The sequence below is a fragment of the Anticarsia gemmatalis genome, chromosome 10 (genome assembly GCF_050436995.1).
Source record: "Anticarsia gemmatalis isolate Benzon Research Colony breed Stoneville strain chromosome 10, ilAntGemm2 primary, whole genome shotgun sequence".
Lineage (NCBI taxonomy): Eukaryota > Metazoa > Arthropoda > Insecta > Lepidoptera > Erebidae > Anticarsia > Anticarsia gemmatalis.
In genome coordinates this window covers 9,895,213-10,039,391 of record NC_134754.1, presented here as the reverse complement: position 1 = coordinate 10,039,391, position 144,179 = coordinate 9,895,213, and the positions used below count along the sequence as shown (strand labels likewise).

Sequence of the window (144,179 nt, the reverse complement as noted above, 5' to 3'; positions counted from 1 at the left end):
AAGCTTCTTTTTACCAAACATTTAACCTTTCAAACACATCGAAGCATCATTTACTACCTCGTGTAAAAGAGGTGACGAATGGTTGCACTTTTTGTTTCACTTTGACCAGTATTTTAGCAGCCAACCGTGATAGGGCGGACGTAACGTTCTTTGAAGAGAAACTTACATACGAACTACTATTGCGCCCTCTTTGACGCTCCCATTCCAACTTTACTTGCACAAAATTAATCTTCAAACATATTTACGACTAGATAATGCCTGCTGCTCTGCCTGTGTAAAAGCTTAAAGCTTTGTATTTCTTTTATTATTATTAGAAATTTAATCCGAATGGATTCAACCGTTTTCACATAAAAGAGAGATAAATATAACGTATATTATTTTAAAATCACACCATTTTCCTAAGAGGTTATGCAGAGACCAACGTACGTCTCTTCGAATATACATCTTTTGTACATGACTGCCAGTTACTAATACAATTTGGGCAACGAAAAATCGAAATATCTATCAAAATTTTCCTTTACTCTGTTAGGAACAGATTTCGTTTACCAGCTTATGATAATAATGGAAGTACTTAAAACCACAAAACAACTTAGCTGTAAGTGCCTTTAGTAAACGAACGAATTTATTTAGCACAAAGAAAAATTTTCAGCCATTTATCTGATGTAAGTAGCCTGAAATTTGGGGAATTGGCACCTAATAAATGCTGGTATAGACTTTTGACTAACTAATACCAATTGAATAAAACAATTTTTCTTTCAGCCTGGAATGGCGTTATTGCTAGAATATTTTTATTATTTGAGATGTTTCCAAACATTGCATGAAAAATAATATGTTGATTTGGGATTCTTTATCGACATTATCTCTATCAAATTTGGAGAAAAGTACAAGTAAGTGAAAGTAGTAGTAACCTTTCGACTTTTATATTTTACTGCAAAGATAAAACGACTTGCATCAATCGAGAAGTAAGTAGATTCACATTTATAAACTCAATCTAAATTCCGGCTATTTTAATGTCAGACACTGCAACAAACACTTTTTTAACTTACAACGCAAGTTGTATCTACAAAATTATATAATTATTCGCTTTTTATGTACTTTTTGTTTGGTAGAAATACCATTTCCAAGAACTACGATAGCTAAAGAACTGTTAACAAGAAGTGTTCATGCGTTTACTGTATGAATACTCTTCGCTTAACAATTTCTTTTCCTTGAAAAAATCAGATGTGAAATTTTAATGCTCACAACGGGACTCGGAGTAATGATGAATGAAATAAATTCTGTTTCACATCATAAGAGAAAAAATGGTAACTGACTTATGCAATATGATTTATCATGTAAAAAAGCGAAGGTTTTTATTGCAAGATTATTGCAGAAGTATTAACTATATAAATACGAAAAAGAACTATTGTAAGTGTCTTTACATCGCGTAATTAATGATATGTAAAAAAATAAACCCTATTGTTGTCATCATTAATAACTTTCGGCTAAAACTGATGCAATTGTAATAAGAAAATAGGTCATCATGATTCTTCTTGCTATTTTAATTTCTATGGTCGTTTGGTTTTTCGTGATACTAACTTATAACATAGATATGTTTTCAACGTAATACAGTAACCCTTTGAAAGTAGTAACTATTTCAAATTATGTAGAAATAAGACTTCAACATAATATTATGATAATAATATTTTGTCTTACATTTTACGAATATACTATCCAAGTCAGTAAGTACTCCACGGTAATATCGACTCGCTACATAAGAAGGTATCTCTGATAATTGGCAAAACCCTCGGGTAAAACCTTTTATGTAACTGTACTGAATAATAAACGTTTACCTAATGATTGTTTGCTACCAATGTTTTGCTTACAGGTAAAACTACGAGGAATGCAATTTTCTACGTAAATTCGATGGTTTTGTGTTATTTTGGATAAGCCCTTTATGAAGGTGAAAACAGTTTGTTATAACGATGTTGCAAGTTGTATTTAATATTGTAATATTGGAGCTTATTGTTTTGTTTATGGGATCTTGCTTAGTATTCATATCGTTCTTTGAAACTGTAGAATACCTGCATACCTTGAAATTGTTAGGCAATCAGTCTTACTACAATATTGAATGAGAAAATTAAATGTACAATCGTATGACATTTAATTAAAAAAGTAATCCGAGAGTAATATCTAATTGGACAGAATTTTAGACAACATAGTGTTAATTTTATAGATTTATTTTACTTCTCTCTATTATTTTTATAACATTAAACCGGTAAGTCAATTTTTATCATAATGTATATATACATTTTCCATTCCTTTACTAAGAAAAGTATAATTTTTTTAAGAAGTACAATCTAACATGTCTTTCAATTTCAAACTAAATTTCAATACTGTTAATACTGCATGTATACCTCATGTGTGAACCCTTCTATCACAGGTTTGATTCTATCAAGCAGTAATAATTTAAATTATTTGATAACCTATACCCTATACATTGAATGATCGACAACATTTGTTAGCATGATGATTCGAGAATTCTATGTAAAATATTTCAACGATACTTATTGAACACGTCTGAAAATTGATACCTCTAACCTTTTATATTGGGGAAAATAGAAAGTCTCCCACATTCGGTGTAACGTTTACCGCTGAAATATTAAGGTACTGAGATTCTTAGAAAAAAAGTGAAAAAACATTCTTTAGAATCTGCTACAAAAAATCCGGCTTTCTTTTTTTTTAAGCCAATGTCTCGGCACCTATCCTGAACTACGTACTAAAGTACGAATAAGCTTACACCATATATTTTTTTTAAATAAAAGATTCATTCGGAAATATGATGTACCCAAAAACAATAAATCAAAACATTTTATTACGACACCCCATTTACTCAAAATAAAATTATTATTTTGAAATCCGACCCCTAACTCAAAGTGCCTCAAGTTTCTAGGAAACGCTAAAGCCATACTTATACCAAATCTAAAATAACAGTTATTTCGCGACAATAACCGGCTATTACCCGGACCTTATTAATCTGTTAAGCCTATACGCAAATTGTTGGGTCCATGGAAAATATCGGATAGGGTGAAACGGATAATATAATTAAGGCTGGTGTAGAAGTGTGGATGCGTGAAATTGACGCGCCGTCCCCAACATGTGCAACTGCCACTATAATATTAATTAAATTTCAGTTTATATGGTTTTATTATAGACTTGAAAATGAAGGGTTTAGGCTTATTATTATAATGTTTATAAAGTTAATAAATTATGAATTTTGATACTATATATTGAAATTATACTCCACAACCGATACTAAATATTTTTTTAAAGCCAATACATAAAGATACAGTATATTTGCAAAACTATGAGCATTCGTTTATTCTGCACGACATTCCAGAAACTCACTTTTAGTTAATTATTCACACACGTATATTATTTTCTTCTCAATAGAGCAAAAAATCACATCTGTGTAAAAAATCAAAAACGTCTTATTGCACCCTCTTTTCAATCAATCATCGGCCACCAACACTCATAATTTTATCTGACAATGACAAGTGAATGTGTCTTGACACTTTATTCCAAAAATCCGCGCAATCAACTTTCAATATTTCCATTCGATCTAGTACAATCAAGACAATGTTATTATCATTTTACAAGTCCACAGTCGAGACATATTACACTACGGTTCGTTTCACAAGTATATGACATGAATTACATCGTAAATGTACTGAGCTTGAGATAAAAATGTAGTAAGTGCATAGTATCTTAAGTGCATAATATTAAATAACGATTACTTAAGTCCTTTCGCTTTTAAAAGTGCTCATGAGTTAGCTGAAAAAAATGGCATAAATTAAACCCTAATCCTTAATATTTTTTCTTAGTTTAAGTTGTTGACTTGCATGGAAGCTGCGATTGCATATTATTATGAGCGATTAAAACAATGATCGGATATTCTAATGTCAATAACTCAAATTTAATAACGTAGCACATTTTGATTAAAACGCAATTTATAACCAAACATTTATTTCCAAATCAAAACATGTCATCTATGTATTTTCTCAAATATGTAGTATTCATCAAAACATTTGAAAACGTGGTAACGTTTATTTAAACGTCCATGACTGTACAGGAGGTTCTCCCTTCATGACACACTGTGACGTAAGCAGGTCGGTGACAAGTGGCGACATCGATACGTGTCGTTACGTTAGTGAATTTAATGTGTTCAAAACATCGTGTGATAGGTACACTTGTACGTTTCGATGTTATGTAAAGTTACTGGTCGTATATACATTCATAATGTACCGCCTTTTTGCCATAAAGGTAAAAGAGACGAAGGAAAAAGGGACGAAAAATATGTGTACCTATGTGATTTTCGTAATTTTTTACAATTCAGTATCTTAGTACTAATTCCCTATTTTTGTGAGAAAAAGTTGAATTTATTGTGAAAAATGATTCAGTTGTTTTAGTATCTAATATTTTTCGGCATATAAAGAAAATTTTGCATTTTACTTCAGCTGGGCCGACTCTTGATACAAAATACACAGTCTCAAGTTGACCATCTTAAGTTAGGAAGTAGTTGTCCTTTCTGTCCTCCCGTTCCTTTGATGTTGTCAAATCTAAGACTACATTTGAAATGCTTAATTTTAATAAGCTACTGTTTTCTGAACAAGCCCAGCTTACATTGCGGTTACCATAGAATATTAAATACCAAAAATCGATCGCGTAAATCAACGTTTAAGTAACAAATTAAACATAAAACCTGAAGCAAAACGTAATTACTTCAATATTATAGCAAATTTTGAATATTATACCATATAGAAGTTTTTCTTAGAATTATTTTATTAGTATTTTTGTATGTTTTACGAACATCGGATGTTATTTGTTATTAATAGAGACCGTATGTAATAAGCTGCTTACTAAAAGCCTTATGTAATTATAGCTGACATTTGTCCTATTTTGACCATTCAACTGAACGTTTCGAAGTTTTCGCTAATTTATTGTGTTTCCAATATATGTAGGTATCGAAAATTATTTGCTTTACTTTTCATTTTGAATTAGCTAAACATTCGTAGAGCAAGAGCTGACTTTACATCTCTTGGCTTGAATTTATTACTATATTCTCGTGTATTTAGGTTTTCTCCGAGAATCACCAGGCTAGTTGCATGTTAGACCGTGGTTTACTTGTTGTTATCAATTGTTTTCTATATGTACTTAATTGAATTGTATGAACTAGATGGCATTTCTTAATAACAAAGTCTTAACGAAGCATACAACTTCGTAAAAATTGTTCTCGCTTCTTACAATGTAAGCACGAGTGTGCGTATCGCACTTGTCTTCAATGTTCAGTTTGTCTACAACCTGTACAATAGTAAGATCAAGTCGTCAAGATTATAATGAACGAGAACAATAGAGGTATAGAGTCGAACTTATACACGCGGATGTGGTATTGCGACTCGAATTATAGTTTATAGGTTACGTAGTATGTTCAAAATACAGCTTAACAAAAGCGCTAGTCATTTGAAAGCGAAACATGATTATTTCCTCATTATATTCATCCTTTCTCCTGTCTTTGCCGGAGTTAAGTTAGGTGTTTATATTTTTATTTTATTATGTCATATACAGTCAAACGCAAATCTATTCACTAGTAGTGAAAATACCAAATATATTCGGGAAATAATTGGCAAGTTCGTGATTTCAAAGTTTGTTATGTTAGTCGTAAACCGAAGCGGCAAAAGGTATGGCTTAAAAAACATTAGAACTCAACAGTCAGTCAAGAACTCTATCTTAAAACTTCATAAACATTTGAATAAATCTCAAACCATGTAAGACAAAATAAGTTTATAAATAAAATTCTAGTGTCCTTCTAGCTAAAGCTACTTTTCTAATTTGAATCTTAAACAGTACGTCCTTTTTAAAAGAAAGTGTATGTGCGTCATATTCATATGTATGTTAATTCCTAACATATTCCGACCACATTAGCGTTACTCTATCTTAAGTCTCAGGTAATGGTCTAACCTCTTAATAATGTAAGGGTAGAGAGCTTGAGCATGTTTTATAATAAGAAAAACACTAGTCGTTCCTTCTTAGTTTTATGTAGCGCCTTTTTTCTTATTTAACCAGCTCACATCAGGATCTAATTTTGTGTTACAGGGAATTTAAAAAACATGTAAATTATGGACTCATAGTAGATGCAACTTAACGTGGAACAATTATATTACCCATGCCAATATAATTCTACTAAAATAAAAAATAGGGTATACCTACGAACTTTCCAACTGTATCTTTCATTCTCTTTTTATACACATTGCCCATTTAGTAAAGAGCTAAATTAATTATGACCGATTAAGTGTAGTTCTAAAATATAGTAAGTAGTTGTCACAGTCACTGATATTCTAATCTTAATTTTTACCTCCGCTAGCCGCGAACATTACATACAAGACTCTTAACTAATTTGTTGGACTACAATAGTTTGGAAACTAATTATACTATCACAAGTCTAAAAAAGTAAGTAACGAATCGAATAAGCCTGTGTAGGAGTCCTAATGACCCTTTGAAACTGACACTACAATTGCAAACTGAGTATCACAAAGTCCTAACACCCACTGGAATATCGTGCACAATGGCGAAGCAATGCAAAGTTCTCACAACTTAGCAGCCATTAAACTTTCCTATACTTTTCTCCATTTAAAAGCTACTACGTACAAATGGATATGTAAATTGTGAATACATTCGTATTCCTGGTTCATTAAGGATATAAAATCTCTCCAGGGATGTCTTTGTGTAATCAGGCTTTTGAAAAAGATTATACATACATTATTTTGCTTCTCTGACGCGGTCGGTAGTATATCCGACCGCTAATCATGATATCTCGCGTTTGATTGCCGGGTTGGTCTTTTCTAATTTATATTCGCATTTTCCCTCAATAGTTAGAGTTTGGTTACTTGCTCGGTAAAAGGCGACAGGTTTGCCCCCTATTACATGAGACTAACTGTTAACGACGAAACATAGATGTATTTTGTACACAATTGCCTACACCTTCGGGTATAATAAGCGTGATAATAATTATGTATGTAGAAATATAAAGATACTTTCTTTTGTAAATGAATGGATGTAGATACTCGCGAGGAACACACAGGAGTTTTGTTTATGTAAGTTAGTAGATTATTGCGGTCCCAAACAAGGCGGCCGGCTCCGGGCTTCAGTTGTGTCCGAAACCCGAGTAAACCCTGAATTTTAAAACAAGCTGTAAGTTTTATTTATTTACAAACTTTGTCTAGAAAATATTTTGTACTGTGGAAGGAAACACGAAAATGCAGTGGACTCGTCGGAAGATCTGAATTTAAGTGAAAATAAGCTTGCAGAGGGGAGGTAAATTGTTTGTTTAGACCATTCTCGGAAACTACTATTCTGATGAAGAAACATTTTCGCTTTAAGTAGTAACGTTATTCACAAGTGCTATAAATATGATATAATCAGAATTACCACTAGTGAAATCACATAGGTAAGATTGAACGCAATTTTATTACTGTTTGTATCAAAATCCTACAGCCCTTTTAAAAATGAAATTCACAAACAAAATTGCTCTAAAATATTCTGTTGTCAGTAATCCCGTCAGTTGTCAATCATCTAGATTAAGTTAAGGTCCATTACTTAAAGCAAATTTGTCGGAATTTTAAAGCTTCGGTTTGCAAAAGCTTGTGACGTTCGGGTATTTTAGTTTTCACATTATGTCCCCGAAAAATTTAACATTTTGTTGGTACATTTTATATCACAATTATTTTCGATATAGCAGCCGATCGTTATTTCGATAGTAATTTTCCCGTTTTCACAACATTTGTTATCGCTGCTCCACCACATTTAATTATAGCGTGCTATTATATAGTCTATAGCTTTCAGTGATAAATTCACTTTTCATTAAAAAAAACAATTCGAACCAGCAGTTCCTGAGATACGCGCGTTCAAACAAACTCTTTAGCTTAAACTATTAGTACAGATAGAATATTCAGTATAAAAGTGTTTTACCTGTAAAACGGTTTCGTTATACAAGAGGTTGTATGCAAAATGTTAATCTTGTTTGCTTGTTATTATAATAAAATGTATTATGAGTTTCGCTTACGGAATCTTAGAGAATTTCCTTAGATAGTCAAAAGAATATCTCACATAGTTTCCTAGTAAAGGTTTTGAGGTTATAGTTTGTTATTTTATAATTTGAAGATTATATTGTGCCTGCTAAGACCCGTGACTTTGTTTTCTGGAAAAAAATCTCTCGAAAAAATACACATTTAACATCGCGTATTCACCCGCGTAAAGAAAATATTCCAAGCTATTTCATCAAAATTCATACAATAATTATGTATCTAACACATTTATTGTAGAATTAGATGTTTTGTAACCGTTGCCAAGAAGCCTTATTTTAAACGAATAAATGATTATTATTATTATATTATAACGAAGTAACCTGCTTATTGTTCTTGAGTTAATCAGGTCAAGCACAAAGTCTAATTTAAGAAGAAAAATTACGAAATGAAATCTTTTGAAATGGTTGGAGTTTAAATTTAATTCAATCTTTGTTGTCTCGTTAAGTTAAAATTTACAATGAAATACAAACTTAACAATAGCGAAAAATATGGGAAAACTTATGTAGTCTTAACTGCATTACTTTGTTCTAAATGTCTCAAGAGATTATTCAGACATGCAGTGGTTCTGGTTCTTTTGCAAATAGGTGTAAACTACTGTTTAAATAAAAATGTATGAGTTTCAAAGCTAAATAGCAAAACAAGAGATGGAGAGATATTATTTGTGTATTTTTTAAACTTGCCTCTGCAATGTTTCTAAGAACTAGTGTTTTAAAATGGTCTCGATTGACATTTGATTGACCTATTGATATTATTTCAAAGAATTGAAAAATAAAGATTACGATTTAACATTTAGATAACTTGTAAACATGACGTAACGCAACCCACGGATTTTCAATTCCAAAAGAAATAACGAGACAGTGTTATTTGTGTCGCTTTCAAAACTTTTTCTTAAGTTTTATGTACAACAATATATTTATAGGTACAAATATTGAAAGGCGTTAACTTTTACTATCAATGAATATCTTTGGATAAACGACGTCAACTACTTTAATGGAGCCCAAATAAATGTTTTTTTAATTCACATAAATATAGACTATCATAAGGGCTGTTTTTTTTGTGGCATGTTTTTGAAAGAACACATGTTGTGCCGACCCCACATAGCGTAGAGTAAGGACAAGAAAAATAATAAGATCAATACTCTCAAATGTCATATAGACAGTTCCTTTTCACACAATAAGTTTGTATTGAACCCTTTGCACCTCCAATTATACCTCACTAAAACAAAACCAGAAAGACAAACCGAACAAAACACTTCCTACAATCTTCATATTGCTATACGCTTAAGTGGTCACGTAGACCGTAAGTCGGGACCTGATAAGACTGTGCTAACAAACGATATACAAGTGACAATATTAGTCAACACGAGGAAATGTGTCTTGTGACGATTTCTATTAAGGAAGATACTGTTTGGTTCAATTTTGTCCTTCGTATGTGTTGTGTGCATTGGTGCCTATGTAAATCGTATTACATTTTATTGGGCATGATATTTGAGATTTATATGCACATAGTCTTTAATAAATAATTCACACATGGTAGATTTTTTCTGATGGCAGACTTTAGCGACGGCATTTGCCATGACAGTATTAGGTTCTTTGCGAACATTGTTGTTCTACGGTGTAAATTTGTTTGCAACCAAATCGACTGTTACTTATAGCAGTAAATATTCTCTGTCTTCTACAGTCTACACAACCTTAAAAGCAATTTTCATGGAAATCATTTCAATACTACTCACAAATATTTAGAGCAGTATCATATAAAAAGTTTTTACAAAGTGTCCCGAAACGCCTAACATATTACGATAATCATATGAATATAAGTTTAATAACTATGTATATTTTGATCTCAATCTCCATTATATGTATGCTAATTTACGTAAATATGTGTCAAAGTATCACAAGGCTCAGTTTCGGGAAGTTATGATTAGGGCGGGTGTTTGTGTATGACTCATCATAATGTGTGAGCCCAAGGATCGGAGTTCAAATATCTATTCGCGATTTTTGTCCTAATTATCTTCTCAATATACTGAATGAGTATAGTTATCTCACTTTAAGTCCTTACGAGCGATCTCTAGGCTTTTTCACACAGTTTATCAGATCAAGGCTTTGGTTATATTTCCTACAGTTGTAAAATTCACACAAATATTTGGGTGTTACGACTAAAAGCTGTCCGACTGTTCGTGCTTTTTATAATCTTTCTAGAAGCCAACACTTTTATAAAAGTGAGGAAAAAACCTTATGCGAAAACAGTCCCGAACTTGTGTTTTTTTTTTAAGTTTGTTCGTCTAATCGACAACGAATTAAAAATATAAATCCAGTTTTTTTCTAGAAAGCGTAGGTGCGAACAGTCGGCCTATTTTCCACCTTGAATGGTCTGAGCGTGTGAATATCGACATTTACTGCATTATGTTCAGTTGAATGAAAACTATTGAAGTTCTTTCAACATAAAACTGAGGGAACGTTCATTAGTGTTTTTAATAGCCGCACTCGTTTTAATAGCTTTCAAATCGTACTTACAGATAGTTTTAACGTCCTTAAATCTTTTGAAGAAGGATATTATCGCGTTGAACTATGACTTTACCGATTTTATTTTTTTGAAAAAACTATATTATCTTTGAATAATGGTACAATACTACATATTATAAAACAAAGAAGTCGCGTCTGTCTTTCTGTCTGTTCGAGGTAAAGCCAAAATCTACTGAATAAATTTGTATGCGTTTTTTACCAATAGATAGAATGATGCTCATGGCAAGGCGAAGCATGAGTGGGTCGCAATTAATCGAATAATGAATGTCTTTGCGTATTAAAGTAATTTAGTTGAGTATAGATATTTCATATTATCGTTGCTTATTCCTTTGGCTTTAGCAAAATCCTTCTTCATTAAAACCGTCTTAATAAACACGAAATACAAATTACAAAACGTTGTACATTTTCATCTCAAAACATTTCAGCTTTAAAAATATTCGAATGTAGGTTTAGTATGTCGGTTTCATAGTGGCGATTATGCCGCGAGCTCCTAATTAATTTTACACAAGGATAGAGTAACTAGGGCATATTATCTGCGCCCTTTCTTCTACATATATCGCTGGTGAAATGCCTCCCGGATATGCTTTAAAGAAACTTCAGGTGTCGGGTTAAGGAAATCTTCCGCTAAGATTGAGCTACAATTATGTTTTGTTATGAGCAAAAATAGTGTTGATTTCGTACTTAACCTCCTGCCTACCAGGGTCCCTTTTTTTGGAATATGCTGTTGAAATTTTAGTATTGTGTTGACAATAGGATATGATATACAGGAAAAATAGTTTAAAAAATCCTTCATCGGGAAAATCGGTTTTTCACTATGTCCTTTATGTAGGACAAAGTGACTATATTACTATGTGATTTGTGTAGGACATAGACTAGTTTTAAGGTAAACAATGGGTTTTGGAAAGGAATATAACACAAATTAAACATTGTTTTAATAGTCAGAATTATATGTCCGTCTCACAAAGTTAAAAATAAAACAAAAGGAAAACTTCATTCAGACAAAACTATCAAAATAAAACTTTTCTCATCTTCAACACTTCTTGATAACCAATCAGTCGTTAATTAGGAACATAATTAAGGGATCCATCAAGTTTCATTAATACCTATACCTATAAACTACTCTATTTTTTGGTGGAAATCGAAAAAAACTATTCTTGTTTGGCGTAAAACAAAAATATCCGCACATATTTTGCTAAATACAGTGTTTTTTTATGACATTCACTCTTCTACATCGCGACTGTTTTGCTCCATGATCGGGTAAATGTGCAGCAGCTTTTGGACGGCTTGCTCTCTCCCTCTTGTGCTTAGACTCTATTTCCTCGTACTCATCGTCCTCCTCATAGTCGTCATTTCTTCCTTCTTCATCCGAAATAAGCTAAATCCAACTTATATTTGCGCAGCTGCATGACATAACTCTTATGTTTACCCTTTTCAACCTGAAAAATGCGGTGATGCAGCCATGCATTTACCCCGGCAAGGTCAAAAAGCTATGGCATTGTCATATAATAGCCACAAATATGTTGAAATATGTACTTACGTACTGTATAAAGTACATCAGAAGTCTAAGTACTAAAACTTTTATTGTCTACATTTGTCCTCTGCAAAGGACATAAAACAAAAAATCATGGTGTATTGAATATTTTATAAAATTATATCAAACTACCAGTGCACATCATCATTTTATAGTCTTAATTTATTAATAATAGCATAAAATCCAATGGGAACCAACATTTCAATATGATTCAAATCGATTAACTTATCCCTGCATGCACGCGCCGGCACACGTCCATCTTCTGTCGCCATTACGCAAAAAGGGAACCACACGGCAATTGACATTTACCTATATTTAGTAACCTAGATATTCGATAGATGTCACCATCTAAATGTTTTGGAACTACCAGTTTAAAAAGCGGCAAAATATTTTTTTGAAATTTATCCGGTCTTATGTCCTATTTGTAGTACAAATGTAGGCAGGAGGTTAATACCTACTTAACTCATGGGAAAGATGCATTTTTAATGGTGAAATTATATTTTTTGAGAGTAGGAAGAAAATTTCTTTACATCCGCTACTACTTATAGAAATACTGTAAACATATCATAATAGCTGTTTGTATATATTATTATATAATATTTAAGAGAAAAAAAAAATAATTGATCAGCCATTTTTTCTTAATTGTTTTTCGTCCGATCTTAGCCAACAATTTCGGTACGCAATAAATAAGGCGTTGTTATCATTGAGCATTCCAAAAATGCTGCTAATTATTTTTCCTGGTCTTAGTGTTGGTATTGTTTTCGAACAATGACTTAGAATATTACGAAACGTCTTGCAAAGGAAATAATGAAAAAGGAATGTTTTTGTAATCGATGACTTTATTGTTTATTTTGAGCAAATATTTTTGGGATTATTGAGATAAGACTCTGGTTTTTATTTTATATAGCGGCCTCCCGCGATTTTATTTGCATAAACCTTACTTTTCTCTTTTTATAATTTTTTGCTGCTCCACTCCTGCTAGTCGTCGTGTGACGTTTCTTAGCCTAAAACCTTTCCCTAGTGAACAGACTATTCAGCACAGAAAAAAACTTTCAATTCAGAGCAATAGGTTTGAGACGAGTGCGGTAAAACAAACTTACTCTTCAGCTTTAAATTATTAGTATAGATTGCATCTATTGCTTAGATGTAAGTTTTCTTTTTGATTCTTAAACTGATCTTGAGTTACTCTATAACTGATGTCGATATAAAGTATCACTTTACCTTAAGTTATATAACTCGTAACTTATCAATCAATTATCAATTCAGAAACTAGAATACGAAATATATTATCATTACAATAACTCGATCAAAGGTAGAAAGTTTTAGTAACTTTTCTAATAATTTTCTCGACAATCGCTTTGGTAACGTTTAGAGAAGTTTTTTATAGTTTCCCATCAGGCTGTGTGAACGGACTTTATTAGTTCACAACTCAAAGTCTAGGCAGTAAATAGTGACGTCATAAATTATATAAGTGTAATAGAACTTTCGATTAAAAGGAGAAGGCATTTTCATCCATGTTTTCTTTTGTTTGTAAGTAAATTCAATTTAACCTTTTACTAATCTATACTAATATAATAAAGCTGAAGAGTTTGTTTGTTTGTTTGTTTGAACGCGCTAATCTCAGGAACTACTGGTCCGATTTGAAAAATTATTTCAGTGTTAGATAGCCCATTTATCGAGGAAGGCTATAGGCTATATAACATCACGCTACGGTCATTAGGAGCGGAGTAGCAACGAAAAATGTTACAAAAACGGGGAAAATTTTGGCCCATTCTCATAGGTAACGCAAGCGAAGTTGCGCGGGTCAGCTAGTACTGTAATATAATGTACTTTATGTACTTTAATCTTCCGATTTATTTTCAAATTGTAGAAACATTCATCTTAATCCGTACTTAACCATAATACTATCCCACTACTGGGCACGAATTTTCTAATAACAAAGTGGCTAGACGTGAGTCCACTACCTTAATCTAGTAAGGGTTAGAAACTGCATTACTTGGAAAACAATTTCAAGTTATATTATGCAGATTTTGGATTTACTGAAAATGCCAGTGATACCTGTGATGTGAAAAATGCTTGTAACGATTTAGCCTAAAAAAATCTCAAATCATTTGAATGCTATTTTATCACTAATATTTTAATTGCGAGAAAAAATATGAGTGTCCTACTAAAACAACAATAATGTAAAAAAAAACATTGTCTAATCGTGCCAAGACGGGACCGGCAGCTATTTTTAATACTTAAAGAAGTCTTTGAGGTGTTACTTAGGTTTTGAAACCTCGACGACTTGCGTGAGACGCATAGGTTTATACTACAGTACTATCGTTGCACTACTTTTAAAACAAACAATTTGAAAACTAAATAAACGCCATTTTTAAAAAGAACCTCACGTTGTTTGAAGTGGTGCATAACTAATATTGTCTTAATGAATTAAATTAAATAAACGTAGTAGGTACTAGGGTTGAAATATTTTGTGTAAATGAAATGAAACTGTTTTGTTTATTTTTAAAATTAGTTTCTCTGTTTTGTTTTCTCGTTGTTTATTCTTGCTTGTTTGAAATGTTAAAGTTAAATATGATAGTACATTTACTGTGCGTAGTGTTAGTATGAAATATTAACTAGTTTTCTGTAGAAAATTAAGAAAATTGGGAATAAATGTAGAATAGAGTACGTTAATTTTATTAGTTGAATACCTCTTTTTTCTTCATTGATAAATAATTATCTTTATATTATTATAAAAATTAAAGATGTTAGTTTAATAAGTTAAATAAATAATTGAAAGTCCTACGTATTTAAATTGTACAATTGCCTTTACGTGCTCGTACATATTACAATTAATTTAGAAAGTGAGGATAAAACTTTTTAATAAGCTTCTCAACTTTCCATTCTTAGTCGCAATAAAAAGTTCACCGTGAGATTACTGTTTTTAATTTTCGTCTGAATCAACTTCTTCAAGTGCTGTACTGTAATTAAATTATTTTTTAAGACTTATTTCTTTATGAATGCATAAAATATTAATAATATTTTTTTTTCACCAAAATAAAAAATTGCATTTAATTCTCCCTTTTAGTAAAATTACATTATTTTACTACATATTATTAAAAATATTTAAAGAAATATAAAAAATATTTTTTTCTGAACTCAAAAAAAAAATTCTTGTCGGTGAAATTTTCCTACACAATTCCCTACGAGTAATTGATTATAATAATAATAATGACATACCTGATACGTGTCAAGTTGTTGCGGCAACGTTGGCAACAGGCAGGCACTACTGTCGGCAACAAGTGGTGTTGTGCAGTCTGCCGCCCTGACGCGCGCTTATATACCGACAGCTTGGGCGGGCGGCTGCCGCCCACCGCCCTAATCATCCTCGGAATGCTACTAACATAGTTTGCATTTCAATTTTCGGCAACAAAATTGTATGATGATGTTTAATTTAATATTTTATTTTTATTTTCGTAACGTTTTGGTGGCAATTACGTAATTGACGTGCGTAGTTATTTTACATGAGCCTTTTAAATGGTCAATGTTAGAAATTTCACATTTACAATTTATATTTATTAACTATATAAACGGTAGAGAAAAATAAACTATAGAAGTAGTATAAAGTAAATGTTGTTCAAGGAACAATTTATAGGTTTATCTTAGTTTCGTGGGTTATTAAAATTTGCTTTTGTTTTGTTCCATATTTTATCTGTACATGGAAAACTATGTAAATTTTCAAATTAACCTAATCTACAAACTTGAAAAAAAAATACTTGATAAAAGATATATCAGTTGACGTAATATATATTTTGTAAAAATACTACGGTTTCCTCGACTTTGTTCCCTGAAAGGATTCAATATTTAAGCAGTTGTAAACCCTTTGATGGTTTGACAAAGACATTTTCATTCAAAATTGTTTAAAAAGGATTGGAACTAAAATGTTTAAGTTTTTCAGATATCAGTTCTTTATTTAAATAAAAACCACCTAGAATATATACAATGATTAATTATTTATCCAAAAACCTTGAAATTTTAATCTGAAAGTGTGTGTACCATAAAAAATAATATTAAATTTGACTTTGTAATCAAATCTTCGTGTAATAAAATGTGTAAAAGCATTTAAGTATAAAAGTAGCGTACAATGTAGATAAAAAGTTGTATAAATTGAAACAGGAACGTTTTCCTGATTTATTGGCTTTCATTCACGGTCAAGGATTTATTTCCAGTATTTTATTAATACTCGTAACTTTATGTATTTTGATTGGTATAAACGGAGAGTAAGTGAAATATTTTACAACAAAATATTGTAACAGTTTAATGATATTTTTTAAATGCTGATACTCAGCATGTATACTTATGGCTTTGTTAATTTATAGATACATATTTTAATAAATAGTATTACAATAATTTCACTTAAGTAATTCTTGATAAATTATGTTATAATTTCGTTTTAACCTATAACCAGCAGAGGTTAGGCCTTAAGTTTATACGCCACGCTGGAGATGTGTTCTTATCTATACAGAAAGATGTCACTGTGACTAAATATAAGAAAAGTAGTAGGACTGCAATTCATGTCGTTGTATAAATCTACTTCTACTAGACTTTAATATTTTATTATAATAACAAATACAACATTTGTAATCTGGTTTATGGTTAAAATAACTTAAACAGAGAGGAAAAGAAAACTACAGTCTGTATTTCAGAATCTTGTTACTGAAATTCAGGCACTACATCATAACTTTCATACATTACAACTTTATGTTTCAGTACCTAATAAATAGAGTGAATATAAAACTGCACTACGTTTTACTACTAAGTGAAATACAACTATAATTTTATACTTCTTTAATTTGTTGAACATGAGAAATATTATTTCAGTCGTAACTCTGAAGGAATGGTAACTAAGTTCATTTTGCATTACTTCGAGAGTTTTTATTGCTTATACCTACTATAGAAATAATAAAGAATGTTTAAGAGATTTTGTAATCGTTACAATGGATACAAACTTGAACTTGATTAGCGAGTCATCACAGTACTTGAAGAAACATTTTATTCCCGAATCATACTGGAATGATTATGACTTTGGAGAACACTTCAAAATTCAAAAGTCTATGACACTATTAAGTATGCCCTCAAATCATGATATTCATACTATTTCTTTTTGGTAACACTTAGAAAATAGATTTCATGCAGCACGAGCGACGATGTATGAAAATAGTAACGAAAAGGTTATGATTATGTGTAGACCTTGCTATTGGAGAGCTCTATGAGTAGCGTAAGACAAGCAGTAAAATTATATGTAATCAGCAAACTGGATATACTTTGATGACATGACATGTCCTAATTATTTTGTTACCCCATAAATTAGTAAAAAAGCGCATTGCAACAAAAATAAGATATTGATGAAGAAATATTATTCATGTTTGTTCAGTGAGTCTCTACAGAGCCTTTCAGACACAAATATGAGGGATTAACGGATTGAGATTAAAAATAGCCCTGCCCAATCTCATCCCGTGGGTGTCATACAAAGTTGACCAATAATAATTCATTTCAACAGCATTGCCTGTAAATAATGGAAACATTTTTATAAATGTGCCTGTAATATGCAGCATTGACAAGAGAAGGTTCATACAGCCTATTCGAAGAAAGAATATTGTTATAATAGTTTCTATACCTATCTGGATTGGCGTGAGACAGCCAATGACAGAAACCGGTGGAAGATTTTCGGGAGACCTTTGCCCAACAATGGGACAGTAGAGGTTAATGAAAATAATACTTTCCCGTTTACGTGATTACTACTCACTGGAAAGCAGTGGGTGCAATGGGCGTTGATCTATTTGTTATTACAATATTTTTCGATAGCTACACGTTAGTTGCCAGTGTTAAAGAAACATCTTTCTTGTCTCCCGCAAGTTATATGCAATAGCATGCTATATTATAATAATATACAATTTCTTTATAGCATGAACGTTGCAAACGGACCGAATTTTTCGCAGCGATTGAATGGGTTCACTCTACCAACATTCGGTCATTACCGGCTCATGGATACAATATAAAAACAAAACGTTTAATACTCTGATACGTATTTGTTACGAATACAAATTAGAAAAACGAGAGGAATGGGAAAACGAATTTAAAGGATTAGAATTGACCCATAAAATTGGAATATTGATAAATTCGTGTAACATTTTAATTCTATATCCGTTTAAGTTTTCAAAATTCGGCCCTTTTAAAACTCCATTAGTACAATAGGATTTGTCGATTATTGTAACTTTAGGTAGCAGTGAAAGAATACTATAGTAGAGTTCTATGTGTAATTCTCATGGCTAATGAGTTTTTGAAAATATTGAATACACCAAATGTCGATTTAATTGAAAAAGTTCATGAAACAAGCTAATACAGCTGACACTATCATACATACATATAATTATAATATATAGGAATGTATATTCATTTTCCTCGAATTTATATTAGAGATTAATATAACTCTTCAAATACATTATACCCCTAATTTTAACTTAACCATGACCTTAATAAAATTAATGAATGACTGGTAAATATTGGCCTGTAATTTAATCCACCTTATTTTTACTACACCATAAGCTTACGTACACAGGCAGTGCTTATAATATGGGACATTCTCGCCATACATGTGACCATGAATGAGCTTCACTAATTGTTAGTTCACGAATATGTATAGTTATATCTTTTATTATGAATCCCCTACTATGGTTTCGTGATCTATTTTAGTAGGATTGCATTCGAGATTTCAAAAGACTTAGTGCGCGAGTTTTTACAGACGTTACTTCTGACTAGTGATCGTTCGATATAAAAAATAGTTTCTGTGAAATTCGCTAGGGCGCGCTGATCAAGTTTTCATACAACATTTGTCGAAAGCCAGCTGTTTATCTTAAGTCAATGATATGACATGGTAAAGTAATTTAAAATCGGTCTAACGATGTCTTTTTTCTTTAATTTTCTCTTTATTTTAGCATGTAGTGGTACGACTTCCGTTTTTGTTGGGTTATTTTTAACCCTCTACTTTTCCTAAAAAGACAATCTAGTAACGTTATTTGTCAGTGCAAAAAATATCTAATTCCCTCTTATGTCGACTTAGTTGTACAGATAATTAAATAAAAATATCTATTTCTAAATATATCCTTATACCTGATTATATTGTTCGAAGAAGATCTAGATATATTTTGTTTTCAAGGGATACTTATTATTGGTAATCCAAATAACTTCTAGTTACCGATATTACAAAACTTATGCTTTATTAATAAAAATGTGACAGAGCGTTGACATTGTTTTTGGCTTTTTTCCGTAGGGGTTGAAGTATACACCCACCCATATTACACAAAAAGTTGCTTGTATGCTGCAAATAGGGGATTTCTAGACGAATTTATGAACCGAGACAGTCCATTGGAGTTTCAATCAAAATTTTAAAGATGCAACCTGTCTAATATATCTATTTTTGGGACAAATCACTTGATCTTAACACTTCCAGCTAATTTACCTTTTATAATAATAAACTTACCAAAAAAGTACATTAACATACCCAAAAACTGAGGAAAGAATCGCACCAAAACTTTTCACAAAAAGTTAGATCTCACTTAAGAGTAAATATGCAAAGAAAGTTTGTAATATTTTTAGAATCGCATAATAAATTGGTATAACTTGTTGCGGATTGTACAAAGGTAGATGATTTAATCTTGTTTTCTGTAAAACGATGTTTCTTGCTAAGGATCGTTCAGGTTTTAAACGAGGCGTATTAAATACGACTAACACTAACGACCCGCAATCTGATATTTGTACAATTACGTTTGAACAAAAACCATAATTGAATTGTATTTGTAGCATAGATTGTTGTAATAGTTAAAGGTTATGGCAAACTGTTTTTAGTTGGGATAGATTTTTGTCTCACGTAGTTATATTTAAGAACGAGACTCCAGGATGCCCAGGATGGATGCTCCAGGATGGATTTTTATAATAATCACAGATCATTATAAAAATCCATGAAGGCTGATCAAGCCAGAGGCAAGCTTCTTATCTAGAGTCTTATCTTATACAACGGTTTGAACGGTTGAATTATTGTGCTTTGTCATTAATGCTTTACAAACATACCATAATAGTATTCCTTTTTTTGTGTAAACTTTGTTTTCTTACAATATACCATTCACTATGGCCTTATCGTCAACTTCTAACCTTAAATCAAATATCTATTTTCTGCTGCAACATTCCATGCAAGAATTGCAAATGGATTTACATGCTTGTTGACAAAAATCATCTATATTTTTCTAGAATACAAGCTGATAAAGAGTCTTCAACTCAGTGACAACTCGATTCTAATCTCACTCGAAAAGTGAGTTCCAGTAGTAATGGTTTTCGACTTTCCTAACCGGACAATGGCGTCGCCGGCTATGGGGAGACGAAGAGCAAACAAAAGAAAATATGATTGGTCCGAGATGAGGCGCCCACGTTCCACAGCGAGGTGTATCGGGTATCGGTTCATGGTCCCCGACCTGGATTAAAGGTGCTTGATACCTTCTGTGTACCAATGATAAGAAGGTTAGTATGTTGTGATTGATGTTTTTGTTGAAAACGTCAAAATATTTTTGTGTCAATTTTTCGTTTTGTACGTGTATTTTGTCGTAGTACTCAACAGATTGTTATTAATATGAACTAATTGTGACACGGAAATCTATATTATATTATAATATTATAAAGCTGAAGAGTTTGTTTGTTTGATTGTTTGTTTGTTTGTTTGAACGCGCTAATCTCAGGAACCACTGGTCCGATTTGAAAAAAAAAATCTTTCAGTGTTAGATAGCCCATTTATCGAGGAAGGCTATAGGCTATATAACATTGCGCTATGACCAATAGGAGCAGAGTAGCAGTAAAAAATGTTATCAAAACGGGGAAAAATTTCACCAATTCTCTCTTATGTGACGCAAGCGAAGTTGCGCGGGTCAGCTAGTAAAGTATAAATGTAGTTTAAATTAACAATGCGAAAAACAGTTAAAAGTGCACTGTGAAAGGAAACTAAACGAGTGGAGATAAACATAAAAATTGATTTTAAAATTTTTATATTTTACGTTTCATTTCCTTCTTTTCTTAGTACTTCGTGCTTAATCTAAATCTCTATTTTATCCTACTTAATGAAAACACAGTATGGAAATTGTCGATAAATAAATTATTTAAAAAAATCTTGTTAGTCTTTGCTATATAATCCTAATTCATGTAGACGTATCTGTTTGGAAATTCTAAGTTAGTTAAAGTTAATAGACGATTTCAAAAGTAAAGTCAGTGTATAATATAAATATAAACTGTATTTTTCAAACCAAAGGGTTAAAGAAATATGTATAATATGATAAAAATAAGTCTTTTATTTTTAGCGTTTTTCCTCACTACGTTATTGTTATTCTGTTTATAGGTTATGAAACTATAGCAGTAGGTTATCGTACCATACCTGAGCTAGTTCCTTTGAATCACACCTACACACTTCTCTACGTCTTTCAAAGATGATAGGATTGCCATTAATGAGATATTTATAAAGAGAGTGAGAGCATGATGGAATAGATTGCAAGGAAAATTCTTGTTTTTATTATTACCTAAAAAATCACATTAGTTGCGAACTAAAAAGTCTACATGATAATAAGCTGTTGCATATTAAGAAGAAGTAGGGTGACAAAATTTAGCATAAGTATAGCCAGTCTAGCGTAGTCAAGTCAGTGTAAAAATAATTAAATACAAAACGGTTTTTTAAGGATGACATTTTTCAAAACATACCAAGTGGCGCTCTTTAGTCTCTGCTTACCCCTATGGGAAAAAGGCGTGATATTATGTACCTATGCATAAATACATAATTTTTCAAATCTGACAAACCAAAATTATTCTACATGTGTTACTAAATTGTTTTTCGATAGCAATCGACAATGTAACCCAATAACAAAAATAACTCATCTTTTTAAAATATTTTTTCTATTAATATCCTTATAATAGATTCAAACACATCTCATAAGGTTTTGATAGCGAGTTTTTAAGTACGACTAAGATGTAATACCGTGGGTTGATGATTCACCCGGCAATCAACCGAGATACGGTCAATAAGTCCACGAGTGGATCGCAAAGCGTTTAACGACACTCGTATACTATGCGCTTACGTCTTTACTGATGAAGCGACGACTTCGACATTCATTAAATTTGTTTTATTTCTACTTGAGTGTGAACCGTTTTAGATATTAGAATGTAATTGAAAAAAATATAAGTATTCATGTATTATGTTAGCCTTAGGATAATAATTTAGCTTCGTCGAAAAACACCACTAACTTTTATTTGGATTTTAATTTTCTCTCTGTGATAAAATATTAAAACAACAAAACAAACTCGTATGAAGAAAGAAGCTCGATTCTCTACTACTATCGACTACCGTCTTGTCATCGAGAAATTTTGTATGAAAATCTGATCAACGCCTCTGATTGGTGTCGTAGGAAATATGTTGGCAGTAAGTACATTCTAAATGTCAAAATTTCGATAGCTAGCCAGTTGTCGGTAGTCGATAGTGGTAAAGAATTGAAGTACTGATCAACGCCTTCCCAAATGGATTCAAGATTTTATAAAAAACATTTTTTTTAGTCACTATGACGTTAAAGAGAGAAGCGTAGACCAAAACTAATCAGTGAATGTATTAATTCCGTGTGAACTAATAAAAACCAGTACAACAGATAATGAGAATAAAATCACTGCTTTTTACAAGCTTTTTTAATATCGTTATCTGATCTCTATACATGTATCAATACTAGGAAAATGCGATTTTAATCAACACTGATACATGTGCCTGGTTTGATAATCCTCTTCAACTAAATGTCAAACATTAATGCTTCGCTGAATTTACACGCTGTCGTTTCAAATATTCTCAAATGTTACAAAATATTGCACTTATAGAAATGACTGTTGGCACCATTGCTATTTGTATCGAAGCATGCGAAATGTTATCAACGCCTACTTAATTTAGATCACAGTTTTATTATTATAATATACTAGCTGACCCGCGCAACTTCACTTGCATCACATAAGAGAGAATGGGTCAAAATTTTACCCGTTTTTGTGACATTTTTTATTGCTACTCTGCTCCTATTGGTCGTAGCGTGATGATATATAGCCTATAGCCTTCCTCAATAAATGGACTATCTAACAATTTTTCAAATCGGACCAGCAGTTCCTGAGATTAGCGCGTTCAAACAAACAAACAAACAAACAAACTCTTCTGCTTTATACTATTAGTATAGAAGTATAGATGTGGACCATTAAAAGCCGCCTGTCGCATAGGTACCCAAATGTTAACTCATAAGAAGAATCTTGTGGATATACTGCCTTGGATTCTATTCCGGTTAGAATGTAACATTATGGTCGTTACTCATATAAAAATCAAATAAATCGAAAACTTTACCCATTTTCTAATATAGAAAACAGCATGTCTTTCTTCTAAAAGACCTTCTCGAAGTCGTTTTAAATGTTGAACAATTTTTGTTAATTATTTGTTTGGAGAGCAAACACATTCCTCAGTAAATATTCTTTCAGCCACAAGCTACCTATTACAAATTCATAGTATTTACAAATTACCAGTCTTATTAATGGCCCTCAAACAAATCTGCCCTCAATAAATTCCTTCAATAAATGTTTATAATAAGTGTATATTTTTTATTTGTAGTAATTTTGGTTTTATCTAGCTGACCCGGTAAACATTATTTTACCATAGGTATAATTTGTACGTTCTTTTTCTGGATAGGACGATTTTTATCACTTAAGTTGCCATAATGTAAGTTACTACGTCATATAGGCATGAAAATCATGGAAATCAATTAAACAATTTTGAAGAAATTCGGGCACAAAACTTAAAAGTCGTTTTTTTTTGTTATTTGCAACCTTATGAGATTATGGCATAATGTTTATCGTCTCAGCAACTTAAATGTAAACCAGAACAGCAACAAAATAAACCAAAGCAATTACATTCTAACAAAATGTATTGCAATTGAAGATGCAGATAAGTTATTGGTCGTAAAGGGAATGTTCGCGACAAACACCAATAAAGTGTTTGATGGGCACTGAGGGGGTTGTCGACAATGTGCGGGGAACACCGACATTTATCGACTATAAACGAACGCTCGGCCTATGAGCAAGAATAATGTTCCCCGGAGCAACGTGTAGAGTTTTATTTGAGCATAATTTATTGAAAATGTTGGGTTTAACCCTTTATTTAAATGTTACTACTAATAAGAAAGAATGTGTTGTCTATTCTTTCTGATATTGCAAAATTCCAAGGTTATCTTATAGCATTTTAAAGGCTGTGGTTTACTATTGCTGTGATTTTACTATTTTAGAACTTTAACTAGACTATTTAACTGATTTCTTGTAGTACTGTCTTGGCAACATCTTTTAAGGAGTGTTTGTGAAGGTCTCCCGTAAGACCTACACAGCCTGTTATATAAAGGCCCATTTTCACCACCTTTGAATAAGAATCAGATAGCGTATCTGGTGGAATTTCGACAGCTGTTTTTATACATCTGATGTCAGTTTACCGAGCAAAAACCAATCTGCCACTTATTCATAACCTGAGCAACTTAAAATGTTTCTTTAAATTGAACACTAACTAAACAAATAGGTAGTAAAACACGTAGAGGCTCATCTCTTCGTTTCTTTATTCTGTAGGTGCAAAAAATCATAGGTTTGATTTCTAAGCTTTTATTTTATCATCCTACACATCATCCCACATAAAAATTCTGAAAATGTAAAATAATATACCTGACGCCATTATATGCTTTGAAACCAATAGTATGAACTATTTCAAAGTAACGTTTGAAAATAAAAGCATTTTCAAAAGATAATGCGATCGTTTGCAATATTTTATTTGTTACTGACATTTGTATCTTTGCAAAAATAAAAAATAATGTATATGACATCACGTCTGATAAAAATGCGTTTGATAAATATATCAGAATCAGGTTTTGACAATTTCATTTATTTAAATATCTTTTGAAAACGTGATGAACATGTATGAAAATAAAATGTAATACAAAGCTGTATGATGTTGCTTTTCTTCTGTTAATTTATTTTTGACAGTTACCATTTCATAGATTCATTATAAATTGTTATAAGTGAAAAGTTAAGTAACTTTATCTGTCACTATATGTGGCCTAACGGCAAATCAATTTGTTATACTTCACTTAATTTAGCTTTACGTAATTATTATAATAATAGAAGAAAACAGGAATTAATTAAATTTAAATAAAATTAAAAAACTAACTTTGTGACAAAATATAGGTATGTGTTTCCTGCTTAATTATGCACGAAATATATTATTTCATATTTATAAGTAAATACTTCTTGTAAGAATAAGTTTATTATTTTGTAAACTTTGATTGAACAAAAATAACCGCATCAACTATATTTAGATAACTGTTAAACCCACGACTTAACAAGTAGGACAACTATAATAATATTTCCGAATTCGCTTCCGATTCCTTGCAAGCCTCAAAGGAATCCATAATAGGGTTGGCTCCAACTCTAAAGTAAACAACCAAAACAAAACAAAAATTACTGTGACGATGACGTATAAAACGCATCCACAACCTGCCTTTCTAATTTTAATAAACATGTGGTTTATCAGGCTCTTTATTAAATATCGGGACAGTATTCTGAATATTCGAATAGAAATTGGAATTTTCTATCAATTTCTATTTCATACTAAGTACATCTTATAATCTTGCCTAAAATTAAAATCAATACGCTACTTTTTTTGTATTCTACATTTGTGTGTAGAATACAAAAAAACTATTTAACTTGCAGGCATATAAGCGTACCTATTTAATAAAATTGTTTGTAATAGAACTATTTTTCGCTTTGTAGTTAATAAAAAATAATTTAAAGCTAGATCATCGTATGTAATGGAGAATTTTTGTAGTTATTTTTAATGTTTCACTTTTTTATTCTCGTGTGTAACCCTGTAGCTCCAATTGCTATATAAATATAGGTGTGAGACCTACATAAGTATGAATATAACTCAAAGTTCACGCACCGCTTGCGTTGGTATAAAGGAGCCGAATTCGGGACAATTCGGGACCACACGCCAATGATTCGTGCGATTGAAAACATGCAGTACAAAGGCACCCTCGACGACAAGAGGGCGTTGAGAGACAATTTTCCGATTGCATCTTGTACGATCTTTACAATATACGCCCACAACTTCTTCCTTCTTAGAAGTATTTATAACTTTTTTATGAATTTTTTTGGTAGTTTTGGCGACAGATATTTGCTGTACTCACTTAGTTTTACACCATCATCGCCACTTTTTTACACATTCCCTGCTAGGCACAAGCCTCCTCCTGTTTGAAGCAATCATGTCTGTACTGTGCCACTCGTTTCCAGGTCTGCCTGATATTCTTTCAAATTCAAACCATATGTTCCTACATTTTGAATGCCTTAGGTTACATTTAACTTTTTAATGCCTATTCGAAATTTAATTCATGAAGATAATCTGTAGTTAGCTAGAAATATTTAAACACGTTACCTTTAAGTTCGGCGAAAACCATATCAACATTTAGAAACTAAAAAAACACACAAAATAAATTGAGGAAACCCATTAAGGGCAGGCTCTTTAATCTGTCGCCGGCAAAGAAAATATTTGCATACTATTCGAGGGAGCGTACCTTATTCACAAAAGATCAGTTCGTGTAGGTCTTGTCAATCGTCAGTTTAGATATAAAAATAAAGAATAACTATCAAGAACACATTTCAAAACTATAAGTTAAGTTTTCACCGGCTTGATTGATAATGCGTTGAATAATTTTAAAATGTGTTCAATGATTTTGTAAACTAAAGATACGGAATCCTCATTTAATATGATAGGAATAGGCTAGGCTTCTAGGCAACTAGGCTTCTTATAGAGCCTGTTGATGACTTTTACAGGGAAAGAGAAATGCTGGGAGTGTAAAACAAACCTCTTAAAATAACACACATCTATTTTCATCCAAAACATTCTCAAAATGATATAAACGTTGCACAAATACAGCTTTTAGGGGCGTTCTCACGAAAACATTTCCACATTCATGCACCTAATTGAAACTGCACTGCAAAGACATGCGAGTATAATTAACAAAGCTAACGAGTCCCCAAATATGAATATTGTGGAACATACGTTTTCCAAACCGCTGAGTACGTTACCTATTTAGTTAATACTAAATTAAGTTTATTAAGTTAATAGTTTAGATTGTCTTTAATTGTGGTAATATTGGATTAATATACTTAATATTGTTAATTTTATAATTTTAATATGATATATAACTATTCCTTTTATTAATATTTGCATGCTGTAATGTTATGGCGAAATGTGTAGTGCTCCTATAAATTTTCATTAATATCTTTGTTATTACCACATTTCTGTCAAATAAATGACTACGATTATGATAAGAACAGTGGCAGTATATTTGGGAAATTACGATCTCTTTACATAATCGCTAGATATCTTGTTAAATTGCTTTGGTTTGTAATATTAGTATCCTGTATAGCAAGTTGCGCTCACCGGTCGTTAAACGATCTGAGGGTTAAGTCGTTCATACCATAGATGGGTGGCCACGTAGTCGTATTTGAACTGAGTGTCTCCGTACTGTGTTGGCACGTAAAAAGACAATCGATTCTTGTCAATTAGGATAAGAGTCGTGTAGTCCACGTCAAAGTCTCTTCTGGCGACTTGAACCAATTTGACACTAGGTTGTCCGTTAACCATAGGTTAAAATGAACATAATCATGTTTCATCCCTAAACAGCTTACGTGTATTAACTACCTACTGCAGATTCTAATGTAATTTACCAATACACAAGTACATATATCATAGCGCCTTCTATAATTGAAGCACTTGGTAGTTAAGGGCAGCACTCAATTAATTAGTACAGAGATGCATTAAGCTGACCGGCTCCGCTAATATTGTAATTGATCCTTAATATTCAGGCCATATCTATTGACCTGAATTTTAAAAGGTATTAACTACGCTTTAAGTTTTAAAAGAAGGAAGAAAAAATACTTTTACAGTTTTAATTTACTGCCAACGATTATGCTAAATAAACATTTTTTGCCGTCACGCCTGTTATACGATATGTAGGCAGATGCAGCCAATGGCACTATGCAGCAAATTAATGTTTATTTTTAGTCCTAGTCATAGGAGGAGAGCATATTTTTGCCGTGTACCAGGCACGTTAAGAAACTCTGAGCAAAAGTATTTCGCATAACACGAGAATTGAACACCCGATCATAGGATCAACAGTCGCATGAACTGCCACTATAACTACAAAGGCAGTATAGCTAAATTTCTTACTTTAATACTCAAGATAATACTTAACACATCAAGGTCAACATTTGAACCGTTTATTTTAGCTGTAAACCGCAAAGTGCCCTTAACTTTACCAAGAATGCGTACTTAATCTTGAAGGATGAGTAGAACCAAAAGGATAACATAATTCCACATTTATTCAGTGTGGATTTCATGTACTATTTCTGTCCGTCGTGTGAAAATATACTGAAAACGAATTCTAAAATGTGAGGTACCTAGATTGTATTTATATACCTTTATTCAAAGTGATATTATGTGGCGGAATTTTGGAGGAGACCTTTGCCCAGTATGTAGGAGAGCATGGTAGGAAAATATGTGTTTCAAGATTTATTTTTACTTTACCACGCAAGTCCACTTATTTGGCAAACATAAGTAGATTGGTCGTGATAACAAAACTGTATAGATCTGAAAATATCTGTTACTTGTACAAATTCTCGTCAATGAAAGCAATTCCTTAACATTGTCAGAAATATCATAACACTACTCATCTCGATCCAATTTTGACCATAACGCCTTAAAATTACATCATAGCAATATTTCACCCACACGCATAACGTGAGCATGCGTCATCACGCATTCTCTAGGCGTCTTCGTTCCGATTCACAAGAAGACTTTACGAGGCATAAACCGTGCCAATAAGTGATCACTCTTACGCCTCCACTATGTAAAAAGATGTGTAAACTGATGTTAGGGAGAGGACTGAGTGCTAGAACTACATTGTTTTAGGTATTTGAAATAATTCTGTATTTAATCGGGTTTTGTCTTTTTATTATAATGCGGGATAATTTAGAGACCAAATATAATTAAGGAAAAAGATAACATGCAAGTCTAATGGTTTACAGAAAAACTAAGATAAAATTTTGTAAGTTTAGTAATCACGTCAAAGTCTCTGTTTGTTGATACAACCTGGCTTCTTTCAATAAATCGAACATACCAGACAGTTTATATTCCGATATTAATTGACTGACCTGACTTTAGCCATTTACTTACAGTATTTTTTAGAAAAATTTGTTGTGTAGGCGTGTTTATTTCGCAACTGTCATCCCTTTACACAATCCTTCATCAAAACACCAGATGCAACCCGAAAAATATTTAAAATGTTATTTTGTTAATCGTTACAAATGACACGAATATTTCAGCTGAAACTGTGGGTTGAATGGACAGCCAACGAAGCCTATTATTTACAAGGCTTAAGATTTATAAGGGACCCGAAAGGACAATGAATCACACTCAATCTAAATGAGAGAAATCAAATGTTGCTGTTTTAGCGGGTGCAGTACATTTTCATTAGGAAAAGTAGCTTGTTAAATTATCGTTGCATAACCAGTTGCCTGTGGTGTCATAAATAATGTCATTTTTCCTCGAATTCGTATTGAAATTTTACACCCCAATTTGATTTTACAAGCAATAATTCACTAGTATATGAGAACAAGAGGTAAAGTGGCTACTTTTTGCACAGAAAACTCTAATCACTAGAAATTTCAGAAAATCTTGTAAGATGATTCAATAGTTACGTTTTTCCTTTAGCTACTCTATAAGTAGAAAGGTTTAGGCATTACATTGCACCAAATAATGCAAAACACAAAACAAATGTCGAAGTGCGGGCCTTAAAACTTTATGCAACTTTTAGAACTACTTGAAGTTTCCCCGACGTCAGAATCTCGAAACGATCTTTCATTACAATAGTAAAGGTAAGCTGTTTTAATTCATGTCAATTCAATGTAATTTTTAAATGATTTAGTACGTCCACTATATAATACATAATATTATGTTTGTTGTTCGTCAGCCACTTAGTCCGAGCCTTTAAGACTAATTAACTCGTACATAGGTATAGTATGTAACTGAATCGTTGACCGAGAATAGCGACACTTAAGCGCTAGAACACTTGCAGGCTAATTAGCTTAGTTCGAATTAGGATAGACATTACGTTAGGCTGAAGTAGTGGATATTAGGTTAGGCCCAAGTAATTTAAGCTTAAACTGTTTATTATTTCAGTTAAAATAAGAAGAAATATTCAAATTCTAAAGTTTCTTGCCAGTATTCTAACTGGTTCCTTTCAAACTGTTTTGTTTGATAATATAACACTGGTAAATCTGTGCCTCTTGTGATAAAGGGTATAAGTCCGATTCCGACACTAGAAATTATGATTAACTTTTATGTAAAATTCATTAGTGTATAGTTTTTCGTGTAGGTTATTTCATCCGTGGACATACAATTTGACTCTTCGTAAAGTCATTCTTGAACGGTTTGAGGCTTTGGTGCAAAGAAATTCTCAGCAACAACTCATGGTTAAATGTTTCTAACATATCAAAATAAATAACCGTGCTTTTATCTCTCTTATATTTACAAAAGAAAATGTCAAAGTTTTTGTCCGTCAAATTGAGAAGAAAGAAATCGAAGGGGTTAACAAAAATCCTGTACATTCTAAACAGAATTCAAAACATGTTGTTCCCAACATAATGCCAATCAGAGGAAAGTCGTACTAGTCCATTTTACTTCAGACTCCATTGTTGGTATTGCAAATTGGTTACAAGAGTCATACCGGTTGAAATTGGATTGTATTGACAATGTTGTGGCTGTCTTTTTAATAACGATTGTTCAGTACATTCTTTTTACTGAAAGGTCACTAATTTGAGGAATGTAAAACACGACACACCAATGTATGAGTAGGCTATCAAACAGACTGCCTCCGTGGCGCAGTGGTTTAGGTCGCCACGCCGCTACCATTGCGTCTGAAGGTCGATTCCAACACGGAGCATTTTTTGTGCGATCCACAAATAATTGTTTCGGGTCTGGTTGTACTTTGTGTCCGTTGTTTGTATGTTTGTAAAAAGTCCCCGCGACACAAGGGCAATTCTTAATGCTGGAGATGTCTTTAAAAATAAAAATAATATGTGATACAACAAATGTTTAAATAAAATTCGTCTATGGACTTCAAATTGACTTTGTACAGCATATTTTAACATTAACTTTCATCTCTCGGTTACTATAAGTTTACTAGGAACTTAATTTTGTACTTCATACATTCCTACTAAACATTATATCCGTTGCCTAGTAGTAAACGAAAAAATATCGGTAGTAATAACATACAATAACTTGAGTCCCGAGAGTCGTGCGGCTTACAAAATATATCCGAATTTTGAATTTATGAGTAGGCTATGTAGATATGACAAGCACTTTTCTAGTATATCTGTCAACTTGAATATGTTTTTCTTAAGAACATGGGTCTGAGATCCTGAAAATGTATCTAAGAATCTTGGAAAATATAGTACAGTTGCAGTTTCTTTTGTATTTTACAAAATAGCTGTAAACAAGAAGTTTTTAACTGTTTCTACAAGTTATAATATTAAATTGTTCTTTACATAACGTATACAACTTGAAACTTATGCATAGTTTTCTTTAACTAACATATTTGTGTTGCTCTTTTAATATTGTCTGATTATAAACTGTACTTAATAATTTTTTTGGAGATATACAAAAAGGTGTAGACAATATAAATTCTGGCTATTCGAACAGATTTATGAAAGGTTACAAAAAATATTCAGATATGGATGGTGCAGTATAATATTTCAGCTTTGTAGGAATTACATGCGTTATCAATCAAAAAACGAAAGCACAAATCAAAATTTAACGAATTACGAAAAGCCGTAATAATATATACTGAAAAAACTGGAACACAAGTTTGTAATTTTGTCTTGTTTTAGTATTTGATATCGATGATGTTTAATTCTGCGGTTAATCTATACTAATATTATAAAGCTGAAGAGTTTGTTTGTTTGTTTGAACGCGCTAATCTCAGGAACTACTGGTCCGATTTTTTTTTAAATCGGACCAGTCTTTCAGTGTTAGATAGCCCATTTATCGAGGAAGGTTATAGGCTATAAATCATCACGCTACGACCAATAGGAGCAGAGTACCAGTAAAAAATGTTACAAAAACGGGGAATATTATGACCTATTCTCTTTGTGACGCAAGCGAAGTTGCGCGGTTCAGCTAGTTAAACTATAAGTATTCTGTGGTTTTGTTAAGGAAGAAGGAAAATGAGTCATGAAAAATAGGTAACCTCGTATTAATTATGTTATGAGACGCCAATATAAGAAACGTACCGAATGAAAAAAATATGATGATTTTGGTAGCTCGTAAATCTGCCATTCATGTTTTGATACTGTTTTCCTTTTGTATTTCTTTTAACCCAGATAGTAAAGAATTTCAAACTAAACCGAGTTAATAATGTGTTTATTTACTTTTTTAGGAACTACTTCTGTCGCAAAAATAAAACAAAGGTCTGTGCATGGTTGATTAACCAAATTTTCTGTTTTTATTTTTTAATAATATATATATATTTTTTCTTTTTTATTAGTGTCTGAGATTCCGTACAGTTATTGTATAGAGTGAGGCGTAACCTCTATTGATACCAAAATGAAAGAAACGGGTATACTCTTTTATTTATCCTCACTTTTATCCAAAAACTTACGAATTCTGTATGAACAGTGAACACTCAATCTAATTGTCATTTTTTTTTGTGCAGTCATAACTTATTCCATCAATTCGAAATGACGTCCCTTCGTCTTGTTTTATAATCCAAGCCAATGAGTCATAATTTGATGACAAAAGGTCATAATTTCCTAGGACGAGAATACGTATGTCTCAACAGTAGCCTGGAGTTTGGTAACGTGCCCAGTAAGCGGTAAAGGCTTGCCACCTATTAGACTAACGCTGACGCTGCCTACACCTTTGATTATAACAGGCGGGATATTGGTATTTTTTTTATAAAGACAGCGAATTTAATTTTACCAATTGGTACCATTATGCATGTATCTTTATAAACCTTTCGTCAAGTCAACAACAAAAGTATATTCTGAGAACGTTAACATCTGTTCATGAGTAATTGCACTTTGACATTAAAGATAAGTGTAGTATTTATAAACAGCGCGATAGTTTTACATATAAATATTAATAAGTGCCATTTTTGTTGTAAATCAGTCATAATATAGCAACAGTAACGAACACACTTCAACATGTACAAGTATATTGCAATCGTTTTATACGTTTCTGTAAGTATTTTTTATACATTTCATTTTTAATTTTGTCATTAGGACTAGTTATGCAAATGCTTTTCCAAAATTGTTGCAAATTCTAAGGCTAAATTATTGTTTTCTCGAGGCAATTGACCTCTTACTACCTGCTAATTCTTTTCCTTATTTATTCACTTCTTATTCAGTTTACATAGAATATAATTTATTTAAAAGTAATTCATCTTGCATTTATTTATTTCAAGTTATTTTTATACAGCGAATAATTAATTTATTATTACAAAAGCATATAAACTTTTTTTTAAGTTTTGTTGAAGACAAGCATTAATTATTTGTATTACGGTTACCATAATTTATCACTATATGCATGATTGTTTCAGTTAGCCAGTGCCGACGTTATTAACAAGACTGGAAGTAAAGGAGCTACGCTGGTAATTCTGCTTATTATTACATCAATTAGTGAAAACTATTTAAGATTTTATATGAAATCGTTGCCTATCAAATTAAGATTACATTTCGAAGATCGCGTACCGATTACTGAGACAAACATAGTTCAGTCAAAACAACACAAACTAAGAATGTTTATTAACAAACATTCACATCGTTTATCTGTCTGAATTCGAGGTATTCTATCTATTTTATCTGTAAACACTGATGCTGATGCAATTAGCCTGCATAATACTACTGCTGGGCAAAAACCTTGATCTTTATTTTTCTTGTCAATTTGGCATTGGGGTTCAATTTGTATTGGTTCTATCCAATTCGTCCCACCATAATGGTGGCCTAACGCTACGTCTACATACTTATTAAAAAATATTTTATTTTTCCAGAAACCGTTGTCAGTATGCTGTGACATACCTGAAATAGGTGAAGCCAAACACCTAGCAACATGTAGCAACCCTAAAATGAAGGGACCGGTAAGTGTTGATACATCAAATCGATAGAGCAAACAGACAAATAGCCTTTTAACACGTTCTCTGTTAGACTGTGGGTTGTTTGTTTAGTCCCCTAGGCATTGAATATTGAAAGGGTTGAGTTTGGTCAAAATATTTTTGTAGACGAATAAAGTAATGGAAGTAAAAAATATGACTATAAAAGGTAAAGTATCAAAGCAGACAAACAAAAGAACGTAATAGGTTTGCTGTCTCATTGTACATGCAAAAGGTTTGTTCGATAAGATCAGTAACTATATAGGTCACGAAGAAATATACAATAACTACAACTTTAACAGTTAAAATAAAACTTATGTATAACAATAAATATTTTTTAACCACAGTCTTAAACTAACAATTCTAATAAATCTAAAAATAGAATGGCTCCCGCGTCTACGGTGTCTCTTAATAAGACGAATGTATTTCATTTATTTAACATATATAATCATCATCATCATCATCATAAAAAAAGACCACGAATAATAGAGATCCTCCTCTTTCGAAGTCGGTTAAACATTAATTGTCCTTCACAGTGCAATGATGTCCAGTGCGTATTCGAAGAATCTGGTTTCCTCACGAACAAAGAGACGCTGAACAAAGATGCGTACAAGAATCATTTGCTGAGATGGGCCCAAGACCACAAGGGATGGTCTGTGGCCGTAAACAAGGCTATTGAAGACTGCGTTGATACAGAACCAAGACAGCATCTGGATTATCCTTGCAAAGCATACGATGTGTTTGCTTGCACTGGAATTGCGATGTTGAAGGTAAAACATTTTTTTGATTTCCTACTCTATTACGGCTTTTGTAACAATTCTGCCCCTAAAATTGGTTCAGTTTTTTATTAGTTCGTAATAGTATATCTAAACGTCTTACATAAAACTCGTAGTAGTCTCCAATGATAGCAATTTAATTGCCTCATCTTTTTTGCTTTGTAAAAAATCGTACACACGAGTGCTTTTGGATAAGATAAACATTTTGTAACCTCATTTTTTGTTTTCAGAAATGCCCAAATGAAGCGTGGAAGTGCTGAGATACTATTGGGACTGATCAATAATAATTTAAGTGACAATATCATAAATCTTAATAAGAAATCTCGAACAAGTATTTTAAAATTTTAATAAAATATGTATAACGGTATTCGTTTTATTCTTTAAAACAAATCATATTATAGTTTATAATTTAATAAAGAATTTTACCATTACGTAACTTAAAGAAGACATTAATTTATCTTCCGTTAAATGAATTTACCTAAAGGACTCCTTTGCAAATAGGTTTTCGTTTCGAGCTAAGTCATTAGTAGTGGATAAGTAGAACTCACTACAAGTTTAATTTAGCTATGTCAACATTGATCGGCGATAGTACCCACTTAATTTTCAGTTGAATTTACTGAAACAACCCAGATTTTCACCTCAAATACTGAAAACAAAATTATATTTAAAGCAAAATAATATTTGTACAATATAACAATACACATAGGCTTTGAGACAAATAAACGAATAAACATAACAGGACCTAAAACAGGTCCTTGGGGTACGCCCTTTATCTTTATTGTGTCAATAACATAAACATACGCATATAACGTCGCATTATCCGTTAGTTCATTGTACCTGTAATTGTCTATCGTAAATACCACTCAAGGTCCTAAGATCACTTCGGAATACTTGACACTGATTCATGCGACGTGATGATAGGCCTCCTTGAGGACATCGGACATGCTTCCACGCCTATTGTTGTTATTATGCTTATTATAGTAATTAATTTTGTATGGACAATTGATTAGGTTAAAGATGTACTGACAATAGGCTGGTGTATCTTTATGGTTAGAAAATACAGAAGATGCAAAGTAACAATGGTTATGTTATGTATATATATAGTTAACATCAATTAAATAAATGAATACAACACATTGAATTGTATTTTATTTTATCTTAGTAACAAAGTAGACTAACTTATAAATGATGATAAATTAAATCTCTATAATGATTCTTGAAAAATTTTACGTTTGTATGCAAACCGGCAAACCTCATTAAAGTTAACACTATGACGGTCGTGATTTAGTTTTTTTTAATTAAATAAATGTGTCAAAATTCGCTCCTTTGTAATAGACATACAAAAATGACAACAAGCAGCCAGATGATAACAAATGTAAAATAATTAATACTTGAACAGATCCCCAAATTCTATTCAAAGCAGATTACATAACCACGTACAACTCAAACCAGTATGAAATCTAATACAGGCTTAACTCTTGTTTCTATTCGCAATCAAGAAACACAAGGGAACAAAACAGTCTGTCAAGGACATGATTCAGAACAAATAAATGTAGATCACGTTCATCCGGGAGCAATTATGGGCGCTAATGTGAATGCGATAGTACTAATGGACTTGAACTAAGTTGCGCAAAAGAAATTACACTTTAAAGTGTAATAAACGCACTAAGCTGCTAGGCAATTAATGTGGTAATTGAGGACTCGATACTATAAATGGGAAGATGAAATTTATTATCCTTGTGGCGTCTGTTGCACTTGCCAATTAGGACATTAGGCTTGGTTAGTAACTATCTAATATGTTAATAATATCGTGAATGAAAACAGTAGTTGTAAGTATCCAAATCAACATACATATATTATTTATATCACCATTTCATCGTTTCGCCATTATCAGTGTTAGGCCTATATATTCAGTAGCGAGCCTATTGCCATTTGCCAGGCCAATTGGGAATCTCCGGGCTACGATTTAAAAATATTCTAATTTTAATTAGAAAAGGCCCAAATCAACTGACTTCATATTTTATTACTGACTTATATTTTGTTACCTAAAATGCACGTAAACTGTTAGTCTTTACATAACTGACTCTCTGCTAGCCAAGGGTCTCATTTCGAACGAAGGAGAATTTAGACATTAAGTGCACTACGCTGCAGAATAATATGCCCCATATTTAGTAGTAAGAAATTTTTGAGTTGGTTACTAGTGCTTATTCCTGGTACCGGTGAAAGGGTTTTTATTACATTTAACACACTGATTACGAAATCTCGTGAAAAAAGATGATAGGCATTTTATTATAAAACATTTTAGTAAAACAATATCCGGAAAGTATTTTTTCATACATGACAAAATTTTCATTATCACCCTATGAATGTGTTAATTACTATAGATTAGATATTACTCAATTAAAATTATCTTACAGTTTTCTGCCTAAAAGACACAGTCATATACTTTGGGAAAAATAAATTCTGATTACTAGACCATCGGCTACGTAAAAAAAAATACAAGTATTTCTTAGAAACAAATTAAAGATGCTGTAATTAGAACTCATTAATGTAGAAATAGGGTCAAATTACGGCATAACTTTACTAAAGGTTCCAGGTGTCACATGACTTTTCAATTCAATGTATCGCCATTTTTTTCATACTTATTTTTCAGGAAGAATAATAGATAGAGTTTTATATAAAAGAAGAAATATTGCCCTAGATGAAATGAAATAGAACATACGATTTTATTTAGGACATTAATTCTTAATATTATTATTGTTGATAACTTAGTCAGTGACATTCAAACTAGCATTAATTCGCAAGACATGCTTCAAGTCACTTTATCGTATTGTTCATTACGTTTTATTAATCAGTTTCGTCCATACAACCTTAGATTGTATAACTGGCGTATCTGCAGGCATTTTTTTAATCTTTGTTCAAATACCTTGATCGTTTCCCGTGCTTACAATAGCCACGACCGGTAATTGTGTGTTATAAAAACGCATTGTTCCTTCGTAACTTCATCATTCTACCCCAAAACGACAACATGATCACAAGTGCGTTTATACTGTTAACGGTCGTTCAGGTGAGGCAAATAGACAGTAGTGACGTCACAGATGCTCTGGAGGAAAATGATTTGCTAATAATTGTTGAATTGGTTTCAGGCTATATCTTCGGACGAAGAAATTGTAGTGCCAAAACATTGTTTTGATCCACCACCAGGTGTAAGTACTCTTATAATACAGTTTTTACATAAGACTAGGATAACTATATAAGTATTGTATACCTTGTCTAAACTTTCTCTCAATTGTTTTAAAAAAATTTACTTAATTTAATCTCATGCTCTCAGTGCTCTCAAAATGCATCACCCCAAACTAGACTGGTAGAAAATATTTTAGGTATTAAGTCTGTCATAATACAACATTGTAAAAAAAAAAACAAATAACTAGTTAACTGCACCAGTTCCTAAGATCATTTTAACAAGCAATTTCTTCAAATGGAGCTCTTGCAGTCTTTTTCCAGCTGCGCAAACCACTGTCAAGTTGGAAAGTTATCTTTTACTTAAATTTTTTCTGCAGGTAAACCCATTCGCATGCTGTCATATGAATGGCTGGTTTGAGCCGGAAGAATTATCGAAATGCGGTATTACAGATCTAGATCCGAATAGACGTCTAGAGAGTAATGAGGTGAGTACACATATTATCGGTTCATTATCTTTTATTTTATCTAGAAAATGTTAAAACTAGTTGTCTGGCCCCCAGAGGACAATAATAATATGTTTGGCAATTGATACCTTCCAATTTTTCCCTTACAATTTATTATCAAAACACACCCTCATATCAAGCCCTCTGGAAGCCAGAAAAACTAGAACATGCAACTACAACGGCCACACAACTTCCACAAAAATGAGTGACATAAAAGGAGCCTATCAGGACTTTAGGTGTATGTGTACTGCGACCTTGACCGTGGAAAAAGATGGCATGAGAAATGAGAAGACTGATTTGGTTATAGTCTTAAAATTGAAAGTTTTTTCCTCTTCGACAATGTTACTATTTTATTACTGTTCTTTTATGGTCAAATCCTCAAACTACACTCAATTTAAAGTAAATCCGAAGCCTCTTACTCTACTCGTTACATTGCCTTGTGTAGCGTTAGATATAATTTTAAACAAGACCTAAAATTAAGTGTCGTATGAATATTTGGCCGTTAGTCACTAAACTCTTGTTTTCTTATAGTGTTATTATCCAGCATGCTTACTCAAAAATAGACGCCTTTTGAACGAAGACAGCACCCTCAATTATGAAAGAATGGGAGCGTATTTAGACAACTGGGGTAAATATTACCCACATCTCGGGGAAGCTACTCAGATTGCAAAGAGAGCCTGCTTGCGGCCAGAAGGACCACCAAAATTATATGGACCACTGGACATTGAGACTAATGATCACTGTTTCTTCGACAAAATGTTCTTTTGCTTGAGATCTTATGTTCTATGGGTAAGTAAACAATGTTTTTTTTGATACACATCTCATATTTACTAACATAATATTTTTTTGATGATGATATAAAGCCATTTCGTATTTACGTTCAAATATTTTAAGCGCACGATGTTTATTCGTTAATTGATGTTCAGATGACTGAAAGGACTAAAAATTATTCAAATAAAAACGACCGCATTGATTCATATGTATACTTCTTTATGACTTGAGTTGTCGTACTGAAACTCTATGTAACCACTTCTAAGCTACGTTTAAACGAAATTCCCTTTGCAACTTTTTTTCTTTTTTGCAAAATTCCTTTCACAACTTTCAATAGCATGGATATGTATTATTTCTCTTTTACTTCCAAATTATATCTGCAAATACTGTCATCATATACATAATTTCACTTCCTTTCCAGAATTGTAAACTAAATGAAGCAACACAATCTTGTATGACAATGAAAGCCAATATGGAGGAATGTAGACCGTACTTGTTCCCGGATCTGTAACTGCAAGGAATTAATTTATTGATTAAGTTGTATTTGAAACTTAGTTACGATATAGTCACTTTGTATTTATTTACGTGTAAATATATTGATGTTGTAAAAAAATATTTTGTTTTTCTATTCTCATCTAGCATCTTCTTTGTATTCTCTTCAAACAATGCTTCACATAAACATATTGCCTTATTATAAAAAAACAGCGTGAACTATAATGTAAATCACTTACATCAATTAACATTTTAAAATATCACCTCACTTCGGCCACCCGTATGTGCGTGAATTTTTTTCTTGCACTTCATTTTCAGAGTATAAACAGAGTAGTAGAGTACCTTTATAAAGTTAAGTTTCGAAACACGCAACAATCATATAAACAAATCAATTAGTTAACAAATCGATCTGTAGCCTATTTTCTACAGTCAGTACTATAACAACGAGTACCGAGGCGAGAGTTTAACATTTAAAATGTACTCTAAAATAGTTCCTACGAAGCCCGCTAGAGGCGCTGATCAGATTTTCGTGCAAAATTTCTCGATAGCTAGCCGGTTATCGGTTGTAGATAATGGTAGAGAATCGAGCTATGTGTGTTCTTCGTTATGGCAGAGATGACATGAGACAGAAATATGACACAATAACAGGGAACTAGCTGATGTAACGTTACACAGTATTTTCTAAACATTATCTTCAACATTCTCATACAAAGATGTGCTGAAACCTCATTGTCTTGAAGCAAATCATAGATACAGGAAGTTTGGAGAGGACGTTATAAGAAATATCTATTATTGGACATGTGTAGTTCTGCCAAGCTGCTCGTAATATTATTAGGATGTATGGTAAGTACAATTAGTTTAGTAATGTTCAAGATAACTAACCAAAAAAATTTTAAAGCCGGCTTTTCGTGGGAGATAAAGAAATTATTATTTCTCTGTCCGTGAATAAATAAAAGTCAATGCCTTTCATGTCAGATAAATTAAATTGTCCGTAATTGTAAAAAAACAATAACAACTGTCACTACTATTGAATAAGCATCGTTTAGCTTATCAAGTAGAAATTTTACAGTTGCCTTCATACATTTGCTGTGACTTTTTCTATCAGATATGTTATCCATCACTCGTCTTTAAGCAGTTAAACTGGTCTTTAATAATGTTAAAGTATTTTGTCTAGGTTACAAAAACATTATGTTTTGAGCTGCCTCCAAGACCTGAACGTTGTGCAGCTAAAGCTGATATATTGGTAAGTTCTCAATAAATACTATTTACTTTAGTACCTACTTCAATTAAAAAATAGTCTGAGGCTGACAAAATTTAATTATTAACAGAATGATAATTAAATATTTCTCTAAACTCCAGCTGTACTAAAAGCACGATATTTAAAAAAAATAATAATACAATATAAAGATGTACTTTAACTTTTTGAAGCAGCTAGTTTTAATTCATTTTTATTTTTACCTTTTACGTGATGCAACGCCATCTATCGAAGCCAGCTACAACTATTAAGAGTGAGCTCAGACAAAAAGGTTTCCAAGAAAAATACTATCCTAAGCGCTGTTGCAAAAAATTTATAAAACTTTATGTTGTTAAATTTTGTGTTATTTTAAAGGCTTTTATTTATTTCAGTACAGATTTTGCTGCATAATACCTCCGTTTTTTACACGAGATGTATCGAAAGAATGCGGTGGCGGATTCGAGATGCTAGTAGCTGATGAAAAGAATGGATTTACTGGATTAAAACGACTGATATTCAGTGTGAGTAGAACATAGTTTGACACTTAATATTACACAAAGAATATTCTTTTAACTTTGTTAATTATGACAAGACTTAAAATGAATAATAATGTTTTACTCTAGTATAAAACTAATACCACAGCGCCTTGTTTTTATTTGTAGCCATCATTATCTCAGCAGCATTATAGCACTATTTCGCTACTCTCAATTCAGAAAATTCCAATAGATGTAAATTGAACTCGACACCTCGGATTTGAAAAACAAACCCAAAAACTCAGGATATCATTAAAACTCCTCAACAACTTGGTTTGCAATCATCGATCAATTACAGGCATCCAACAAATCATATAACTGTATATTAATTTGCAGTGTGGCCATTGGTATTGCATCCTCAACAAATACGCCCTTATAACTCCAGAAGATTATTTAGATCATGAGCAATATTACGTCCACCTTGACACCTGGGCCAGTCTAAACCCAGCCTTCGCTGACGTCATCGCCGATGCCAAAGTACACTGCAAGCAAATGTACCGCTACTATATGCCATTGAGAGTCTGCGAGTTCTTCAAACTACATATGTGTATCAGGAATTATTTGAACGTGGTAAGAGCAACCAGACCATACTAATAGTAATATTTATTTCCATTCTGTACTAGAACTCGTTCATAACAATTTCTGCCTGAAACCAGAATTTAAATATGTGCTTTAAATAACTTTTGATAATACACCGGCTTTCCTGTTCAGATTTAACATTTTGCAAAATGTTCTTGTTTTGACACTCAAAAATTGAATTATTTGTTGATTTAAAACAATTATCCGACATTTCTAGGTACAGAGGAGAAAAAAAATACATTATATAGAAATCTAATAAATGTAAAATTTTCAGGAATGTACTGTGACAATACCAACCAAGGAATGTGAAGAACAAAGAGAATTCTACAAAGTATGCGGAACTTATTTTCATTAAAAATGCATTTCTTCATCAAAATTACCCGTGGTTTTATTTTATTAAGCAAGAAGCCTAATTAAACACAGTACAATTTTTAACTAAAACTTTTATCAAAAACTAGTAAACATAACTTTTTAACTGTCGCGTTGCATGTTCAATAATAGAATACGGGAATTATTCTAATAAACAAAAAAACTAGTGAAGTCCGAAGTTTCGTGATAATAGTTTAAGGCTTCTGATGGTCTGATGGTCTATAGATAAATACATGAAACTAACATTGTTAACGGATAAAGGTCAGGCTATTTACAACTCCACCTTCCCCTATCCCTACCCGTAAAACGATATGTTTTTAAAAATTACATCATAAAAATGTTGATTCTCATATCAATAAAACATTGGCACCATCTATTCTAGTTGACATAACAATGGTTGGTATTTCACAAACAATATTCTATTACTCCGTGTAGAAGTACCATTACAGTCAGTTTAATCATTTCTTTGCAATGGGCTACAGAGTGCCTTACTGAAATTAATAATAATAATTGAACTTATTGCATAATTAATAATTTAAAATGTCTAATTTAAGTCACATAAAAGTAGGAGACCTAACGGCGTTGATAGTCTTCATAACTGCAGTGTATTTGGTAAGTCACTCACTGTATTTTACATCACCCGATTTTAAAGAATGACAAAAAAAGAGGTAATTATTCAGTAAAATGTTATTTACACCAACGGCAAAAAACATTGACAACGGAACGGTTATTGCGTATCTCAATTGATTACGCTTTGAAAACCACTATTCTGTACATTGTCTTATTTCTAAAATAATTGTGAGTATACTCGTATGTATATGTAATGTGTTATGTCAAAGCTGCAATGGACATAGTGGCTAACAAATTGACGTGAATTTGTTGTCAATTGAGATACAGTATACGCATTCTGATGGTGGATTCACTACCACCTTCATCACAAACTACTGAAGATTTTAAAATTATCTTATTGTACAGGTGGAGCATGCTTCGTGTCTAGTCACACCTGAGCAATGTAAAGCCGATCCCAATTTATTGGTAGTATTTTATTAAAGTTATTATTTAAAAAGTGAGGTCTTTTGGTAGAATAAGTTCACTTTCGTTCGTTGTTCAAAATTCCTATCATGTTTTTTTAACAAATACTGCCCCCGCACTAAGAATGGTCTTGTGTCGAAGACTTTTTACAAACATATAGACAACGGTCACAGAGTACAACCAGACCCGAAACAATATATCTGCGGAGCACACAAATATTTCGTCCGTGTGAGAGTCAGAGCCACGACCTCCTGACGTACTGACAGCCTGGCGACCATATTACCCACTGGGTCACAGAGGCCGTCAAATAACCTTTAGAGGTGATTTTTTTCAGTACATATTCTGTTGTGCCATACCGCCGTTTTTTACCCGTGGCGTTTCCAAAGAATGTGGGGGAGGCTCTGAACGATTTTACCAAGGCCATAATGTGACTGGACTCTATCGAAGATCCTTTGATGTAAGTAGATCGTATTCAGTGACCAAGTAATTCAACATTTATGGCTATATTCATGTTGTATTATATGTTGTCAAAACTTCATATCACCCTAATTTAATCTAAGATGTTATCTTTTTATTAATTAAGTCATTTTATCAACTTGCGTAACCTACCTATTACCATACCAAATGTAGAGAACCACTCTAAAAAACAGAATCAAAATTATGCTTGAAACCATAAACAACGTTTTCTTCTTAATTTTCAACATTTTTGTTTTCAGTGCAGTTATTGGTTTTGCGTACTTGACGCATATCGTCTCATCAGACCTGATGGTTTCCTCGATCACGACAAATACTTCAAGCACCTAGACCTTTGGGTTATCTTAAACCCAGCTTTCACTGACGTAATGCTCGATGCAAAAATTAATTGCAAACAATATTTACGATTACTGTTTCCTTTGAAACCTTGTGAATTTCCTCGACTCAACAAATGCATACGGCAGTATATTAAAATTGTAAGTAATATTTAGAAGTTGATCGAACTTATTGTGAACAATATTGTTATTATAATTAATACTTTAATTATTTTTACAGGAATGCCCAGTTGGTATACCAACAAAGGACTGTGAGAGGCAGAAAAAGTTTTATAAAGCATGTGGAAAATACTTTTACTGAAAGATATGTCTAATATAAATAAAATAACTTTACGCTTACTCGAAACATCGCATTTATTCTAATATCGAAACTATGACGATGAAATGACAATATTCCTCGTCAATTATACTTAACATAAAACTACGCTACAATAATTATTTGCTATTACAATACAATTTATGCATACATTCAACAGTGATTCATCAGCATTCTTTTATACACATATGATATGAAAACAGAGTAGACGTACATCCAACAGTATGACGAACATTGTACCGTTTAACGTGTCTACTCCGATTACACTTATTAATACTGTCACGTAAATGCTCATAGAACAACTTTCATTATCACACGCACCAGTATTTCCTTATCACTTTCCTTTCAGGAATGTTAATTAAACTAAGCTAACAGTCTTTTTAACGGCTTCAAGGGAGAAGTCGAGGGTTGTACCGACCAAAGTACAGAATCATTCCTGATGGGTTGTGCCTTACGAAATAGAGGAAGGGCCTGTCGAACTTTAGTCGCGCTGGCTGTGCGCTCCTTGATGGCAAGCGTGCTTGTCTCGGCCTGAGGTGCAGTGGCAAGTGCATCGCGTCACTGATGTCATGAGGATCATGGAAGGCTCTCTGGTAGTCCCTTGGCTCGTCCCAATCATTCAGCCATCTAGCTCGTCGTCTTTGTGGAACCGCCAAACTTTCAGGGTACTCCTCAATGTGATGTTGTTCCCCAACCACTCCTTCACCGCAAGTTACGAACGTGTTCAGTTGCACCATGTCAGATAAGTACAGGTCTTTTGACGGTCCATTCAGGCCACCCAAGTCAGCATGTTCACCATCAAACAAATCTTTTAGTCCCATTTTCTTCAAAGTTAATGAAGCGTTGAATGTAGACTTGTGAGAGAATCTTGGGATTTGCAGTTCTAATCCAGAGCGGGGCAGCAGCGTGCGTAGTACACGGTTCCACATTGGCGTTGTTGGCATAGCCTCAAGCAGCCTCTGTTCTAGTTTCTCCAGATCATCAGCATGAACCACGTTGCCTTGTTGGCCAGGCATCAAGAACATTGTGCTAACAATCGTGTTAGTGTTTCCTAAAGCTGCCACAGTCACGTCTAGAACTGGGTCGTAGCCGGCTAAGAATCCTCTCTTGTAGACAACAGCCGGCACAGGAACAAGACGACGCTGACGTACGTTTGGTGACACTACGAAGTACATTTCACCGTCTCTGCCATCTACCGACGTTCCGGAGCAGTCAGTCTGGAATGTAGAAAAAAATAAACATTAATATCAACGTATTTTAATTAATAAAATTATTGTATGTAACATTTTTTTATATTAATAATTTATTTATCGCAAAGCCCCTACCTGGAAAATATTAGCAGTAAACGCAGCTAAAGGTGCTTGCATGATAATACTGTTAGATTTTATGTATTCAGGAATCTTTCCCCAAGTATATCTTTTGACAAGAAGATTCGTCCTTCTTCTGATTATATCACTGATCAATTTGAAGTTGATTTCTTCAACATGACCGTTGTAGAAGTGCTGCGCCCTTTCCTTATAGAAAGTCAAGATCTTTCCCTTATTTCTATCACTATAAAGTTCTCTAATAAATGCAGAAACAGCAACTCCTGATTGCGGAGAGGTTTCGATCGAGTCCGAAATATTTTTCAACGTAAAGTGAGGATTGAAAGTAACCATATCGTCCAGTTTCAGGATTTCGTTCATTTCTCCTGAAGTGGCACCTCGTGCTCCCATGAATATCATTGCCAGCATTGAGAAAGTGGAGTACGGAGAAAATACAAAACTTCTTCTCTTGTCAATATCATCAACAATTACATTCCAATACCTGAAGGCCAGTTCATTGGAAAGCTCTGAAAAGCGCGCAATGTCTTCTCCCAAATCTTTCGTGGTTACTTCCAAGCCCTGATTTTCATTCGAAAATTCTAATACTATGTCTTTGTCGTCACCGTCCGGACTGTACTGGTTATCCGATTTAACTTTATCTTTTGGGATTTCGTTTGCTTTCGGTGGTGACAAAGTAGGAATAAGTTTCCATGAGTTATTCCTTTGACTTATTAATTCTTCTTCATCAATGTTCACTTTCTGAATCTTCTTTTTAAAGTCATCTACTTTTGGCAGAGGCTCGGGAAGTCTATCTTTTTTGTTGCTTGGATGCGGTTTGTCTTTTGAATTAATTTTGTTGAATTTAGGTGGAACGATCTTGTTTGTTGCTATAGTAGTTTCTGGAATATCTAAATCTGGTGACGCAGTAGTTATTTCACCACTAGGTAATTCTGTAGAAACTGCCTCGGGAATTTTAGTCTCTTCTGCAGGTTTTGGTACATCAGGCTCTTTAGTAGGTTGTTGTTTGATTTCATCGACAGTAGAGGCTGGTTTGTCTTCATTTTTCTTGTCTTCATCCTTCGCTGTTTCTTGTTTTGAGTCAATCTGAGCGGCGGACCCAGATATTTGAACGAAGTTCGGTATGTTTGATTCAGTTGTAGTTGTTGTAGTTTTTTCAGTTTTTGTAACTGTTTCCATAGGTTTTTGAGTTGTTTCTATTTTTATATCTACAGATTCAGTCGGTATATTAACCTCGTTTTTAGGTTCTTCAGTAGTAACACTTGTTTTGGAATCTTCTTTCGGCGAAGTAACTTCAACAGGCCTTTCAGTTGTCGAAGAGGTGTCTTTCTTGACTTTGTTAGATACCTCATTACTTTTTTCTAAGTCATCTAAACTTTTGACAGTGGTCGATTCAGTTGGTTTTTCAGTCGTTGTGAATTTTACTTCTTTTTCGGGTTTCTGTTCAGTGTCAACTATGGATGGTCCTTGATTCACAACTTGGGATAAAAGGTCACCCATTGACTCTGATAAAAATGGGTCCACTGTAGTTGGTTCAGTTGCAATCGATGTGCTTGTCAAGTCAACCTTTTGAACAGTATCTATTATGATATTATTTTTATTATCAATCGTTACTTTTTGCTCACTTTTCTTTTCTTCAGTGGCTTTATCCTTGTCTTCTAGTTTTTGTTCGTTACCATGAGGATCAATAGTAGAAATCTTTATAAAATTATCATTGTTTTTGTCTGTCGCCTCTGTTGTTTTCACTTCTGTGTCATTGCCACCGCCAGAAGGTATTTCCATGTCTACATCTTCTTTGCTTTCCATATCAAGTATGCCTACATTTGTAGTGTCCAACAAATTACTAGTAGTCGGGATAGGTTGGAAGTTGCCACCGAGATCTGAAGCTATTTGACTAATGCTCTGCGCTACGTCGAAAAGTAGTAGAGGTTCATCTTGGTTATTAATACTTTCTTCTGTACTAGGCTTCAGATCTAAATTGTTCGGCAGGTTTACTTTATCAGCTGACAGGAATTCGGTTGATGAAGCTGTTGTTGATGGCGATACAGATTGAGTTGTTATAGTAGTAGCATTGATCTTCTCGTCAACTTGTTCTCTTATTGTTGTCGAAGCAAATGTACTGACTATAGGTTTGACAGTGGTGACAAGTGGTTGCGTACTTGGGGCCTTTGTTGTAGTTGTAACGGGCTTTCTTGTTGTGGTGGTATATACAACTGCAGGCTTAGTCGAAGGAACCGGTGTCCTTGTGGGACGTTGTGTCACGTATTTAACTGTAGACACTGGCACAAACGTACTTATCTTTTCAAATTCAATACCATTTTTCTCAGTACTAGATACTGCATTGGCGTTAGGTTGAATTTGAACTTTAATTTGTTCAGGCTCTTTGACAGTTACTTCCTCTTTTGTAGTCGTTGGTGTTGCGGTAGTTTTAACAACTTCTTTGTGTATTGTTGGTTTTGCAGTTGTAGTGGCAGGGCGTGGTCTGTTTGTTGCCTTGGTTTGAGGTACAGTGGTAGTGACTGTTGAAGGAGGCGGTGAGAATTTCTTTGTTGTTGTACTTGGTCTTTGCGTGGTCGTGGTTGTTGTTGGCTTACGAGTAGTCGTTGTTGGTTTGCGAGTCACTGTTGTTGGTTTTTGAGTACGTGTCGGTTTAGGAGAAGTGGATGCTGCCTTTGTAGTTGTTGTTGGTTTTTGCGTTGTGGTTGTAGGCTTAGGAGTTGTCGTTGTTGTAGTAGTAGTGGTCGTAGTTGGAGCCCTTGTCGTAGTAGGGGCCCTTGTCGTAGGAACTTCTTTAGTAATCTCTAATTGTGGTATCTTCTCCGTAACAACAGCTTTCTCCACTACTTTAGTAGTCGAACTGCTAAGAACTTGATTGTTTCCTTCTTTGCTGAGTGAGTTATCTTCATCTTCCACCGGTTCTTCGACTGTCTCCGTCTCAGGTGTAGTAACTGCTCCAGAAGCTTTATCAAGAACGATATCAACGCCAGTATTTCCAAAGATAGAAGGTAAAATCAAACTCCAGGAATCAGAAACATCAGGTGTGTCAAGCGTCGGTTGAATCAAAGGCTTGTTCTTATGAGCTTCCATTTGCGCTTTGAGTACGTTCTGAACATTAGTAACGACACTATGAACCTTTGTATTAGGCGGCTGATTAATATTGAAAGACATTGTAGGTTGGTTATCACTGGCGAATGTGACTAATCCTTCACTTTCTTCGCCAGCAGCAACAATTGCCTGTATTTCTTCAAGAGTCATGAGTCTCTTAACCAGTTCTCCAGATTCATCAAAGGTGTAGAATTCGTAACGGTCTGGAGTGATGAGGTTTACGGGACTGCCGACAGTGGCCGGGACGTTGGATGGTGGTGGCAAGGAGTTACCGACGGCATCAGCGACGAATGGCAGCTTGTTGCGCCTGAAATGCATACGAAAAGGGAGTTAAAATGTGTACCTAAAAAGCGATTAAACTACATCATACATTACGAGGTTAATTTTTTCTTTCTTTTTTTAATAAAACATACTTAGATTGTATAAATAGCTATGGTAGGCTAAGATATGGAAAGATGAATTTAGGGTAAGCCATAGTAATAATTTTACGTCGTTTCTTACCTATTATCATTTTTATTGGCCAGCGCACAGGCTGCGGCGAGCATCAAACACAGTAACACCCGCATCTTGACCTCCCATACACTCAGCATTCACCTGAAACTGAAAACACACATCAAGTTTATTACATTATCTTAAACAGGTCTTTGAAAGTTGACATATTTAGAAATATTTTGTAGTATTCTTGGTCACTATGCTATCGGTATTATTACGATTGTCATGGAACGGTAACAATACTAGGAACTAAAATAATTAATTACGATTTTAGATTTTTTCATAGATTTCATTAAAACAAGCTAAGGATTTATATCTACAAAGAAATACAACCGTTATGTAAACCTTATAAACGATAATAAAATTATCTTTCCCTACAGTTGACTCATCATAACACAAAATCAACGATTCACAAATTGAGTGAAATTATACACAAATACAATCGCAAATTAATTCATTCCCTTCTTAAAACAACTGATTTACCAGCTATTGTTTCAAATTTATCTCATTTTGTGATGACACCGTGTATCTCTGACCTACTCTGTGTACTGAATAATATTCTACACAATTCCAAACGTCTTATTGTTGGAAAACATCATAAGTTATTCTATTTCGAAATTATATTTTCCAAAGCAACTGAAGACTTGTTTGAAATAGCATGTAAATAATATTCTGAGTACCTATTTGCGTACCATTTGTGAGATTTCATACGTTATTTATTTTCTTGAATATACGTTTATATGTAGTGTGATTATAGAAAGTAGTTTCTAGAATTCAGATACTGGTATAGGTCACAATGATATCATAATAACAAATAGAAACAAAACAATTACTTTTTAGTACAAAGCATTATAAAGATTAGCTTCTATCACTAGCTTCTAAAACTGTTGTTAAAATTTATAAAATCAACAAGCAATAAATGCAAACATCGGAATATTTTACCACCACGATAAACAAGCGGTAACAAAACGAACTGTAAAATTGTTAATAAACCTGCTAAACAAGTAAAGCTACGGTCATTGTCGCGAGAACTAGACCCACTATAATACATTAATATGATAGATCAATCTGTTATAGTCAACATCCATTACTTGCTCAACAAGCTACTGATAGAATTGTGTCGTAGAAAACAGGTAATGTATACTGCTTTAAGAGAAGAGGTCGCGTTGGAAGCTCAATTTCTTTGACGGTGTTGGTTCCGTTGTGTTTGACAAGCTGTTTGCCGACGATATGTGGGCCACCTGGCTCACGAGATGAGGTCACTCAACCTTAATGGTGACATATGATACGTTATGTAAGTTTTACAGTTCGAGTAATTATTATAAGTGATAGCTAATTACCGTATGAGATAATTTACTGTTGCTTTTAAAACGTTCTACCAATATCTTCACGAGTGAAGTAACTCGCGTGTTCATTAGACTTGATCTTAATAAGACGGTGATGAGCTAAGATTACAGCGCTAAAAAGGCAACATATCATGAGAATCCACATATTTCAAAACGTCTCCTTGAAAGAGGTGCAATTGACTAACATTCCGACATCTTCATTCGTTACTTAATAACGATTTTATCTAAGAATTTTGACAAGCAGATGGTGCAGACACAGCACTTGTTACGGCAATGGGCCAATGTTCCACGGTCGGGTGGCTGGCAACAATCGCCACAACCCGTTACTGGCTGCCGATGCGACCCGTGAGACAGTTATACTTTGTGGTCTTTGAACATAGATGACAGCGGATTGGGAGCGGAAATTGGAAACGGTTGTAATTCAAAAGATGAAATGTGATAGTGGATTTGATTGTTTTTCAATATCAAGTGGTTTGATGTCTGATTCAAGTTAATACAACTTTTTGATTTACTATGATGGGAAACATAGATGTATTCGTTATTGTCGTAAAAGTAACAATCAAGGTGAATAATTAATTTTAAAAACCCATTGCTGTCCCACTGCTGGACTCCTTCCAGAATGAGGTAGTGGCTAAGTCTTAAGTCCAGTGCGATGCCCATGTATGTTTAAATAGATAGTTTTTATTATTTACGTGACAGTTTAACAATGCTTGTTTAATGTTCCTGAATTGTCACTATATAGTGTGATAATTACAAAAAACATTTTAACTTCTGAAACCTTAGACCAAAAATCCATATTACTAATTGTTGATTATATTATCTTTTATTAATTATCTTAATATACTGTAAACTCTTCGAAGAATATACTAACTAAAACCAACTGAACTCTAAAAACAACCAAAACGTGTATCCACAACCTCTTCATTGCCGCTCAAACAGATTCACAAACTTAAAACAGAACACAAAGCCTTTCCGACTACTTAAATAAACATGATTCATCATCGCTCATGCCTTACACCACAAAGCTCATACGATTCTGACATTGACACGGCGTACATGATGTAACGAGGAAGTGGGTCGTTCAGTTCGCGCCTCGTCACACCACAATGCGCGTATTAATTAACAAACGGATCATTTTTATCAATCGATCGATAATCGCACGTAATAAGTGATGTAATGTGATTGAGCGGTTTTTATTGAGCCGGGTGATTGAGCCGGGTGATTGAGCTATGTGATTGAGTTGTGTGACTGAATGGCGTGATTGAAAGGTTTGATTAAACGTTTTGTATTGTTGTGATTTATTGTCTTAAATGTTGATTGAGCTTTTTGTTTCAAATTATGTAACTTTAAGCAAAGTTTAATTGTATTTAAAGACTTTAGTATGCTTAATCTTATTGTACTCCAATTGTTTCGTATTTTAATCGCAAAAGATATAACTTCGTTTAATTCTAAGTACTTTAAATTGATACAATATATAAAATAAAGCTAAGATTTATTTCGCAATTCAACAAATTGACCTACATAAAGATCATTAGCACTAGCAACATCTAAACAGAAATAACATTCGCAAATTTTCATCGTAATATCAGTAACACTTAACCGTTGTGAAGTTCAAACCGTCCGCAATGAATATTTAACCCTCTGGCTGCTGTAAAATTGATAATGTAACCGCATCAGTAGATCGTTTCTGAGCTAAACGTCGGCCGGCGTCTATCAAACCCGAGGCTCGATCAAATATTCAACGCGGCCCCGCTTTTAAAGCCAGTAGGATTTCCGCTGATGTGCTACTATCATGTCATCGGGGTAAACATTTCGTGTTTTATAAATTGAGCGTGTAAGGGCTTCATGTGAATTCGGTGAGTGAAAGGTCAACTTTATGATAGTGCTTTAGATTTTGGCGATGTTTCATTGTGATAACTTTGCGACCTAATAACTTTATACCCAACAAAATTTGGTTAATGCATTTGTTATGTTTACTAAAACAAACTTAAACATTCTGTTTCATGTATCACATGCAATTTGATTTTAATAGTGTAACAAGTCACTTATGCAGAATGCAGATATTCTACGGAACGTTATACTAAGAGACTAGATTTAACAAAATGAAACAAAAAGCAAAGATAGCTTTATAACACTTAGGTACTAATCATTAGTGATAATATTCTTTAAAGAGTAACCTGACAGTACAGTTTCCTAGAAAACAGAATCATTCAAACAGCAAAACACCTACAGCTTTACCTTAACCAAATCTCATATTCAATTCTATTTCGAAAGCCAACAGGGCAAAACTGAGTTATTATTTAGACCGAAGTATCTGATAGTTTGGAATGAACGTATAACCTCTGTCGATCACTGGCTCAAACAGGCACGAACAGGCGCAAACAGGTTCAAACAGGCGCAAACTACTGAAATATGCAGTACACTTGTCATTGGATAACATGTCCGGGAATTCTCACTGATTTATTGAAAGGCTTTATTATTACTGTTCGATTATTTTAGGTAAGTTTGGATTTAATAGACATATCAGAGTCTGGGCTACTATTATTTATTTCGTTCTACATCGAAAATGTGTTTTTTATAACATTAAAGCTGAATTGTTCTACAAAAAGTTTTTTATTTTTATTTTATACATGTCATAGGCCAAAGATTGGAAAAGCCTAAAAATAAATAGTTGGTCAATTATATCAATTGAAGAATGTTTTATTTGCATCTAAATCTCATTAAAAATAAAGGAAAACATAATTAGGTATCGTTGCTCTGCCGACAATTTAAAAAAAATTGATTAACCCTTGTATACCTAATTTCTTTAACTAAGTCTTACAGCATCAAGCTATTTGGTTCTTCATCTCAAAATAAATACCAATTTATAAACATCAGTCTAACTCGAATATTTCAGTCATAATTCCAGACCAAAGTTAGCGCGAGTTAGAAACCTACTATCATTCTGTCAGACTATAATAGTTCTGCGCTGTCCAAAACTTGACGAATTTGCCTGCGGTGCTAAATTCAAATAGATCAAATTATAATATTGTTATTAAAGTAGTTTTTATTAAGATGAAGACTTTAAGACTGTTGTTTATAGCTGATAATGACTGAAAAGTAACTATATATAAGTATACAGTATTTGTAGAGCTCACCCCTAATATTTTTAAATTGCACTTTTAAACTTTTGTTTCGCGTACATGTTGTATATGTTACTGTAAAAGCCCGAACTGTGGTAAATCCTAAGATTTTCCGGTATAACCTAAGATTTACCAACTCGCAATGGTAAAAGTCCGAACAATTCTTTTATTTCGCACTTTTACCTATATATGTACATTTGATGATGTCGAGATGTCGCCGGAGCCCCGCTTCGCGAGGCTCCTCCTACTGGGTGGTTAAAAAAAAATAACCACGAAGGCTAGCCTTAGCCTTCTAACCTAACCTACCCATGTCGCTTTGCCCAAAACTCCTCCTTTATAACTATGTCACAGTATATAATTATACCGTGAAATAGTTATAAACATAGTTATGAAAGAGGATTTTTTTATATATCGTAACATAGTTTTTAAACTCTGGCTTGTTCGGACTTTTACCATTGAGAGTTGGTAAATCTTAGGTTTTACCGGAAAATCTTAGGATTTACCACAGTTCGGGCTTTTACAGTAACATATATATGGTAATTTAAAAAAAACTTTTGCGTGTTATGTATTTATTAAATTAAATAAACTAGGGTGATATTTACTTCACCGACCCCCGATTTTTTAAGTCCATTCGCTCATTATCCAGTTCATAAACTCATATAAAAATACGCTATTTAATAGATAAACTACCGCTAAATGGACCTCAGAGTGAGAGAGAGTATAAGGAAGCCTAACCCTACCACCATATTATGGGACGAATAGCCAGGAAGAGAGAGGGAGGGATCACAGTAAAATATCATAAAATCGATTCTATATAACTTCGACATTTTCTTTAACATGTTCTATAAAGTCAAGTTCATTGCTCTCTTTAATGAATGAGTGTAATTACTTAGTAACAAGGTTTCCATGCGACACGAATGCTATGAGAATGTGTTCCTACATTCTATACAAATTGGAAATTATCGCCGAAGACACGCACGTTGAAGGGAAACGGTGGAAATATTTCATTCTAGTTTAGTTATTAATGTCATGACTCCGATGCACACTTTAAAAAGTATATCACACAGTATGTAACATTAGAAGACCACTCCCGTACTAAGTTCTGTACTAGCGGACTTTTACAAACAACACACAAAAATGTAACCTGTAGGTATGTAATGTAAAAGTAGTGTATAATATGAGAATCAAACCCTCGACTCCTGCGACGACTATTTTAATCACTGCCTTACAAACGTATCGCTTTTTTATGAAACTTATTGACCTCTATTCTTAACTTTGTATATCTAAAAATCATACAAAATTATGTTGATACATCATAATAATATCCTTAATTGCATCAAATTTCATAATTTCAAACATCTTTAAACAATATACTTTCTAAAACTTTCAATTTAATAAAACAACTTGGTAACTGATTCCAGATCCTTTTTAATATTATTGCCAGATTCAGTGGAAAACCAATAAAGTAAGTTATACACCGGCCGAGTAATAAAGTTTAATCTAGCAGAACAAAAGTTGTGATAACTCCGAACTTCACGGGAACTCCAAACGTACATCATTAACTGTTCATGAGAAAATGTTGAATGAAATCACTTCTGTTATTTCAAAGCAATTTTAAATGTATTTGGTTACGTAGAGTGCAATCATACGCGTAAGCAAATATAATTATTTCTTAAATACTAAATATAAGTCTGATCTTAATGCAAGAACACCAACATCGAATGTATATGTTATTTAAATAAGACCATATCCTACACTTTTGGCAAAAAAATTGTCATCGTCATCTGTATTATAACGTAGAACTTAGGTAGATCTGAACATACTTTGTTACATAAAAATCTTTATTTATAAATCAATAAAAAATATAGTCTTAACACTCAACAGAATAATAAACAGTCTTAGTATCGGAAGTATGACCAATTTAAACTCTCATAGTCTATATTATACTGCATATACGTCACAGTTTTAAAACTATATCTTCTTAGTAAATAAATAGGTATGACATAAGCGACCTACAACACGAAAGTTCAAAAGTGAATGAGACGGGATTGTCGTAAACTAAGTCCAACTTCCCGGCGATACTTTAGCCAAGTTCGCGAACCACCCGCCAGTTTCCACTGAGTAATGACACTATCAAAGAAATAAATGTAGGCTGTATTTTAATACATTTGCTTCTTACTTTTTTATTTTCAGAATTCGAGCTCCGAAATTAGTGTTGTTGACCGCAACTGATCCGCACATTTATCATTTTAAATTCGCGTATAAAATTACTACGGTCATTTCTCGATTTGTAATTTATGACTTGTGTATTTCGTAATCGATTTTTGTACTGTGCGTAAAAAGAACTACTATTTACTCAAACATAAATGCTCTATCATTAACCTCATCGCGTTTTTAAACGGGCACAGTAAATAACTGCGCTTAAAGCCCACAATTATAATGTACAGTTACAAAACTGTCGTCTTGGACAAACTGAGCCCTCTCGTAAATTACATAAACAAATGTCAAACAGATTCGAGTGTTTTACAACATGTTAGGTACCGTTAGTACGGGACGGAACCCCGTTTTGTGATCATAAACTTGAAATGTGTGACTAGGCATTAGTCTGACTAATTTGTAAATGCATGAATTAGAAATAACCAGCTTGTGCCCGCGGCACCGTTGACGCTGTACTTTTCTTTGACTATTGGTTGGTCCTGCCTCGGATTGTAATATACCAACATTTATTATTCAAATCGTTTCAGTTGTAATGTGATATAAAGACAAACAAACACATAAATATTGGTATCAATAACCACAAGTTGTGTTCTTTGAGATATCTTCGAAACTGGGCTAAATACAGCGTCTACACGCAAAGATGTTTGCAATAATTTCGATAAGCCTATTGTAATACGTTAAGCACATATCTATGATGCACATAAACACTGAGAGAACGGGAATCAATTGTAGAACTAGTTTATACGCTTCGAAATGTCTGTAAATAAATTAGTTCACATTTACATCTATTTGTTTGAGCTACAGCATAACTTAGAAGTGTATTTTATTAAATATGATATGATGATATTATAATACATCCATAAATAATGGGTTTGAGAACTGAGATTAATTAATCGAATCCAAAATGGCCAAACCGTTCAAGATTTTAATATTGATATTACCTGCAAATAGTCGTTTTAATTGGTCTTTTGCAAAAAAAATTGTATGTACATTTGTAAAGATATTCTAGACAATTCCTACATAACAAATTTTTAGTGTGGGATCCATCTTAAAAAAGAAAGAAACGGAAAGGAATTCACACAAAACGGAAAAAAAATGTACGCAATTTAAACTACCTATCTTTTTAAAGAATCATTTATAATAAATGTTATAGTACAAAAAGAGCCATCGATTCATTGATTGGTCCACGATCTAATAAAAGGCATAAACTGTGAAAGTGACAGGTAAATGTTATCTAGACCTATTATGTGGAATTGCAAGGTGCTCTCGTAACTGATGTATCGTTTGAATCACTGGACGCGTTCGTGCATAACAAAATAGCATGCAATCATAGAATATCGGTATGACGGTACACCGACCACTTGTGGTGGTAATGGTACAGATTTTGGTTAGATTATATTGCTTTTATTATGAGAAGAGATGTTGCCCACGTGGATTTCCAAAAGCATTTATTCTTTTATCGTGACTTAAACTCCGATCGTAAAGAGGTTTTGTTCTTTGTTAATGATATTGATTCATTGTCTAAAAGTAGCATGTGTCATTTAACAAATTTTTCTGCCTATTTTAGTCAAAATTAGTTTAGTGGTTTAGCTGTGAAAGCATTTAAAGCACATAATATAAAAAGCTGCTGTTACTAATTTCTGAATTAAAGGGCTGATGCAGAAAAACAGAGCTCAGAGAAACGGATATACCTAATAATACAAAGAAAGAACAATTAAAACAGTTTCAGAAGACAATTTTTATTAATTGTTTTGAGATAAGAAGTCGAATGAAGATATCAAATATCTATAACCGATACCGATGATCTCAAGCAAGCTTATAAGAAAAATCAATTCCTATACTATCAAAACGCTGATTGAATCTGATGATCATAACACTACAATCAGCGCATTGTCTTAAATTACTCTCTAAAAGCAATCTTGATTTAATAAAGACTCAATCTCCGGACAATCTGATTTTAAAGTCCCAACTGACCACACTCCATTAGCTAAATAGAAAGGCTTTGAATGATCCTTTATACAAACTTTCTACCTTATCGGATTCCACTGTACTCTACAAATGTGAATATGAGAATGAATACATGTTTGTTACTGTTCCAAAACAAAAATACGAAATATTTTTTTTGGTATACTAGATTCCATAATATTACTCTTGTTTTACCTGAGTGTAGGAATATGGAATTCACCCGCGTTTTACCGTTTATAACACATCCCATGTATTACGAACCTTTTGTCATGTACTCGTTACGACAATATAGAGTAATATTCCAATGTAAATGAGAAAATTTCAGTATTACTGTCCGACTCGGGAATCGAACCCGAGACTTCGCCTTTAACAGTACCGACGATAAAACTAAAAAGTATACTCTTTAACCCAAGGAATTGTTCCACGCCAAGTCACGGGTAGAAACTAGTCTAAACTGTTGACACTATTTTAAAGCAAACAAGAGGCAAGTCTAGCTGAAAGTAAATTCAAAAGTAACGGCAACTCCAAAGGTCAATAACCTCGCACAAGAATCTCGCATTTGTTTGCGGAAAAAACTCATAATTACGTATCGCTCTGGTATTTGATAGTTGTAACCATGACGTTGGTCACGAGTTACGAATTAATACAACTATCCCGTTACAACAGACTGTACTATTAATTCTAGTAAAATTGTCGTAACTATGAATTAAATACGAATTTTTGTTGAAAACTTTTCTATGTCGGTTGCTCGAAAAAATTAGGTGAGGCCTTTTGTAAAAAAAAGTTAATGCCATAAACGTGACTAAAAAAAGTAAAATTATTCTTTTCCACTACTCGCACTGGAATCGTGTGGTCGGAGAAAGAAATGTATTTAATAGCGTACAATATAACCTTCGAATTTAAGACTCAATTGCCAACTAATTTCACTAATTCCTTTCAAAAAGTAATTACGAACTATTACAGAACTAACTGAATAAACTTCTATTATTACCAAATAAATCGCAAAGTCCCAAGTAAGGTGGGTAAATACTTTATTTTTACGCTTCGCAGTCGATAAGTAAATTACATTAGCACTAAGTTTAATTAACTTTACTTAACTAAGTTACGGTGGTAAGTCCAAGCGAGATTAAGGGTCGCCACTTAACTATGAAAAGGTGGCCACGACTCGATTGAAACAATGGGCTTTGAGAGAACTTTGAACCTTAGTATTTTGTTTTCGCGGGACGTAAAGCCGCGACGTTGTCCTATTCCGTCACTCGTCCGTCTTACTATATCTTTTATTTATTTTAGTCTTTTGCAGAACAGTTTGATGCACAGTTCAGACAGGCAAAGTTAAATGGCACGTACTATATAAACATTCGTTTCAATATTTGCTACAACTAAACATCTTTATAAAAAAAAAGAATTACATAAATGTATGTACGCGCATAACTTTTAAACAACTAAACTAAAATGGAAAATTATATTATTTTGAATATTTGTAACTGTTAGGGCAAGGAATTTTGAGGGCAACGGGCTACTGCCCGGACGAAGTTGGACTAGTCCACTAGTAAAAATAAAGTTAGAGTTAGATAAAATCTAATTCAGATTTACATTTATACAAACAATTAGGAACATAAGACGCGGTGTAAATATGGGTATAAGTTACCGAAACTTTTCCTAAAAAGGTTTTAAGCTCTACCGAGGGTTGTGTGACAGCCCTAAGCATTCTAACTATGAGCAGACTTATTGTATTATTAAACAAGTCACCTTGAAATTCGTAGAGCCTCCAGTTTTACTTGTTCTATTTAAATTTTCACAAGCACTACCAGTACTGTAAATTTATTTGCATTTATAAAAGACAGAAATGCTTTTTTCGACATAAAACAAATAAACACTGAAGCAGCTCAAGTATATAAAAAAGTGTCCAATTTAATTCCTAGAAAACCTTTTATGTAACATTTCACAAAAAAAATATTAATACTAGCTGTGCCCGGACTTTGCTTGCGGAGAATCGAAAAATAAAATGGCCTATGTATTTAAACTCTATAGAGAATTTCATCAAAATTCGTATCGACCTGAAAGTCAAACAGTCAGACTTTCGCAGTTATTAGTACAGTTTGCGAGTGTTACCGAAACCCAGTCGAAGTTCCATCCACAGGAATGTTTTAATCAAGTAACAAACCAACGCACAAAGCCTACAGCACTTCTAGTGATTTGACTCGAATTCCAGTTATAATGGAAATAGGGAAATGGGTCAGTACCACACCGAGTGTCTGTGACATCATCCGTACAGATAAATGACACTTTTGGCCTTTGGGGGCATTCTCCACAATGCTCGTCCAATTTCTCTGATGACTCACGGATGGAACAAGAAAGTCTTTTTATTTAGAACTCGGTGTGACAATGGGTTTATTGACCACTAATGTGATAGCCTTTTACTTTTAGGGTTCTGTGTATGTCCGATTGATGCGAAAAAGAAAGTTTTTTAGTGCACGTAAAGCTTTATTTTGATCGAAATTGTTCCGTCTTTTTTGGTTCAAGTCTGTGTTTTGGTTTGGATTTATCTTTGTAGGTTTTTTTTTATTTACCGTTAAGCCTACCATACATTACTATACTACATTTAGCGGTAGTTTATCTATTCAATAGCTTTTTTTATATGACACGATATCAAAACGTGAAGTTAAACGTTGATATGCATAGCATAAAGATGTAATCAGACATCTTATGGACTCTTTGCAATTTTCGGATCGACTAACCGACACTCATCCAGAGACAGTAAAATAACCCTAATTATAGCAAAACAAAAGTCAACAACAAAAACACAAAGTATAACTTTATAAGTACTGCAAAAATGAATAAACAAGCAACATTTTCTGAAAAGATACGACTTTAATTTGTTCTCATTCCAATTTAGTGCAACCTCAATCGTGTCTCAAAGAAACGGCTCAAAGGGGCTAATATAACTTAGTAAGAGTTACAGAGAAAAGGCGGTTTGTAGCAAACCACTGACTCATCATACTGAGCACTGAATTCGTTTCCCAAATTGTAGAACATATTTCTACTTTGATAGTACCGCTCTTTGAACTTTAGTACGAAACTCTATTGTAGAAGGATGATTAGTCTAGGAAGAGTATTTATTTAGTTAAAATAAAAGGTATTCAAAAGTTTAAAGCTTGCGTTACATGATTATAATCAAATATGTCAATGACCTTGCGACTACGGCATGGCACCCTGTGCTTAAACGTCAAACAAATAGAGACATAATTTGTGATCAATCGATAAAAGTAAATAAAAACAGTAAACTAAAGCAGAAATAAAGTCACACAACACTCGTGGCACGATTGAGCTGCATACTACATACACTCTATTGTATTTTATACAACAATTTTAAATATTTGATTGATGATCTAAGGTGACAGACAATAATAAACAGACTTGTTTATCTGTTTACCAAATAAAATAATGTGATCTGGTTTCATTCTTTCTTATTAAACAGGAAGAGACACTCATTTTAATACGAGACGGTTTATCAATGAAGATATCGTCAAAATATTTCGAGGCAAGCCTTTGATTAATTAAACGAATTTTCATATAGTAAGTTACTACTAAATGCTATCTGCAAAATCAATCAGTAATCTAGTATATTTCAAAATACAAATAGATTCAAGACGTCAAACATTCATCACGACGACACGATCCTTCCCCAAGTTTGTAATTACGTCGCTCAAAATTCACAAATTATCCTAAGCAAGCAACATGTTTATTCACTCAATCGTCAACCGTGACGTACACTAACTACGCTTTTAAGACCATACTAAAAGCATTTTAGTAACACTACGAAACTCCTCACTAAAATGCTGACAACTCCTGCTGTCATATGACGTCACCATTTTGGCAGTGCTCCAACTTATTCTTGCGGGTATATTGAAATATTAGTACGGTTGCGACGGAAAGACTCTAGAGACATCATTTTGATAATATGGTACTAACATTCAAAATTATGTGATGATACTGAAATGAATAAATAGCGTTTACTTGACATCCTTCGTAAAAAGAATTGAACAGAAAATTCCTGACGCCACCTAAAACTATAGGAGACTTTTATCGTCTTACTTTATTTGTTTCTTAAAGATAATATATCAATACAAACATGTTTTACCGAGTATAATATTTTATATTATCCTTTAGCAACACTTGTCTTAAGTCAAATATTTGTCTATTAAAGCTTTTAAACATCATCCCCAAATTTAGAAACAAAAGCGGGACTTAGCTCATCCCTTAGATTGACGTAAAATTGAAGCTCGACATGATTTACCTTCAATACTAGGAAACGTCCCGTCAAACTCTCTAATGGGAATATTTGACAAAGCACACCCCATGTCTCTAACGCAAAGTCACACAGAAGTAACGCAGCTGCGCGGTTACCATAAGAAACATAGTCACATACTATAAGTATACTATAAGTAACTTAGTGAGGACGGCTTAAGTCGCTAAGTAAATGGACACCTCAGAAAATCCACGCACCTTACATGATAAATATTCCAAAACCTTTTAGAATATACGAAGCTTTCAAGACTACTTAATAAAAAATGCAGTAATGACATAATGTTTCAAAAGCCTTGAAGGCTCTTCCTTAAGTAAGTAGGTGGCGTATATCAGTGTTACCCTATACATCTATATAGCCAAGAATATAGACAGCCATATTGCCAGTCATATAGCCCATTTCCCCAGTCTTATGCTTAAAAAGCCACTCTGTATTCAAAAAAGTTTGATAACTTTAAAACACTATTTGAATACGTTTAGGTATACGGTATATTGTTCTTTTTTATTTCATGAAGTACCTGTGTACTGAAAGAATAGAATAAGTTTCTTTATATTGAAAAAAGTTCTTTGATGGAGTAAATATTCGAATTTATTGGTAGGAAACATTCAAGTTTACGCTTTTCTTGTGCTCACTATACGCTATATATTATTAGGTACATACGTTGTTTAAAATCTGAAACTATTGTAGCGATGTTTTTCATTTAATCATATTTAATATAGAGGTATTTGTTTCTTCAATTAATGCACACTCTGAACTGACTAACTCTCTCGGAAAATAAATTAGAGATCTTTAGATGTAGCAATAACACTTCAACCAGAAAAACAAAACAAAACAATATAGACAATAACACACTTTCTCTGTAATAAGCAATACTTTCTGTAAACCATCCTTACATAAATATTAAAGCAAATTACGCTCCCATTACCGGAAAACCTTTACCCAAATGACTCCTAACTATCACTAATACAAATAAACTATACTATAATGAACAACTAACCTCCTTGTGATCCCTAAGGCTTAATCAACGCGTCGATATTCTCTAATGCCAGTATAAACCTACATTAGACTGGATAGTATTTGGAACAACAGTAAACTATAATCTGTCTTTATTACCTTGAAGTTCAGTATTCTTTATAGACATACTTTAGCTTGGAAATAATCCGGAGATTAATGTTGAATATGAGGTTTTATCTTTATTGACAAATATAATAAGTTTGTGATGGTAAAGCTTCGAAATTCACAGATTGTTTTTGCGTCTATCATTTGAACTGGCAAAATCAGAGTGATCCTGTCTTATCTAAAAATATACTATTAGTAATTTTGATGTATCTTAAGCTTCGATATTTGTATATCCTCTGATAGAACTGTCTAGTAAAATGGTCTAATATGGCTATACTGTGGGATAATTTCCGTATGTACCGATTTACCAAACCGACTTTCAAAAGTCTTATTAAAACAAAAACTATGTTATTCTTGACTCCCTTAACTCCCTTGACTCGCGTAAATAGTTCGAATTTCACATACATATAATCTTTCTAAGCCAATATCCAGTATTAAAGCCAGTAGTAAAGCACTTTAAAGTGATTAAATCCAGGATTTTAGGAACACGTTAGTAAGCACTACAAAGTGGTGTTATGAATAACCATTATTTAAATTAGCTGTGGTCTTTGCCGTTCGGTGAACGATCAGCGAGATTAATCGATTTACAATGCGGTCGATTGGTATGTGTCCGACTGTTTTGTGGCGATCGAACTGAGTGTATGCTTTTGGTAGTATAGCAGTAATTGATAAATATTTTATGTGGGCGACTTAAAAAGTTTGAGATAGGTTTTCATGTAGTATTAAGATGTAAACTTGAAACTTAAGATAGCGTGACGATTAACTTCAGTGAGATAGATGAATAGAGTATTATTCGACTTGTAAAAACTGTATTGATTATTATTTCTTTGTTAAATTTAAAACTAAAACTTAAGACGAAAGTATGATTATCTTTTATCTAATTCAAAAGGGGTGAGTTCACTGACATCTAAAACTTATTTTGTATCCGCAAATAATTGCAAAGTCCGTGACATAAGACGAGTAAGCACTTCCTACAAAAAAACTTACAAACTTAGCACTAATATGCTAGCATTGGGTGGTCTACCGATACTCAGACCACCCACAAATCAAATCATTAAACCAGGAAGGCTCATTACCTTACAAATGAACGATCTAAAGAAACCATAGCGGCCTAACTATCTATCATCTTAGTTCAGTTAGAAAACCAGTTAATACTTCCTCGTTTGATATGTATTTATCAGACACGATTTTAACCCATGAGGGATAATCAGTGCGACCGTGAATACTGTAATGATAATTGATTGAGACATGAGTTGCGAGGAAATGCCCGCCGGGAAGATGCTGATTATGAACGACTGTGGGGACTTCTTTGGACTGTAGGAAGAGAGCTTTGAAGGAAATTATTTTATAACTTTAATGTAACTACATTTTAACAAGGTTAGTAAATGCAAATTTAAATTCATTTAGTATAGACTTTTTCTTATTCCAATATATCGTTTTATTTCTCACAGATCCTGTGTCCATTTACTTTTAAAAACGTCAATGATTTCTTGAATAGTTGCTCGACTATAGAAAAATAATTTGCCTGCCTGTTACTGCTTTTACGGAATCTTTCTTAAATACCAATATTTAAAAAAAAATTACACGGGACGAAAGATCACTCATTTAAATACTTATAATAACTTCTTCATCGGATTCTACGAGTTTACAATTTACAAGCAGCTATATAAAATAGAGTAATCCTCCACCTCAACAATAAATCGTTCAGCTTAGAAATACAGCAACAATCTGATTCTTTCAACTTCAATTCACCGAGACAGCAGCATCCTTCAACGTCTAAACTATCTACAGTGTAACTAACGAACGACTGCAATCTCTGGCGTTGCAACTTGTCACTAACTATACCGTGTATTTGTATCGAAGTGCCGTCTCTTTACAAAAGCACATCTTTCCTGCTAACGTCGTTAGGAAATTACAGTACGAAGGTCGATCCAAAAGTAATGATAATCGGCTACTTGTAGTCGTCGCAAATATACAAAAACTATTTTTTTGGCTTCCTTATAGATTCACTACCTCGGGGTAAAAAAATCATATCAATAGTCCAAGTAATTTGGTAAATACATTCACTTGAATGGGAGCTGTCGCAGAGAAAACATCAAAATGTAAAAAAACGTCATTAGAGCAATAAGTCAATGCCCTCCACTGAAAAAAAAATCCACTAAAGGAGTACATTGCGACTTGTTGCTGTCATCGGGGGACTTTGTTTTTTCTTTTTCCTATAGTTACACGTTGCAGAAAAGAGTTCTAGATTAGAAGAACTTCAATTGAAGATGAACATCGCAAGAAAACGCCTTCCACCGCCCTTACTGAAGATAACGTCAAAAAAGTTGGAGATATTGTGTTAGCAGATCAAAGAATGACCATCAAATATGTAGCTAAGATTATAGACATTTCATATGGGCAGCATTTTAAGGGTCTTCTCTAACAAGTTCCTCATGAAAAACGTTTCCGCGCCTCAGGAACCGAAAATGTTAAAAGGCGAACGAAAGCGAAAACGTGTCGACATTTCGAGGGTGAATCTTGGAAAGTTCCAAACGGATCAAGGACTTTTTTGTCGCGTTATTTGACAATAGACCAGTCAAAAACCCACCATTTTGATCCCAAAACAAAACAACTATCCATGACTTGGAAAAGAGCCTTCTCACCAACAAAGGAGAAATTCAAGGTTTCAAGGTCGATGTTTGATTCCCGCGTGTTTTTTTCAAAACACTGAAAGAATCACTTCAGTAAAATAATTGAATAAGAGAGCTATTATAATAGGCTTTTATTAAAAATACCAAATACGAAGATTACAGGAAGCTATCATGAAAAAAAAACACAGGAAAGTGTGAGCTGGAATGCTGTTTCACCAAGACCAGCTCTGGCTCACAAGGTCGCAGTTGCGGTGGCTGCCATTCAAGAAACGGCTTTCGGATTGCTCGATCACCCATCCTATTTGCTAGATCCATCTCTTAGGTAATTTTATCAAATGAAATTTTGAAAAAAACACTTCATAGGCAAAAAATTTGGCGACAATCGCGAAGTGACTAGTGATTTTAGGGCATTTTGGGAGAGTTTTGCAAGATAAGGTATTTCTATGGGAAAAATGGGTTTAAAAAAGAGATCAATTGGTTTTATTAACTTGTTATGAGACTATGTAAAAAATGTAATCATTTTTTTCACTGTAATCATCGTGTATCACCTCCGTTATCATTACTTTTGGATCAACCCTCGTATGCTTCCACAAGTTTTGAATTTGTGATTTTTTTTGTATGAAAACGTGATCAACGCCTCTAGGGGGCGCCGCGGAATCTATTGTTGCTGTACATTTTAAATATACACTATTGTAGAGTATCGAAAGATTGATATTGATTCAATCTTTCGATACCCAACAGTATTGAGTATAGGGAATCGAGTCGATTTTCTATAGGGGGGCTATGAATCTCAGTTGAAAACTATTGAGAGCCACTATACTGTACGTTATTTTCTCCCTTAAATTATAGTGATTAACATTATGCCAAAGCATATAATATTACGGTGGGTTGTAGTCAAACTAAAAAGGGAAATTTATCAATGAATTTAAGATAATGTCGTTCATTTTTTTAAGTAAGGTTCCTGGGTCAAATATGTCCCGCCAAAAAATATGGACACTTATATGTATATAAGACTTCTAAGATAAATGTCATGCAAAGCAAGGTATATCATAAATTAAATCGTGATATTTAAACGATCATGACAACTAAGTCTTTTTTTAAAAGCAGTACAAAGATGTGCGACTATTTCTACTCTGAGCATGCTATCTACTTGCTGCAATTTAAAGTCGGCCACACTTATCGTCAACAGTGCAGTCGTTCAGCCCAGTTAAAGGCCTCTAGGCGCTTCAAACCTCGTACAAACATTGTAACACTAAGTTGCCAGACTTCGGATGGTTCGTATTGGTGATGTAGCGTCTCAAACGATTACGGAAAAGCCCGTATAGATGTTACATTGTTGGGAAATTACTTGAGTCTTAAATGCATTTCGTGTTTACGTAGCCATCAATATACCGGTGCTAGATTTTGTGGGAACGTGAGGAAAATTGCACCCATAGTGATAAGTGTTTCTTATTGTTTGGTGTTTTTGCTGGCTGGATGTTTGCATGCTCGTATTGTGTAAGATAAAAACGCTGATTGCTAAGACAAAAAAACTGTCAAAAATTCGTGATCATTGACTGACCGACTGAATAGGCAGAGACTTCAAGTCTGGATGATATCATTTAATGCGGTTAATCAGAAATATTATCGTATAACGCTTTCAGGTATTTTAGCCTGATAAATAAATAAATATGTACACGACAATAACATTTGTACAATAATGACAATGACCTGATTATTAATTCAAGCAAAGTCTTATTACATTAGCCAGACAAAGAACGCAATCACTATAATCCAAAATAATCAAATTATAAACACTACAGCAAATGAACTCGGACCGAAAAATTGCAATCCACACGAAAAACTATTATAATTCCCTGAACCAATACCCATTGGCAATCTTATTTTCGCGTAGTCTAGCCCATCCTTCGGTAATTCAATTCTAGCTAAATTTAACTAGGGGATGTTTGGTTGAGTTTGGCAGCACACGGTAATGCCTGCAGGCGTTATTAACGCGTCTTCCGTTACACTGGTTTATATCAAGTTTGGGAAATATTGATGGAATATTTGGGGGCAAAAGGTCAAAAGGATTTGCTGCTTTTATAAACCATTTATTAGCTCAAAATATTCGTAAACATTGAATAGGTGTTTCATTTGTATTAAGTATAGAAGACACATATCATTGTTAGCGTTTGATACATAGGTTAATCTTCCTATTAAAATGAACTTTGGAGAAATGAACATAATTATGTGATTGTTCATTAAACTGTGTTCTCTTAGAATAAAAACCAAAGCTCGTAAACAAAGCAGCTTGGATCATATACTGATACATAAAATAATCTGCCCTAATTTCCTAAATTAATGGGTTAAAGAAAACATGTTTAAGATAGCCAATAACACATTATGAATTCACTTCTTGTTTGTTTTTTAATAATTCCTTCCTCCTGGTTCCACCAACTACTTACTTCCCGAACAATCGAGAATAAGACTTAAATAAATATCATAATTCAATACCTGTAATTTAATAAACACCTGGCCCAGAAATTACTTGACACATTTCTCACGTGCTCCTTTAATAAAACACTAATCACAATGCAACCGATGTATTAGGAAAATAACACCTATCTTCGCAAATTATAGTTGATTGTTGTGAGAATTTCGCCTGACGGATAATCCATTGCTGGGGCGAAATCGTTCATCATTAATCTTCATAGAACAAAATCGGCGTTGTAACTACAATAAAATTATAAAAGTACCTTTGGAACAGTCGTCAATTTGTTATGTCTATTATTTATCTATTAGAAGTTATTTTGGGAGAAAGATGATTGAAATTTGTTTTTATGTAACGTTATTAATATAATATCAATGTCTGACTCTATAACACTGATTTTCCTTAATATGGACGACTGTTATAACTAAAAAATGATTGAAGTAGGAATAGACATGTGAAGATATGTAGGTGTATAAATTGAATATTACATATTCCACTGTTAAAGACTATAACAACCTTCTCAAAGTGTAATTATTTTTTGTCATGCAATCGGATACAAAAACATAAAATAGTTTCTTGCTGTCATCAATAATTTTTTTTTTTTTCTATCAAAAATTTAACTAAACACTGTTCATCATAAATAAATACCGTTTTTAATACAAAAGACATTGTAACCAAGCCTTACAAGACTCAAAACTAATGATATTAACTTCTCACCTCTCAAAATTCAACTCCAATTAGTCCCAGATCGAGTTTCAAGCCTGTATTTGTAACTGTTCGTACCTATTGTTTACTTAAACCTTCTGTTATCGATCTGTTATGAATATAAACCAGCGTCTGCAACCCGTCTACTTGTCAATTGTTTAGAGGAGCCTTAATAAGCCAGGCGAAGCCGCCGCCACAATGAAAAGTTCTTTAACGGCTAAATATAAATTTCTAATTGGAATACGGGAATTATGAAATAGAGACGAACTTTGCTTTTTGATAATTAAAAAAAAAAGACAATTGTTTTAATTATTTAGTTTCATTTATACTGTAATAGTATATTACACACCCACTTGAGATTTCACTTTTTATTTTAACGACATAAAAATCGGGGTAAAGTTATTACTGCCCTGCTTTGTGTATCCAATACAATTGTTTTTCTGGATAAAAATTATGTGCTAACTATACAGAACTTTTTCCCATTTTTATTATCACATTTTTATCAACCGCAGATATTAGTTTACAGTAAGTATTGCCAATGCCGGCTACATTCTAGGTGTCTTAAGTCTAAAAGCACCTATTTACAGCCTATTCTAAAAACGAACGCGTAAAATTTCGATACGTATTTAAATTTATAAACAATTTAAATAAATAAACATTTCACAAATCATATCAATGAGTATGAACAACTGTTATTGTCAGTGTCATTTATTAAACAGGGGTAATTGGCATTCAAACACAATTAATATAATGTTTTGTATATAAATATTCGTAACGCACGTCAACAACCGCAAATGGTTCAAAGCACTTAATTAAAATATACGGTTTTCTATCATTAAAATTCTGTTTCAGACAGATATAATGGGAATTTTAGGTTTCATACATAATATTTCCATTTCATATCCGCAGTTTATTATGACCTGGAACAATAATTATTTGAACGTTGACTTCAGTCAACGTTCAAATAAAAATATCCCTCAGATCTAAACTACTGAACCAATTAAGTTGGAATTTTGGCAGAGCGATAGATTATGTAAGTACAGACTTCTATATAAAAATGACACAAGTGCTTGGGTTGTGTAAAAGATCAGTAATAAATCTTAATAGCGCAGTTTTAAGTGCTACTTTACTCTGGCACACTTTTATTAGATACCTGCAAACATAAATTTTATTTCTATGAGAATACGTACTTTTAAGTGAGACCACCTAGAAAATACGAGTATGAAGTGCATTCTAGCACACTTTACGAAACGCGCAAATAAATTAAAACCATTTTTAGCCATAAATGACATTTTAAATCCGTAAAATTTCTCAAAATGCACTATAAAACCAATAAAAGACATTTAATTTGAATGCCTGTCTTTGAAAACTACTTTCCAGTGGATGTCGTTAAAGAAGTGATGGGAATGATTTATCGTATCGCTACAAATCTCGGTAATTACGATAAGATAATATATACGGATCTGCGTCAATATATTTATAGCGGAAACTGATGACACGCTCCATCAGACGTTTAGAAAATCATTGAGGATGTGACGCAGAAACCTCGTAAGTTTATCTTACAAAGATATTTAACGCCAATTGACTATTAATAGATATACACCGGACAAAATTCTTGATACTTTCGACACTTTTGTCGATCAAAACTAGTCGTTCCAACTCTACTTCCGATAAATTTATTTACGATGGGATCCGAAAACTTGCAGCTACAAATCTGATTTGAACCTTTTATTTTCCCATACAAACTAAACAGATACCCCCAAATTCCCACATTGGTACCCAAGATCGTACATATAATTTGTCTATTAATATCTGCATGGAAATCTGCCGATAATACTACAAGTTATTGTACCAAAAGGACCCAAAACCCTTCGATTTGGGATGTAACTTTGTAAAACTTAACATGTAATTCATAAGTTTCGGAGTTAAATGGACACATTTAGTTGATAACTAGCTGACCCACGGCTCCACTTGCGAACTCCCCCTATTTTAGCCCTTTAGGGGCTGAATTTAGAAAATAATAGCATAGGTCTTTATGCACCATTATAACATATCTCCATATAATATCTTTGTGCCCACGGTCTTTTGCAAAATTTCATCAAATTTGGTTCAACAGTTTAGTCATAAAAGCGTAACAAAGAGACATACTTTCCCGTTCATAGGATATGGATAAAATACGGTATTATCGGTGATCGGAGAAAACGATCAATTTCTCGTTACAATTGGTCCGGCGTGATGAATTGTGGTGGTGATAACGTTAATTTATAACGAATTTAAACACAATAAACGTCTGCCTTAAGCTCGAAATTTGCTACTGCTTTAGATAAAACATTATTTTCCCTGTATTTCTCTTTTACCATAATTTAAATTAGTACTATACACTAACTAAAGAAAGCTTCTGATCAAGATCTTGAAAGGTGCAGGATTTCTTAGCGATTCCTTAAAATACTTCTTTATTATTTTAACGAATTAATAAAATAATTTTATTAATTTAAATAAAGTAACAATGAGTATCGAAAGTTTGATATTAAGAATGTATTCAAAAATGAGTTCCTACGGTGCCCGTTATAGAGAGTCCTACAAAATTAGTCGATAGCTAGCCGGATATCGATAGTATCAAATCGCCGCTCCGAAACGCAAGCCTTAATCAGTTCGTCAATAACAATGATAATTTAATCCGTTTAGCGTATTCAAGCTCGGCGCGTATAGACAATTAGTTTGTAATAATCGATTAAATTTAGCGTTTCACTAATTATGGTCTAAATACGTTAGACTATATGCTGATATACAATATGGTAATATCACTTTGCTGTTAATGAGGCGCTTACATTTCTACCTAAATTAAGTTATGAAGGCTCATACCACCTGGGCTCCTACCAGTGTATCATATATTTCAAGTTTTTTTTAGTTTCTGAGATAAACGTGATGTATTTTGATAATTAATCAATCCGTCTTTTTTCCAAGTTATTCCATTAGTAGGCAAAGTTCAATCTGCTACAAAGCTCAAGCAAAACGAAACAATGTGTAAAATAATTTTAAATTGAATGAAACTCCTAGAACTAACCTTACAACTTCACTCAATGCTATTACAGATTAGTAAATGTTTCTTTACGAGCTGATGGATATCGCACACCAGCTTTACTGCAACGGAACGCAACAAAGCTACTAGAAATAGCTTTAAATTTAACATAAAACTATTCACCATCGACTCTCTCAAGGCACATTGTGGCCCGCAACACGTCTAACCCGATTTCACTTCCTTTTCATCAGATTCAAAGGGAGCACTAGCTTCTACAGAGAATCGCCCTACATTTCATTAATAATGAATACATTATGTTACTGTGAATAGTAAAATGCCAAGTCTCTGTTTATTCTATGAGAGAACGTTGGTATGTAGTTTATTTCCTTTTACAGAAGAATAGGGCTAACTGTTTCTTTGCCAAACACGGTGCGCGAAATAGCGAGGTCTTGTTGTATATTTGCTGTATACGGTGGCAAATATTTGAAAATAACGGAGACTACTGTTATGGTTCCAATATTAATAAATATGGCGAGACAATAGACTGCTCTGGGTCATAACACCATCTGCTTTTCAAAATGTTTTGATCCTAACTTGATTTTTTCGTCAAAACAATTCGTAGTGATTTTAAAAATATTGTTTCCTGACCCTTTACCAGCAATTGTAGAATCAATGGCAAATGTTGAAAAACGGTGACCACTATTATTGTAGGGTCTAATGTTGTAAGGTATTGTTATAAATCTTTGTTTATGGTTATGTCTAAGTTCATTTGCACTCATATAAACTCGGAGTAAAAATCTTTTTCACTTATTAGATATAAAATTACAACTTGAAACTACAATTAATGGTACTAACTCAAATCGTGCCGTTGCTAGGCAAGACAAAAAGTTTTTGTTACAAGTCTGAAAGTCATAACAGTCAAATCTATTCGTCACTGTGTTGGGCAGTAATTACTCTATACTCGGATCATTACAAACCTACGAACTAAGTCATGTCATTTTATCGGTCTCTTTCGACACATTGTCACCTTTCTTTGTTTATTTTGATTATGACGTATAGTAGTTTGCATGTTTATAGTTTTTCGAGTACAATTAAATTTCGAGCACAAATGTTTTATAACTGAAAACGCAAACTTAATTAGACGTCATACTCGTAAACTATCGAAGTGACACTCAAACTAGCGTTATTTAGAAGGCAAGTGAAGTATATCACTCGTAGAGGCAGTTTATTAATGGACTTGGCAGACAGCCTATCGGCAGATATTTATGGGACACGGTTTTAGGTCAACCCCTTTTTTATACAGCCTGTTTTTTTTTTAGTCTGATTTTTGCATGTTTTAAAGTTTAACTTCGAAATAGGTTTATTATTAAGTTAATCTTATATCTTATTCAAATTCGTAAACGTTTAATTATTTTACATTTACATATACATGAATTAGTAAAATATGTCTTAAACTCAACTTCACGATACATAAGTATGAATCACTTAGTTTTATTCACAAAATAAACCTAGATAAGTACAAGTGTCCTAACAAATTACTTAGTAAGGTGAATTTATTTATAGAGCCAAATAACCAAAACAGGTCCTTGTGTAGGCGGTTTATCACACAAACACATTTACACCATTTGTAGTAAAAAGAGACATTAACAGAATAATTCCATATGAATGTACATTCTTTATAAACATAAGAAAGGTTGTTGACCTTTCTACCTACGAAATGTTTATTGACTTATATGAGAAATCTTGTTTACATGTTATTTATGTATTACTTATTCATTTGCCATTAGGGTATAAAAGCTTCTAGCGTATACCTAATTACTTACATTCGAGTGAAAATCAAAGAAAGTGTTTTCAATATTAAAAAAAAAAAATTTGTTCCTAATACAGACGGCCATTTCTATATTTCTAAATATTCGGAAATAAAAATATTTTACATTAAGAGTCTGTTATTTAAAAACAAAATTACAATAATTTTCCTGTATCTACGTGTATTATTTACCTCTTACGCAATTTTGTCGAAAATTTGCTGTACATTATTTTTGTTTTCTGACTTTTTGCAAAACCTTAACAATTAATGCACTTACATTATATGACAGAAAAGCTGCATAAACACCCTTATAAACTAAAAGAAAGTGATTTATATGACCACTAAATTGGATATTAAAATAAGGGCTCTTTATCAAAACATATGCATTGTGCATTGATATCCACAATACGGGTATACGGGACGCTCAATCAATAAAAAATGCAAATATTTTATTATCAGAAAGAAATGTGTGCAAATGCAAGTGAAAGTCGAAATATAAAAAGTTATTGACTTATACGTTTCGATGAATCCGGACGACATTGGAAACGTTATTACTTCCTGATATAAAAATATAACTAAATCAAGTTATTTTAGGTGAATATACGATAGTATGTTTATTTTATCTACATACCATGTCTTTGTATGTGAAACTTGAATGACAGGATGAAGATTAAAATAAGAGTAATATTTAGACATAATTGCTTGTTTCATACCAAAGTAATATTGAGGACACTAAGATTTTATTTGTTTATTTACTTAAACCTGAAGTTCCAGTACAGGTTTTGTAAACCCTCTACATTTCAGTCAACCACTAATTAATTCAGTGGAATAACACTGACCAACACAATCAACAGTTAATAAAATGGAAGAAATTTTCTAACCCAAAAAATGACATAAGCACAAAGCAAGTCAAAGTTATTAATCACTGCAATCTATTTCAAGATATAACATGAACAAATATTACTATTTCCGATACAAAATCGTACAGAAGCTATTTCTGAAAACACTTGACACGTTCATAAAGGGTGTTTCAATAAAGTGAAGTTGCTTATACACGGTGTTCACTTAGCGCCGAATGATTCAATTTAACGTTCCATTAATACAACTCTTCGACGACTGTCAGAGCGCGAACATTTTTAAAATAATTGCTATGAAGTTTGCATTGCTTTAGAGAAAATTGGAAAAAAAATAGGTTTAAATAATAATAGGCATAATCGCTGAGAAAATCAAAATAGTTACATAAAAATAGTATACCAATAACAAGTTGCCCAAACATTACTTGGATACAAAAAAAAACAATATATTTTTCGTCCAATATAGAAAGAAATAAGCACAATAAAAGAAATCTGTAAGTGCCTCCTGCCGCCTGCCTTAGCGTGCTAGCTTTAGACCTTTTGTATTTTCTTTGTATCAAAAATACTAAGCTTTGAAATTGCCTCTGTACAATATATTTTGTACAATTGCCAACTAGACGACAGCTTTTCATACGATATAACTTCGAGATTAGACGAAAAATAAATCATCATTATTTCCCCTAAAAGGATTCATTGAAAGTCTTATTTATTTTAATCCAGTCCCCATTAACTTGGGACCACGGTTCCTTACCCCGTATTAGGGTAACGTAATCAAGGCACTCATATCTGGGTCCCCGGCGTTCTGATGTGTCATTTCACGCGCGGTCACGGCCATAACTCGGTGTAAAATAACGGAAAATTGCTTCTCACACTCTCATAGCGGGTCGGCAGGTCGTCGTGCCGTCTTCCAAACTAAGTGTGTGAGCACGCTTACGTTTTATGCTAGCCTAGTACTTGATGGCGGAAGTTTATGATTTATGAATTGCTAAGATTGCTTTGATGCTTGACTTCGACCGCTTCGCTTCGGTAATGTTTACGAGATTAAACAATTACCTTAAGTGTAGGACTTGTGTTCCCTTAGATAAAATAAATCGCATTTATATATCAGAATACTTGATAATAAATAGCTCTAACAAATTTATAATAAGATCAGATTATACACTTAATACCAATAAAAAATAGTAACTGTAGCCGGTTTATCGCCAAATAATTTAAAACATTTAACATAAATATACCGAAATCTTTTCATCCCTTCTCTAAACAAACTTGTCGACAAAATGTAAAGGACCTCCGACTGACCAGTAAAGGATAAGTAAGGGAAGACAACTTAATACTGGTCCGGATTTGCTCCACACAGTAACAAAACTAAAGAGGCAACGTTTGACCAACTATGAAATGATGTAGGCTTTCAAACAATAACACAACGCGAGGGATTGCCTTCACACTAATTCATTGAAGCACAGGCATTATGCTGTATTAATATTTGATTACGACAACCAAAACAAAAGCAACCGCGTGGGCGGTGAGACTGAGAACTAAGTAGGCGTTTTATTAATCGACACGAATTAACTTTTAGCTTAGAATAAAGGAAAATCAGAAAGAAAACAAAATTGTCCGGATATTTGTCTAACGGTTTATTTAAGTTGTCGCTAGCCACTCAATTCCACTTTTGACATATAACAGTTAGTTTGGTAAGACCGACAAGACTAGTTACAAGTCAGATACGGAGCAGAAGGGTTAAGATATCATCCTTACTATAAAAATACTATTTTTTTGTTTTTTGTTAAATCCAATACTGTCCCACTGCAGTCAAAGAGTTTCCACTTAAACTAGAGAGGCGTCAGGCCTTGAGTCCTCCACGCTGGTCAAGCGCGGATGGGGAATTTTGTATGCCCTCAATAAATGTATTTGTTTAAAAATACTCTTAATAAGAAAAAATCTTGAACAACTTTTTACCCGATTCAAATCCGAAAACTTATGCGCTTCTGTTGTTTTTAATACTACTTCACCACCAAACCAACCTGCTTTCATGTTAGAAAATCAAGAATACTGCCAAATAACTGTCATTTAAACCGCCTAAATGCTCGGTTTTAACACTAAACCGCTAAGAGACTATTTCCACTAATAGCGGCAGTTGCGGTCGCAAACACATAATTTTGAATCCCAGAATGTGCGCGAGTCTTAATGGACTATGTAAACAATGACTAGCGTTTTAAAAACTTGCATATGACTTTTCTGCGTTGTTATTTTTTATTGTTTATAAACTTTATGTGCAAGCCATAATGAACTGTAAACGACGAGCTTTTTCTTTACTCTTTGCTAAAAAACTCTACTCTACATAAAATAGTCAAGAAGTAATGACAAATTGCTTAAAAATATTTCGCAACTCACGGATAGATAATCGAATAGATAAAGTGACAACAAAAGTTTAAAAACTATTACGGAATTAACTTCAGTTAGCCCATACTTAACCAAAGCATACAACTACAAAAAGCTAAACCTTACATTTTACTCTAAAATATTCGTGAAGCGCCTACAAAATGGCAAAACCCAGGCTACGCTTAAGATTCAAATCCACAAGCCTAAAACAAAATCATCGCCGCAATATCACCACATAATACGCTAAGCTTCGAACGCGAGAGTGTCCACTAACGACGACAATTTGCGGTCGCACATCCGCAGTTTACGTCGCTCTGTCGATACTGAAAGATAAGTCTTGCGACTTTTGCATCGATAATGTGCGCTAGACTTAATAGGGTAATGGAAACGTTGGAAATTGCCCGCTTTATCGAAGATATGGAATTTTTATTGGACATATCCGTTGTAGGGATATTTGGCGTAGATAAATGTGAAGAGGTTGAAGAGGATGTTTAGAATCTTGGAGATTAATGAGGTTTTTAAGATGTTTATAAGGACTTCGTAAATGTTTGTTGGTTGTCAAAGATAAGCATATTATTATCACCTAGAAGATATCGTGAGAAAATTCGAAGCAAAAATCTCGAGGCTCGACATTTATTTCAATAAAAAAAATACTTACTTCATTTTCTATATACAATTTATTTATATTTACGCACTACTTAATGTGATACAAAAATATGTAAAAAGGGAGCATTAAATCTAGATTGTCCTATTAATTTATCGTCAAAAACTTCTTAAAACTTTATTAAATACATGCTAAACATCGAAACAAGTAGTAAATAAACGTAAAGACATTTTCTACTTGAATGACACGTCGTGTAAGAATGTAAAGCTATCAGATAACAAAGGTTTCAATCACATCAATCGGATAAGCCTTCTTTGTACATCTCACAAAGGAACAACGACTTTCCTCTTTACGGGATTATGCAGAAATATTTTTAAAATACTGAAGAGAAATTCAACGCAAAGCTAAGCTCCAGTTTATTTAAATAACTGCGGAGAAGTTCATTTTATTATGAGTTAGTTGTAATGTACTACAAGTATAGGTACAGGTTACAGTATTGCTATGTCGTTAAAGAACCTTTTTTTGTTATTCTGGAATATCCCATAGCTGGCCAAGGCCTCCACTATTTTTTTTACAATTATTCCTATCGCCAGTAATAAGTTTCAGGTCAGAAAAAATAACTAAATTGTATACGGTAGGTACTATTTTTTACATATTTGGAACATTTTTCTTGCAACGAAAATGTAAATAACAAACATCCGTCTACAAAATCAAGTAGTAACAAACATCATCTCGTAAAGGCAACAGGTCAATTGTTCTGACAAAAAGCTCTTACTCAATTAGTGCCTAACACACATACATAATAGCGTGATGATAGACACCAACGAACGCCTCTGGGTACAAACTTGCCTTGCCTCGATAATATACTAACAATAATATATAATACCTAACATCCCAAAAATGATACAACCAACAAAGAAACAAGCATTATTGAACAACACGAATATTGTGTTAGCCTTTTCGCCTCGCTTCTTCAACACTATTAACTAAAGGATATTTCCCCGCATCGTTGCACGCACCCCTAATTAGACCTCAGGGAGTAATTGGAAGGCAAAGGCTAGACCCTTTACTTTCTGCAAAAGGATAGCTAACACACATTTAAAAACTAACGCACACAAGATTACGTCATGTCATGTATACACACGTGCACATGAACTCACACATAGATGATGCTTGTTTTCCTAAACGCATAGATACAGTTGTTAGCATAAATATGTGGACACATTTTAGAGCAGTAACATCCTAATGCCCAAGGTGAGGTAGCTGGTGCCAAATTATTGGAAGGCTAAATTGCCCATTCACTTTTCCATTCTACCATAGTCAGAAATTTACTCAACAGAAGATGTTTTGAGGTTAGCCTACGAACTAAAATTTATCAATAGTGTTTAACAGGGACCATAATCGTATTCAAACTTTATGATTGAATCTTCATCATCATTATATGAAATGTTATGAATTTCGACTCAGGTAAAATGCGTGTACGCGTTAATACCCGTACTTTATCATTCACATTTTTACTCACAACTATACACGAAACATGTATCTAACACACACATACTCACTTTTACACACACATAAACAGAAACCGGACATAAAACACACGTACGAGTGAAACCTAATTAATCATGAAGCTTTCTTCAAAAGGTCCCTTCCGTGAAGAGATCTTGATAACTCACTCATCAATCTCTATTAGAGCATGAAAGCCTATTCAAAAGCCAAATGTGAACTGAATTCTGCGTAAAAATACTTTGTTAATGTATACAATATAAGGGATGGTGAACCTTCCGTATTTATATTGATGTTATAATTTTGATGGTCAGTATGGCGTTAAAATTTTTAAGGTGTGACTATGTGCGTGCAATAACAACTGCGATATATCCCGGCCAATGACTGCTTTTCGAAAATACATATTTTTTATACAAATATTCGTTTCCGATCTTTCGATTCGATGCGACATATTATAAAAAAATATATCCTTTAAAATATGCTAAGTAGAAACGCCTATAAAATATAAAAATATTACTGAAAAAATTCTCCATGAATATATTAGTTCAGCACCCCTGTGTAACAGTCATCAATGTTCATTATCTCTGAAACGGTTTTCATGTTGCTTCATAACATCGCGTTTCAGGCCAGATATAAATTTTATAATGATAACCCTTTTAAAATGACGAGTAATCCGTGTACGAGCTTCTGAAGTCATACATTTATTATTTAAATTGAGCGTATCGTTTGGCAAATGAGTTAATTTGCCTTTTTCGTATTTATTTTTGGTTATAAAGAGATGATTCGGTGGAGTTTATCTTTCTTTGAATGGTGGATGTATTTATTGATGATTTATGTTGCTTCAATTAACGGGTAAAATTATTGAGTTTATTTTAAATTACAAATTTTAACATAATTTTATAGTATTATTACCCTGCTTAAAAGTATTTCAGAGATAAAAGCAAGGCTTGACAAAATGACATGAATGCTGCGTCATAGTGTTTTTGATAATTTTCTTTCAAACTATATTGAACCTACATAACATATTTATAAAATTATAGTTATTTTTCATATTATTTAGTATTTTTGATTAAAAATATATCTGTACCATTTTACGGTAAACTATATTTTATCAAGCTTTAATAAACATACAATAATGTAGTATTAACTAGCAGAATTTTATAGTGTTAAACAAATATTTACATTTTGAAATACTGGCACAGGGTATAAACGATTTCGTAGTATTCCTTTGTTGTTTATGATATTTTACCGAATACTTCGACCGTGATTTAATGAAATGTTTGTGACAACAACTTTTATTTGGAGTAATGAAGATCGGATTTCCAACAAGCTGTCTGTATATTTCATGAAATTGTCATACAGTTATAAGCAAAAATAATCTACAAAAAATAAAAAAATAAATAATAAATAATTATCTACAGTTTTACAACTTTAAAACAATACCAAGGTCCGATTATTTTTGTAATATTGATTTGAACGCAACGCATTGTTTTTTTGTGTTAAATACGTGTATAGCTTTTGCCCAATGATAATACCTCGCTAAAAATGAAATAAATTGGTAGCCACTGTCCAAACAAATAAATAACTTTGAAGGTGTGATGTACATTTTTTGCTGGCGACTGTACATTCTCGTTAGCTGCCAGTATTTATGTCAATATACTCGATGTTCATTGAAACAGCCAATTATTGAAAGGTATCAGTTGTTTACCTGAATTTCAATGCATTGTAGCAAAATTCAATATTATTATTTTATATGGTACTTCATTCTGAATGAAGTGGCTCTTGAAATTGAATTGAAGTGCATTTGTGTACTGCGGTGAGCTTTTAGACTGATTTGTGACGTCATAGGGCATTTCAAATTGGTAAATATTGAACCAGTGGTCTATTGTACTTTTTGTACATTAAAATTATTTTCAATTAGTGTCCAATTACTTTAAGAACTTTGAAATGTGATATTTTGCTTTCAGAATATTGCTGAGATGGATAAAAATATTTTTTTTCATTTATACCCGTATTGCCCAAAGGAGTAAGCACCGGTGTTTAAGATACAGCCTCTAGTCACGTGATTAACAGTAATCTAAATTTTCATCCATTTCACAAGGTAGTTATTTATCGCAGTTTTAAACATATATATTTTATATGTTTTGTATTATGTATGTTCCCTTGCTATTGTTAAAGTATATCAAAACACACACACGTTCAGTAGTAAACAACGACAGTATATTGTGTTTATTCGAAGTAAATAAAACCTGATGAAGATTCATTTCCAAGAAAAACAAACAATAAAAAAGGAATTTATATCAAAGGAAATACTATCGTTCGTATTGTACTGACTTCATGGAAAAAAGAAATCTGTTTTTTTTTTACAGTTCAATAAATATTTTTTACTAGCTGACCCGCGCAACTTCGCTTGCGTTACATAAGCGTTAAACATTTTCCCCGTTTTTGTAACATTTTTCACTGGTACTCTGCTCCTATTGGTAGTAGCGTGATGATATATAGCCTATAACCTTCCTCGATAAATGGACTATCTAACACTGAAAGAATTTTTCAAATCGGACCCGTAGTTCCTGAGATTAGCGCGTTCAAACAAACAAACAAACAAACAAACAAACTCTTCAGCTTTATTATATTAGTATAGATACTAGTTTCTACCTGTGATTTGTTCCACTTTGAGAGTTGTCAAATTGATAATACGTTTAATTTTCTTTTGTAATACACTGCATTTGTATAAATTAGTAGCATCATAATTTACAGCTAACTGTATTTAGTTTCAAAGTAGCCACATTCACGAATGAAAAATAACACTTAATTTTAAAAGTTCAGTCTTTTTAAGACACCTTCTATTATTGAACCCGGCATGGTGGCCATCTTAAGAAATACACAACAGACGCCGTCTGACGTCAAACTTCAACTTAAACAACTAGTTCCCAAAACAGAAGCTCAATTAAAGACAATATCAGCTTTCAATCAGCGATACAAACAACAGAATCACTCAGTTCATCCTATAGAAAAAACCTAAGTGAATTTTCCTTTTAGTATACTTAAATGAAAACATTTCTTTCTATACGTGTAAGAATATTATCACTAAGTAAGCTGAGGCCAGGTCGAGTGGCCCACATTCTTACAAAGCTAGGCCTTGGATGACTGTGACGAGACCAATTTAGCTCTCACGCCACGTTGAGATTCTATCCAGATTCTTGTGCCTATATATTCGTGTTTAACAGGCTAACTACATTTTCGAGTTGTTTAAAATTGAGTAAATTGGAAACTAAAATTAATTGATTAATTTTATTAAAAGTGCCTTCAAGGTTATGAATTAAAGTGATTTTAATAAAATAACTACGAAAGCAATTTTATATTTCATCATTTCAATTGAAAATATTTGTGGAATATCAATTCGATTATGGTTTGAGATGTGTATTAATATGAAAAAAATATTTTTTTCCCCCCAGATTAACCCACACCCACAACATTCAGGTCTATAGGTCTCCCATGGGATGGTGCAGCGCCGGACTACATTATATTAGCATAGCTACTAACATAGAATAAGATTCTTGTATTACTAACATGTCAGTGAGTCTTTGTTACTTTAAAATAAACGATTATTATTATTATTATATTATATAGTCTGATATAAAATCTTGCATAGAAAACTAATTTTCCATGGACGTAAATAGCATAGGTACATTATATTAGTTACATTAAATAACCAAGTCGGAGATTCTATCCCAATGTTTTGAACGTCAAATATGGTTAGTTTACTCGAAATACGCCGACCGACGTGTTTTAATTTACCCTTTTCAGCTGTTACAAATGGATGGCTAGTTTTTCTTACATTACGTTTCTAAAGTTTACTTATCGAATGAAAGGAAAATACAGCCTTCGAACCATGAGAATGTAAGTTACGATCACTTATATTGAAAGGTAATAGACCCTTTTCTAGTTCCTACAATGTGCTAAAATTTTACTGTGCCACGTTTTCAAGTTATGTTCTGTTCTATATTTGTTCTCTCTTTCTGTTGTATCAAATCAAAAGGAGAAGAGATTGAGGCATTTCTATTTCTTAATAAGGCATGTAACAAACTCTAGGCTAATATTACAGGTAAACATAAATTTTATTCTCCCAAACCTATTCAAAAACTCGTTATGTCATGTTCGTTATGTATGATAATACCGCTAGCTCAATATGAAAGGAATCAATCAATTGTCCTGAAAACTGAGGTGTCATGTCAATACCTCAGTTTTCAGTCCAAAATTCTGAGAGTTTAATCACTACGGATCTTGTAAGAGGTGGCAGGTAAAGTAAGTCATTTTTATAACTTTATAATCTCAAGAGAATCAAATCTATTAGTAGAGAAACGTAGAGAACGTAGTCAAGCTGAAGGTAAGATGTATTTATTAACTAATTTTCAATTAAATTTTAAACACAGAACATTTTCCATTTAGTTATATAAGCAAAGAGCTTTCTTGAAAACAGCGAGCCACTAAGAAAAATAATAAACTACAATTTCATAATTAAAATATTACATTACACAGAATAGATTATCGTAGAAATTCTCAAGAATATTCTGAAGAATAAGAGGAATACAATCTGTGTAATGGGAGACGTTGATAATAAAACTGAAACGAGGGACGCTTGATTATAATAAAAACGAATTGTACACTCTCATTATGGACACAATCATCTTTACAGAACAGTGTATAGAAGTAAAAAACCTATAGTTAGTACACTCATATACATACAGAGTTCTGAATTCTAAAGTCGGTTTAAGACATTTTCATATGTCAAATACCATTTAATCGGCAAGATGTATTTAACCCTGTAAATGTATATGGTTATGTACTTATCTTTAGAAGCGTAACTTACTACACATTTTAATTTGAAAGTAACTTTTTAACCTGTTATAATGTTATACCTGAATGGTCTTGGATGCTTAAATTACTTCGCAAAACTAAAACTAGCTAACAACGTTGTCAAAAGTTTCTATACTATTCCACCACGGTTCATTTAGTTCAAATTTTACCCAAAAGTAAAGAAATTCTTGGATTCACGGCTCCAATAAACTTTGGTCCATCAAAAAAACTAACAATCCACTTCAACTAGCAAAGGTTTGGACTTTTACGAACTTCATAAGTCCAGCAAAAAATATTGGGCCTAAGAATTTTTTGAGTTCATCCTATATTTTAGCACCAAACAAACAGAGCAAGAAATGATATAAAACTAGATTTTGCACACGGCTCGCTCGATTTTTTGCGGTGAAAAATGGCCTATTTTATTTTGCTGTAGTTTACTAAGACTGCCTCCGTGGCTCAGTGGTATAGGTCACCACGCCGATACCACTGCATCGGGAGGTCGTGGGTTCGATTCCCACACGGAGCAATTATTTGTGCGATCCACAAATAATTGTTTCGGGTCTGGTTGTGCTTTGTGTCCGTTGTTTGTATGTTTGTAAAAGTCCCCGCGACACAAGAGCAATTCTTAGTGCGGGAGTTGTCTTTTAAAAACCAACAACATTTCAACTGCGGCAGACATAGTAGTACTATTGTAATATTACAGCTATGTATGTATATTATAATTCGACGTATATTTTGCAACTCTCAAAATTAAATCGTCTGGACCGTAATCTAGTATTAATCCACTCAACTAAATACGAATACGATTGCTGGTCTCAATATAACATCTATAGTGATCTAATCTATTCTACTGTAAACTGACCAAATACAATCTAAACTTATAATATCGGTATTTTCATAACCAAACTTTAATTGCCTAAGTTAAACTAAAACACATCGCGTAACTTCTGACAACTGTATAGAATTTCCCTCCCTAACGATTAACAAATGAGAGCCTGTTAGAATACTCCGCTATCATTAAAAGTTTGAAATATTAGTTTTGAACCGTGAACCGTCTGCCCTCATTTGATCCTTATATTATAGTGGAAAGTGATGATATAAGGAACTTTAATAACTGCTTAGATACAAGGAAATATCGAAGATTTTTCAGTTTTGACAGAATACGTCAATATTGACGAATTTGACGAAATACGTCAAATTAAGAGTTAAAATACGAATATCGAGTACGTCTTCTCTTCTTTTTAAACAATGCAATACAAATGATGCCTAGGTAATAGCAAATCAGTATCTAGTAATTGACTCCTTAGTAAAAACGATAACGTTAAAAAAAAAGTACTTACAGATTTTGTTGATTATCCCCGTTTAAATCTGTAACAAGAAAAACATTTTTAGTTAACACCGCCATTATAAATAACATATTTCTACATAGTAACAATGGTACAAAAAATAGAGACTTTCGTTCAAAAATCATCTTATCAGTTTCACTACACTAGCCAGGTACTAGGCCTTCATGAACTCACAGAAAGCTAATTTTCCCACGATGTCTTCCGTCGCCGATAAATTTCAAACTATCCTACGCTATTAATATACGCTATAACATGATCCGACGGCATCGTAGCCCGGTTCCCTAGCATACTAATGCAAGAACAACCTGAATAACTATGTATTTATAACGCTTTTGTATATGGATATCATGCATAATAACACGACTGTTATACCCGAAGGTATAGACAGAAATAAAGAAAACAGGCGCCATTGATATTATTGGTCTCATGTACTACAGGGCGAACCTATTGTCTATTGAGAAAGATTCTAATACGAATTTTAAAAGACTCTTATGGTCTTTTCACCTTACCATGCCCGCAAAACGAACCCCTTTCTTATCTGCAGTCGTAAACACTACTGACAGTACCATCGAGACAGTTCATAGATGGTCATCAATAACTTGTTATATAAGACGTTAAATATAATGTAACAATAATTTTCATCACGCTTGAAGTACTCATGAAGTAATAACGTGAAAACCGTTTGAAAGATATATTTAAGTGTATTACTTCAATAACTTTAACTAAAGCAGAACTAATTACATACACAGCATATAAAACATAGCTTAATACCAAAAAACTTTTTTCTTATTGCATCAAACCAGTAATCCGAATCAAATTGTTATGAAAAATTAGAAAATAAATGATCCGATATACGGCCACATGCGATCAAAAAATAACTGTTATTAAATAGCTGTTTCGCGAGAGATAGAGATAAACATCACAGCTTAGAGCTTTGAAATAAACTCTGAGCTCGAATATGTCTTATCGTGTGTCGACTTGACAAATAAATTATGATTTATAATTGCAGAGAATTACATCACTGTGTGTGAATTATAGCCAATTGGTTATTATAGATGCATTAAATGTAGATCACGGGGAAGACCTGAAATCTATCATTTGTTTCAGTTGACATCTATTTGAAAGCCACAATGCTGTACACTGTTTTATCCCTTAGATTAGAGTAATTAAAATGTTACGCCAAAGCAACAATGTACTGAATAGTGACCATCTATTTGATGTCCTCTAGTTGTCATCAGAGATACGTGATACGCATACTGGAACGGCCAGTATGCGTATGTAGTCCTTTACAACATCTATTTTTAATCATCTGCGTCGGAAAACTGGTTCCAAAACAAATAAAAATAAGCGCGAAAAGCTAAAACTGTGCGTGGAATAAACCTCGTCTTACTACCCTCGACGTGCAACGAAGATAAGCGTTTATCACCGTTCAATCGCATGTTAACACGTTCTACAAGAGTCAAGTGGGCTTACACACCCAGCAATGTACAGAGCCTGCAGCGGGAATTCCACACGATAATGTATCGACTGAAATATGCGGTAACGAGGCATAACCGAAGCTGGTTTAATCGCATGCTCTTGTTGCAACCCTCATTGTTCCACGTTACGTAATTCAAGATCATTGTGCTGATATTACATTATAACTACGTATAATCACTCTATTTTATACGTATAGGTATTAAATGGTGTAATGTGGATTAAGCAAAGCGGTGGTGCAATTTTGTTGGATAATGTTTTACTTCATATGCGAACTTGGAGAGCTTGTTAGAAGAAGAATGTCCGTGACTTTCGAGCTTGATTATATAATTATGTATGATTAAGTTAAAGCGGCATTTAACAACTAACCATAAGGTATGATGAAGATTAAATTCATAAAAGTCTAATATAATAAAAAATAGAATAGCATTCTATAAATAATATAAATAAATCACGAGTATATAGTAGTATACACGAGAAAAACATTAAATATTTTCATAGAATCTGATTTTTCTGATTTGACCTATTAAAGGTCTGAATTACGTAATATCGTTCAGGTATTTCTACATACTTTCACATACTCCTTTCACGCTATCACAAATAGTAAACCTTATGAACAAGGAAAGAACATAAGCATAAACAGTGTTTTTAAGTTAAAAGTTAAGTCATTACCATATTTCCTTTTTCCGTGTCGTACTACAAAAGTTTCTAACTTAACACTTTTTATCAAGTTAAATTGCAAAGAATATTTTCATAAGATTAAAAAGTAAAATCTCTGAGGTACTTACAAACAATTAAAAAGTTATCTTGTGCAAATAACTTAACTCTTCTAATTTGATGTTCGTAACTTTGTTACGTAGTAAGTTTGTAAAACCTTTTTATAAAGGGTGATGTTTGTTACTAATTAACAGAGTATTGAACATTATTGGATTTTATAACAAACATTAACCGATTCTCAAGCAAGGTGGCTTTTAATTCAAGGAATTTTAATAACACAAATATCGAGCGTTTACGATTAGATATAATCATATTAGCCGGTTACTAAAATCAACTATGAAATGAAAATTCTACAATATATTCACGCGAGCCGATGATAAAAATCAACTACAAATCCCCGATCAAAATGAGTACTTTATTGTTATTTGGGAATATGAATTAGACCCTAGGATATAGATGTAAAAAAGCCGTAAGCTATTAACAGACATGGTTGAAGATAATAATTTATAGACATAACTGTATACTTATCTCGTCATATTAAATTGAAAACAGAATACTATAAAAATACTTACTTACTAGAGCAATGAAGATCAGAGCTAGTGATCACATTAAATAAGAAAACGTACACAGATGTCCTAGTCCCCTATCTCTTAAACAGATTATCTAAATTGTACAGTCTTTCAACGAACTCTCTAAAACTACATTTTTACGATACTAACAAGAACAGAAAATACTTGTGTTCTGACAATTATCGCGTTAAAACCTTCCCATATCTAGCGGTTTTCATACCCTTTAAATTAGTATCATTTAGCATGACAATTTTTGTTTCACCACAAAATTAACTATGGGATAGTCTACAGTTCAATCAAATGGTCAAACAGGCATCTTTTGTCATATTTGAAAGATCAAAACAAACAATCATCCCACCAAAAACAATGCAGTATTTTATAAAACTCGTGTCACGCAACTTTTTTGCTTCAAAAACCTTTATTATCATCAAACAACACAAATCCCCACAATCATTACCTCTTCAATTCTCACATCTATATGGATACCAGTACATTAGCATTACGTACATGTATAGTCGGACTCTATCAATTCTATCACTTGTCATGCGGAACGCCCGCCACTCCGGAGACCAACAAATTGGATCACGGAAACCGCAAACCAATTTTGGTTAGTTCTATCACGTAATACTCTCATTGATTCATACGATAAACACTAGTGCCTTCCTTGGATTGTTTAACAAGGTGCTATTTGGTAACCGTAGTATAATGCGCTTATATTAACGAGTTCAGTTTTACAAAAAACCCATCATAAGTTTAATGAACTGCATTTTTTGCATGTCTTTTTTAACAGTCAGAGATAGTTATTCCAAAGTTTTAAAATTCATAGGATAGGACTTTTGAGCCATTATAAAGACAGTTATAAAGACAATTCAGTGTCTATTTCATCAGCATTAGCGTGCCCTGAAATCAAGAACTGAATCAAACTTTATAACTAAAAATTTAATACAGTTCTTGATTAAGCAATCAATATAGCAATTATGATTGCTAAAAGTAAACAGAATGCTCCAGTTCTTGATTTTTGTCACAAGCTACCTCAAAAATGAAACACGTTAAAGTTGCCTAAAGTATTATGAATGCTAAAACAACCTGTAAAATACCTTTCCGCGACTAAACTACGAACTGATTTTAACTGAAATTGGCCCAAAGTTACATTGAAAGCGGTAGAGGAACATACGAAACTTTTCGTCAGCGTATTACGCTGTAAAAGCTGGAGGCGTAAGCTAGTTCGTCATATTTAGGAAAACTGAACCGTAACAGCTTTTGAAAGTATTTTACCACTTGTAAAGTACTTTGATAATGATAAGCCTAACTACGTATTTAGATGGGTTTTAGTTTTTATATTGTTCGTATGTATTAACTATATCTTTCAAACTGGTGCATATTTATTATGGGTATAATACGCGAATAAATAGAACACGCGAACACGCATTTTAATTTGAAACTTTACCTGGCAGGCTGTGACCACAGCCAGTGTAGCCCGCGCCGAAACGTCAGGCATTTTGAGGTAAAATGCGTATATGTTGAGCTTTTAATACCAAAAACAAGCAGAGAATTATAATACCAGTGAAAGATCTGACAACGCCTAAAGTTGAGGATTAAAAGCCAACATAAAATATTACGCGCGTCGTACTAATACGTAATTAGGCATTACTGAAAACAGCGCGCATATTAAAAGCCTCATTACCGCGATTTAGATTTACCGAAACGGCGAAAATTCTCGAATTTATCAACAAGCGAAACAAAAAGACAACTCTTTACTCTTTAACTTTTGTTCCGTATCCGTTACTGTTTATCTTTATACAATTTACGAACTGTAAACAAACTGAGAGGAAAACAAAATCTTGGAAAGTTCTGGAATCTTTTGGCGAAGAGACCCGCAACCTCTAGGGTGTTGTTTGGAGTGAAACTGTGAATTATAAACGATATTGCAGTGCGCTGCGTTTGCATGAACCACAGGCATGTCGGGAACAGAAATACTCAACCTTAGTCTTAGAAAATGTTATTTTATTTATTATACAACTGAGAAAAGGAATACGTAATTGTGCTTTTCATTTTTCTTTTTAACTTGAAACAACATGAGTAATTGCATTGCTATGCTAGTTGTTATCTGTTTTTATTAAAAATAAATAAATTAATTAAGTTGATGTGTTTTAATAACATACATTATATATATTTCCTATTAATCTTCTTAAATTTACTGCAGCAAAAACTGAACCACATTTTTTAAATCAAAATAAATAACCATAGCTCGAACAAAACTAGCACATTTGAAACCGTGATCTTCCATTTACAATTCCACGGCCCGCCGATAGGGTATTATCACTTCACAGTTCAAATCAAACGATATTGCCAGTCTGCGGAACGCCGAGGAAATCTATAAAGATCCAGATTGTGCCGCGATCCTCTACCAAAGGGCCAGATTACATTCATTGGGGTCTATCATCGGCGGGCATTCACATATCGCTCCTTCAATGCAAAAGGGCCACAACTCAAAAAAAAATGAAAATCGTTTTATTGCAAAAATGACACCTGAACCGCCTATATTTTATAGTAAAAAAAAAACCCCCATCATTTTTGCTTATATTATGGCTGTACTGACTTACTGCCCTTTTTGCATTTGCTCACTTTGACAGGTAATGTCAGTGCAAAACAGCCACTTTATGAGTTACGCCCGAAAATTTTACGCAAACGCACGTCGGTTGCGTGAAAAAGTGCCACAATCAAAAATACGTCTGTGTTGGGTGCAAAATTTCAAGTTAATGTGATCTGGGGGCACGGAAGTGCCCCCGCAAGTCGAGCAAAAAAAAAGCGGCACGGCCGTAACATCCTTTTCTCGAAGCAATTCGGGCTATTTTTGACACCCCTATAATTTCGTTGTGGATAAAACAAGAAGCCTAGATTTTCAGCAACTAATCAGTCATTGTTTAAACACGGTATATTTAAAATTTCAGTCAATTTGAACCAGTAGTTTAAGAATGACAACTTGTTAAAATTTTGAATTTTGTCACTCACTGATTCACTGATTCACTGACTCACTGACTCACTGACTCACCGATCATCAAAAGTCTAAGGTACTTCTAGCAGACTTAGAAGCTTAAAATTTAGAATACAAATAGGGTTTTGTGTCTTAATCATGGGAAAAATTTAATATTTTCTAATTTCGGTCCAGTTTTCTAAATTCACTAACTGCAACAATAACTTTGTAATCCTATATAAATGTATTAGATTACAAGGTTACATTTGCAGTTAATGAATTATTATTACTGTAGAAAATAAAATAAATAGGTGTAAATAGGTACCTACTATATGAGGCATAACGGGAGGGGTTAAAGGGTGGGTAAGGGTGTTTAGCCCATGAAACTGAACAACATTCCCAAAAGAAAATATGTTGAATTATGAAAAAAAAAACGTCTTTCCATACAAATTGGACTTATGTTCGCTCTACAAGAAGAAGTGAGATGCCATCAAAAACATTCTGTAAAAACCTCAAGTCTCGCCGTAAAAAGTTGTGAGATCTATATAATACCAAGTCGATTAATCTATTTAGTCTCTACTTAAAGGACTTTCTGTCTTAAGTTATTACGTATGTTATTATCATGCCAATTTTAAAAAAATACCTTTAAAACAAATAGATCGACTTGGTCATCGCAAGAAAATACAAATTCGCCATTATTAACATTTCAGGAGCATTAACTTCTTGTCGTGCTGTGTAGTGTGATACATACTAATAATCAAATCATGCGATGGCCAGGTCGGTCTATTTGTTTGAAAGGTATTTTTTTTAAATTGGCATTATAATAACATACGTAATAACTTAAGACAGAAAGTCCTTTAAGTAGAGACTAAATAGATTAATCGACTTGGTATTATATAGATCTCACAACTTTTTACGGCGAGACTTGAGGTTTTTACAGAATGTTTTTGATGGCATTATATTTTACTATACAAAACTGCCATATTTTGGAAAACGTCCTTTTTTCATTCTAATTAGAGTATTTTTTACCATATTTTGTAATACAAAAGTGCCATATTTCTGAAAACGACCGTTTTGCATTCAAACACTAGTATTTGTTATTATATTTTGTAATATAACAGTAGCATATTTTGAAATACGTCCCTTTTGCATTAAATGATTGTGGAATAAATAATTATTTTTAGCGTGCTACAATGGGAAGGCCATAAATATGGCCCTTTGGCATGATAATAATTTTAGTTTACGTTAAAATTTTCGAAATAAAATTTAACATTTTGATGCAGGGAAAGGCAAGTGGGGACCCTTCCCTTTCAAATCGCTTTTTTAGCGGCAAGATCCGACTAGTCCTTTTCAAATGCGTCTAGGTCATCCCGCCATCTCCGTTTAGGTCTCCCGCGTCTGCGATGACCATCCTCTGGCATCCAGTTGGTAGATATGCCCACCTTTCCGGATGCATGCGGATAATGTGGCCGGCCCAGTTCCATTTCAACCTGGCGGTCTTCTTCCCTAAATCGGCTATGCGAGTTTGGGAGCGCAGTATAGAATTTTGGACGTGATCTGTTCTTCTTACATCTGATATACTACGCTCCATTTCTCTCTGGCAAACCTTCGGTTTCTACTTTTGGTTTTCCGTAAGGGACCATGTTTGGGCACCGTAGGTTAGGACGGGTAGTATAAACATTTCGACGAGCTTCCGCTTTAGTGACAGTCGAAGGTTACCTTTCATTAGCTTTTTCATGGACCAGGAGCTCTTCAAGGCACTTGTGGCACGTTTGTCCAACTCTTTGTCCCATCAGTTGTTAAAAGAGGTTATCTGGCTCAAGTAAGCGTACTCGTCGACATAGTGTATGACGTGCTCGCCTACCTCGACCCTACGTTTTGTGTTGTTGGTCATAACCTGGGTTTTTGTACGGTTCTTACTTAGTCCAGTCTGAAGGCTTGCCGTACTCAGATCTTTGAGCATTGATTCGAGTTCCAATGCAAAGGAAGAGAAGTGGACAATGTCGTCTGCAAAACGAAGGTTTGTTAACTGTTTGCCACTAACAACAATGCCTTTTGATTGCCGCCAGGCTCCTGAAAACTTTTTCGAGGGTGCTGGTAAGTAATTTGGGAGATAGCTGGTCTTCCTGTTTCAAGCTTCTTTGGATTTAGAGAGATTGTTGCATATTGCTTTGATGAGTTTGATGTATGTAGCTTCGATTCTACGTAGTATCTTTAAGAAGGTCTTGGTTATGGAGTGATGATTCTATGGCGGAATGACTGATGCTGCCAAAAGCTTTGGAATAATCCACGAATGCTAAATATAAAGGTTTATTAAACTCATAAAACTTTTCTATTATCTTATTTCTTTAATACTCCTGCTGCACTCAGTCTACCCGTCACGTTACCCATTGATTGATGATGATGATTGATGTTTAATTTTACTGAATAATGAAAGTTACGCACAAAGTTGATCTCTATTATATTACTTACTTAATAATAAGTAAAGATTTTTTAATTTAGATTGTTTAATACAATGTTTTCCGGGTGTCTATTCACTTATGGTTTTATTTACTAATAAGATTTAACTTTTTGATACGGTTTTTTACCAAAAAATGTACAATAAACCATTTTTATTTGCAAAACTGTGTTTAATTTTTGACATATTTTTCATGATATTGGTTCAAATTTTGAATGCAAAACGGACTTATATGCTTTTTATTCTTAATAGGTAACCGCTATTACAAAGTTTATATTGTATAGATAGATAGAGCTAAAAAATACGCATCTAATGATATATTAACATCTTATATTTAATTAATAAATATATAAAATATTATACAAAAACAGTTTCAAAAATTTGTTTTGGCTGTCCTGTAAAATTTATAGTTTTTGATTTGTGTCCCTTTTGTATTCAAGGAGCGATATATTCCTCCTATCATTTTCTCAATGGATCCCCTGCAAACCGTTTACACCGTTACATTCTGATACATAGTGTACCAGTCTCCGCTTTAGAGGTCTCGATAACACTGTTTTATGGACGAGAAAATCTCGAATGATCTTTATTTTACGAGAAAATGTTGGCATTTATTTCGAATCTCACTCTAAAATGCTCCTGAGATACGGAACAGTAAAAAATGTAATCGTGAGATTTTATTGCTGTGTTATGACGTAATAACTTTGTAGGTGGATATTGTGATCTGAATCTGATAAAGTTCGGCACGACTAGTCAATCAATTCATCCTCCGCAATCGCATTGTAACGTAACAGATACAATTATCCTAGACGTTACAAGGAGAAGTATCTATTACGAAACTATTGTAAAGACATCTTTGAATTCGGACCAGCGAATGGTGCAACGAAAGGAACCATTCACACATGGTTGCTTCATAATTGAATGTATAACGTTTGTAATTAATATTGCAATTGATACAAGAACAATGATACAAGTATGATGACATAAATCTCAAATTAAATGTCATAATGAATGAATATAAAATAATTGATAGACAGATTTTTAATTAAAACGAAAAGATATTGCAATCAAAAGGTGATAAATTGAAATATACACTCGATAGATGAACTTTTTCAAGCGCTCTTTACAGCGAGAGCTCTGAGGCTCTCAACATAACGATTGAACGAAAAAACTTTTAACTATTTGAGAGATTATTCAATAAAGTATTTTTATGATTCTGAAGGACTCTTTACACAGAACCAGCGTAGCTTATAACTTACCAAAGGTAAAACCCAAAAGGGTATTAAAAGGTGTAATCAACATTCACATTTCGCCGGAATCAGTACCTGATAGGAATCTGGTATCCAGAGGCTATCACGATTTATTTGGCTGAGATCCAATTCCCAACAAACAGAGAAAACAACAAAAAACTCAATTATACTTTTTCCCATCCTGGGAATGGATGGGAGGTCCTAGACATCAGCCATTAGCAGACTGAACACTCGGCTCAATATAAATGATGTGAGACTTGTTTTTGCACGTGGTTTTGCTGCGGATTCCAAGATTCCTTGGCGAACTTTGCGTTAGTGCGAATAAAATTAGCAGTTTCGGGCTTACAGTTTAATTTATCAGTTGGTATAAGATATCTAAATATCTTGTCGTCGATGCGCTTTGCAAACCCGATATGCGCATTTAACAACTTTTCAGGATGACTTTCAAAAGTCATCTTAATAATCACTAAATGCGGTGTTAGATTAAGCAATTGAATTCGTATTGCTCTACTTCTATTCGGTATTAAATAATTAAGTCCAACTTCATTCACATTATTATTCATGTACATTCAGAAGGATAAAAGCTTAGCACACACGTATTAATAAGATATGAATCAATGTTGATCTTGAATGTACCTGCTCAAATTAGTAGCGCCATTATGAGCTTCTGATTCAATAGTGATGAATAATGACATCTTCATGTAGAGAGTTTAACATTTCGCGATTATTAATACTAAATGAACGAAATAATTAATCTGTAAACCACTCAAGAACTAACTTATCAGTTCATTTTACACTACATTTACACATTTTTTTTAAGTGTGTTAAGGTTTAGTAGTAATAAGACATGCTGGTTTTATTCAAATATAAATAGAATATTTGATTGATATCAGCTAAATTGTACTGCATAAAGTTTAAATGTTTATCGCATTTAAATTAACTTGTGTTACATTATATGTACAAGGTGCAATAGTTTAAAACCACTCCGAATGTTCTAGATGGATACTTATTTCATCTTATTGCAAGTTTGCACTTTTACAGAAAGCATTTGATATAAAACTTTATAAGTCCAACAGCTGTAGTTGCCAGTACATTTATCGTCTATCACGGAAACTGATTCAAAAGATATAAAAGGAATTTCATCGTTAAGAACTAGATGCTAGATAAATGATAACAGTGATTTGACGTTTCTCTGGAAGGATACATCAGATACTATATTTGTATCTAAGTATATATTAGAAAACATCGTTCATATAAATTTAAATCCAAGTCTTAAGAAACAAAAAACTTTTATAATAATATCATACACACACTACAAACACAAAACATCAAACAGTTTGACATTTAGGAAATGTCATTATTAATGCTCAATCCTTCACTATACTTAACAAAAAGTTTATTACAATTATATTCATAACATACCTTTACAAGCTTTAAGAATAAGGTAATTGATATTCACATCAGTTATAACGAATATTTTGTACACAGCAGTTTCTAAGAAGCATGTTGTAGTCAAAGCGCCAATATTTATACAGTACCCGACTCCTAACATTACTTTAAGAGCATTTACCTCAGTATGCAGTTTACATAGTCGACACTGACGCTTTTATACAGTTAGCTTTACTACGGGTATGAACGTTAACTATAGTGGTGGTAGTTGAATTTTTTTTAAGGAATAGTAGTTTACAATGTTTTATGTTTTGTTATGCATCGTTTTTATCTCAAACATGAATCGTCACTGTGACTATACTTTGATTAAATTAAACAGTTGCACTAAGACAAAATAAAGAACCGAATAGAAGATAAAATTGAGAGTTAATTTTAAATGATTAAATATTATTTATTAGGAAATTATTCAGTTATGAGAAAGATCTGTACCCTAGGCGACACATAATATTATTTAACAGTTTTTGAAAATTTGAAATTCATCCGAATTTGCCATAATAGAATTAAAAGTTTGTTGTTGCGTTCATCTGTTACCACTACCACCTAATAATTTATCATAGTTTTCTTTAACTACTCTAAATATAGTAGCGTCTTTCTAAACAACATTAGTTACGAGCGTCGGTACTAAGAACCTGAAAATATTCGTAGTAAACTGCACAAACTCATGGTAGAGGTAAAACTACTTTAGAATTTTCAAGAATACGCAAACGTTTTACGAGTCGGTTTGAGCCAAACGCTTTGAGTTTAATTATAGCTAACAGGTTTCATTTGTTTAGCCTTTAACTCTTTAATAAGTTTTTAAGGCCCATTTTGTCTTTATTTTACTGATGTTTGTCTCAAGTTTTTCACAAATGGTGCCGTAAAATTGTAACTTTTAGTATAATTTTAAAATAAAGTTACTGTTTTACTTTAGTACTAAGCAACTAAAAGTATGTATTTCCTGAAACGACAACGTTAGACGACTGAGAAAATATTTAAGGTTGGTGCTGCTTGAATATATTACATTTTAAGTACATTAATTTTTTGTGAAACATTTCCCCGTATTATAGGTTTCTATGGTATACCATTCACCATTCATTTGTATCAAATTACATCAAAATCTATTCAGTCGTTTTGGCGTGATTAACTAACAACCATCAAACTCAAAATTCATACTTTCGCATTCGTAATGTTAAAAGCAAAATCGTGTGCTAAAACTAAAAGCTCTCTAAGAGAAATATACTGCACATTTCAAACTTATCTGAAACCATAGATCAGCAAATATCTAGCGAAGAATTATATAACATCATTACACGCGATCATTGCAACTCATTGTAACAATCGTTTATTACATGACATAATCCTTTATCTTAGACCGCATACTGCACGTATCATTAGTAGCACATAATAGATTACATGGTTTAGAATTTCGACACTCTGCTACAGTACTGAATAACATTGTTATTTAGGTTTCGAGGGGAGAATGTTTCTATGAAAATCTGATCAGCGCCTCTGGCGGACGTCGCGTCGTAGGTACTATTCTTGCAGTATATTTTAAACGTCAAACTCTCGTTACGCGATAGTACCAACTGCAGAAAAACGCGCTTCTGTACGTAGTAGAAATAATTGTCGGAAAACCATTCGATAGGCAAATGTATAGAAACAACTGAAAGAATTCCACCTGACAAAATTAATGAAAACATTCAGAAATCCAAGCTTGAACTCTTTTTTTCGTAACGTGTATGTTGCAAAAAAGCTCTGTTATGTGAACGTGTGTTCAATTCTCTGCTCTGATCAATATATAGGATCATGTTTTTACAAAAACCAATTGTATGTGTAAAATCCAGTAACATGGAAAAACATTATTTTCACGTCTTAATGTGACTGTAATTAGACCATTCAAATAGTCAATGAGAAAAGTAGAGCAATAATTTCAAAACAAAGTTCTCTTACTAAACCTAGTCTATTCACTTCTAACATCCTTAACCAAAAAAGCTCAACAGTACAAAGTCTTGCCAACACGTAGTACTACGTAGTAGTACATTCAAAGCTTCGTACACCGCACTCGCAACGATATGAAACACAAAACAATTAGACAAGCTTGAATAACTAACAATTAACTTTATATAAATACTGTTATTGTCGAAGTAAATATTGTATTGTGGGAGGTAGGTAATAAGACATTAATTAGTGATGTTTGTGTGGTATGATTTCCTGTTCTTCCTTGTATATTCTGTGTAACAAAGATATAGTAAACAAGGTGAACATAGTCTTCTACGGATATATTCGCAGCATCGGTTTAGTAGTCTACTAGATTGTGTTCTACAGAAAATTTTGTTTACTTCAACATTATTACACGGTGTTGCGTATATTCCTTTGAACACTCAATTGATTGAGTGACAACAAAACACTTGCTAGCTATTTATACCGAAACCGAAACAATGAAGTCTAATTGAGAACTGAAAAAGTCGTTCTAATTAAGCATTTTTATTATTCAGTGAAACAGAAAACATAGGGACATTAACATTACTCTGAGACACAAAAAGCTTCTAAACAATATAAATAATAGTTCCTAAAGATACAACATTCCAAACGATCTTTACCGTCCATATATATTATTATACTGACAGACGCGTGTCGTGTTGCGGACATAAAATAATATGCAAGTTGTTCCTACTATGCATACATACTACATATACTTATAATATAGCTTGTATGTAGCTGCAAGTCCCAAGGCATTTGAAACATAATCTAGAAAGTGTATGGAACATTATATCCGATGATATTCGAGGTCAAATTAAACGTCCCACTTTCTGCTTATCTTTCAAGGGACACTTACTATGCAAATAACATTATCGCGATGAAATTTTTCTTAGAGTAAGGTACAGTTTGCTCGTAAATGATGTGACTATATTTGCAAATTTTATGTAAAATAAAGTTTTATGAACAGAAAATATTAAAGGTAAAAAAAACATATTAGTGACAAAAAATTGTTAGTTTTTAGTATTTTACGATTGCTCAAAACCTAGAAAAAATAAGGAAAACTTTGTAATTGTTTCTTCTTATCTTCAAAATCTTTTAATTAAGACGCCAAGATAATGTATCACACAAGTATTGATTCTATTATTTTGTGATATGCTTAACACCTTACTATAAAACTAATCTAACCCAATTAAATTTCATAACCTATTTAGAACAAAGCAGAATTCTAAAACTCGACCGAGTTGTGAGCCCTAAGTTCCGACCGCCACCTCGCTAATGAGTCCTCATATTAAACGGTTTGAACATACGCCCCGACTTACTGCTTTTAATTGACTTCCTGCCTCACAGACTTGCCAAGAATATTTTATATTTGACAGCAATTAGTAAGATCGCAAGATAGTTTTTATACTGAATAGATAGCGACCGGAAATAAAAAATATAGTAAGAAAATAAAGTGCGCTGTCGATTTCTCGACAGACACTTCCTGAGCTATAGCTTCTTAGAATTGATAAAATGATCAAATCAAATGTCGATTTCAAAAGATAAACTTCTTGATAAGAAAAAGTATTTGCTTATTTATATTGTAATGCTTTTCTTTATGAAGAATTTTCTCTTTCTGTTTGCCTTAACGCGTGGTGCAATGAAATTGTGGTCAGCAAGTCATAATTAAATTCGTTTTGGACATTGACTATAATATGGGGTTCGAGCCTAGTCAAGATGTCTTCCGAGATCCGCAAGAAAATATAGCTGGTTGTAACTAATATTTCAAAACCAAGCAATAACTGTTCCTATTCATACAACTAATAATAACTGCTATTATTTCAGTAGAACATTATCAGATAGTACAGTACAGCAGTTATCAGCTTAGTAAGTCACGAAGGCGGCCAAAAGCTTTCGCTAGACAACACTGAGGAAATCTTAGGGTGCGTCCACATCTGGCGAACGTGCCGCGAATGTGCAGCTCACAAGCCGTTTGCGAGCTGCCGGCGAGCTGCGCGCGTGCAGTCACGGCAATAGTTTGGTGCGCCTCTTTAGCGCAACTCATACAAGGCTCGTATAAAGGCGTGCGCGCGGCGCGCGATCTGCGCGTACTCAATCCTCGCGCTTACAGTTCCATTTACTGGCTCAGTACTTTCGAAGATGTCGGACGACACAAGTGCTTTTAATATAATTGCTGCATCATTAGCTATTATATTACTGATAAAAAGGAAAAAAAAGAGACAACGGCGTTAGGGGTGCGGGGATTGAGACGCGGGTGGAAGGAAGACGCGAGCCGCTAGCGCGCCGCCCGCGCGCTGATCGCGTACGGCGCTTAGGTTGCGCGTGAACTGCGCGCGGGCGGCGCAGGAGCGGCGCTCGAACAAAATTGTACGCGCGCAGCTCGCAAACGGCTCGCGAGCTGCACATTCGCGGCACATTCGCCAGATGTGGACGCACCCTTACGTGCTTACACGAAAACTGCATTTTGGCATATCCGATTTGTACAAACCTTTCACTGCTGCATCGATAATATCGCACAGGTTGATAGAAGCAAGATGTTTATGTTGCAATTTTGTACCTAGGTGAAATAAATTTAGTTTTCGGCTGTTTTTTTGTATTCAAAATCACATATTATTATGTTATAGATTAAGTTATGGATTTACGTAGTTATTATGATTGGTGTATGATGATGAAAGATTGATTAGCTTTGGCTTGCTTTTGCTTTAACTTTTTTGCAATGTTTTAATTTAAATCGGAAATGTGTGTGAATGACTACCACATTAATAACACAACAAAACTAATTATTATCAGTTACATATTTGCGTGCGTATACGAATTTTGAGCCCTGACTTAGTTAAACGTTAAAATTATTATTGTAAAATCCTTCGTAAAAAGTCTTTCACCTAAATATAATTATGTATCTATACTAATATTATAAAGCTAAAGAGTTTGTTTGTTTGTTTAAACGCGCTAATCTCGGGAACTACTGGTCCGATTTGAAAAATTCACTTTTGGATAGTCCATTTATCGAGGAAGGCTATAAGCTATATATTGTCACGCTACGACCAATAAGAGCAGAGTAACAATAAAAAATGTTACAAAAACGGGGAAAATTTTGACCCATTCTCTTTTATGTGACGCAAGCGAAGTTGCGCGGGTCAGCTAGTGTATAATAAAATCCTGAATTACCCTTCACTGAACAACATCTTTAGCCGTTTATTTTATTCAAACCTTTCCTTATTTAGCAGCAAAGACTTAATCTCTTATTGCATAAAGCTGTGTGTTTGAATAACAATCCGTGCTTTTGTTTTCACAAAAACACCGCGTGCAATTAACAGAGCTTTTTGCTTTCGGACTGTTTGTGGTACACTAACTACTATAAAACTCTACACGGAACTTGAAATTTTATTTGTTTTGTGAAAAAGTTTGTTATTTATAGAGATAAAAATAAATTCTACCAACGGGAGTAAATTGGTAGTTATATCGTAATTGAAATAAGCAAAATGACATACGTTATGTATTTCTTATATAATCTATTTTATTAAATATTAGCGGAGTTATATATTTTCTTGTTCGTTTACCTCAATAGTTTCTTACAGCAAACTATTGAGGACTTCAATCACAAAATCCAAAATGGATAATATAATATGTAGTACCTATAATATGTTTCCTAAGTTTCAATGTACCAGACTTACTTCACACTTCATACATAACCTATAGAGTACTACAGCAACTACAGCAAAATACAGAACGCGAAGGCATTTTCGCTGAAGGAAATGAAGGGTGAAAAAGAAACAGGGCAGGTGCAAGACGAAGCGTTAACTGAATCAACGGGTGACGGCGTCGGCTAGAACCGGTAATGACTATTCGGAAGTCGATTGCAAACAGAAATGTGGTAAATGTTCTGTATTTTCTTTAACGAAATAGTGCTTTGGTTCATTGTTTTAGTGTTAAAAATATTATTGTTATAGTAATAGATGAGGTAGAGACCAGTAGGGTCTATGACAATAGGCCTAATATATCAAATCCGGAGGAAGTTGACTGAATAGGCGGATAGGTAAAAATAACTTCACTTAAAAATAGTAATTAAACAACGTGTTATAATAAATACTATAAATAACAGGATTTAGAGCAAACAAGTCTTGACTTTTTCTTGATGTTTGGGCTCAGTTTTATATTTTGTGATTGACATATTTTTTACTCCGAATGACTAGAGAAGTAATTATATCCTTCATTAAATTCTATAATATAGATATATGTAAGAAAACTGCTCTCCATTTACCTGACCCTACACATTGACACAAAAATCAAATTTTTATTCATTCATAAATACAAACACTTCAGAATAAAAACAAAATGTACAGTCAACATGAAAAAGCTCGCGACAACTGAATCATTTTGAAGATGTAGATGTTCAACGAACTGCGACACACTAATGACATCTACTGTCTGAATACAGAAACTTTTTTGTAACTTTTACATGTTCATTATATTCATAAAAGCGAGTGCAAGTTGCATGCTTCAAATAACTGTACAAACTTATTTAAGTTCCGACAAAATACAATGGAATATCTACTTTTTCTACATAGATTACTACTCTCATGAAAATAAACTAACTCTTTTCAGAGGCTTTTCAAAATATGACGACCACAGATTAAGTAGATCTGTGGGTCCATTTTTGAGTCAGATGGAACTCAACCAACTCGAGAATTAGTTTTACTTTGCCAGTAATTTTAATGAAACCACCTTTATATTAGCAAATCATCAGTTACGAAGCTTTACAATCGTACAAATAAACACTTACCTTCTTATTCATAAACACACTATATATATCCTATTACAGTTAAAAAAAACTACTATAATCTGTTTTCTTTTCTTCATTTGAAGAAGAACTTCTGCTAAGGAGTGAAAGAATCGAAACTTCAAACACGTCCATCGCGCAAAACATTAGCAGTGTAGTTACTACGGACGTCCATTTATCAAAAATTCAATATATTTTTTACAAGCTTCTATTACGCTTAAATATAAATTCTAGAAGATTTAGCGCATAATTCTAAACTTGACAAATGAATTTCAAGTCAGTGGTTGCACGAACGTTGGCTACGAATAGTAATCAAAGCACATTCAATTTTACACTACACTTAACACGGTGCAGTTAACACCATAAAAGCGTTTCTAGTTGAAATACTGAATAGTTGTAATTCTAGGTTAAGTTTGTTTTAGGTTGTAATTGCGTATTGTTCATAACAATTATATGGCTGTAATTTTGAGCTTGTTATTATACAATCTGAAATGTATACCGCTGTTTTTTTGTATTTAAAATCATAATTACTACCCATAAATTTGATATTGATAGTGATGATAAGGACTGATTATGGGAAACACAGAAAATTTGACACATGGGTTTCTTAATTAAATTGTTATTATCTTATTACAGTAATTATGTCCTTCTTCTTCCAAGTATGGAAGGTGTTATTTTAAATAATAAATTTATAAATAATTGCATAAGTTATCTCTTCTCCATCATCTCCTTTAAGAAAGCAAATTGTAAAAGCATTTTGCAACTATATTCATATAAGATTACTCTGTAAAAATATGAACTACTATCATCAATAAAGTTATAAATCGAAGCAATATCTTTATCCTCTCGACCGTTATCCTACATCAATATATTAGGGAATGATTTGATTTAGTTTTATTTGGTACAGTCAGACATGTTGGTACAAACAAGTCAATCTATCGAAGCGTTATTCGCGTTGGCGAACAACAATCAACACACTTATGATTGGTTTTCGAATCACTTTCGTACGTTTTGTTTTTGGTTTTAGATTTAACGAAACTAGTTAACAAGTCATTGATTTTGTTTTTGTATGATTAATTCTAAAATGAAGTTTTGAAAACAGATATCAAAATTTATAGACTTCCTTTGTTTACAGTGTAGTAAATTGCACGAATTTCACAATGACATGAATATCACACTAAACTAAAAAGGAGCGATAACATTTTCTTTTGCATACACAGAATAGAATGAAAGCTTGTCAATCCGAATCACAGTTTTTGATTCTCATATCAATATATCAACTCGGATTTTTCAATAAAAAGGCCGCATCGAAGTTGATTTTAACTAAAAATGTAATTAATGGGTAAAAGGTATTTCGATGTCAAAAAGAAAATCTAAAAGTAACATAGAAAAAACACTGTCACAAAATTTCACCAAACAAACGATGTGCCGATGCAATTCGATTCGATGCGACTGCGTGTCTCTAAGGGCCACAGTCCATTCAAAACATTGGTAGGCATTCCATTAAATATTCGATTCGACTTTCGACTCAATCCATCACGCATAGCGAATGCCAGCTTTGCAGGTCGTCACCAATCCCGGCCCCGTCACACCACAATGTAATCTATAGTCCATACATATTCGGCCCAAGTATTTTGCATCTATTTCCCGACCGTGTCGAGCCCCAACTCCACTCCGACTACAGTTTACAATCCCCTTTTGTCCCTCAACTCTTCTAAGACCCTGAATTCGAAATATTCCGACGAAGGCACGTATTTTCTTCTTTCAAGAAAATCTTCAATTGAGCGGAATTGGAACTATGCCCATTTATCGGACCTAATTCTACCGTTATACGCCCGCAGCCGAACTGGCTTTAATACCTTATTATATTAATAGCATACTAAATTTAATGGTATCTGGAAAAAAACTAACAAAACGATAACTTTTTGCTTCGCAAAAGTTAAGTGCTTACACGCGTCCTGTCTATTCGCAACACAAAGGAAATACCAAAACATACTGTCAATAACGAAACAAGATAACGATGACACTCGACACAACAACTCGATCCCTACTCGACCCAGCAACAACATTCTAACACCGATAATTACGAATATCGACTACCAATAACCGATTCATGAAACGTACATATGGTGTCTAACGGTTACGATTGTTTACCAACATGGGATACTACAGAAAAACTCATAACAAAGTCGTAAGAAAAACTATTGAATACGCATGTGAGTGTACATTAATTAATCGAGTAACTGTTATTGTTTCACAACGGATAACTGTGGTACCGCGGTAATGACCGGGCCGGAGTCATTCCCACGCAGCTCCGCAATTTAGTTAGCGTGCATCCGAAAATTCCCGACATCACCCGACATGCTCCGATGACTATGCATAACATTATATTTCTCACTTGTATAGCAATCTGGGAAAGAGAACTGTTTTTGCTTAACAGTAAAGCTGCAAGCATGACAGTGATGGACAGGCCTGACAGGCGATTTGGCTAAAGTGGCGACGCAGCGACGCTTTTAGTCGTAAAAAATGTTAAATTGTGTGCACCTGTTGAATTGTGGGAGCCGAGTAAACAATTCTGTTGAATTGTGAATTTCATACAGTTACATAGTTGTTAAAGCAAATATGAGCATTAATTATGTTAAACGGTATTAATGGTGTTATAATTTTGATGATTCTTATTTCACAATACGTTTAATAATAGTCTCTAAGAGCTTAATATCTGTAATGAAAAACACGGCAAGTAAATTATATAAAAGTTCTTCGCAACGAATGGAGGAACTCCGGTAAGCATATATTTTATCAAAGACGGAAATATGATTGCTAAAAGACTGTCTAGACTCATCTCTCTGCAGATTACATGCAAATTACTAAGATACGGTTAAATATGATTACAGGTACTTTTTCCTTTAAGTAGTGGCTTCTAATTGCGGTTTAATGATAACATCTGAGGACTTCCTCATCCGACCACTATCAGGAATTCTAAGAAAGTTGATAACTTCTACCGACGGACTGTATTTTCGTTTTCAATTAATAAACAGCTACTCGGCGATATTACCTCGTAAAAATGTATGTAATAAACCCATGACTTTTATGTACAGTCATGAATATGAATATGTATCCACTTATTGTTACTAATGAAAGCACCATGATAATTATTCGTATTTATTATTGGCTTTGATGCGTCAGTCTTCTGATAATTTGTTGCGTATCTATGTGATTGCTTACTACTTAGGTTTCTTTCGTTATCTCCTCCTCTTTGAAAATTTTTTTCGACGCTACGATTACTTCTCTCTCCTTCAAAAAATCATAGAAATTGTCTTGAAAAATTAGTCAACACGTTCTACATTTCGCTGACGAGGTTCAACACTCAACTTCAATAAGAGAGAAGCCTTTTCACTTGAAATAAATAATGAAACGCTTAATAAAAATATCATGGGAAGGGCGTGTTTCACAATATCTTGTTTCACAAAGGAAATAATAAATATTGAGAGGCGTTGTCAGCCTTGCCTCGGGTGTCGTGATTTCGACGATTCGCACAAATATAATACAGTATTACGGAAATGTAGACAATGTAAAGAATTGTCGGATGGATGCCGGTAATTTATGAACGAATTGTACCTCGTTATTGGCCGTTAGTATACTTTTGTTGTTCTGAACTTAATTAAATTTGTTGTTACAATTTTATTATTTTAATCTGTATTGGGATCTTTTGTAAATGTTAATTTTGCAAATTACAAATAACGTAATCTGTAGAAATTGTTATTGATATTTTTAAAGGCTGGTTACACATTCAACAAATTATTTATTCCGTAAGAATAAATTGTCTTATCCACGTTAACTAACTTATGTATGTTAATTTGTAAGATATGACGTATCCTCTTTTTTTTCCTTAGCCTGATTGAATGTCCCACTGCTAAGTAAAAGGCCGTTTGTACTCTTTTTAGCAAAAATATTGAATTATTAAAAACTCTATAGTATAACACCCTAGTTCCTTAAAAGCTTTTTATATTATTGCATCCTTGAACACTCTTTCATATATTTTAATAAAGTTATTAAACCTTTTAACTGAACGTATACCGTACAAGTTTTCAAACAGGTCATACATACACGTATTTCATCCATGTATGCTTTTTCTTCAATACATTTTCATAGAACATTTATAAAAGCTATGTAATTACTACATTGGACTTTTTGAAAAGAGTGAGCACTGAGTTAAAATATTTCCGAGAATACTTGTTCAACGTAGTTTTTACAAAAGAGTCTAATTAACGACAGTAGTTAGTTTGGAACTAGAAATGACATAAAAAATATTATTTAGTATTAATCGTGTCTGTGATGGCGTTTATAGGGCTGTAAATACATTGACGGGATAACTTTAAGAAATGTAAATAGGTTTTGGAAGAGTTGTAGTATGAATGACTGATATAATAAGTTTGTCGGTACGGCTTTAAACAGTGCACAGATCAAAGATGATTGGCGAACATAATTCATATTAAAATCAAATGTCTTCTCCATCATCAAATGTCTCATCCATTCTCAATATCCTATCGCCAGTATACATAGATGCACTCGAACGTCAAAAACCCTTATTGCAGTTTTTGTGTCAAATTAAGTATTATAAAGAGCTTATAAAATAAAATAAATAAATTCAACACATTACTTGCTTATATGCCTTGAGTACACCAGGCTGGCTATTTTTGAAACACACATGTGCTGCCTCGGGTTCGAACCGTTGACCACTTGTGTTGTAGGTGCCAACTTATACCATTCGACTATCACTGACAGTTTTATAGCAAAAATTGTTTCTTCTTAATATTTAATGGGCAAATCTCTCATTTTTCCTTAAATTTCAATCAAAATGAATATTTAAAACCTACTAAAGCCTGTAAGTTATAAAAGTTGATAATAAAGAATATTATTAACCTGCCTTATTTATATTTTTATTATACTCTGATTTTATGGACTATAAAGAAAATATTGAAGAACGATTTTTATGGTCGATGGTTTCACGACAGGTGGATGAAAAAAGGTATAAATACGTGAAGTCCTTTTTGAGTGACTTTCAATTTCCTTCATACAGCATTTTATCTAATATATTTCTCATTTTTACTTAAGCTTGCTTAAACACAAACATATATACGAGTAAACAGGCTGTCTTTTTTTCTAAGTCTGTTTTTTTATTAGATAATCACAATATCAATACCAAAAATAGACCCTGCGACTTTTTTATTTTTAGTGGTATACTACCACTAATACGATCAAAGTAAATTGTCTGTAAATTGTAAATAAAACTCCTTTGGGAAATCATTATACAGAACATAAACAGAATACACATTAAAGTTTCATAATACTGAACTAAAATAGCACATCATTATTTATACGATATCATTCACTTCGATATAATTATTTCGCTCGTTTACAGAGTGATTGAACGTCCATTACAATTTTCATTTCAAACATCAATTGTATTTAAAACAAACATACTGCTAAATAATTATTGAACGCTTCTGTTTTTACTTCGAGTGTAGAATTAAAACTACATATATTAATAAATATAATTTTAGGTATTTTTATGGAAAAGTTCATACCCGTGACATTCTTAGTACGAAATAACCTATTGAAGAGCCAGAGACTAAATCTTGAAATACATTTTCTAGCGCACATACAGCAAACCTAAAGTCCAAAATGCCTCTGTAAATACACGAAAGCAAGACATAGTTACTTTTGCATACATAATTACATTTGTTGATACGATTTCAAAACCGTTTTGACTATATACATACTAATAACATCTATAAGGCCCACATCATTTGTTACTAAACTGACACGCTTTTAAAATATTATTTTATATCTTATGAAATAATGCTCTAAGTTTCTATTTCCAGATCATAATTTCTTTATCCTAGGCTATGAACACCTTTCATCGCACAGTTGAACAGCTTCTCAAAAAAGCATTCACTCCATTGAAAAGTAATACGAACATCGTGTGTTCGAGTCCTTACACGGACCGCAGAGCCGGAGGGTAGACGCCATAAACACGCTCCACCAGGAGTTTTTGCTCAGTCCAGAAAGTCATTACAGGCCGCTACGTGTTTTCATTATAAGTGTTATAACTACGATGTTTGTTAGTGTCCGAGTGTGTACTGATTTATATTAACGTGCTGGGATTAATTTTGATGAGTCTTTAGTGATGAGCTTTCGATAGTACTTGTAACATATTTCTGATATAGAAGTTTCCCGCCGTGTCTGGTCTGTCAGTTCGTGATGAAGTGAAAAACTGCACGATTTTTATGCGGTTTTCAGTATTACATGAAGTATATGTTATTTATGTAAGTTGCAAAAAATTATAGCAAAATAATTAATATTTCTAGTACAATAAAGTTAATCGCTTTAAAATATGTTTTTTTAAATATCGTTTAATGGTAGGATGAGTTAAATTAAACAGATTAATGAATCTGAGGAAGGACACAAATGGTTTAAAAATTCGTTTATTTATGCTCTTATTGGTCAAAGACAAAAGTCATAAACATTTCACAGGATTTATATCCAGAATGATATAATAAAAACAGATTCCACATTAAGGAACTTGTTAAAAATACTGCAATACAATTAATATTGTTGACACACTTTTTAATCTTCAACATTTTTCATAATTAAAAACGATACCTTTTAATTGATTAAGTAGCTTTCAAAAAGTTTCAACCACAGTAATATTATTATTGTGGGTGAAATTATGTTTTTAATTCAGCCAGTTTTTGCTACCGATTTTCAATAGCGAGAAATAATCGAGAAGTGACTTAAGAAAATAATTGCAATGTCCCATTACTATCTAACTAACGAACTTACAAAGCACAACACTATCTTTATCTTTTTCTGACATAACGTACGATTAGAACCGGCCAGCAATGTTTACAACGTAACTCAAAGGGGTGTGCGAGTTACCTACATTTTGATTTCTTTGATCATTCAAATGTGGAACAGGGAATATTCAGTTACCCGCCGACCATAGAGGTAACGAGGTTTTATTTTGTTTAGAGAACATGTTTATAATGGCGCGTTTTATTTTTGCTTCTTTTTGTTAGCATACAGAGTTTTAAGGAATTTGGTTTTGGACATTACTACATATTTTTAAATCCAAAGTGCTGCACCGGAAACACAATTAGTCAATAACGGAATTACCGAAACCGAAAGCTTACAAAAAAAAATATTGCGAGGCACTTTGGCAAGACAACATAATGTATCCCGAATACGGACAAAACCTGTATAATATTTTTATTTACACGAAACTTTAGATTTTAATACAAAAGCTTAACTTTTACTGCAACAAACTCTACATTATAATATTATAGAGTAACTTGTCTAACAAAATCTTAGTTACACAAGCACCTGTAGTCCAAACTGATAGTGTCTGATTTGCATAACAACGAAGTTTGGCCGAATAACGATACTACTACTATGCTATAATACTCCTGTTTACTATATGCAAGCTAGGTAACACTGGCTTATGATCTACTCTGGGTCATTGAACTAATAGTTGTACCAAAATCTATACTAATATTTTAAAGCTGAATTTGTTTGTTTGTTTGCTGAGTTTGTTTCTTTCTTTGTTTGTTTGAACGCGCTAATCTTAGGAACCACTGATCCTATTTGAAAAATTATTTCAGTGTTAGATAGTCCATTTATCGAGGAAGGCTATAGGCTATCACGCTACGACTAATAGGAGCAGAGTACCAGTGAAAAATGTTACAAAAACGGGGAAAATTATGACTTTATTGTCTCTTATGTGACGCAAGCGAAGTTGCGCGGGTCAGCTAGTATTACATAAAGTTATACATCATACTAAAAAGCTCTGCCTGTTAGTAGTCATAGATAACTTTATTGTTATTAATACATAATGTTAGAGCAAGAATAATCCATTCCTAAAAAGATACATTATTACATATGTGTAACTAGTATTCAAGAGCCCTAGACACTAAGCGTAGGCTTACCAATTCGGCACAATAAATATTTGAACGCCTATAACAAATCAAGCCCTAATTTATCCTCGTAATACCTGAATCTACATACACACTGATTTATTAGGGATACAGGATTACGTCACGCTGCCAGATTGCAATTCCAATATGGCCGAAGCTGTCACGTTATCAGGTATTCCCGCCATAAATTATTGGAATACGTCTTGGCGATAACAAATTTGTCTCACATGGCCCGCTGGGATCTGGAGATATTACTTATCTATACATTTGTAATGTTATACATTGCTACATTATACAGGTAGTTACTTTTTTACAAGTTAGTTTTCTCATAGTAATGAAGCAGTCGATAATAAATTAACTGCTCCTAATGACTTTGTCGCGTAGCTTAAAGTTAAGAAGCTTAATGCAATTTTCTGATAGTAATACATTATGTAATCCCTTTACTTTACAAATATAGAGTTCTGATTCAATCAACGAATTTTTAGACTCGCTCCTCTGTCACGGTGTCTAGTCAACTCAATCTACAAAATAGGTCTTTTATTTCTCAAACAGAACAGCAAACATGATACGTTTAGCCAGCAGAGTCCGAGAGCGACATAGCGTACAACGAAATATAGCACCAACGGGATCGGTGATTGACAAAAAGCCAGTACCGCGACGAAAGCTCCGACAATGCCCGACCAGCAAAAAATAAAAAAACAAAACATAACTTGTCGGTTATTTAACTTTGGTGTGAAAGAACTCACGACTATTTTTATCTCGCTCCAATGATAAGTATGAAACTAAAAAAACGTTCATTCGTGATTCGATTACCACGATTATTGACTCGACTTTTATATGCGGCTACCATTTTTTTATAACAAATGCATACTTCGAGGTCTATATAATTTACAACGAATAGGGTTGAGAGAAAAATTTCAAATCAAGCAACTCAAACATTCGTATTCAAATATTTACTCACCATTACAATAACGTTGACATTTGAAATAATTTCAGAACGGCTCTTCGTTCGCGGAGGGCTCGCTTAATGCCGTTTCTTTTAATATCGGATGAGGTTCTGTCTTATTTTTATTTGGCGCGCAGCCCTAGGGCTACATAGCTAAGACTGTAATGTGTATCCGAGTGTAGATAGACACAAAAAGGATCTATTTTTCTCTTTCCATCCTGAGGTCGGAACCAGCCGGGCCACTTTTATCGCTGTTTTACTGTTTGCAATTTAACTTGAAACGTTAAACTCTACGCGGGCGAACAAACAACAATAATAATAATCACATTTTGGCATCAATGTATGGTTGTATTAGATTGTAATGGTATTAGGAACTTCATATTATATGAAAGGTGCATGGATGTCGTAAATTCTCAATGACATAAAATGCATTACGTTCGTTTGTACATTTTGTATAACTACAACGGTGGTCGAACGGCGCGTGACAAATCTTCAAATGAATGTTTTAATGCTTCTTTTTAGGTCAACACAAATCGGACAATAATCGTCATAAATGATCTTGCGGTATTTTAATCTAGAGATTTAAACACGGTTTAACGGAACCCAACAAATCCGATATGAAATGTAAACGTTACTGTAATTTATCCACACAGTCATACAAGGGATAAGAAAATAAAAAAGGCTTAGAAATGAATTGGAAACATAAAAATGATATATAAATCCCATAAAATATAAGGTGGGAATGAATCGTATGAATACGATATGTTTTCTGAAGCATGGAGTTTTTTTTTACCTATTTATGTAAAAAGTAGGTGGTGCGTATCGCAATTGGTGGCTCATATATGCCAGAGTAAAATTGATGTTATTGGAAAGCTGTCAAATCTACGAAACTCCGCGGCCGTTGGTGCTGTGGCCTAATTTTTCTATGACCTGCAATGCAGCTATAACTTACATCACTATTTTACTGAAGAAACTTTTATATCGAAGCATAATTCTTCAATAACAGAGACCCCAGTGTATCTTATAACAGCCGCGTAGTAAAATGTAGCTACAATATTTTTCTATTCCCTAGCATATTTTGTTTTTTAAATTTTAATGACTGTAATTTTTTAAATTCAATCAGTTTACTTTATCCCTTTGCTATTACATACTCTATCGAATAATTTTCGCAACACATACACACGATAGTCAGAAAATCAAAACCTAAAATAACACCTGTAGCCACAGTTAAAAGAAAATGGTCAGAATAAAGCTTAAAGCCACCATAAAATCATTAATAACATTCATAATATACCCGTCTCACCTATAAATACACCATAACCTAGGTCAATATAGATGCATCTAACACGAGAACTTGCTCTACTAGTTATGAGCATGTTTAAGTAATGAGCGAACAGTGTTGGCACCGGCCGTGGTCAGCAAACTAATGGACGGCTTTTTTACTTTCAGAAATATCGTGAGCTGAATATTTTTAGAGAATCGCAGAGTGTAAGGATTTTAAAGGGACATTTTTTGCTTAAATATATCATAATCGTGTACATGTTATTAAAAGTTTACAAAAGCAGTATCTTAGGAATTTAAATATCTTTGATCTTATTTCTAATATCGTATCATATAAATACCAAAGAGTTTTAATACTAAACTATCCCGAAATACAAAATAAATAACTTTATATTTTCACTTAATTAATCAAGACAGCTTAAATAACAAAATTGTTTTAAATGGAAGGTCACTGAACTTTTGACACGTCAAACAGCCGCCGCCATTAAAGATAATGTGAATAATTAAGAACAATAGTATTAGCTCTAGCCGAAATATAACCTGCATTGAACATTCTCACTAATTGACACACTCAGAACACTATCCCGGATTAAATATAACACGACGACTGACCCAGTAATTTAATAGCTTAAAAATAAAAACTGATATATCTTTAGGCCTTAACATATATTCTTAACTAAAAGGCACTTTTTTAGCGTGTGTCGATAAGGGACTGAGGTGTCCCAAAATTAAGCTTCTATAAAATGGTAGTTTACTTTTTCATTGGCGCATGACTTACTTTATACTTCGTGAACTTATTTTCTAAGGCACAACATTTCTAAACTTACAGTTTAAATTCAGCAGTTTGATAGTAATTCCTCGTAAATAACTCATCTTAGCTTCAATGACGCCATAGCGCATAGAGAGCAATAGATCAACACTATTAATAACAAAAAAAAACTTGAAATTAATTAACTGTATCTTTGACAGTAATATAAATCAATATTTGATCTCAATTTTGTCTTAATCCACTATACAGTCAATAAATAAAAAAATATCCCGTTTTTACGAATCTTTTAAACAGATCCTTTCATTTTTAAGTGCCGTGGTAAGAATGCATCTTTCACTTTCCGCCGGTAATGGTAGCAGGACATGTGGAGTTTTACGAGAGAGCTTTATTACCAACGCATTTCCATTGTGTATAGGATTGAAGGTTGACTCGTAAAAACGAAGCGGGTGATCGAAATATGAGTGTTGCGCTGGCTTTTTGTTTTGAATTGTTTAGGAACGTTTGTTGGATGACATATTGGTTTTACTGATTGCTTTGGCTTTAGAAATCAAAAAGTATCTATCCTATCTTAGTTTTCAAAAGCTCTCTTTTAATCTTGATTATTTAGCATTTTAGTTTTCAACCATTCGGGATAGTAAAACATTTCCCTTCTAGCTATTTTTTTTGTTTACTTTGAAGCAAAAAGACGCTACCAACTCTAATTCCTAAGAACCCAACGCTAAGTCGTTTAAGAACCTACTTCCTACATTACGCTGCTCGTTTTAAAATAAAACTAGAACGAACATTACCATTTTATACTCAACACTTTTGTGTACAAACACCAAACTTGTACGAGGAACACACTCCTGCATCGCACAGATACTGGGAAACTCAATCGGATACTTTTATAAAGTGTGAAACAAACAAAGAGATCTTATTGTAGAGTTTCTTAAACATGAGCTTTGGAAGACACGCTTAAACTCTGAGATTTTGAGATCATGCCCGAGAGTAAAGTTCCATACGCGGGAATTTAAGGCTTTGCACTCACGCTCTGCCAACGCAAAGTATAAAAACCATATATTTTTATGCGATTGCTATCATTTATTTTGCTCTGAAATACGATACATATTGCTCTGCTATCGGGATTCGATTTATCCCTTGTATGGAATCGTGGTGGTTTTATATTTGAAAATATACAATTTTAACCGTAGCAAAAATAACTACAATTGTTATTCGTCGACTGTTGGTTGAAATAAGAGGACACTCGAGTCCCAAAGGCTAATTAACGAATGAAAAATATTTCTTTTTGTTGCCTCCAAATAAAGCTGTCACTGCTCTGAATTATGACCTTTTGAATACTGAAAACCTAATAAGAATCCCTTCAAGAAAAATACAATTTTGAAGGGCGTAAAAAATCTTGAAAAATCTGCTGTCAAAATGTTGTCTGACATATTTTACAGAAAGACAATTAGGAAGATAAAAATATAACTTTCCCTCAATTTTGTTAGGACCCTAATTTGACAGTTGGAAGAAAGCTTGTTCTTTTATCAAAGGATTACGCGTTCTGGTATCACAAGTAGCAATATAACTGACACCATTGGCTTTTAAATAAGTTTAACGAAACAAGGAATAATGCCGATATCTTTTAAGTAAATTTCCGAACAGACGTTTGACAGGGCTAACTTGTAATCCCGGCTTACCCAACATACTTTGAACTTTGGCTGAACAACGGAATAAAGTTGGTATTTAACATTTGGGATCCGATATTGAACATAAATCTTGATATAACGGTAGCAATCGACGTGATATTAGTATCGTGGTATAAATTGTGGACTAGCCTGCGGCTATGGGTGTTTATCTATTTTCTATTTATGACAACTGGGACACTGTTGAAAAATAGCTTTATTTCTTGGTAAACCTGATGAAATGAGGTTGTACTTTTACTTATTAAAACAAATGTTAGATTAAATAATCTACTTTATATCACGGGAATGTGTAGTATAAGGTAGATTATTTAATCTAGCATTGTATCTCATCATAAAGTCTCGAGCTAAAAAATACAAAAGACGAAACACGGTAGGTATATTGTTCAACTTCTGCACTTACTGCATGTCTGTTCTTGTTGATATACGGAACAGACAGACAGAGGTGGAAAAGACATAAGGCTACAGGCGTGAAATATAAAAAAAAAACCCTTTGCATCAACCTTAAGGTGAAAATATACGTAATTTTGTACGTGAAACTAAAGGACATTGGTTAGTAAAGTTTTAACTTTCATCGAACATCGAAATTGGTTGGAAATTCAATCAACCAGTAAAAGGGTCAAACGGAAGCTAACGTAGTTAGTGAGATGTGGACGCATTAACATCCGTAACCTTTGAAGAGAGAGGTAGCGATGTTTATGTTATTTATAAGGATTTTGAGATGAGAAAACATGTTATGTTTGTTATAAAAGTTAACTGAAGCATTAAATAAGAATATTTTTTGTGTGGTAGCGGAACGCACAAGGTGACGAAAATAATTATTACGTAATTCTTTAAGGAATCATAAACGTTCCTTTAGTATTATTTATCTTAATGAACACCAAACTAGAAAATTATATTTATTAATTAAAAAAACACAAACATTGTTATATTAGTAGGGTCATAATAGATTATTATAACACTCCATAAAAGCGATCATGTCACTTCTTAGGTCTACAAATTCCTAACCACTGACCTACCCACAGCGCTATACATTCCCCAACGGAGAAGAGAAGTGAAGTTAGTTATAAGCTGTAAAACATACAAAGGTTTATACTAGACCAACTGAAACCTAAACCCAGGCTTACTTGAGAGTTGTGACCGTTTAAGGACACTGGATATTCGACCTTATTACGTAAGAGTTTAATATTCAAATGATTTTAGTTCGGTCTTAATGACTGAGCTGGGTTGCGAAGTGATTAGTTTGTAAGGGTACCTAAACTAGAGATTTACTTTCAGCTTGAAGTATTATTATGAGTATTAAATTTGCAGTATAGGTGAAGCTTTTAGTTATGTTGGTTCTTATACGTCAATTTCATTCGACATTAAAAGCATATTTTTTCGTGTTATAATTCTACAATAAAATTAGTATAAGCTAGGTTTGTTATTAAGATTAAATATTGATATATAACGCATAAAAATTGTTTACAAGTAAAATAAATGTAGAAAACGCAATCAGGAAATTGTATATACAAAGCTCAACCTTTTCATATAGAAATAAAACGTAATACCATAAAATATTTAAAACAAAGATATTATGATAAACGTGAATCTTCAATAATAGCACTTATACAAGTACCTACTTATAATCCTAATCATAATCATCCATCCTTAAAACCTCTTTCCGCGACTGATAAAGAAGGTTCCAGAATCAACTACTCACAATACCAAGCAACAACAAACAGGTCGTCCAGAACTATGTTAGTGAGCTAAAAACGTAAAGTTTTAAACCACCACCGTCACGACTAAACTTCGTGACTCTATAATGGACGACAGATCGAGAAGGCCCTTGTTTAACAACAAACCACTTCAAATAAACACGAAGCTTTATTTATTGTTATTTTTTTAAGAACCTTCAATAAGAACTAGTCTTATCTTTAGATCTGAGTTTCTGGGACTTTTACAAACAAGTAGAGTTTTAGAAACCAATATTAGGCATATTTGGTAGTACATTTTTATATTTGTTTAATATGGAAATTGAACTTAATATACAAATTGTAAGTTTATATCTTAACTTCTTTACCATAATGTAAATCTTACAAATATCAAATACAAATAAGATTTACTTACAAATAAATAAATAAATAAAAATAAATTTAACCCGTAATGAGGGAGGGGTTAGGCCTCGAGTCCACCACGCTGGCCAAGTGCGGGTTGGGGACTTTACATGCCCTCAATAAATGTATTTTAGGCATGCAAGGTTTCCTCACGATGTTTTCCTTCACCGTTGGAGCATGTGATAATTATTTCTAATACACACATAACTTCTAAAAGTCATTGGTGTGTTGCCTCGGGTTCGAACCTGCGACCACTTGCGTGGGAGGTGTCAACTTATCCCACTCGGCTATCACTGCTGCTTACAAATATTCTTGAAAAATTTAATGAAAGCCCTACCTGACGAAAAATTATCTACGATGGGTATAATATTTTTTTTTAAGAAAAAAAGAGACAGCTTAATAACAACATTCTTTTTTATAAAAAGGCTAAACTTGAATTATTTATTTGTAAAATGAATTTCATAATCGTAAAAGCTGAAATGTAAGAAAAAAGATCTTTGTCAAAACACTGATTATGTTTTCAGTTAGTTAGTTTTTCTATTTTCTATGTTTTTTTTTTTTTTTTTTTTTTTTAGATTTTTGAAAGTCCATATATAATTCTATGACCAAACTTATAAAACAAAATATTTACATTAAATTATTAAAATTAAAACTATATATACACATTGACGAAAAAGAAACAAATATATAAAAAAAAAACATTAAGAATATAAAAGAAAGGAAGCGCGCTACTACGTTAGTTAGTTAGTTATTCAGTGTTGTCACTACCGAAGAGGTATAAAAACAGAGCCTTCTTAAATATATCACAAAGCCTATTTATGTCCATATCAAATATTCTATTGCTGATAAAATGAAAGCCTTTCTTTGAATAACATTTATAATTTTTCAAATTAAAATATCTTCTTAGATTAGATATAATTACTATCTTGTAATGGACTTCAGTCAAATAAATTATGCTCCTGAAATCCGAAACTGATACCTGGATAAATACGTACTTACCCACCTTTTAAAGCTTTAAAAAATGTTTGAATTTGTATTATTTATAATTCTAATGAAGATAAGCAAGTAATGTTTTTAGTTGCCGGCACAACACAACGAGAAAAAGCCGTGATTATATGTATTTAATTATGTATGATAAAAAGAAAATTATTTCTCAAAGTACTTAACTGATATCCTAAGCCTACCTAGACAGCCTTACGTATTAATTAAACTAACAGATTAATGATCGTATTAAAACTGTGATGGAAAACTAATTAAAGATCAACTTTAATTTCCGGCCATTAGAACTTCATCTTACTGCTAGTTTTGCTTTTAAATGGAAATCGAGTACCAACGTGTTATTAACTCTCATCATATTTATAGAAAATATAAGAAATATTTGTTTGGATTTTAATAATATTGGCTATCCAGTATCCATATAACATGTAGTCAAATAGTTATTCTTACTGGATAATTATTTAATGATAGTACCGCGTTTTAATTAAATATCAGTTATCAGTACATACTATTGTGTTAGTTGTCAGAGGTGTAGATCGAGATGTAAGAAATACACCCACATTTCGCCATTAACAATGTTAGTACCATAAGTTAAAAGATCACACCTGTATTTCCATTAAAAGTGTAATCTTTTTCGAAATTAAATAATAGATAGAGCTTTAACTATTGAATGCCAATTAAAACTAGATCAAAGTAGTCTCTATTCGCTGTCAACGTAGGTACTGACTGTCGAGGGTTCGATTACCACGCAGAACCAATATTTGCGTGACAGTCAGTCTGTTGTTCCTAGCCAATTCTAGGAACCAATAATGTCACACAGTATGTCTAAAGTTTCCTGCTTCAGAAGTTTTATGTTTAGTTGACCTAAAAAGGTACAGATCTGTTTTTCGTCTAATACATACAAAGTTCTCTACTTCATTCGAATACTAAAAAATATTATGAAGAGATCATGAACTAATTGTATTTAATTCATCTGCAAATATCACTTTGCGAATCTTATTAATATTAAATAAAGCCAAAAGAAATACTCATATATTACTTTATTGTATAGCAGTTACAAATGTTTAATATTATATTATTATAATAAACTGGCCTAGAACAAAAAACAACACGAACCCTTCAACCTGCCACAAAAGCGGTAGTTGCCAGTTAATATTTCTTCAACCCACAAGGGACTGGCCATAGTTTTACCGAGAAACTTACGTCCCTGCAGGTCTTAGAAAAAAACTATATCAAAGTTCCGTTCCAGATATAAAACCTAGTACTCACGACCTCGGTTCGTGACATTGTAATGCGGCACCGCGGCGGTGCAACTTTGTCCCGCTTTGAAAAATAATACACGAACGTTTGTCAGGTTTTCTAAGATAACATCTTTATAGTAATCGGGTGACTAGAACGAACGAGATTCCTAGCACGGTGCTTTAAGAAAAGTATTTATATAAGTATTATAAACTATATATTTATTAATGAAAAACTAAAATTACGCTGTCGATTATTATCAAATAAGAAATTTATAAAAGCATATAAAAAATACGATAGTTGGTTGAAATATATTATTATGTTAACAAATGGCGATACATTACGAAGAAGTCGTCTATCTATCGCGTTACCTATTAAAGAAGGTCTTAATTTTGCACAAAAATGAAATATGAACAGGCATAAAAACATATTACTCACGCCATAAAAATCTTTATTATTATCAATCTTCAGCTACACATTTAAGGAGAGTTATATACTTATATCACACCATTACTTTTAGTAGAAATTACCTAATTCAAACGATATAAATTCTCTGTTAACTCCCAATTATACTTTAATGGTTTCATCTCGCTTGAAATTGGACCAGAGCTTGTTATATTTAAAAGGAACACTACGATCCAACTTAAGCCTCTTAATTAGAACCTTAATTACAACTGAGTCTTTCCTCTATTACCACCGCAATGCTCCGTTCATAACATTCCCAAAGTAATAACACAACTTTGTCAATAAAACGTAGGAAACTTTTAAAATGTCTATCCTTTCGGTACGTGTAAACTAAACTTTACACGACGTATGTTTTTAAAACTTTTGTTGTTTTTGAAGCTTCTAATTTCAAATCGCGATTATTTTTTAATAGCTTTACGTGATATTTCAATGGTCAAAATACGACTGGCCACTACCAGACTGCTTTTATAAATATTATATGTGTGTCGTGAAAATAAATAAAAAAAAAACTTTTTAGTTTCAATCAATTAATTTTTTTTTTTTTCAATACACATGGATTTATACAATATTTTTTAATTGCTATTAATGTTTTCATGTAGATTTACAATTTATTTATTCATTTTTATATTAATTGAAATAAAAAGCAAAAAAGTTGTGTTACCTATTTAAAGAGTTAAAATTAAATATAACAAAATCCGATTTTTTTACGGTTCATCAATAAAAATATAGTTAATAAAATTAAAACTAAATAATACTTAAAATTCAAACTTACCGGTAAAATCTCGAGCTGTCGCAAAAAAACTTGAATGCTACGAGTTCATTAGAGCATTTTCAACTTTCGAACATAAATCACGAATAAAATAATTGTTAATTATATTTTTTAATGTCCGATATAATTTTAATTGATGGCGAAGGCGTCGAATGTCATGCGTTCGGCGAGTACGAGCGAGCGTGGGTCGCGCAGTGGTCGCGCACACGGGCTGCGGCTAGTAAAGGCGGCAACACACTGCGAGAGCGGCGTCAGGCTGCGCCAGTGCCCCCTCCGGCTATCACTCTACTTTCGGTTATTCTCTCGCCTCCCCCGAGACAGAGACCGATTTATCACGGTGGCGTATCTGTGTTAGCTCCCAGACAATCCAGACTCAACTCGAGGTTTGCCGCGCAATCTTTCTTATACAAACCACCTTCGTACCGCAAGTGTACTCGTTGATTCAAAGAAACGTCACTGACCGCATAATGTCGCACATAATGAGTTTGAAGGCAGACGAAAATTGTTCGTTAGCCGAATAAGGCGATTTAGTTGCAATCGGGACGAGAACTTAGTGAAATCATTAATTTTTTAAGATGTTTAACTGTTAATTGCGTGACAGGTCGTTGAACTTTCACACTGGTCCAGTTACAACGGTCCACACATGTAATGTAGTCATTAGTTCCAAACTATATTATCTTATACAACTTGAGATTACATTTTTTGTTTTTCCTGTGTTAATTTGCGTGTCAATCAAAACCTATTGTCAGGGACGACAACATTAAAAAAATAACAGTACATTTGTAAAATTTACATATTTTTTATATTTTTCAAGAGGCACGGATATAAAATGAATCAGCCATAAATAATTCCGTGTGATGAGTAACACTACGATACAGAATCATAGCAATGACCTAATTTCTTCGATGCAGGCTATTGTCATGTTAGGAGGCGAGCGGACGAAAGTAAATTTCTCCTAATGGGTCAGCCTGAATACATCATAAGTGACCACATTTGTATGGAAAGGAGCGTCTGACATGCACTTGTAAAAGTCTGTACACTATGGTAAGTGGCCGTATCATTTCGTTTAGTCATTATTTTTAATTAAGGAAAGAGGGTCAAACATGTTTATAATGTAATCCTCGAGTGAAGGATAAATAAGGTTTTATTTTATTTTTATTGTAGGTACATATTTGTATTGAAGGACTGAGTATTGGTATAAGTGCTATCGAAAGTGTTTTCTTACCTAGAAATTGAGCCGAATCATTTCTAGGACATTGTTGGTAGTTAAGTTTATTGACGTTAAATTCAAATAACAAGTCTATTTGTTGTGTATGCGTAGCTTTTATATTTACTCCACATTACCTAAAATATTATTTAATTTTACTACTTCCTGTAACGCGGGACAAGTCTTTCACGGGCAATGCGGGTGGGTTGCCAAGACAACCCTTCAAGAAGTTGAAGAATGTTCAGGAGTTATTCACGTCTTCCTACCCTGTTTAAAACTAAGTTCAAAATTTCAATTGGGCTCAACAATTTGTAACCTAATAAATTTTAAGTTTGATACTTTAACTATCGCTCTATGTAATACCTTAAGAACTTATTACTGTGTATGTATAGTTATGATGTCTACTCATTTGGAAATAAAGCGATGCATAACTTCTACTCTCTGACTCTACTTAACAAAGTCAAACATCGTAAACAAATAAACGAATTCGCAAAAGGTTTTGAGTATGACCCGAGTTCTAAATTCAAAACAAACGGGTTCAAAAGGCTCCGACCTTAGTAATCATGTACAAGGAGGTTTCCCACGCGAATTTTAAAAAGTAAGTACGAGTAAAACCACAGAACTGTGTCCTTCATTTAAAATTTAAAACAGCCACCTCGACGGAGTTAATTGCTGGCGAACCGACTTTGCTAGACGCCACGGGAAATTTTGGTGATACTTTGAAATTGTTTATAGATATAACATACTATAGTTTAAAATTACAAAGACTTACGTTTGTTGTTCAATAACCGATGCTATCGACTTTGTATCAAAAACTGATCAGCGCCCCTAGCGGTTTACACGAGAACTATTTTCCTCGCGCCATTTTAAATATCAAACGCTTATCGGTACAGAGTGTGGATAATGCTGCTAAAGCAAGCCCTACCGCGCTTTTCAAAACAACATTTTATAAACGAACGAGTCAGGCAGCATCGCATAAAAATACTTGGTTTAGATCCTTGCACGTTTTTTTTTAACGAAAATCGTAGAAGGCATTAGTAATGTGCTTATTTACCTATAGTACAAAGTTGACAGTATTTCTCTTTATCTTGTTCATTTTCTTAAAATACCTAGAAGTGATAATAGAAATCGTAAAACCAACTACAACTTTCTTTCTCGTAATGTAAAACGCTCATTTTTCTCATTGTTATCAAAGTTTAAAGCTTGAATTTTCTACGAACCGAACATACTGTATTATTTCGCGGGAAATTCTCAACTTATTCACGTTTATTATTGTCCAACTTCTGTATTCTCATTTGATATTAAGTCATATTTACACAGAATCACATTCTTATGTAGCTGTAGAAAATTTCCCGCAGTAAAAAGTATCCTATGTGTTAATCTAGGTCATAAACTATCTGTTTATCAAATTTTATTTAAAATCCGTTCTGTAGTTTTTTAATGAAAGAGTAACAAACATCCTCACAAACTTTCGCATTTACAACATGGGTAGGATTTGTCAATTTACAGAACCTTTGGAACAATTTCAAGCCTTCGAATATAGGTCATATTCAATCCCAATTTACTTCAAAAAGTTCAATTTAATACTTTAAAACCACGAAAGTCGTATCTCCTTGAAAAACCGTTGCTATCGACTCTCAGATGCGAGGCACGTTCCTCTTGAAATATATGGAAATTAGAGAACTCGGCTTCAGTTAGAGCCTTCAGTAACTCACTGATCTATTAGCAGCTACCGTGCCTTCATTACACGCCGATTTTTAAAAGAACAATTCCGTAAAGACGTTGGAATCTATACAAAAGTGGTTCGCACAAATAAATAAGCATTGGACCACTCACACTTAGTTATCTGGTTCTAAACTAAGCAGAACTTGTACTACGGTAATTAAATAACTGATAAACATATGTACTGGCATATGTACTATCGAACAAACTGAATCATGACCCACCATGTGCTCATTTTCTAAAACACGTCTATATACGCGTAGGTCGAAATTGGCTTGAACCTACGTTTCCTTGGTGATGAATTTGTTATCTGTCATTATTGCGACAAATCTTTGTGCGTCAATACAATAATGCTTTGCTACCGTTTTCAACAGGCTCCGTGGCGTAGTGGGTTGATGTTACGACTGGGACGCGTCAGGAGTGGGTTCGATACCCACTCAGGACATGGTTTATTCGGACTTTGTAGGAAATAATGTCATTGAAACTATAAAAATTAAAATAATATAGGGTAACCAGCATAGTTATTACCCGGTTAAGGAATTGATACACAATTTTGGTCAATAGTATCTTTACCTATTTAGTAAAACATTGACTTAAACTCTGTTATAAACGCAACTTAAATATTCTTTCTAAAAGAACATCAGTCGTTTGTTTCAATAACTTTATACTAATTCAATATAAAACACTTAAATACAAGAAATACTAGTGAATACTGTTAATTCAAATGTGTTATCCTTAACAAATATTGCAACAAACTTATTTTTCTTTTCGAACTACACACCTGTCGCACAAACGTCGGACATGAGTTCTATAAATTAAAAGTGTTACCAATATTCTAAAAGTGACATATATCGCAATTAATTTGAACTGTATACTTTAGAAATTAAAATAAACGTATTATTCCTTAACATTGGCAATCACTGTATGATGGGCAATGACTATAGTGGTTACCCTAATCGTTACACAGATTTCTAAATGACGTGCTATTTGATATTTGTCATATTTGACACAAATAGGTTTTTTCGTAGTGAAAAGAGTTTATACTATTTACATTCTAGATTCAAATTAAGAGTGATTCATCGAAAACGTATCTACGTACTGTAATAACAAAGGTTAAAATTATCTGTAGTCGTAATACATCATAACACAGTCGTATGCATGTTTAAAATGTCCTAAGTGCAACTTTGACGATAAAGATGAAATTCTTAGTGTTTTGACGGTGTCAAGCGAATTGTCGGCAAAATGGGTCATGATTCAGTTGGTTCGATAGTACATCCAAGCTCAGACTAGATATGCTCATCTCGAGATTCGAACACAAAGTAATACACTTTACAATATGTTATTTTAATGATTTTATTTCGTAATATACATTAGAATTTAGTGTTAGTTACTAGAGTAGTGAACATTATCTACAATTTGTTTTTGTTGCTTACCTAAACGAATTCTAGTATTGCTACACTAATGGCCAATCTAGCCAAGAATTTAAATAAGACTTAGGCAAAATACGACAGCTGTTACTAAAATGAAACATAAATATAATTTTATGAAGCAAAATATCAAGATTCATCCAAATCATTTAGAACTAAAATCTTTTCAGAATACAGCACTTGTAAAGATATTACCAGCTTTCATTTAAAAAAGAAATCTAGATTTTTTGCTGGCACTGAATGTTCAGATTTTGGAATTGGCCAGTGTAGGCGTTTCAGAATATTGTACCTCGGAAAGGTTTCTAACGTCATAAAAAGGCTAACGATTCAGAAGGGATCGTAAATGCCAAATTGTGGAAGCACAAACGAACGCTAGATAATCGAATCTAATTTTGGATTCGGTACAATTTAATAATACAAATATGAAATATGATTAAAAATAAGCTTAACAGTACAGGTATTGTGAAATGGATAAACGAACCGATGTATGACTGTTTGTTACCCTTTCACACATAATTTACTGAATTGATTTTGACGTAATTTTAAATAATACTAGATCATAACCTAGATCAACACAATATCAGTTTACCCCAGGATGATAATATGTTTTCAGCAAGATGAAACCGCGCGCAGAAGTTTTGAACAAAATAGGACTGTAAAATGATTAAATTAAAAACGTGATATAATCAAATTTCAACGACATTTCAAGAAGCAGTATTACAACTTATTGAAGTGTAGAAAATATTAAAAGAGTCACATTGCCTCGCCTGCCTCCCGGGAAATCTAACACGGTTGGCGGCCGCAACCAGCTTTAATCATAAGGAATAAAATCTCTGAAGGCTTTTATGTTCTACACGTAATTATATGTCATTATATTTTCTTTGGATAATGTGAAACAAACCAATCTGAAAACATACGTTCATATTCATAATATCACGCCTGTTATACCCGAATGTGTAGGCAAAGGCAAAACACTAATGTTTTGCTACGAGCAACAGCAATGTTAGTAATATTTAAGAGGAGGCGAGACTTTTGTTATTTATTGTCATTAAATTTTCTTCGATTCATTTGAAACAAACTTACCTCTGAAAACATAGAGATGGTGTTTAATCTGTTCAAGAATTTTTCTCCACTTTTCACTTAACATAAACCAACATAGTTTTATAAAGTAGTAATTGCATGTTGCGGAACAGAAAACTATGACAAGAAAAGAAAACATTTAAAATCTAAACAAAGCATACTCTCGTAGTTTCTATAGAAAACGGCTTCAAGGAATAAAAAAGCTGGATAAAGTAGAGTCAAGTTATATTTTTAATTACCTATCTCTGTTACCGAGAAAAACTTTTCAAACTAAAGTTGTAAGAAAATAAATAATTCATTATTTTCTACCTTCCGTAATAAGTACTGCAGCTGAAAGAACAGCGCTCAATCGCAACAACTCATTAAACTAAAACAACAATGAAAGAAGGTTTTAATACGAAAAGATTTTTTTTTTCCTTCTGTCGCTCGCTCGGATTCTGTCTTCGTTATTTTATTTTAGCTAAGTGGTACAAATTATATTGAAAATGTCAGGAAATATTTAATATCTAGATGAACTGGATGAATCTTAATTTGAGTGCCTAATTTATTAATGCTAAGGGAAAAGTAAGATACATATTTTTCTAATAAAAGAGATTTCGTTTTAACTTTTATAAAAATCGACTATTTAAGCTGCTGGGTAATTATTTATTACAAAATCTTCTTCTATTGAATTTTGACCCTTGTATCTTATATTTGTTGTCGTTTTATCTAGCGGATAAGTTATCTGACACTTATTCATAAGCTTACCCCGCTTGTTTGTTGATATCTTACAGTGGTTTGAAGATGTATAAAAGATATTTATTTACAAAAGAAGAACGTATTATGTGTTTATATTAAACTTAAATGAAAGTGTAAATCCATGAAAATGTATTAAAACATGCCTTTATATATGATGAAAATAAAGCCTAAAACATTTAACTTACTTCCCGAGATACCTACAGTTAACTAAATAATGTTATTTCGTTTGTTCCTCGGGTGGCACAGGCGGGCTACACACTGACTCGTGTTCACAAAGGATTGTTGCCTCTAAGCCGAGTCAAGAGGCTTAGGGTTTGTAGCCCGCCGGCTATCTCGGGAAGTCGGGAACGATTTGTGTAGGGACGGTTTTCATGTGATTGCGGTCTGCATGTAACGAGTGATTACATGACGGGAACTGTGTACGTACTGCTTTAAAAATAGGAACTGTTGTTTACGTTTTGACAGGTTTTTTTACCGAAAAGTTTATTTTTTTTAAAGTTTCTACATTAATCTACATAGTATTAAATGTATAGTTTGATTGAAAATATTTACATGCGAATAACAACAGTTCAGATTCTCAATTTTCACGACGTCTACTTACATGCTGCAAAATAAAAAAATATTTACCCACCTTACTTATTTTACTTACCATTTTACTTATTTTCATTCAGGTTTGCTACGAAAAAGGTAGCAAAGACACTTTAACTGTTCAAATAAAAATATCTCTCGGACATTTGAGCAATGCCCAGCAGACCAACAAACTAAATAATGTAGAAACAAAAGAATACACTCATAATAAATCTCTCAAATACGTTTTGCGGGAAGACCGCAAAACTAACACTTGCGAGAATAATAATATGTACGAATTACAGGAAAGGTTTATCTTTGTACTGTGTTTTATTCTTTTGTGTATCTCGTAGCATAAGCTCTGGGAAATTCGTGTATCTTGCGATCATTATTAACTCAGTACCATAAAGATGCGATGCGATACCTCTATTCAAAAGTTAGTATACATGTAAGGTACCTACTAGCAAATAGTGTTCGATTGATAAGATAAACGAAGGGAAATAGATATTTTTTATTGGACAACACGTCAACACTATTGTGCAAATGACCAAAACCTAAACACACAAATAACATTGAATAAAATTGCATTTGTTTTTTTTTTATATACCAGCAGAAAACTGCCTAAAAATTGGTTTTAAACTCCGTTAACAGGACAAAAAATGATGCCACATAACTAGGAAGCATTCCTTTATAAATTAAACAAAAGTTTACAGCGTGCAACTTTAGGTCTGACCCGCGAGTCACGCGGGGAATAATCTATAGGGATCAAAGATCACCACCGACACAGATCGCTCGCAATCCTACACAAATCTATTGGGTAATGTGATTCTCGAATAGATTGGAGGTTAATCAAAAATATTAGCAATCTGGACCTTTTACATGTCTAACCATTTTTACCAATTTATGTCCAGAAATATGGAGCTCTAAATGGTATGGTTACTCGTTTTTGACTACGACTTTGTCCGCGTGAAGAGCTTTCCCAGAGTAAAAAGTATCCTTTGTGTTTATCCGGGTTACAAACTATCAGTTTATCAAATTTCATCCAAAGCCATTCAGTAGAGTTTAGACACGATTGGGTAACAAACAGTCATCCATAGGTACAATGATCAACATCCCAACTCTCGCATATATAAGAGGTAAGATTGGTAGTTTTTCCGCTAAAAGCTTAAGAAGCCTCACATGTTTCTATTCCCTCTGGTTTCTCTCTAAAAATAATATACATACTATATTTATCATCCTCCAAAATATATGAATAGAATCGTGTAGATGAAAATAAAAACACAAATTTCATGGTATATCTCTACGGTAAAATTGCGTTTATATGTTTATAACTGAATATGATATTTTTCTAACCAATACCGTAAATTTTACGTACTAGCTTCTGCCTGTGACTATGTCCGCTCGAAAAGATTTTCGGGGTAGAAAGTATCTTATGTGTCAATCCAGGTTATAAGCTATCAGAGTACCAAATATAATTAAAATGCATCCAGTAGTTTTTTCGTAAAAGAGTAACAAGAACCATACAAACTTTCGCATTTATAATATTAGTAGGAGTTACTTGCGTATCGTACGTACCGTATCTCGAGGTAATATAATTATTTCATTATTTATGTGCCACGTACACTAAGGTTCACGTGTTGTGTTCAGTACTTTTATTATTTTTATATGAAATATTCCCTGAGAGGATATTTACCAGAACACATCTTGAAAATATGGTTTATATCAAAAAATATCTTTAGAATAAATCTTGGACAATTTTTGAAAGCTGGCTTAAATTATCTTTTGATATACGGAACACTACATTATCTGAGATAATACCTAACAACACAACGAAATAAAGTTAGCCTTATTGCAGAAATAAGTAAAAGTTAAGTAAAGGAAGCATTTTGTATCTATATAGGCTACTACTAATAAGGTCACTATGTCACACAAAGTTTCAAGAAAGGGACAATTTACAAATCAAAGTAAAAGGATTCTCTTAACTTACGAGTTGTAAATCAGATCATCTCGTTTGCTCCATGTAAGAGTTTCAGGGTGCTCTGGGTGTTATGTAATCAGGTACACGTTACAAAAACTACGTTACCAACTCATGTTTGTAACTTTGAATCGCCAATTGAGTTAAAAGTTTACAAAATAACCCGTTGAAAACTCTTTAAATATAACCACGAACGAAAAGTTTGACTTTATGTAGTTCGCTTTTTGGTACCGCTTTTAAAACAGCTGCATTTACACAACATTTTTAGCAGTATTTGAAACACAGGACATTTTTATAACTAACTTAAGCTGTAGTACTCAGAGAATCTCAACTTACTTAGAATCAAAATAATTCTTTATCGTAATTAGGTTTAGCCTTCTTAAGAGGTTGCAATTAGATCTCTATGAAAACAGTTTTAACGCCAAAATCCATCAGTCCTTAAGACATAAATAAGTCTTTGGTTAAGACTGTAATTTTTTTTAAAGTAACAGATTGTAATTATCCCATATTTTTTATAACAACGTTTATCATCAATCACTTCAAGACAGTTTACTACATATCACGTAATATTCCTTTGACAAATCATATTCCTAGGAAGTTCGGTCATCGTACGTGTGAACTATAAACATCCAGATTGACTACACGCAGCAGTTCTGTCATGGCAGCGACAAATTTCCCCCGGGCCGCCCAAGGGAAGGACAACTTATCGTGGCGAGATGTGCGATAAATTTCATCAGAACAATTTTATCATGTGAATTATTTGTTATTTGCTGTTGTGGTTTTGCGTCGTGTATGATTTATCGTTTTTGGAGTTTGTTCCTAATTTGTGGGCCTTGATCGTGACTGGGTTATAGGTGTGTTAGATAGAACCGGCCTGGAGAGGTTTGTACTAGAGATATTAGTCTAGCTGACTGGTACACTGTACTCGCGTGTCGTTCGACTCAATTCAAAACACTCTATAACAATCGATATAGTACCTATGCAATAAATGTATTTAAATTGCAAGATTCCTGATTTAGCTAACGATTTACATAATCGTGGTCAAACGTGGATTGACGTTCCATCAGCTTGAACGATAGGGTCGGTTTCAGATAGCTTTGTTACGAAATGCAGGCATTTCATATGAAGAATTTATCTTTAAGTGATCTATTCTCAGATGCTACCACAACTGTATATAATATATTCTAGCTTTTGCTTCTAACTCCGCCAAAGCGGCATTTTTATTTATTTTAAGTATCCCATATGCTTCCATTTCCTTTGATCGCTTCAGAACTTACTTCGCTAGAATATATGTATAGAACTAGAATCGTTGAGAAACCGCAGAAGCAAAACAAATCACAAGAAGAATTACTTACTAGCTGTAATGTAGTCTTATTACTTCAATTCTAACGATACATTTTAACAGGTAAAGAGAGAAAAAAAGTCAAAGATAAATAAATTCAACTTACATAGTCGTATTAATCTAGGTTTCCTTATTAAGTTTGCTACTCGCAATATGGAGTTTTCTAAAGCTATTAAACACAGGAAAACAGCCCTGACCACTGACTTCAAACGTGGTTCACAAATCTGCATGCTATCTTGATTAGTTCGACACGGTTCCCATGCGATTTGAATTTATAAGCAGAGAATATTTATCATACAGGAAGAGCGTTTAGTGACTAAGTAGGTCAACTTTACTATTAGTTGACCTTATAGAGTTGTACTTATTTTACGGTCGTTTTCATTAATGAAACCCCCGCAAGAGACAGGCTTTAGCCGCTTTAGCCACATTACAATTAATAATATTTGGATACAAAAATTAACAACTGACGTAAATCAATAAAACTAATAAAACAAACCTTTATTAATTCTTTACCAAACTACCATAAGTCCCATACTTATGATAGTTAGGTATAGAATGAATAAAGATTTGAGAATATATTTGAAAGGATGTAAAGTGGTTTTGTCTCATCTCTGCCTAGCCTCTCCATCTTCTTCAATGTCTTATTATTAATTTTAATGTTATCAAAAAACCCAGAACCGTAATAGAAAATTCTAAAACATGCATTAATGAAATAAGCTTTACGGACAAAACAAGTCTTAAATAATCGACGAAGCTTAAAAGGTTTCGGCAGTCAAACATCATAAACACAAAAAATGTACCATTTAAAGTATCCGGACAGCTTACTTTCAGTATTGATAGTGAAGGGTAATAAAATATCGTACAAAAGTTCACTATTCATCCACTTATGCAGTTACTATAAAATATTCGACGCCAGAGCAAATAGCTGGAATATTTTACACGATCAAACACACTTTATGTGCTGTCAATAGGGATTGTTGAAATATGTGACAATAGTGAGGTTTTTATGTCACGTATGTGTAAATACTGCAAAGGGTAGGTAGGCATATTTGTGTGTTCTGTTTTTTATTTAAAAGATAATTACTCATTTAAAAATGACTACAAAACGGAACTTCGACAAATTCTTGTACGACACTACTCTACTCCGACAAAATGGCACTCCGATGCGTTTTAATTTAGACAATACTAGAGTTCGATATACCTAGTCTCAGACACTATTGTACACCGACAAACCGTTTCTTCGACATAACTTTAATAAGATATCACTGCTATGAAAAATAAAAATATGCTGTAAAAATAGTTCATTAAAATACATTTAAAAAAAAATTGATATACATTGGTGGCTTAGATGTGTCACGTCGATTTACGATATTGTCGAAGTACAACATGCCTGAGAAGAGTACTTCGAAGTTTACTGCTGTCGACCTAGCATTATTTTCGAAGGAGTATGTCGTCGAAGTCGCATTGTTTCTTATTTAAGTTATGTCGAAGAAACGGTTTGTCCGTGTACAATAGTGTCTGAGACTAGGTATATCGAACTCTAGTATTGTCTAAATTAAAACGCATCGGAGTGCCATTTTGTCGGAGTAGAGTAGTGTCGTACAAGAATTTGTCGAAGTTCCGTTTTGTAGTCAATTTGTATACATTTTTAATGTTTGGTGAAGTCCCCGCGACACTAGTTAGTCGTACAGCTGGTGTTGCTATTTTTAAATTACTTTTAAGGGAGATTCAAGCCTACGATGAGCCTCATGATGTAGTAAAAGCAGCGTGGTGGCCTCTTAAAAAATAATAAAAAATGTTTCGGGAAATTCTTAACCACATACACATCCCAAAGGCATCATAAATTCATACAGCAAGTCCCACACCAAAAAGAACTTAACAAATTAATTCTAAAAACGAATGTTATAAGCCGGCACACTTGCACCAAGTAAATCAGCTTTATTCAGCGACAGAATAATTTAACTTCCTCTAAACCACTGGTTTTGCATACCTGTGTCGTTTTATTTCTTTTGGTACGTAACTGCGGAAGCTAAAACCACAGTGTGAACGATGACTTACGGGACTTGCTAGTTAGGGGCTTGAAAAACAGCGGGAGAAGTAGCGGAGCGGATGTTAGCGAGCGCTGGGAACCGGGATGATTACTGTTATTGAATACATTGTGTTTGATAGATGGTACGTTCCTGGATAGAGGCAGATCATTCTTCGTATGCCAATCGTGTATGCGTTAAAACTCCCCGAAGAAATATTAACTAAGGGATTATAGAGAGTTCATTTGCTTTAAATGGACTTTAGAACAATGCAGCGAAATATCAAATGCAAAGACTGTTTGACAAAATTCGATTTATGATTAGTCTATTAGTATATAGGAAGTTATCTAAGTTTCGACATTATTTAAGCCTTTAGTATGAGACTGCTGCTGACATTATACTCATATATTTTTATATTGTATGCATCATAAATATAAAAAAACAGTGTGTCAAGAGTCAAGAAATCCACAATTTTAAAAATTCAAACACATTACACAAGAGCATGAACTGTTTTATGACGCAGGAAATTATGGAACAAAACTCTTAACCGGGACTCGAGTGTGAGGTCCTCGTCACAATGCATCATTACCAGCTAACGAGTGTTCAAACGACTGTCATCAACACCGCCACATTCGAAGCCACCATTCATTACAATTGTTCAATAACTTTTTATCACAGAACATCAAAACTAGCGGTCCCGTAACTATAACACCGTGACGGCACGATCCAAAGAAACTTCACGCTTCGACAGTTTAAGGGACTGTTCAGATAAAAAATATGAGGAATCCAAAGAAACAATATGATTAGTCTTTCACTGCAACCTGTTTGACCGTGTTATAATGTCATTGAACCCATCGGTTTTGTGAAAATAAAAGTCCGTAGTCTACTTTGCAATGGATTTCGAATTAAAAAAGGTGCTACTGTAAATAATCCGTGTTTTATACGAGTCAAAATCGAAAACGAAAATAATGAGGAATCTATCACGTCAATTGATTGATACAATCAGATTGTATGCCAAGATCTAGATAATCTTTGAGTAAGTTGGACAGACGTAAACGTCAATTAAAATACCATAATGTAGGTACGTAGATTGGACCTTTTCACCTCATTATAATGTTACAAAATATTCTATAGCGTAGATGTAAATACAAAGTTCTTTTTCTAGATTTGACATTATACACTTAGGTGACAAACCACATCAGAAACCACTTAAACATTACTTAGCACCACACTCATAGAAGGTATAAACATATAATTTATTGCAATAATCTAATTGCAAACATACATCAAATGTACTGAGCATTGCGCTATTCGTGATTACAGCCGTCACATTAACATTCATAATGATGTTTGCTACATTATTTACCTCTCCTGCGCTGTCCTAAATTGAGCCAATGAATTATTAATGTCCTTTTAGTGTTGCCAAGTAGAGAATTTCGCAAGACATCAAGATATTTGAGAGCTTTCTGGAATGTAGGAGATGCTTAGTTTTCAGTACGGAATTCACAACAGCTTTATAACCGTATGACGCAGTTTTATCTTGCTTTTAACGTGGTGTTGGTTTTAGTAAAGTGAATTGAGTCGTTATTTCGTAATGAAGAAATTTACGTCTTTTTATATTACGAAACGCAAAATTAAATTAATTCCGCTTCATAAAATAGAACGGATAAATAAATTCAAGAAGTCTATTATTTAAAATCTTTAAAACCTTCGTTCGAGACCTATAGGTTGATTTTAGTAAGTTTACATTCTAAATGGTTCCCGATTGCTATTTATTCAAATTATTTATTTTAGAATATTGGGTGAATTGTGCAAATAAGTATTAATCCGAGGGTTGATTACTAGGTCAGTAACTTAATGACACTGTATAAAAAAAGTTTTTGTTAAATAAATAATGTGAATATATACGTTTTATAGGTGCTATACAAGGCATTCAAGGCAACTCAGTGTTATACATGATTAATAAGACGGATAGGAACTACTAGAGATAGCAGGTAGTAATCTGTCTTCTGAAGATAACATTACATTTGATGTATATTGCGTTACGTTTGTACTAATTGGAATATGAGTAGTATGAATTATTTGAAACATAATTATTTATAACGTGTTAATAGAAAATATGACCCTCTCACTATTGTTTAAATTGTAATCAGATAAAGTATAAGTCATCATTCACTTCACTGAGAAAATAAAAACGTCAACTACGACTATTATACGTAAATATTTGACAATCTCGATAAGACCAATTCATACACGGCACTTAATTTATAGTATTTTAGGTAACTTTACTCTACTACTACGAAAATACATAATAATATTATTATTCAGCATCATTAGCAAACACATAGACATACACACACAACCTTATAAAAATTACACACTCATTCATTCGTTGTTAAAAATACTTCAAATCTATATCCAAACAGAAACTATCCGCTAAAGTGCTCTCGAATCTATAAAAGCTCTTATAAATAGTGAAGTGTGTACATATTCCCAATTGTGTACATCGGAGCTCTAACTGTACAAACTGAAGCATATCACTGGTATTCCAAGTGCCAATTAGTTGCAACGAATGCGTCAACGTTCCGATACACTGTGGATTTCAGAGGATTTACTATGTACATAAATATATTTTATTATAAGAGCTATATTTTATTTTTTGTTTTTCTGATAAAAGTTTTTGTTGATATAGAGCAAGGGTTATACAAAATTTCACCCCTATTTTATACACTTAGGGGTTGAAATTATCAAAAGAATTCATTCCAAATTTCAGCCTGATCTGTCCAGTGGTTTGTGTGGCTGTGCTCTGATAGATCACTATGTCAGTCAGTCAGTCACCTTTGAGCGAAATGTAAATGAAAATTAATAATATTATTTTCAAAAGTGTATTTTACACATAATAATGGAACAATAGGACAAACTTGTAGCAAAACGTAACAATAATATTATAAATTATTGTTGTATATTTATATTCTTTTTTTAAAGTAAATATATTTTTGTGATAATTTATATTTATTTATTACACAAACTGAAAACTCACATTTTCAATTCTGTATTTTACTCATTATACAATTTCAAAATATCATTGAGAACCAGTAACGCACTATAGCCAAAAAAAAAAGCTTTGATAAAATATTTACCCCCGAATTTTTCCCATCATATTGGCACCTGTGCCTCTACGTTGCTACTCATAATATTTTGAACACATCATATTCTTAGAAGTGGCTAATGAAAACCACCCACATAGGATATATTCCTACATTTACTTACATAATATATAATAATGTTGCGGTGCTTTTTCATCCCAACACGATACACTTTGAATCTTAATATAATAAACCTTTAATCCCATCAGTTAGTTTGTTTGTTTAACTTTTACTTCGGAACGGGTGAACCGAGTTAGATGAAATTTGGCTAGGTGATAGATTATGTCCCAGGGAAACATAAGGGCTTTTTTTTACTAAACATACAATGCAAGCAGAGCTAGAGGCAAAAACTTGTATGTATGTCATAAACAAAATTAAAGAGCGTTTTACTTGAAACGATTATCAGAACTTTATGTGCTATTCATAGTGTATTTGTACAAATATTTAGACTGTTTGATCAAAACAATATACTTTGTTATGTATTACAGTTGTTATTTTGGTAACAAAGTAAATATTTGTGTTAAGTATAAGTTATTGTTTGAATAAGAAGACCAAAAACGTATATTCACGTCGTGTTTCTATCGTTCAGAGAAAAACGTCTGCAATAATAAGGAAATCCGAACGGCAACATATAATTTTAATCTTAGTGCTTAAGAAATTCGACCGAGATTTTAATTAATTACCTACTTATTCTTTAGTGGTAAAACCAAACTCTACGATTAATCCATACTAATATCGTAAAAGCATAAATAGCTCTTTGTATCTATCTGCCTTTCCTCTACTTTAATTAGAAATTTGACGAACCAGAGGCCATTACAGTACACATTTAAAAAAGCAGGGCTGTCGTCTATTGTACATCATGCAATCACACTAACAGTTCCAACTAGACGTTGACTTACAGCAATCATCTTTATATGCAGAATAAAAATGCAATAAACGGACATTCTCATCCATCAAGCACAAATACCTCTAGAGTCCTCATAGAACATTAACAACTTAATACACTGCACTTCGACCCACATAACGTTAGAAATAAATGGCAATCCAACGAAATTGCCTCACAAATTCATCCTTTCAGTCCGTGAATTGAACATTAAGCTGCTCTATCAATTTTATGTGGAACTAGCGGATCGGACCGACTTTGTCCGGGTGTAGAATAATATATCCCGTTGATCCAATTCCTGCGAGAATTCTGATCCTGTTGATCCTGTACCAAACTTCTTACAATTACATATAAAATATTTATATTAGAATATATTCGTTAGAAACCTAGAGTTTTTTAACGTGCTCAGTAAATTGCAATAAGCTTGTCCTCCGTTACATAGGACTAACATTAAAAGTCATCATACACCACTTAATACTCTTTCGGATATAAGAGGCGTAATATTGTGTATCTATTTTTTCCACCCATGATTGTTCCACTGATGGGCGAGGGTCTCTCCCGATCGATGGATTATCTCTATAAAAAAACACTACTTCATTAACTGTTAATTAAATAATCGTTCTAAAGCAATGCGCGTACAAACATTTAAATGATCCATTTTTATTATATAATAGAAGGCAGACTAAGCTCATTTCTAGACCCACTTACGATAGAAAGAAAAAGGTTTAGATAAATTGAAGCAGATTAATAAGATAAGAGAGTAATGCGACTTGAAATAAGATGTAGTGGTGATAATTGAAAAGGCGCGCTTAGATGGGTTCAGTCTTGGAAAGGATAAATGAAGGACGATTGAAAGGGTTTGAAAGCGCAGATGTATACGTAAGTGGAAATGGAAGGGACTTTCTGGAAAGAATTAAGTATACGAATACATCAAAGGTAACTAGAAGGATTAAAACTATTGACGCGATATTATTTTGGAAGTTTTAAGCGCATATCAGCCAATTCACTACTGATTTCAATTAAGTACGTAAGTTAAATTGCAGAAAATAATGAGTTTCTTAACTAAGCAATTTAATTAAATACTTCAGTTAATTTAAGTAGGTCGTTAATTAACTAATCATTATTATTTCGATAAAGGGACTGCATCCCACAAAGGTACTTTATATCATGTACTTTAATCCCTAAAAAGAAGAAGCGCGAAGTATTTTTTGCGCAAAATAAATCAGAGCTCAATTTGCGATTGTGCAAACACATAACAAACAAATTAGCATACAAATTCATTTCATCCGAAGAGAAAAGTGTTTCCGTAAAAATTATGTGTAATTAAATGTAAGAACGTGTAATAGTGTGTAATGCGCTGTTATTGCAGATTTTTATGTTCCAAACATGTGTTTTGCGTCACACTGTGCTAAGATTTGTGCCAGTGATCTAGTTCAAACTGCTCTCTGAAATCTTTGAAAAAAATGCTTGAAAAAAGAGGAAAATGGCTTAAAAATCACTGAAAAAGTTTGATTTTGTAAAAATAGTCCATATTTTTATTGTTATTATCGAAATCTGAATGATACAAACAATTCTATGATAAATTGAATTGTATGAAAAAAATAAGAAAACGACACGAAAATCAGTAGAAAAGTTTTATTTCGTTCAATAGTCTACATATCTATACTATCTATCTATACTTACTAATATAATAAAGCTGAAGAGTTTGTTTGTTTGTTTGTTTGTTTGAACGCGCTAATCTCAGGAACTACTGGTCCGATTTGAAAAATTCTTTCAGTGTTAGATAGTCCATTTATCGAGGAAGGCTATAGGTTATATAGCATCACGCTATGTCTAAAAGGAGCAAAGTAGCAACAAAAAATGTTACAAAAAACGGGAAAAATGTTGACTCATTCTCTCTTATGTGACGCAAGCAAAGTTGCGCGGGTCAGCTAGTTTTATAATAAAATCTAAATATTAAATGGAGATTCATATTCGGTAATAAAATATAATCCCAAAACCTGAATGTGAAATATTCAAACATGTATTTTATGCCACCAGTTTTCGAGCATTGGGGGCTATAAATGAAATAACACGAAAACTCCCGCTGGCATAATTCATATTTTTATTTGGTTTCCATTTCATTCTAACGCTTTTATTTGCTCTCCATTCGCAACAGAATTTTGTCTACAATTAGCAAAACAACCACTAAAATTAAAAACAATGTAACCCATCAAATTCTTAACCTTGACAAGAGCACTTAACCTCGAAAGTTCCCAGCCATAAAATATAACTCATATGAAAACGTCATATTATAACATTCTCTGTATAAATCATCTGATTGAGCCACGAAGATGGTTTGTGATGAAAATTTTAATGAGCTCTGTATTGCGTTCAATGAATCTTAATGCCCCATTGTTTGGTATAACCGACGTAAATGAGTGCTTCTTTACGAAATAAATATTTGTCTCTGAGTTACAAAATTGGGTGTTAAATAATTAACGTAAACGTGTTATAAAATAGTTCGTCACGTAATTTATTATGACACTAGATGTCTCGGCAAGTAAGGAGTTAAAGAGTTTAAAAAAATTTTGTTTGTCTTTTTTGAAGTAAACAACCTTGTTACAGTTATCTATTGGTTTATATAATAGTCATTATATTTTTCTCGCAGGTCCTACATTTTTTTTCTTGAATCCATTTAGGTTCTGACTATTGGGGGATATAAAATTCAATATTTTACCTGGCTTTGACATGAAATGCGATAAGAAAATTTTATGCAAGCAATTCATTTCTTACTTAGATTTAGTTTCAGTTATCAGTTTCCATATTTTACGAAACGGAATTAGCTTCATGTAGAAAAATCACGCATTATTCAAATTACTTATAATAAAATCTGACGTAGGAAAGCTTTGCGGTGCAGTTGCTACTATGTAATGAACGAAGTGGGCGGCATTAGGGACAAAATTTAACGTTTGGCAGTATTCCAGTATGTAATACTAATATTACTAGTACTAACTGTGCAGTAATTGGATGGTGAAATTTTTGGTCGTATTAGGGGCGTTTGAATTGATTTAGTTTCTATTGAAACAAATGATTGTGTACAATATTTGTTAACGTCGTTGTAGTTACAATGGAAAATTGAATTGTTAAATAATGCTTTATCAAAATAATGTTGATGCCTTGCCACTATTTGATCCGGATCTTCTCCTGGAATGAAAAGGAAGAGTCCTTGAACTACATTTCCTAAGAGCAGGCTAGGCCACTGCCTTGCCATTTTTCTAGTAGAGATACGTTACTCAGGCATGTAACTTAACTTAAGGTTTTTGGTAATTTGGATCAATATTAATTAAAATAAATATACTTTTAAGTTTAAACATAGACTTTTAAACTTCTATGTTAACTAATATTAAACTCATACTTAACTACATATCTACTTACAACCCTGAGAGCCCTACACTTAAATCAAGTTCAAAACTAAGACAAGTTTAAAGTACAAAGCCATAAAATAAGCCGTTTGAATAATTTGCATTACGATGGCAAATTGATAAGTTGTAACCCTACACCGTCCATTTCACTTCAAGTTATGACCACGCGAACGACCTCTGACAAAAACAGGCGAACGAAAATAAACCTGTCAGTTTGTTAACAACAAATTGATCTTGATGAAATTAATATTAAAGACGGTATTTTGGATGTAAAGTTATGTAGCGAAATCGAAATGAGATCCATTACTCTTTCTTTTGTTTTAAATTAAATAATACAGTCCCACAAGCAAAAACCATTAGGAACACGTATACCCAAACTTATACAAATTATAAATGCGAAAGTCTGCCTGTTTGTTACCTGTATCATACATATCGTTATTACCAATTTTCATGAAGTTTAGAATAAAAATATTTCCGGGATCATAATCAAACATTCTTTCCAGAAAGGAGCCTTAAATCTTATGTATGTTTAAAATTAAAAGTACCGCTGCGTTCCTTAGTTTGATATGAGAATCAGATATTGCGATACTCTAAGACGCAGATCAATTGACATCAATCATTCGATTTTCATCGACATTACTATTCGATTATACAATCGCTGAAATTAAATGAGAAATACGAATTTCGTAACAAAAAGCCAGCGTCTAGGTAAATTTACGCTAAATAAAAGTATTATAAAAATTATACAATTAATTAGTGTATGGTTTGGCAGATCGCGTGCTTGCCGTTGCCGTAATCCGTCATAATCGTGAGAAATGATGCGCTCGGGCAAGTTTTTTGTTCGTTTGCAACATGGCCGCTGTAAAGCCTACTTTACATTGATATTGCAGAACTTTATGTAGCGAAAATTGCGAATTTATTTTGGCTTATTTAAATTTTTCAGTAGCTTAATCTTGTTATTCGTAATATTATGAACGTATTTATGAAATCAATCAGTTTATCATAACAAATTAATATGATTATGAAACATACTAGTAAAAAAGGCTAAAACTGTTGAAAGCTGTGGTGTCACTTTGTAAGAAAAACAATGCCAACAAATCTGCTTACTTAAAAATCTAATCCTTTAAGTATTTGAAATGTTTGTTGCTATAAGATAAGCAAAAATTCATGAAAAAAAAACCTTTTCATCTTAATTAAATTCCAAATACTAAAGCCATAAAGAACTTTATAGTTCTGATTGGTAGTATCGCAAACAAAACCCAGTAAGTCTCATAAAAGTACCCTTTATTAAAGAACTTTTATTACAAGTGCCCATTGTGAATAAGTCTTAAGCGATACGTGCCTAGATCTGATCGCGATTCGCACACGAAAATTGGTAAACTTAAGTAATATGATATAACAATGGTCTTAGAAATTAGGTTATACATCTTATTTGGCATATCAATCTGATAAGCCGTGATACAAATGCTGTAACAATGTGCAAATATTTTGAAATAAGCACGCGTAGGTCGTGATAAGATGGTGGAATAACTATTGGTCTCCCACGCAAGAGGTTAAGCTCCAAAACTAAGGCACACGTTGTTGACTTTCAATGTATTGTGTATTAAAATTGTATAACAAATAAGATTTGATATCAGTGGAATATGAAAATATATATGAATATTTTGTTGAAACAAACGACTATGTATTATACCTAGTCCATATAAAAAGAATATAAAGAATATGAAAATGTAAAGACCGGAAGCATGTCTTAAAGTAACGTCGAACAACAAATGCCTATGTGACTGATTAATTTAAATAACGCATTCCCGCACCTCCAAATATGTCTTATAAAACAAAAACAATAAACAACATTCAGCAAAATATAAACATATAAACAAAAACAGTAATATTCCAGTCAAACAAAAACTACACCGCAGAAACATATATTCATTCATAACACACTTATTTGACAAAGAGGCTATGAAAACACACGGTACGCGAGAGACCAGAGAGAGCTCATAAAACTATAACGAGCCACCGCTAAAACCCCGAGATGCATCAGTCTCGTCCATTCAAATAAAACTCGCAACCATTGTCCCAATGAATTCATTTTCACTAGGATACAGGAGACAAAAGAAACAGTTCAATACGAACATGACCCTTGTGAATTAAAACTCCTATTGACTTACACCCAACCAACTGTTCTCAACTCTAATCCCAACTAAATAATGGCCAAAGTTCCAACACACAACCGCACAACTAATATTGTATGTTGGCCCAACAAACAAACTTACATTTGCCGTTGCCAAAGAAAAGCGTTCCGCAAATCAAAATCGAATGTTGTGAAAATTTTAATGGATTAAATTCAACAGCTGCAAAGATAAATTTGTCGACCTGCATAGTGTTAGGGACTTTCTCTGGAACGAATCGCGTACAGTCAACGTAACTAATTATTAATGTGTTGTGTGGACAATACGTATGGAGACAATGCAATGTCTGTTACCAAGTGCCGTTTTCTTGGCCACAGCTAATAAAACACTTCTCCACACGGATAAAGTG

At 33.1% G+C, this 144,179-nt stretch overlaps 6 protein-coding genes across 7 annotated transcripts in view; 4 read left to right on the top strand and 2 right to left on the bottom strand.

Moving 5' to 3' along the window:
- Positions 1-15,463, bottom strand: part of Dh31 (diuretic hormone class 2) — a 68,833-nt gene extending 53,370 nt beyond the window's left edge. For both annotated transcript variants that reach the window (XM_076119032.1, XM_076119029.1), the window contains exon 1: positions 15,396-15,463. The gene's annotated coding sequence lies outside the window, so the exon portion shown is untranslated. The remainder of the gene's footprint in view (positions 1-15,395) is intronic.
- An 18,032-nt stretch (positions 15,464-33,495) lies between these two features.
- LOC142975902 (general odorant-binding protein 68-like) lies at positions 33,496-35,644 on the top strand. Its single transcript, XM_076119039.1, has 5 exons — positions 33,496-33,593; positions 33,953-34,003; positions 34,403-34,489; positions 35,038-35,271; positions 35,508-35,644. The coding sequence occupies exons 1-5, from the start codon at positions 33,558-33,560 to the stop codon at positions 35,535-35,537; spliced, it is 438 nt and encodes a 145-aa protein (XP_075975154.1). The 5' UTR covers positions 33,496-33,557; the 3' UTR covers positions 35,538-35,644.
- Positions 35,645-38,148: 2,504 nt separating this feature from the next.
- Positions 38,149-40,342, top strand: LOC142976040 (uncharacterized). The gene is made up of 5 exons (XM_076119238.1): positions 38,149-38,344; positions 38,424-38,483; positions 38,838-38,945; positions 39,495-39,752; positions 40,156-40,342. The coding sequence occupies exons 1-5, from the start codon at positions 38,306-38,308 to the stop codon at positions 40,243-40,245; spliced, it is 555 nt and encodes a 184-aa protein (XP_075975353.1). The 5' UTR covers positions 38,149-38,305; the 3' UTR covers positions 40,246-40,342.
- Positions 40,343-40,763: 421 nt separating this feature from the next.
- LOC142975802 (uncharacterized) lies at positions 40,764-42,934 on the top strand. Its single transcript, XM_076118875.1, has 5 exons — positions 40,764-41,069; positions 41,401-41,469; positions 41,853-41,981; positions 42,330-42,563; positions 42,847-42,934. Exons 1-5 carry the CDS (start codon positions 41,025-41,027, stop codon positions 42,925-42,927), a joined length of 558 nt encoding a protein of 185 aa, XP_075974990.1. The 5' UTR covers positions 40,764-41,024; the 3' UTR covers positions 42,928-42,934.
- A 477-nt stretch (positions 42,935-43,411) lies between these two features.
- Positions 43,412-45,083, top strand: LOC142976302 (uncharacterized). Its single transcript, XM_076119590.1, has 5 exons — positions 43,412-43,553; positions 43,917-43,976; positions 44,308-44,430; positions 44,690-44,923; positions 45,003-45,083. The coding sequence occupies exons 1-5, from the start codon at positions 43,482-43,484 to the stop codon at positions 45,081-45,083; spliced, it is 570 nt and encodes a 189-aa protein (XP_075975705.1). The 5' UTR covers positions 43,412-43,481.
- Positions 45,084-45,124: 41 nt separating this feature from the next.
- LOC142976031 (uncharacterized) lies at positions 45,125-122,381 on the bottom strand. The gene is made up of 5 exons (XM_076119228.1): positions 122,124-122,381; positions 86,267-86,294; positions 50,027-50,125; positions 46,424-49,832; positions 45,125-46,315 (listed from the first exon to the last, which is right to left on the bottom strand). Exons 3-5 carry the CDS (start codon positions 50,113-50,115, stop codon positions 45,488-45,490), a joined length of 4,326 nt encoding a protein of 1,441 aa, XP_075975343.1. The 5' UTR covers positions 50,116-50,125; positions 86,267-86,294; positions 122,124-122,381; the 3' UTR covers positions 45,125-45,487.
- Positions 122,382-144,179: the final 21,798 nt, after the last annotated feature.

What these genes read in the sequence shown, in the direction of transcription:
- LOC142976031 (XM_076119228.1), bottom strand. Translation starts at nt 50,115, where the DNA reads ATGCTGAGTGTATGGGAGGTCAAGATGCGGGTGTTACTGTGTTTGATG. An exon ending in GCCAATAAAAATGATAATAG is followed by an intron (nt 49,833 to 50,026) that starts GTAAGAAACGAC and finishes TATGCATTTCAG; the next exon opens with GCGCAACAAGCTGCCATTCG. An exon ending in TTACTGCTAATATTTTCCAG is followed by an intron (nt 46,316 to 46,423) that starts GTAGGGGCTTTG and finishes TCTACATTCCAG; the next exon opens with ACTGACTGCTCCGGAACGTC.
- LOC142975802 (XM_076118875.1), top strand. Translation starts at nt 41,025, where the DNA reads ATGTGTAGTTCTGCCAAGCTGCTCGTAATATTATTAGGATGTATG. An exon ending in TAATATTATTAGGATGTATG is followed by an intron (nt 41,070 to 41,400) that starts GTAAGTACAATT and finishes TATTTTGTCTAG; the next exon opens with GTTACAAAAACATTATGTTT. An exon ending in TCAGGAATTATTTGAACGTG is followed by an intron (nt 42,564 to 42,846) that starts GTAAGAGCAACC and finishes TAAAATTTTCAG; the next exon opens with GAATGTACTGTGACAATACC.
- LOC142976040 (XM_076119238.1), top strand. Translation starts at nt 38,306, where the DNA reads ATGATCACAAGTGCGTTTATACTGTTAACGGTCGTTCAG. An exon ending in TACTGTTAACGGTCGTTCAG is followed by an intron (nt 38,345 to 38,423) that starts GTGAGGCAAATA and finishes AATTGGTTTCAG; the next exon opens with GCTATATCTTCGGACGAAGA. An exon ending in GACGTCTAGAGAGTAATGAG is followed by an intron (nt 38,946 to 39,494) that starts GTGAGTACACAT and finishes GTTTTCTTATAG; the next exon opens with TGTTATTATCCAGCATGCTT.
- LOC142976302 (XM_076119590.1), top strand. Translation starts at nt 43,482, where the DNA reads ATGTCTAATTTAAGTCACATAAAAGTAGGAGACCTAACGGCGTTGATA. An exon ending in AAGCCGATCCCAATTTATTG is followed by an intron (nt 43,977 to 44,307) that starts GTAGTATTTTAT and finishes GATTTTTTTCAG; the next exon opens with TACATATTCTGTTGTGCCAT. An exon ending in TACGGCAGTATATTAAAATT is followed by an intron (nt 44,924 to 45,002) that starts GTAAGTAATATT and finishes TTATTTTTACAG; the next exon opens with GAATGCCCAGTTGGTATACC.
- LOC142975902 (XM_076119039.1), top strand. Translation starts at nt 33,558, where the DNA reads ATGTACAAGTATATTGCAATCGTTTTATACGTTTCT. An exon ending in ACCCTAAAATGAAGGGACCG is followed by an intron (nt 34,490 to 35,037) that starts GTAAGTGTTGAT and finishes TGTCCTTCACAG; the next exon opens with TGCAATGATGTCCAGTGCGT. An exon ending in CTGGAATTGCGATGTTGAAG is followed by an intron (nt 35,272 to 35,507) that starts GTAAAACATTTT and finishes TTTTGTTTTCAG; the next exon opens with AAATGCCCAAATGAAGCGTG.